The sequence below is a fragment of the Mugil cephalus genome, chromosome 3, assembly GCF_022458985.1.
Source record: "Mugil cephalus isolate CIBA_MC_2020 chromosome 3, CIBA_Mcephalus_1.1, whole genome shotgun sequence".
In the NCBI taxonomy this organism is placed as follows: Eukaryota; Metazoa; Chordata; class Actinopteri; order Mugiliformes; family Mugilidae; genus Mugil; species Mugil cephalus.
The window spans coordinates 28,603,688-28,737,262 of record NC_061772.1 but is presented as its reverse complement, the minus strand read 5'-3'; the positions used below and the strand labels follow the sequence as shown (position 1 = coordinate 28,737,262).

Below are 133,575 nucleotides of genomic sequence, written 5' to 3'. Positions count from 1 at the left end.
CTGTATACTAATAAACTCATTTTGTATATTAATTCTAAATATATCAAAAAAAAAATAATGAGGAATAAAAGGTAATAGACTCACTAGAAAAACACTACAAGGACAATGACGTGGAGCACAATGACCAAGTGATGATAGGAAGGAAACATGAGACTAAATACAAATGTGTGAACAGGTGAGACACATCAGAGACAGGACCACAAATAAAACAGGAACAGCTAAATATGCCCAGGTGCCTCAAAGCTCATATTTATAATAGATTCTGTTCGATTCTATTTCATTTCATTTTTAAATTCCTAGATTTGGATTATACTTTTTTACTGTCTCTATGACCATCTTTCAGAGCGTTAAACAATATGTTGTTGCACACGTTTACATGCACGTGAAGACAAATCTAATTATTGCCTTGATCCGTCTTTAACTGGACAACTTAAGTGCACGTAAACATGTTACTCGTTACTACGTTACTAAAATCAGGTCAAGACGCCAGATTGGGAATTGATTTTCTGCGGCATGAACACACATTAATCAGACTTTAACTGGACAACTAGACAACAAAAACATCCAAGAAGGTACCAGATCTGCTCAGGAGAGTATCCAAGGCTTCCACATGTCGTCATGATGTAGGGAAATGTTGACATTGTGTTTTATAATTGGTTGGATAACGGAGAGAAGCAGAAGCAGATGAGAAAGGTTCGTGGTTTCAGTAGTTTTAGCGGTTGTTATTGAAGCACCTGAGGGATAGTGCCATCTTATCTGCACCAAAACAAGATTAAAGAGCTGAATAATTATCCATCTGGTTTCTGTTTAATGCTGCATGAACGATTCTTATTTATTATATGATGTAATAGGTCAACTTGAAAGGTGGACGTATTATCCCACTGAAAAGACACATATCGCCCCCTAGTGTGGAGGAGGAGGACATGTTCCCGTCAGTTTTTGGATTTTCTCTGCTGCATGTAAACTGGGACAAGGACCACGTTCAGAAAGTCAAATTTCAAGCAAAACTCCTTTAAACTGTGCATGTAAACACACTGAGTGAACAGCTTTTATACAGACAAGTACAGATCGATGAAAACACCATGTGGCCAATCAAAGATGGAGGTCTCTCATGTAGCTCTAATCAGCAAAGTACGACTCCTTAAATCCTAGATGTTTGTCAATAGCAACATGATTTCATCCATCGGCTCATGAAACGGAAACGTTGTGGGGTCATATCCACTTCTGCTTTTGTGTTGTTTAGCCTTATAGTAGTAACATCGGTCCATCTCTGCTTCAATGAGTTTTTAATGGACCTTTTCAAACAGTTTAACATTTGTATTTTTTCTGCCGTCTAAGTGCGACAATGTGTAGTTCTTTTAGAGTTGTTATTAAAAACAAGCTCTCCGTTGCAGAACAGATAGTTCTGCTCTGTTTAGATTCGGCCATATTTAGCATTTACGTCAAGACAGGACATGACTTCATTCTGATTCATTTACATGACTTTCGATCGGTTTGTGAAACCGAATGAAATTTAATTGGGTTTGGGCCTGTTTATTCTGATTGAGGTGTGTTTATGAAGCATATTTGTTCGGTTTGGGCTTCTAAGCCGATTGTAATGGAATATTTGGCTCCATGTAAAACCCAGCTACTGATGCATATTCTATTCTATCAAAGCCAGAATCCAAACTTTTTTTTTTTTAATACTGCAAATAATTAAAATTCAAATTCAAACGCAGTCTGAAATTGGTTCATCTGGAGCCTGTGGGCTCTGTAGATGAAAATATTAGAAAAGAAATGTTAATTACAAAAGAACACAGAGTAATTCTTCGCCTGTAATGTTTCAGTCATGAGCTGCGCTGCATTATAACACAGTCTGGTTTAAAAGAAATGATCCAAAAAAATAAATAAATAAATAAAATGATCAAAAAGAAAAGCAGAAAAGCTCAGAAGCTGGAATGAGAAAATGTTCTGCACCAGTTTTAATTTGTGTGACAACTAAAAGCGTTGAACCTTGAAGGTGACGATGAGTAAAAGCCCCCACAAGCTGAAGTACAGGCTGTTAAGAACTGACTCAGATCCCAGAATAAAACGCTGCAGCTGAAGCCAGCGGCCGCTGAGAATCTGCAGGTTTCACTCAAAACAGACACAGCGACGTCACATTTATTTGGCAAACGGGTTTTCAAACAGAGACTCGCAGCTAATTAGTGAAATCACCCGCTGGAGTGAGCAACACAACAAACCCCCTCCCCTCCCTCCCCAGTGCACGATGACTTCAGACGCTGCCTCCGGATCCCTGCTGCTTCCCTGTCCCGCTTTCACCCGACTCCACAGGTGACAGGGAAGAGAAACCTGCTGGGAGACATTTGTGAAGAAACAGCATCATCTGCTGGCGACCGGCAGCTCTTGCTGGAGGCCGAGTTCTGCTCTGGGTGTCTGGCTGTTAGGCAGCAGCTGAGAACATTTCATCATTTGTTAGTTTACGGAAAAGATTGAACAGTTAGCGCCTGTAACTAGCAGGGCTGCACAACGGTGCTTTGCTTTGGAGAATGTCTAAATCTCTGCTCTGTACGGTCAAGTGAAGGCAGATGAATCTGAGGAATAATATGATGAAAGAGACGTCTGTTGTCTAGAGGACATCATTAAAAGTGGCCTTAAATCTACTGTTTAGGCTGAAATGTCATGCAAATGTTTTAATTTCACATTTTAAGTTTTTTTCTTGAGCAAAGCATGTCAACCACACCGATCCGCCACATCATTATGACCTTCCTAATATTGTGTCGGTCTCCTATGAGCCTCCAAAGCAGTTGTGACTCATCAGAGAATAGACATGGGGCCTTCTGAGGGCGTCCTGTGGTCTCTAGAAATAGGATGTTGTAAGTGTGGGGGGGCTTTGAGGGTGGAGGCCAGGTCGACACCTTGTGCTGTTCTTCATGTTTATTCTGTTCTTCGTCCACACCAGTGAATTCCAGGTCCAAAAGTTTCATCACAAGATGTTATTTATGTCTCATTTCTTTATGTGTCTGGTCATAATGTTGTGGCTGATTGGTGTCATCTTTCTCTCTGTGAGTAAATATAAAATATTCACTCAGATTTGAGCTCAGCTTTGGCCTCCACCAGCTTCTGGTCAGTAGTTTGGTGCAGGGTATTTAGAGAACTGAACTAAAACCGGCTCAAGGGTTGAACCAATGCAGCAAAAAGTTAAAAAAATAAGTTAAAATTAATAATAAATTTGTAACGTGTGAATAAAACACATGTTTTTTTTTTTAATTTAGTTATTATCTGAAACACCTCACCACCATGTTTCAAACCCATACTTAGTTGGAAATAACTTGCTGTGCATCATGAAAGTGTTTCATTCAACCTTTGATTGTTAAATTGCTGCAGTTTGATCATCTATTATTATCTATTATTATCTATTATTATCTGTTATTATCTATTATTATCTGTATATCACAAAAACTGGTCTAGGTCTAGGTGGATGCTACATGTCCAAACGTTTCCCAGCAGGACACTGAATTGTCTCAAGATGGTTTAAATGTTATTTACTTCTCCTGTCAGTGGTCATAATGTTGTGGCTGATCTGTGTATTGGGTATTTTAATGGCGGCTTATACTGTGAGCAGCACTTATTACAATCCTCCTGGTGTTTGTATTGATGTTCAGCTCATGCATAATTGATACAAACCAATAACAAACAGTCATTAAACACCAGTTTAATCATTAGAGGAGCAAAATAACACAACTACACAACTGGTCCAATTAAGGTTTACACTGATCAGACACATGTTATTAAACAGGTGTCATACACATAAACCTGACTGCCACAACACAACAATCTCTAAAACATTCATTCAGAAATAATTGCTGTGCTTGGACTCCTCTGGGCACAACCCAACTTCAAACTGAGCAAAAACATTTTCCAAAAACCGCTTCCTTCTCTTGAAGAAACACTGCAGCATCGTCCTTCACTGACAGGTTTGTAGTTGCACAGCAGGAATCTGTGCATCAGTAAACGTTGTATGGTGGGACTGTAAACTTAAACCAATGAAAACCACTTTCTCTGTTAAGTCCAGACGTCCCAATCAAACCTGCACACACAGACAAGGAATAAGTTCTGTCATTTTTTATTTATTTCTTACATCTCTGCAGAATCCATCAGATTTATTTAAAAATATCTTCTTCGTCTTTATGTGATGAATTCAAGAGCAATGTGTCTTTTCTGAAGGAACATCCTCACACTCCATAGATGAACACCCATCTGTCAGCCCAGTCAATACCACGGCTGTCGCATCCGTCAAAAGCACCGAGTTCCTCCTGGGGCCTGCAGATAACAAACAGTCTGACCTGGTCCCTGAACACAACACAATTGTGAAGAGCCCTTTCTCCTCCTGCCGCCCTCAGCGGGCCCATCTCCCTCCACCTCAGAAGTTAAAAGGAGGGTTCGTGAAAGAAATACGCTCCCACCGGTCCAGGTGTGCGGATCTGGGTCGATTTTATCTGTGACAACTGAAGAGGGAGCTTCAAGAAACGGCCTTAAAGAACCTCTCTGGGTCAGAGACCATGTAGACCAGACCTGGGTATTTTAGAGTCCACCGGGCCACATACGGTCCTTTGGGCATCACTGTCTGACCTGTCAGTCTGTGTCAGTATTTATGCTGTGCAATATGACTGTGTTGCTTTTATTTTGAAAAGCCATGATGTATTATTTACGTCACTGCACTGATAGAATCTGCGTTTGTTAATTTTTTGAAAAGGAGAACAGCTTCTTGTCGTCTACATGGTCCCTCCTTGGTGTATACACAGTCAATGGGTCCACCGAAGTTTTCCCAAAGAGGACAAAGTTTATATCCCAAACTACAGATCCGTTGTGGCCAGATTAAAGATTAACCCCATGTGTACGTGAGGTTGGTTAAGGATGTGATAGTGTCTGTAACGTTGGTGGGTCTGTTGGGAAACAAGGCTTTTAACGTTGCCACCTTTGAGAACTTTTTTCAGACATTTACGTTAAACCACTTCAGGACCGTAGAGACCACACTAACTCCGCCTGTCCAGAGCATCACAACATCATCAAAGGCCCCAAACACCTCCTCACCATGGACTGTCATGTTCTGGGAAGAACTAGGAAAGGAAGGACGAAGGGAAAGAATAAACAAATGGAAAAGGAAGGAAGGAAACTGGGTCATGCATCAAGACAACAAACCTAAGAAAACCAGTGGTTCCAGTAGAACGGTTGAAGAAGAACCAGATGAATGTTGAGGAACAAGTCAAAGTTCTGACTTTAGTCCAAAAGAAATGTTGTAGCATCAGTTGATGAGAGGAAAACACCAACATTTCAAAACTGAACTGGTTCTGATCTGAGGATCAAACTCCTCCAACTGATCAGAAGTTACCACGAACATTTAGTCAGAATGATCTCACAGCAGATACTGGAAAAAAGAGTTCACTAAGTTTTTATCGCTCTTTCTGGGGTGTATCCAGGTTATGTGGCTCATCGCTCCTCAATTTATTAAAATAAAGGAGCTTCACAAATCAAACTCGTTGTTGCACTCAGATGGAGACGTTCAGTAAATCTATCTGTGCAACCAAAGACGACAGCGTGACTGAAGCTGTGACTAAGTGGTGAAACACTGTGTTTATTTGTGTCATTTTTGTGAAGTGACCCTTTAAAGATTAAACGCTGACTTCACGATCCCTCCGCAGCGACTCCAGACGACCGCGTCTCTCGTCTCTGTTATTTTAGTCTCCGTTCTAATCTAGTCGAGAGGAATCTCATTAGCATCTGGTGAGCGCTGTGATGTTGGTGGCAGGCGGAGATTGTGTTCTCCTCCCCTGGAGGTTATTGGCACCCCAATAAAATTATTTGCAATCCGAGCAGTGCTCCCTGGATCGTGGAGTAATTGCGTTTCCACTCTTGTTCACTGCTCTGATGTAGTGCGCGTCCATCCATAAAACGCAATCAACCAAAATGTGTTTGCTGAGATCCAAAAAAAATGAAAATGAAGGTTAGTCGCCTTGAGTTATATTTGAATTACACCTAATGGATTTCCATTTATGTCGCCGTGTTGGCTCAAACCAGTCACATTGAAAATACAAAACCCAATTTTACATTTCGCCCACAGATATGCATGATGGATCCTTTTCATAAGCTTCACGGCTCACAGGAGCTGAATGGAAGAGCGAACGTCTGGAGCGATGATGTGAAGATAAACATTGCACTTTTTTTTTTTTTTTTTTTAAGGTTCAGTGTTTAATTCACCTGTTACATGAGCAGCTGATTAATTCTTGTGTCTAGAAGAAGAGATAAACTGAAGGAGCCTTCATATTCTGCAGAAACACTTCACAGCGTTCAGCAAATTACATCATTTCCACCGGGGATGGGAGCGCATATTTATTCTCTCTTGCAAATATTTCTGCTTCTGCATTAATGCCACTTTCCGGTTACGTCCATGACATTGAAGTCTGGTTCAAACAAGCTCTAGACGGATGAAAAAGTTGGGAAACTCATCAGTGACTTAGTTGCTGTGCTGATCACTTACTTCTCCTCATTTTAATTGAATCGCTTCAAAGCTCAAACTAAGGACTTTCCTGCAGACGTTTCATCCCGGTTACATCCGCACTTCAAAAAGACTGGCGCGCTGCAAAAACTGAAATTTAACTAGGATGAAATATCTTAAATCAAGGCAAAACATGCTTGTTTTTTTATGACTTCCTAGATACATTATCTCTCCTGTTATTTGATCTTTTTAACGTCTTGCTGTTGAGTAAACTGTTCTGTTCATATTTCCCTTGTATTAATAAAACAAATCCCCTCATTTTTACCTTGAAAACACTATTTTTGAGGTATTTATTTCCTCGAGGTATAATATATACACCAATCAGGCATAACATTATGACCACCATGGGTTGTTAGTGAGGATCATCCCACAGATAATTGATCAGTTTGGGATCTAGTGAACTTGTGTTGTTTCCATTGCTATGGGGGAGGAGGGGGCTGGTCTGGTCTAGGTGGAGGCTACATGTCTAAGTAACATCCACACCAATGAATACCAGGTCCAAAAGTTTCCCAGTAGAACAGTGAATAATCACAAGATGATTTAAATGTTGTTTACTTTGCGTGTCAGTGGTCATAATGTTGTGGATGATCGGTGTATTTCCTTTAACGTGAGGACACTTTGTGAAAACTTTAAATTAAACAAAGAGAAACTCTTTACTTGGTAATCGTTTATCTTAATTGACGCTTGCCCTCGAACAGATTTTAATTTTCACCGGAAACACTGAATTGTCTCAAGATGATTCAGTGATATTTACTTCAACTGTCAGTGGTCATAATGTTATGGCAGATTTGTGCATTTACTTGTTAAAAGAAAAAAATCTTCGACAAGTCAAATTTCCTGTGTTATTGTCAGATCATTTTGTTTATTTTCAGTGAACCCCCCTCGTTTTAAACCTTTTTGTTCTGGTCTTTTTAAGCTGAGTTTTTGCAGCGTTCTCAGTCTTTATTAGAAACATCTGTAGCTAAAGCTGGAATTAGAAGATGTTGTTGAGACTTTTTTATCATTCTGATTGCGGTTCTGAAATTCTTCCAGGCTTCAGTGAATTTTTGATGGACCCTTTTAACCGTTCAGTATTTCTATTTTTTTCTGCCACCTATGGGCGCGATAATGTCGAGTTCTTTCAGAACCGTTATTAAAAACAAAGTCTCCGCGGCGCCGCTGAGGAAACAAATCCTCAAACAAATCACTTCAATGTCACTGCACATTTACGTCAGGACAGAGCATATTCGGACAGAACGGAGATTGGGTTGGAAAAAGAAATATTCTACCCCTGTGAAAGCAAATGAAATTTCATTTTGTTTGGGCCTGTTTATTCTGAGTGAGGTGTTTATATGAAGCATTTTCATTCACTTCAAAAGTATCAGGCGACAAACCTGAGGGCAATAACCTCATGTCCTGGTTGTTGGAGGATTTTTCTATTGCATGCAGAGGTATTTTTTTTTTCTCTACATCCTCCTGAGACCCAGTGTCCTCATACGGGGACATCAGGTTTTAGGTTTGTTGCAGCTTCTTATTTTGCTTCATTTAGACCTGTTGTCCTCATAAGGAGACACTTTTGTCTGACTTGTACTGGTGGCAAAGGGTCAATAGACTTGTTTATTATTCTAATTCACTTTTCTGGTTTTTATTATTTTAAATGACATGCAAATTTAACAAATTCATAAGTACACGTTTGAGGACGTTGGGATTTCATTGTTTCCAATTCTGCTTTTGCATTAAAATAAACAGTTTTATGTTTTTTTTTTCCAAAACCTGCTTCCAGTTCAAAGATGATGCTTATTTTTTATACATCTTAGGTCCTACTAATCCCAGATACCTAAAGTTTTTAATCTTATTTTAAAGAAATTAAGATGTATTCAAACCAATACTTGGGTCTCAGGAGTCTTGGGTCTCGAATGCTGAATAAAACTGACTTTTAGAGGGAAAATCCTCCTCTGGAAATTAAAATGACTAAGTTTTCTGGAAGTCGGAAGCTGCTTCAAGTGCAAATCTTTCAGAGCTTGTGTTAATATTTGTGTAGTTGTGTTTTGTGAGGTCTGATGAAAAACACCATCGTCTCATAGTTAGTTAGAAAGTTCAAAAACACTGAACTGTGAACGAAAATCATTTGCTAAGAGGAAAATACTGTCACTGTTGTCTCTACATTATGTGATAACATTGATTACAGTCGTCCTGTTTAACACCACCAACCAATCACAGAGGATCTATAGTACTGAATATCGTCTGTTTTCACTGCAGAGGAATCCAACAGTTTTCTGTCTCTCAGTGTTTTTTATAAGAAACAACGCGTTGGGTCACATAATGAGTTCAGTGTCCTGTGCTCTGGAGCTTCACTAATCACGACGCTCCATTAAGGAAGAGGAGAACTTTATCGCAGCCTTTGGTAATTGGCACCTCGGTGTAATTAAATCCTTCCATGCGTTGGACACGACACTGCACGACCAACAACTTCACCTTTGGCGCAGTTTCCACTTTAGTATTTTTCCAGCCGCTTCTCCATCTACGCAATATTTGAGCTGATTGTTTTGGATCAGTAAAGATGGAAAACACTGAGGATGCAGACTCATCTTCAGTGAAATATCTGTGAAAGTTCCAGTCGCCGTTGTTTAAAGTGAAGGAGGAAGTAGGAACAAGAGTGAACCCAACTGGCAAACTAGCACCAGACTGATGAGTAGAAATGAATCTGATTAGTGATTATCTCATTATCTCATCTCATCTTCTAGCTCTTATCCTCATTAGGGTCGCGGGGGTTTCTTCTGGAGGCGGGATACAGCCTGGACAGGTCTATCAGGACTAACACAGAGACAAAAAAACAAAACAAAAAAAACATTCACACTCACACACACACCTAGGGTCAATTTAGAGTCACCAATCAGCCTAACGAGCATGTCTTTGGAGGTGGGAGGAAACCGGAGAACCTGGAGAAAACCCACATAGACACAGGGAGAAGATGTAAACTCCACTCAGACCTGATCTGGACTCGAACCCGAACCTTCATCAGTGCCGCCCTGATTACTCCTTTAAAAAGTAACTTTACTAATTACTTGATTCTAAAACTAGCTAAATTAGATTACAAGTTACTCTATTAGTTAGCGTTAGCATCTTTTATTTAGCTACATTTGCCAGAACTGAAACTAACTGAAACTGAGGCTGATCCACTTTTCCAAATCTATTCTAGTTCATCGAGTCCGCTTGTCCTTAATTTGATCTGATAACACACATTTTTCCTGGTCTCGCTGGCTGTAAATTGTAATAATATTCTAATAATTCTGTAAATTTTTTGATAACAGTGTTCATTTTTTTTTTACTGTCTAATACTTATGTTTTTTTAAATTCTATTTTAATCTTATCTTATTTATTTTATCTTTCTTTTTACTTGTGTTTTTTTAAGAGTAAATAATGTGACTGGTCCCTGTTGAAGTGTAGACTAGCTCATGCACTGGTGATATGTTATTTGACCTGATTTCACTTGGAAATATGCAAGAATGTTACCACGGCAACCAGTGCAGAGTTCAGGGGCAACAAGTAAAGTGACTCCACAAAGGTTTTTAGCAACTTTTTCCCCACATGTTTTTTTTACAGTTTGTCTTATGTTTTAAATACTAATCTCCTGTTTTGGACAAAGAAGTTTGTCACAGACCTGTCAGACCCCAGACTGCAGAAATGGAAAGCTAGCGCTGGTAGCCGGCTGCTGGACGTAGCAGAGGATGCAGAGCCAGATATTTCCCTCAGGAGCTGCTTGTGCACACAGAAAGAATATTGGATCTTACATTTGTCATGAGCGCTGACACACGACCTGTTTGCTAACAGCCTCATCGTGTCACTTTACAGGGTGATAATATGTCAGGGTCGTGTTTACAGCCAAATTAAAATCATCCCGACAGGTAAAAGGGGAAGAAAAATGCTTCGTTTTCAGCTTTTTTTTTGCGCACTGTCCAAATTAGGTTAACTTAGTTTTATATAGCACATTAAAGTGGTAAAACCTATTTATGAGCTGGTAATGTGTTGTAGTGGAAGTTTTATTGAATACTTGCAGACTCACAGGGTTTCCCTCATCACGTAGGAGGATGTGATTGAGTCTACAGCTCATTATGGGATTTACCAAATCTTTCATCAACCATAAGTGTGAAGTAATATAGTGAGGAGTATCAGTCACACCGGCCTGGTTTTATCACAGGGAGGGTTAAAGGTTAACAGCTGACCCTCAGGACGTTTCCCTTTTCTGTCTCTGTTCACATCAGGGAGGCTGTAAACGTAATGTTAACGTCTGAACCGGTGATTGCTCCATACGTCTCCGTGTCTCCTGGGAGACATAAAAACATGTTGATCGATATCCAGCTGAAAGAGAAAATGACTTCTTTTTATTTGGAGGTGAATATATATATATATTATATATGTCTTTTCTGAATTAAACTGATGTTTTCTGTATGTTTTATGACCCTTTTCATGTATAGAAATATTGTGTTGCTCTTTGGAAACATATATTTTAACCATGTTAGTCCAGAATGAAACTGCTCAACAACTGATATCAGACAATAGACTGTATAAAAATGTATGTAACAGCTCCTCAAAAGTGAAGCCAAAGCAAGTAGAGCTCCCCCTGGTGTCTGGCTGCAGTATAAGGTCCTATAAGCTCCACCCCCTCCATGTTAGTGGGCGGGACTTGGACCAAACTAAAACACTAAAATATACATCAAATTGCAATTTGTAATTTATTTATTTGCAATGTCAAACTCTAAATGTTTTTAGTGTGTTTATGTTTATGATTTATTTTAGTTTATTCCATATTTTAGCAAAAAAACACCAAGACAAATTTCTTGTATGTACAAACATACTTGGAAATAAAATCATTACTGATTCTGATTCTGCAGCTGCTCATGATATATGGATTTAAAAACAACTTATTTTCTACATTAGTTCATGACAACTGAGCAAACTCCATCTAAAGATCATGTGACGTGACCAAAAGCATCTTTTAATGAGTCAATTTTCTCTAGAATAGACTCTGGTGGTTGGTTTATTTCAAATCATATTGTTCCATACACGAGCAAAACATTTGTCTTTACTGGTTTTCTACAGATAAACAGCTGAGGATGATCTGCATCATGTGGAAAACAGTGAGTATTTATTTGTTTTTATGCTTCAGATGAAGAATGAGAGCGACTCTGTTTTAATCACATGTAACATCTGGTGCCAACGTTACCTGGACGGGAGACAACAGGCTTCTGTCTGCATGTCTCTGTCTCTGCTGTTTGCACAAACACAGGAGGTTTTCATCGGTCTGAAAAGAGCTCAGAGAAAGAGGAAGAGCTCAGGTGAGACGCTCTGTTAAAAGAAGTCACTGAGGCTTAGCGGCTTTTAAAAGCTGTTGTTATTAAACTTCATTTACAAAATGAGATATTTTAAAAAGAATCTTCTCTGAGCTTCAGGGAAACAAAGCAGCCGAGCAGACGGACGGTGTTTAGAGTTGTCAACTCTCTGAAAAATAAATGAGGGACCTTCATCGTAGCCTATAGACTTCACTGTCTTTAGCCATCAAAGCTACATCACTTTGTCCAGGCCTAACAAGTAGTTTAACCCAGGTCTAATAGTTAAACAATCTGCGATGTCAAGATCAAAAGTTAAAAAATGGGTAAAGATGGACTCCGACGCCATCTTGAATTCTCACAATGAAATTATATGGGCATGTTATATATTTTCTGAAGCCTTATAGTCAGGTGAATGTTGTGGTACTTGTGTTTTGTGTTTCTGATGTTCCTATGTCCTACAGGATTAAAAGAAAGAACATAGTTTAGGCGTAAAATGTGAAAAAATGTATGCTTTTGATGGCTTGATGAGCTGCAGTGACCTCCATATTTATCAGACAGGTTCACAACTGAGTTTAAATGGAAGCTTAGAAGGTCCCCTTTAAAATGATACCAAACACAATATTATTTAACATTGAGAAAAGTCCTAATCATGAGGGTAAAACAGATTATGCACATGCGTCAACACACAGTTCCTTAGGGGGTGGTTAACTTCATGAGCTGATAACAATATTTAGCTACTCACCTGGAAAGGCTGTCATACAAAAAAATTATCTACAGACATATATCTATCCAAAAAATATAGGTAGCCTTCGTCCCTTTGACTGATACCGAATAGTGAAGTTTTGGGCTCTGGCCCATGGACTATAAGGATTATTGGATTCTCTTGTAAAGAGTTGCACAGTTACATTGTCAAAACACAGGCAACAGACAAAATTATGTAATATTTAAAAGTTTGATATTCTAGATTCCTAACCACCTACATAAAAACAAAACTGAATGAACATTTTAATTTGAAAGCAGCGACAGGAGGTGATTAATTCATGTATTGATCTTGACCTGCAGGTATTAGCTAAACTCAGCTAATGTCTCCATTCCACAAACACCACCACAGTACACAGGTCAGCAAAACGCACAACAGACACACACTCAAAAACAGATAAAACAGTACTTAACATTTAACCGAGTCCGTGCCGACCCGTCTACGAGGCCTGTTGTTAAGTGCAGCTATGAGAGCAGGTATCAGGCTTTGTCTAAAGCGAATCCTCTGCATCTTCACCCTGAGGGGAGTCGGGGGAGAAGTGTGCGTTTAGTGGACGTGTGAGGTCCTGTTGTATTGCGGTTGCGATGCGTGTAACGGTCGCGTTGTTGAGATGTGTTAGATCTGGTGTGGGGAGACTGATTATTCTGGAAGCTGTGATGGTTGTGTGTGAATGTGGTGTTTGTTTTTGAACAGTAGGATGTAGGATGAACCCTGACACAGACAAATACACAAAAACGTCAGAGCAACACCCTCAGAAGGTCCACGTCCATTATCTGATGAGTCTCAGCTGCTTTGGACGCACAAGGGACAACTACGCAATATTAGGAAGGTGGTCATAATGTTGTGGCAGATCTGTGTAGTTACCAGAAAAGGAAAAGTGTTAAATTAAAATATTTTCTTAATGAATCCATCATGATTCAGATTTTTTTAATGCTGTGAACCCATGGTTTATATATTAAACTGTATTTTACCAAACTCTACTCTGCAAAAAAGGATTTTCAAGAAAACAAAAAGTCCTTGAATCTAAGAAATTGTTGCCAATTTTTGACAAGAACTTTTATTTTTGTCAAACAAAAAAAGCTTAAGCATTGGCAGATGTTTTTTTTCTTAATACAAGATGATTTGTTTGAATCTAAGAATATTTTGCTTCTTCTTCTTTGCAGTGATGCTGTTTTTGCTGTGTATAAACTGTACAGATCTATATTACAGACTGCAACCAAACAAAAAGAAGCTTTAGTCGAGTAGATTCCAGCAGAGGAGACACTTTCCTTCTGCTATTGACTTGTTTTTTTTATTGCAGGCTAAATTGCTTCGGGCTTTGAAGGAGGGAAACATTACACTGGTGCTGGCCTCCTCTATCTCTTCTCCTGAGCCAGAATGAGCCAAAGCACCTTTAAATGAGCTCCTCGGTCTTTTAACGGCGCCGTGGATTAACTCTTCCAGGACAAATGAAAAGCCTGGTATCTGCCGGCTGCAGGCCACGTGGCTGCGTCGGCGCCGCCGCTCGGCCTTGTTTTCACACAGTGTATCGAGAATGAGCTTTTGTCACAGCTGGATGCGTCTCTTTCCTTTGTCACAGTCTGTGGTTAAAAGCGGAAACTGTGGGATGAAGTGGGCTTCGTTGGGGGTGTGAGGAGTAAAACTTTAAGAAAAGGTCAGAAACACTTTCATCCGTCCTCTGCCGGCTTCACTTTGATGCCTTTTTGTCTTTTCGGGAGGTAAATACTTGGCTTCACATCAACAACAAACCCGGAACCTGGCAGGTGGTTTCCATCAACTGTTAAAAAACAAAAAGCTGCTTTGATGTGGGTTTGGAGAAGAAGCTGCAGGGAAGCGTTTTTAAAAAAAGAGCTCATGGAAAGTAAATGAATAAAAATAAAAAAGTTGCTGCAGGAGAAAACATCCTGATTTAAGTTCTGAACGCTGCACTGGAATAACTCTGCGATGCATTAGATATACATGTGAAAACGAAAGCACTCAAACATCTACAGCGTGATCAGTTCGTTCCACGCCATCTGCTCCCCGCGCTGCACCTGAGGCCGCAGGGCAAGTGTCTTTGTGTGGTTCATGGGTTTAATTGATCTAATCAGACACATGAAGGGACGGGAGGATAAAAACACGACTCAATAGAATGACAAACTGCAGCCTCTGAGCCGCATCGTGACAAGTTCACGCAGGGAAACAGGAGTTTGTGGAGCTGTTACACTGGACTCATTCACAGGCTTCGTTCTTAGAGCATAAACACAATAACCATCTGTTTCTGTGACTCTGAAGCTCACGATTTCACTTTTTATTTCCAGTTTTAAAGGTGATATTTCAGCTGAACTAAAATATTATTAAAATGTTTTAGTGTAACTTAAAATGTTAAAATATTAGGAACACGTGGAGGTAAATTTCAATGATAGTACAAACCATAAACTCAAGCTTCTTTCTAACTGCAAGATGCATGTTGGTTTAACTTTATTTTATAGTTTAATTACAATAAAAACTTCTTTAACCAACATCTCTCTCAGTTATTTTAAACTAATGCTGAACACCAGAACCTTCATGAAGGTTTAGTGCAGGACTGTTATTTTAGAATGATTGTATTAATTTATTTTTTACTATTTTCCTTAATGAGCTGACGTGGTAAGTGTACAGTCAAGTATCTAACAAAACTGGGTTATTTTATATACACAACAGGTCTAAAGCTTTAGAACAGCATCAGTCTCAAAACTTTAGTCCAAGCTCTACCAGAACTACCTCAGGATAAAAACTAGATGGAAAGCTTGAAAACATGGAGCGGACCATGGCCCAGTCTCTAGAATTTAACCCCATGGAGCTGGTTTGTGATGATTTTGTATATTATATTGTTTGGATTATTAATTTCAGAGTAAAATGAGACATTTAACTGCATAGATTTAAATAACAAAAAGGAAGAAAGAAGTATTGTCGTGTTCTAAAAGTCTATATATTTAACTTTTTTAAAGTTTACCTGTATATGCGCTGGTACATGAAGTTAAGGTTTAGTACAGGATTCATTAGCTCTACAAACAACAGCCTCTAAAAAGGAAAATACAGTTGAATATCTCTGAGTTATTTTAACCCTTGTCAGGTGTATTTGAACGCTGCATAAAACAGAATGACCACATCTCCTCTTTATTTTTTATAGAAAATGTGGTCAGGTTGTAGTCACTCTTATTTATGGGACCCACTGTTTATTCCATAGTTTATTCTTAGCTGCCAGTTGTTTATGTGTGATGAGTCTAAAAAAGAAAAGCTACATTTACACTTAAAATGTCATTATTCTCTTGTTAACAATGATCCAGTAAGTTTCTCCTTTTTGTGCACAAGTGAAATCTTCTAAATAAACTCACGTGAGCAGAATGATGTGCAAAAACAAGACACTTTTATTTTAAAGAAAAAATAGAAGAATTTAAAGAATAATTCACAATATGTACAAAAACTATGCTGTAAATGTTCAAAACTTTCCAAAGCTTCTTTCTAGGATTTAAAGTCTGACAGAAAGTTGTTAATAATCATTATTAATAATTATTTAATCATAATCTTTTTGTACATAAATAATTATTCTATGCTTCAATATATTCTTTTTCATTGATGCACCTTTCTAAAAGTCAAATCTTCCAAATAAATATAATAAATATAATAAATAAATATAAATCGACCATCTTTCGTTGATCTGACAGGAAGTCATGTGACCAGGCTCATGTGTGTTTGAACATTAACGGAAACATTCTGGACAAAAATAATAATAAGAGGAAGAACTGAGCTGGATTAGTGCATCCATCCATCCATCCATCCATCCATCCGTCCATCCGTCCACTGTCCTTCATGTCAGTGCGGCAGCGGCCTCTCGGGCGGGGCTTTACAGTCACTATAAGAGCGGAGAAGGTCGGGGCGGGTGGAAGGAGAATCTCCTGTGGATCTGCTGCGACCCTCCCGCTGCTCCTCCTGCCCTGATCTGTTACCTCCTCCTCCACCTTCTCCTCCACCTCCTCCTCCTCCTCCACCACCAGCACCATGGACAGCTCCTGCGCCCTCCGCGGACTGCTGCTCCTCGGCCTCGTGTCCGTCATGTGTCACGGCCAAGCGTCACAGGAAGACTCCGCAGAGGACTTTGGAGACGAGAAAGCAGAGCCAGCGGCGGACAGAGACCTGGTCAGTATCAGGAGGGAGGTGGAGGTGGTGATGGAGGTGGTGGTGGAGGAATGTTTGGGGAAAGGGATTCAGATCGTTGCTAGTGCTGCTTTTGAGTTTCCTGAAGTAAGAGTTAATTACCAAAGCGTGCACCAAAAAATCTTTGTGCAAATCTTTGCAATGTTGTGAAGAGTGTGCGTGTGCGTGTGTGTTGTTGTGTGTGTGTGTGTGTGTGTGTGTGTGTATGTGTGTGTGTGTGCAAACTCTTTTATTTGGGTTTTATTGTCAGAAGTCTGCATCCATCGAAACACAAGTTGCAGAACATGAAGTGAAACTGGTTTTAAATAACTTCTTGTTGGTTTATATGATTTTTAAGGAGATAGTTCTTAAACTTTTAAACATTATTTAAAATACAAATTCAAGGCTTCTAAACACAGCAAATATGTCAATTTGGGAAAAAAATTGTGCACGAAGCAACAATGCATAATTGCATGGATTATTCTGGGTCAGATATTGTTTTTTAAATATCTGACCCAGTATTTTTAGAGCTTCACTGAAACTTTGCAAACTGTGAAGTTATGTGTAAAAAATGTGTAATTTTGTTTTAAAGATGTGCCAGTTTCTCTTTTAAGCCCTTTATTGTTTCTGTTTTTTATTTTTATTTTTTTTGTGATCCTTCTCTGAGCAGATGGAGGCTCTGGAGGCTGTGCTGGGCAGGATGCACAGTCGGGTTTATTCCCCGGAGAAAAGAGGGAGCATCCCACTGGTAACTTTTTTCCTTCTCTTTTCCTGCTTTCACATTTACATTTATTTATCCGGGCAGCTCTGTGGGAGTAATTTAGTTACGTGCTGGATGACTCCGAGTCATTATTCCTTGAGGCGTACATCACTCCTCTGCTGTTTAATTAGAGCCGTTAGCCAAAGATACCTGCCGCTAATTAAAAGATAACAAGAAAACGCCAACAGCAGCATTTTGCACAGTTTAATTACAGAATGATTGAGGTTTCTTCCCGTCTCCAATTAGCTGAAAGAAGGAAAGTCAAAACCGTTCAATGAAAATAAATCAGCTCGTTTGACTTCAGGCCCAGATTGAGACAACGTACAAGATTTCATTTACATTCTCTTTCTGTTAAACAAGTCAGATTACGTTAATAGAAACATTTAGAATGATTAGTATGAAGGTTTGTCTTGTGAGTGTGAACCTCCTCCTCCTCCTCCTCCTCCTCCTCCTCCTCCTCGTCTCCTCAGTGTGGGATGGGTGACCGGTGCGCCATGAAGTTCGGGCCCCGCATCGGGAAACTCTGCGACTGCGGACGAGGAGCCAACTGCAACTCCTACTTGCTCAAGTGCATCTGAGCCACTGAGGACTGTTACGCGCTGGTTTCACTGCTGCAGGGAGACAAACATCCTCGGGCGGTCGCAGCGTCCACGAAGCCACCGCGTCTACGTTATCGTCCGTGTCTAAGATCATCATTTATATTCTTTGTGTTGCAGATGTTGTTGTTTGGGCGGTCGTTGTCTGAAGATGAGCATGAATTCTCTGTTGCTGACAGTTTATGTTCCATGTTGCATGGAAACGCTTCAATAAACGATTGTGTCGCTGTGTGTATTTGTTGGAAGCGTGTTCAGGTTTTAATACGAGTTCTGAGTCAATGTTGCTGTGCTTAGACTGGTTTTAACTAGGTCATTAGTTTGGAAATTTGCAGCTGTGGATTTGGAAAATTTGCAAAGAAATCGATGCATGAACTCAAAGATGCAGCGTTAATAGAAAATGAAGAAGATTTAATGATAATTAAAGTCAATCAAAGAGTGAAGAAACTAAAGTTGTGCACAAACATCCCTCTCATGTCCGAGTATTTTACATTTTAACCATTAAACTACAGAATTACATTCAAGCACAAGACATTTGACTGTTTTCCCGTTGGAGATTAGACCATTTTGACTTTGTGCAGTTTGTGCACTTTGTGCATGGCACTGGTTATGCAAAGGCTGATGTTTGCATTGCAAAATACAGGAGGTATATTCAGCTGGACGGTCGGTCCTGTGCAAATGAAAGCTCTTTAGGGAAACCAGAGTCTGCTCCTGCCCCTGCACACGTCCTTCCTGCAGTAAAGTCAGGTTCAGGGGACTCGTTGGACCCGGTGGAGACAGATCTTTGGACGTCTGTGCTTGTGTGTTTTTGTGTTTTGTGAAGACATGAACCAACAAATTAACAACGACCTGGTTTATAATGACATCAAGACTTTTTTCTGTGTCAAAAAATAAAGAATTTATTTATTTAAATGGGTCTAGACGGTGGTGGTGGTGAGAAGAGGATAAAGGGAGGAGCTCTGGCTGAGATGGAGGAGGTGAACGGAGGAGGAGGAGGAGGAGAAACATATTTAAATCTGAAAGCATGAACACAACTCAACACAAAATCTAAATGTTTGAGCTGAAAACTCCAACTTAATCAGATGATTGTAAAAGACAAAACAGGAAGAAAGAAGTTGTGAATGATTTTGAAGCTGTTAAAGTCAAACAATCCCTGATTCAGTGCTGCAGTCAAAGCTTCTAAACCCACTGACTACACTGATCAGGCATAACATTATGACCACCGTCCTAACATTGTCCAGGTCTCCCTTGAAAACTCTGGTAACACAGTGTTGTTATTGGGGGGGCCTTTGAGGGAAGGGTCCTCTGTGGATCATCCCACAGATACTTGATCAGTTTAGGATCAGAGAAATCAGAGGCCAGGTCAACACCTTGTGATGTTTGCGTTGTTCCTAAAGTGTTTGTGTGTCTGTGTCAGGCCTCATCCTGCTGTCATTAAGGAGTGACATTGCTACGCGGTGGGGGGGTGTCTGGTCTGGTCTGGTCTAGGTGGGGGCTACATGTCTGAATAACATCCACATGAATGAAAACCAGGTCCAGAAGTTTCCCAGCAGAACAATGAATCATCACAAGATGATTTAAATGTTATTTACTGCTCCTGTCAGTGGTCATAATGTTGTGGCTGATTGGTGTGTGTCCTTTAATGTTGGGGCGCTTTGTGAAAAATTTAAATTGCAACCACGAAGAGAAACACTTTACTTAGTAATTTTTATTTTTTTTTATCTTCGAACACATTTTAATTTTCACAGGCGACATTGTGACATGTGTTTGTATTGATGAGTGTTTTAATTACGCACATGTTGATGTCGTTATTCTGTGTCTTCATGTGATTTCTTTTCACGTCTCAGTGAGATTTCTCGAATAAATGAAGCCTGAGTATAACACGTCCAGTCTGTGGTGTCAGGTTTTAGTGTTTCACTCTGACATTGTTGGTTTTAAAGTCACGCGACTCGATCACATGAATCAAGTCCGGACGTCACAGATGATGCAGAATTTGTTCTATTTTTATTTTATTTTGATTTTATCAAAGCCACTTATTTATTTATTTATTAGCGAAAGAAAGAGTCTGAAACCAAACTTGAAATACTAAAAAGTACAGGCTGCTCTCAGAAAAGTGCACATTTTGGTTTGACACTTTTATTTTCACTGTATTGCTTTGGTTTTCAATTTAAAAAGCAAAAACAACAAAAATGCTAAACATGTAAATTTATCTTCTGGCCTTTAATATATTTCACGTCTTTTCTGTTGGTCTAAAGACACAGACACGACTTTAGAATGATATTCAGATGTGATTTCAGGCGCCTGATCATCTGAACGTCTGGAGAAGAACCAGGTTTATTTAGATGTGAACACGATCATCCATGAGCTGGACCAGAGAGCGCTTTGGAGGCTACTTCCTGTTTCACTGATGCAATTATTTTTCTAAATCACATTAGTAGAAGGATTTCTCTTTTTTGCCTTTGACTCCAGAATAAAATAAATGATTATTATTTTTTATTATTAGGTTTATGGACAATGTGCGCATATATTAATCAGTGTCAAACACATGAACAGATGTGAGCATCACATTTAGCAGAAAGCTCAAAAAATAAAATAAAAATGCAAAACAACATCCAACACAGACCCACAGGACGCACAGAGACGCCTACGACGCCACACTACAAACATTACACAAAAACACACAAACACTATGCACCAAAATACAACCTAAAATATGCTCCTATGTGTGTAATGTGTGAAGTTAAAACGGGCGTAGTAATTTCAGATTCAACATCTACAGAGGTAAATCAGACATTACAGGGTATATTTTAATTTATATTAAGAGAATTAATAGAGTTGGGGTCACTCCACTGACCATTTATTAAAAAGAAAAACCTGATCAGTGATGACAGGTTTGATCATTTATTTTTATTGTCTTTAACGTCTTTTGTTTGGGATTTAAAAATGCAAAAAAATCAAATACAAGTTGTTGTTTTTTTTCAGTTTTTGTCTACGTTTTTAGAAGCAAACTTAAAATATCCCAAAAAAGAAACGACGACCTTTGAAGGCCCCCGGGCCTCACGTTGGAAACCTCTCGGGGGGTGTCGCGCCGGCAGGGGGCGCTGCGGCTCGGCCGCCTGGAGGCAGCTGAAGTCTGTTTCCTGAAACGCATACTTCAGGATTAGGAAGAACACACCCAGTGACATCAGTGAGGTTTGAAGAAGAAGAAAAAGTCTCAACTCAAACTGTGCAGAGGAGGAACAAGAGGGCCGAAAGGTCCTTCACGGATTTCTCTCTCGGTTTTTTCTGTGCGCTTTGGGAACTAATCTGTGCGTAAACTTTTTTTTTTTGTGGTTGTTCTTCTTCTTCGCTCTTTCTCTCTCGGCGTGCGGCTGAAGTGAACCGTGGAGCGCAGAGAGTTTCTGAACAGAGGAGGATGTCAACTTCAGAAGAGACAGACGGACTCCGGCCCAGATATGGCTGTAAGTTCACTTCTTTCTGCTCACCTTGAGATGCCAGGCGGGCGGCTCCGCGCCGGAGCGCAGCCTCTGATCATGCAAACTACTCTTAAAAAAAAAAAAAAAAGAAAGAAAGGAGAAAGAAATATTCCAAAGAAACTTTAGAAAGCTCGCTGCAGTTTGTAGGCAGCGCTCACAGTCGGGCTTTTTTATTTCTGACAGCATGGTTACAGCCTAATTATGACTTCCGCGTTTTTATTATAAAGCAGAGAGTGAAGGGAGGGAGGGAGGCCTGCTCACAGTTTACACAACTTCACTGCAAAGTTTTTACACTAGATCAGGTTAAAGACTAAAAAAAAACAAAGATTTCCAAACATTTAATCATTTATTGAAAACACACCCAATGAACTTTTAATCTAAACTCAACCATTCTTTCATTTGCAAACTTAAACCAAACCCGCTCATGAGGAGAACAAACAGAGTCACTGAATGAATAAATGCTTTTTGTGACTCGACGGTGAAACCGATGCTCAGAATCACGTTCTACCTGCCTGAGATCCAGTCCAGGCCACCTCAGCTGTGACAGGACCCTTCAGAAGGGGCCTCTTTGTATTGCGCGCCCTCCCTGTCCCCCATCCCTCCCCCTCATCCCCTCTCCCCCATCCCTCTCCATAAATTGTGAGAAAAGGAAAAAAAAAAGAAAAGAAGAAGAAGAAGAAGGTTTCTTTGGGGGAAGCGTTTCCTGTGCAGGCCTGAGTCACAGCTCCTTCTGTGTGATCTCATGGGAACAGCCCCACACCTCCTGCTGCATTGTGCGTTTTTTTTAACTTAATGTATGAACAAGTTGCAGACAAAGACATGCCCACATCACTCAGTGCTGCATCCAGGTTTGACATGTGACTCATAAAGGAGGACAGGTAGATGCACGGAAAAGTCCTCCTGGGAATAATAAAAAAAAAAAATAAATAGTGTTGCATCATAAGGTGTTTGCGATGGAAGCATCTGCACGAGGTTCACGCTCGATCCCGCTGTTAACTGTGCGTTTGTGGCTGCAGCCGTCCTGGATGGCGTGGAGCGGCTCACGGCCGAGGAGATGGACGAGCGGCGGCAGCAGAACATGGCCTACGAGTACCTGTGTCACCTGGAGGAGGCCAAAAGGTAAGAGGAGCCAGAGGAGGCTCAGCCGCCAAGTCGGCCATGAGTCCAGGACGTCAGAGTTATATAATGGAGGTTTACCCACAAACCAGCGGGTTAGCGGCTCCGTCTGTTTGAGCTAAGAAATATAAGAACATTTATCATCATTTAGTCGTGGACCATAAATTCCCTAAAAGCCAAAGAGACGTCTTCATAAGTTCTTCTCTCCCACCAACTGTAACACAAAAAAGAAAGATGATGCTTTACATCTTACAGCTGATAAACTGGCTCCATGTAGGGATCCGACCCGAGTCCAGGTCTGATCTTAAGATAAATGAACCCCTGCAGCTTCATTAAGTCCTTCCTTGAGCTCAAACCTTGTGTTCTCCACTCCAGAGCAAATGCTCTGATCCTCCAACTCCTCCCAACCTTCTCTGGAAGATTTGTCTCCGGGAAACTTGTCTCTTCTTTCAAACCCGTCGTCCAGAGTTTGTTGTTGTGCGGCTGCAGCCTCTGACCTGAGCGTAGCTGCTGAATCACGTAGTGAATCACGATCTCCTGCTGCCACCTCACCAAACTTCCACATTGCAGCAGTTTGCTCATTTCTGACTTCATGTTGTGGAGTAAGGTGCCTCCACTCTTAGGTTTTTGGTAGTTTTTGAAGTTTTTACGCCACAGGGACGTGGTTTGGGTTTTATCTCAGACCAGGCTGGCAGGAAGCTCCTATCTGATCGTTTTATAGACAGACCGGATACCGACGGGGGACGTCCGTGGTTCCGTTCTTCACTGATTGTGACTCCCCAGACGTGGAGCGATGACCACTCAGACCTTCAGTGTCTTATTTGTCTTTATTTTTTATTATAGCTTCTATCGTTTAGCTTCGATCCAGTCGCCTCATTAGCTGCTATCAAGTTAAACTCTTGGTGAATCTTCCAGTTTTAACCCGTTGGTTCAGCGGCTGCAGGTTTCTGGTTTCTCCGTGTTAACGTCTTTTGAAATCGTGTGCGTATTCTAACTGTACTTGGTATCGGTATCAGTCAGCGACCTCTCGCAGTCTGTCTGCGTTTTCTTTTTCTTCTTTGCACCGCGCTGGAAATCTGGGTAATCACTTAAAGCAGAGTAGTGCCACTTAGAGGATTTTATCTCTAGAGGTAGGAGGTGCTGGATGTTCAGCCTCAGTCTGACTCTGCTCCGTTTCGTAATCTTTGATTCGAAAGCTTCATATATTCATCAGGAGTTTGAGGATTTTAGATTTTTAGATTTTATTTTATGCACGAAAGAAGTTCTTGTATGTTTGCTTTTGAAAACAGTGTTTAACTGCGTGGGCTCGGCACTGAAACTCCTCTAGTGTTGGAGATAATGCAATGATTTGCATGTGCATGAGCTCAGGGTGCAGTCCTGTAACAGTAATGAAGGTCCCATAGATGTGACGTTAAAGACGAGGCTGCTTTATTAGTTTCTCTAAGAGTTTTAGGACTATTTAACCAACATTAAGATGAATGAACACATTTGCATTTGGGATGAAGTCTTTTCTAATTGAGTTTGCAGCTTTTTTTTTTTTTTTTTTTCCCACTAAGAATTAATGGAGAAGTTGTGGAGACCTGTTCCAACACTGATAGGTGGATTGGTAGATGCTGTCTGATTGTGTGCGTTTGCGTTGGAGCCCGTCGGCCGTTTGCAGGTCCCGTTCGCCTCTGAAGCCTCTGGAGTCGAACCCGGGCCGCACGCTCGCGCCTTCAAAAGAGGAAGGATTGCGCGAGACAGGAAGTGACTCAGTCCCCTGTTTGAGTTTGGTATCTCCCGCTGTTGCCACAGAAACCTGCGGTCGCCATGGCGACGGGTTCCGGTGCGCTGCGAGGCTGTGCACTCCGATTTAAAGAAGAAAAAAAAAACTTTTTTAAAAAAAGGCTGACTGATTGCGTGGCGGGGGCTCGACGTCGTCGTCGTCGTGCGTTCGGCGTCGTCATCCCTTTTTCAACCAATTTGAAAACTTGATTTGTTGCATCCCCGTTTACATTTTAAGGAACTTTGAGATTAATGCACCAGAACTTTTAAGTTCGTGCTCTGCTGGTGTGGACGTGTCTCATCGTTGTTGATGTGTCGAAGTGTCGGAGGAATGATGTGCAACACATGAGCATGTGTCATGTTAGCGGTTCCTAAAGTACATGTAGAGGTGGAGGAGTAAAGGGAGCGGTTTGAAGTGACACACACTTACTGACCAGACGCGGTGGTTTTCTCAACACATTTAACGGTGTTTGTCCTGCACGCTGCTGATTTTACTTACTAGTATATAAATATATATATATATATATATAAAAGGTTTCTTCTTTTCTTTTATTTCCAAACACACTCCAATTCTGGATTTCGATGAGCAGCTGCAAGTGTTTTATGATGCCATGAAAGCATCATATAGATTTGACTTGGAAACCAGCTGAAGGTGGAGTCTCCCCAGCAGGTCATCCTGCAGATTAGAAGGGAAATGAATTCGGGTGGTTTGTCTCCGTCGCGTTGTGAAAAGATGTTTCCTGAAGCTCGCTGCCTGTGAGGACTCCCACCTGTCACCGCGGCCGTCAGAGTCATGCAGCGTTAAACCTAGACGTGAACAGCTGTGGTGAACAGAGAGCTCAGCTTTTAGAGAGAGAGTCGTGTTTATTTCAGCTTTTTAACGTGGAGCGTTGCCTCATCTTTAGAGTCAGCAGCCAACTGCAGCTTTTGACACTTCCTGTATTGGCTTCGTTTTTTTTTTTTTTTCTTACAAAGAAACATCTGGGACTCTCTCTCTCTTTGTCCGTGTCTAGATTTCTTAACACATTAAGTTGCGGCGTGACAATCTTTTAAAGCCGGGAAACCCTGAGCACCAGGCCTGCATTTTCTCTCCACTCCAACTTCCTCCCAGAGTCCAACGATGAACATGTTAGATTAATTACCTCTGACAGGAGGAAGGTGTGTTGGGTGTGTGAGCCTACGACCGTTCAGGGTTTTCCCCCACGTCTCGCCCTGTGACAGCTGGGATTGACTCAGTGACAGGATTAGCGGTAATAGATGATTGAGATTTAATTGGTGATGATTCAACGAGTTTTACGACCTCGAAGCTGAACTTCATTTGTAGCAGTTTCCCACGAATTTTGATGAAAAGACATTTTGAGTTTCAGGAACTTAAAAGGGTTAAGTTTGGTCAGTTAGAATAAGGGGTAAATAAAGGATGAATGGAGGCAGGAGGTGTGTTCATACCCTAATGATGAAATATTGAATAGCTTAATATTGAATGCAACATGATAATAATAATGTATATTTATAAATAGCACTAGGTTGAGTTTAATATAGAACACAGAGCAGGTAGGAGGTTCCTACTTAATATCTCCATCAGTTTGGGTCCTTGGCCTGAAAGACGGTTCTATTCCAATACGGGCTCAAGTACATTGAACATAGTCCACTTCATTTATTCAACTAATGCCTCATTAAGTACTAATCTGAGTTAACGGTGCACGTTTAATCTCAGAGTCAGTTTTGTCCCCACAGGTCATCTTTGCTGTTTTCTTACCGTTACTTTTTTACAAGTCAAATTCACAGAAGTACATTCATTGCATCCTTAGCCACGGGCTAATGGCTATTACTTTAGCTCCTTTTGGCTAATAAATAAACAAATAAATAAAGAAAGAATTGCATATTAGACAGAGGGAGGTAGACACTGACTGTGTCCTCTTTTTTTTTATTAAATGCTTTTCCTTCATTATCTTCAGCTCTCAGTAAAAACCACGTTCAGATCCCTTCAGATTAATTTCCCTCGAACTGATCCAGGTTTTATTTATTTCCAAAAGAACTCAACTGTGTGTGTATTTATATAGTTTAGGTGACGTCCCCTTTCTGTTTCTCTAAGCCGCCTGATTGGCTGATTGGGGCGGTGACACCGTCTCCTTCGTCTTTGCTTGGTTTCAGCCCACGGGGGAAGGCTGAGGGAGGAATGCTCACAGCGTGTGTGTGTGTGTGTGTGTGTGTGTGTGTGTGTGCGTGCGTGCGTGTGCGCGTGTGTGTGTGTGTGTGGCATGGTGGGAATGTGTGCGACAGGTGCAGGGTGTGATAACGTACCTGCGGCTCCAGGAATGCGTCGTCGTCGCTGCTCTAACACTGCGTGTCTGAGTGTGGGACTTTATGGACTCGGATGCAAACCATGTGTTATCGCTCTTATTTTCATGTTCATGCACAGAGAAAGAGAGAGAGAGAGAGAGAGAGAGAGCGTGAGTGTCGGCTCGGCTCATTATCGCATCTTATTTGCATGCTCAGTGACCTGGTCGGACTCTGGATGGATTCTCAAACTAGAGGGCTGTTAGTAGCTCGCTGCACTGGGTCAGGTCCATTATTTCCTTCCTACTCGTCTGTTTAAGGACGACCAGGCTCATGAGTTAGTCAGATACAGAAAGACAGTTATGAACAGGAGACCGGTCAGACCTTGTATTAACCCCCTGAGACCCGGCGTCCTCATATGGGGACACTTATGTCCGTCATCTACTAATATGACATGCAAATTTAACAAATTCACAATTTGGGACGTTGGGATTTAATCGTTTCAATTTTGCTTTTGCATTAAAAAATTGTAATATACAGTGAAATAATCCATATTAATCCCTACAACTGCTTCCAGTTTAGAGATGATGTGTATTTTTTATACTTCTTAGGTCCCACTGATCCCAGATACTTAAAGATCTTAGTCTTATTTTAAGAGCTTAATTAAGATGCATTCAAACAAACGTAGCCTTGGGACCACGGCTGAAAATTAGCATCTATGCTAAAACAGGCGCATTTACACTGATGACTGACGCATCAATGTTGATTAATGTGCATTGTCCCAATTCAGTAAATTAATAATAATAATAATAATAATAATGATGATAATGATAAATGTTTGGGTCTCAGGAGGTTAAACATGTCCTGAACCTGATCACATGTGTCCAGATGTGAACAGAGGACAACACATTAGATCTGATCTGAGTCCACATGTGGAGGTGGAGGACGGATGGATTAATTTCATTATCCTTTAATTACTTTTCCATTCTTTTTTAAGTCATTTATGTTCATAAATGCGTCATGGCGTCATGTGAGTCTGCGAAGGTTCTCGTTTAGGCCTCGTCTCTAACGCTGAATGCTTCTTTCTATACCTCCCCCTTACGTTCTTACTTTCACTCTCGTTTGCTCCTTCTCTGGGAATGCAGCCAGACATGTTTTCAGTGTCACCCTTTTGCTAATTGATCCGTGAGCGATGCTATCTGTGCAGCCCTATTTTCAGGTTAGTCTCACCGATGCTACGCGTTCGTAGCGATGATGCTGGCGAACGCTGCTGCTGCTGCTGCTGCTTCTGCTTCTGTCACGTCTGTCTTCTCCTCGTTTCCTGTTGCATGCAGCGAAGCAAAGCTCGGCGTAAATCACTCACTCAGCAGATGTTTTCAGCAGCAGGTGACGTGCTCAGATCCTTTTTTTTTTGTGGGGCGGTGTAGCTGAAAGATTTAAAGTCCACAGGTGAACTGGATTCCTCTCAGATCTGACAGCAGAGTGAAAAAAAAAAGAACAAATTTGTCGTGAGGACACGTTGGATATTTCAGGGTGATAAGAAATCCTGCCAGTGGAAGTGGATTTAATTAAATTTATTAGTGCACTGATGAAAGTTCATTGGATGTGGAAACATTTGGGGAAAATTCTATTATTATTATTTTTTTTTAAGGTGCTCCAGTAAAAATACCTGGTTGGTTTGACTTGGACACAGGAGCTGGAGCTTTATCGGGGAAATGAATTTGAATAGCAATGATCCAGACATTGTTTACGCTGCAGGTCAGGGCTGAATAATGGATCAGATGTGGAGTAAAGATTTAATTTGTGATAAACTGATGAAGTTTATATTGAAATGCAAATTCAAATACTGACTTTGCTGTTTCATTGTGCGGAGGATTGACTCAGACGTTTTAGGCGCACGCATGGTTTGAAATAGGAATGCGATTTTACAACGTGCGTGTCCCTGGTCTCATGTTGCTGCCCTACTGGACACACTGGTTCCAGCTGCGTCGCTGCATCGCAACAATCTCTGCAGGTAACTCGGTTTAAATAAGTTACCGCATGTTATTGCTTGCACCTGTGCAGCTCCTCAGCTTCAAAAAGCTGCAGATATTTTGGATCAGTTCTGATTTTCATTGCCAATATTTAAATACAGACACCAGATCTATGTTTTCTTCTGTCACTTTAGTTCATTCTTTTCTTTGGAAGCAGTTGTTTGATGCAATAATCTGGAAATCATGGCTTCAAAGAAGATGGAGTAAACATATAAATGATAACCAGGCCTAATCAGAATAAAGCTGATGAAGCTATGTGAAGTCAAACGCTGTGACCTCTCTCCTGTAAAACTGTACGAAGAAACAAAGTTTCCCGCTACCTCTCGCCACCATCTTTGATCTCCATCCTCCTCCTCCTCTGAGGTGTGGTGAAGAAAAGTACAGAGAAGGAGGCGGGTGGTTCACTCTCAGGTCTATTTACAGTTCACTCAGAATGGCGTCTAATTAGTGTTGTGTGTAAAGTATTCTCAAATAACAGGGTTTCTCTGTAGCCTTAAAATTTCACCTTAAGGATTTGACAGGATTTGAAAAATATGCGCTTTAGGAGATGATTGGTTTCGAAAGAAGTGAAATTTCTTTCAGAAATGTGCTGCAGTCGGTCTGTTCTAGGGATGAAAGTGGATTTAGCAGCGAGGAACATTTGATTTTTGACTTGAGAGCACTTCACTTCAGCCTCGAGGGTTGTTGAGTTTCTCGTCCAGCTGGAGGTTGTGGAGCCCTGGAGAGAACTGGAGCTCTTTTCTTATCTTTTTATACGATTAAGCCTTTTAGAAGTGGGATGGCAGAGGAGGAGACAAGAAATGCAACTGCTAACAATGGCTTCAATATGAAGGCGTTTACTTCTGTGGAGGTGAACCAGCATCATTTCTTTGTTTGCATATTCACCAATCAGCCATTTCATTATGACCATCATTGTCAGGTTAAACGTGACACTAGCAAACACTTTCCATTCCCCCAAGAAGTTTGGCTTTTGATGGAAATGATGCAGAAGCAGAATAAGAAGCTGCCACAGACCTAAAACTTAATGTCCCCGTATGAGGACGACGACGGGGCTCAGGAGGTTAAAATATCGTCCTCAAAGTTCAGCTGAAGGATTTTGAGCAACTTATACAAGGACTAATGTGTGATGTGTGTGTGTGAGGGTATGTTGGATTTATATATGTTGCTGCTTGTAGGCTTTTCTTATGAGAGCTGTTGTAACTTCATTGTATGTGGACTTGTAATGGCAGTAAAAGCGCTTTCCAGAAGTGCAGCTCTTGTGGAGAGTTCCTGGTCTGCTGAGGTCCAAGGAAGCTCCTTCTGTCTTTTCTTTATAGCTAAACTTGCTAAGAATCAGAAGGCAAACATGTGTTTTCCTGCTTAGAGTCAGGTGAGATACTCGTGAAGGTTTTTCTGTTGTTCAGGTCATGGTTTATACAACAACAAAACAAGCTGGATCAAGGACTTGTGGAGTTTGTGGAGATGTTTCGTCCAAGCTGCTTCTTAAGTTAGGTGGGGAAGTTTCGCCCCGGCTCTCGGCTTGAAACTGGAATCTCTGGACAATGAACGGCGTCGTTAGAGTACAATTCACTGGGGAAGGATCAACATAGACCCTTCTAATTACAGGTAAGTATCTGGTCATTAACAGACACAAAGCATGGGAGTTTCGGATGGGTAACACCCACGGATGCTCCCATTTAAACCCAAACAGGATGACAGGATGATTTTTTTTTTGGATAGTTTTCTTTGGATAGTCATGGCTCAGAGGTGATATTGAAATAAAGTCTCTGAACCGCTGCAGCTTATTTCCCGTGACGTTCATTCGTCACGTTTGGCCTACGTAGCTGCTCTGAGGTCATTTATCGTCCATTACGTCTGAGCTCATTTGTAAGCAAAACGCAGCCGCTGCCCTTTACATCACCTCTTATCATAAACCTTCCATTAACTCCCACATGTGCCCAGCGGAGAGAACAGGAGGCGTGTTGTACTTGGTGACAGTCGGAGCTTTATTCTGAACGAGGCGGCATAAAGATCAGCAGTAACGCGAGGTGCTCTCACGCCTGGTTGGTGGTCTCAGCCCACTTGTGATCAAGCCCTGATTGGTTGACCACGCACCAATGCTGATACTATTTATATGCTTATAGTTATACTTTCACTTCATTTAATTGGGTGCCAGTGGAAACAAATGTGTTCTTATATAACAGTCCTGAACTAGATCTCAATTAAACTTCTTTAATATCAAATTGATGTTGAAGCATCGTAATCGCACATCTGGTCAGTCGCACATCTGCACACAAGACACTTTAGCTAAATGATTTATTTACTGTATTTCATGTAAATTTTACATCTGCCCCATATTTATTCTTATTTTTTTTCTTTTATACTTATGTCTATGAGTACGTTTACATGCACATGAAAAAAACAAATTATTGCGTTAATCCGACTTTAACTGGACAATTTAAACGCATGTAAACACTGACTAAAATCAGAGTTCATCTGAGAAACATCCAAGAAAGACGGTCGCAGAAGAAGAAGGTAAACAGAGCCGGTAGAAGAACCACCTGAACCGCCATCTTATCTACAACAGAAGTAGCGCGGATATTACGTACGAGATTAAAAAGCTGAACTGTTATCTGTCTGGTTGTTGTTAGAAATGCTGCTCTACCACGGGAACGACTCCAGTTTATTATACAGTATGACGTAATAGGTCAACCGGAAAGGGGGCCGTATTAACCTGTTGAAAAGACACATATCGCCCCCTAGTGTGGAGGAGGAGAACGTGTTCCCGTCAGTTATTCCATTTTATGCGTTGCATGTAAACTGAGACAAGGACTTCATTCAGAAAGTCTCATTTTGAGCCATTAAACTGTGCGTGTAAATGCACTGTTCTGTACGTCTTGTTTACATATGTTTTTTTCTTAACTTGTGACTCTTGGACAAAATAATTTCTCTGCTTGGATCAATAAAGTGATCCTGTTTCTGTGGACTGATTGACAGAATAAATCAGTCGATTTGAAGCGGAGATATGATGTGAGTTGGAGAAATTGAAGGGATAAGGAAATATAGTGATTTATTCATTCACAGTCTTCACAGAAGAGGACAGATCCTCCTGATTGAACTTTCACCTGAGCTACAAACCACATCCTCTCTTGTTCTAAACTGAATGTTTTAGTGCAGGGCTGAGTGCGTCTGATCAGCAGGCGAGTGTGTACAGCCTTTAACCTGATGAGTCTTTAGAAGAGAAACTGTCTGGTGAAGAGGTCATTGAACAGAGTCCACTGTCGTTTTATTTAGATTATTCTCTTTTAACTTCCCTCCAAAATCATGACAAACCACCAAACCTTTTGCGAATGGAACAGTTTTTAGACGTGTCACTCCCTGAATAAGATGTGAAATATGAGTGTGAAAGCTCTTCAGAGACTTACCGTGGACGTTTTGGTGGCGATACGAGCCTGGAGGTGGATTTATTTATTTATTTTTATGTAATTTAGGAAGGAATCCGGCTGAAGGATCACTCAGCTGTGACGAGATTAAAGCACAAACCTTTGCACATGTGTGCGTCTGCATCTTCAACTTCATTTGGTTTTTCTGACCTCACGCCATTTAAGGCGCGCAGCAGCGTGGTGTGTCACCTAGAATGGCACTTTGAGGTTTTTTTTTTTTTACCGGCGTAGTACAGGGACGTGTAAACACAGCTGCCGTTGCCGTGGCGACAGCGTTGAGCTGCAGAGCTTACCTGTGGTTGGTCAGGTTCCCTCGTCACTCGCGCTGGTTGTTGTATTGACTCCTTTGTGCTTTAAGCCGGTGGTGGTGGAGGATGTTATTTTGTTGCAGTCCATTCTGCTTAAGTCATGACAACACTGTTTTATTTTTTTGTGTTTGTTGGTTTGACACTTGTTTGCAGTGAAGGGAGAATGAATGAGAAGAATCCACCTTGCAGCTATTTTGTGTCCCTGAACAATGATCAGAATTTACCCTGAGACGAGAAGTTGCCTTTAGGGCAAGTGACAACAACAACATGACAAAATAAATAAATAACACAGCGGTGTGGTAGTTGTGTTACATCATTGACAGCAGACAGGGAGGTAACTGTTCATTCCTGTTGCAGCTTTTGTTGCATTAAAGATTCGATTAGATTCAGGAAACTTTATTTAGGGAGAATTAAAGGCATGTGTGAGCATGTGCAAGAACAAGACACATTTAAGGACCAAAAATTCACAACTTCATTTTTTTGTTTGTTTTATATTTATATATTTTAATTTATAAATTAATTAATTTATATATATTATATTAGTATATTAGTGCTGTCAAACAATTAAAAATTAATTAGATTAATCACAGGGTTGCTGTGGATTAATTTTGATTAATCACGATTAAATATCATTAATTTTTAATCTATGTTAATCCTGTTTCACTTTGCATGAACAAACATACTCAAGAAAAAGAGAATATATACACACTTCATGTGTTTATTAAACACCTTAAACAGTTTCAGCAACACAACGTAACAGCTTTTTGTCTCTTTTTTTTAAACATTTATTCACATTAATGCGTCGCTGTTTCTCCTCGTTCAGCAGCTACCAAGACAAACTAACTTGCAAGATGAAAACTGACCACGTCTTACGTACAATATTCAACTAAGAACTGTCTCTCACACGGAGCAGTTGTTACAGTAGTGGCCAGATATTTTGTTTGCCCGCTTGTCTTTGTCTTGGTTTGTTACAATGTGAGCGACTCGTTACCTGAAGAGCTCCCAGAAATTCTGACTAACGTTTGCTTTGCGTTGATCCAAAGCGCTTCGGTGAAAAGAAAACTCCATCCTGCAGAGTGTACGTAATACTTATGTTGGTCGACTGTTCTGGTTTGTTTTGGGGTTTTTTTTCGACTCAAATTTCCTGTTAACAGGGCAAACATGCTGTAGCATCTTCCACCTGCCCGAAATATGAGTCATTCAATGGTTAATTGTGTTAAAACTTTTAATCAAATTTATAATGATGATCGAAAGAAGATTAAGATTGCATTTTGGTTAGCAAACCTGTACTCTTTTAGATTGAATGTGTGTTTAGGATAATGCAGATGCAGCTTATTATTAAGGCTCGTTTAAGGGACTGTGGGACTAGATGTCGTGATCTACATCCGTAGCCGGGTTCAGGCACCCAAACACTAGTAGGCGCTGTATTTTTTTTATCTTTGTTTGTTTCTACTTCCTGCTTCACTTTCCTGAAACTTTTCAGTAGCCATTTTCAACAATTTCAATTTCAATTTTGTAAGAAGAGTCGATACAAATGTTTGTGTCTCCGAACCCTGAACCTCCTCGGTTAACATGTGCTCCATCTTTATTGATCCAAAACATTAAAGTTTTTGAAACTGCGGAGATGGAGAAGCAGCCGGAAACACTGAAGAGGAAACACACACTACTACCGAGTGGACCAATCACCAATCACAGCTGTTGTGGTCGGCGTTTCCCTTGCGTGTAGTTACATTTCTGGGGAAGGGGTACGTCAGGGTATGACGCTATATATATATATATATATATATATATATATATATATATGTAAATATATTATTAAAGGTACAAAAAGGATTCACATGTTGTATCAGGTTGAAAGTAAATAGCCAACTATTACTGCTAACACTCATAACAACAGTTATGAGTAAAAAAAAAACAGCTAATGTTAATGGAAGGTTGAATATACAGTGACAAGTCTCTTCATGTTGCTACGTTGCTACATGGTTAGCGAGGCCACGGTGGCTGTGATGAAGCAGATTCCTCCAGTGATAAAGTCGGACATTAAAATGAGTCCGTTCGTCTATTAATGTCTGGAATGACCCACCTCTGCACATTAGACTGGCTTCTTCCTCGTCTGTTTGTACGTCATCTCTTCTACCATTTTATTTTTATAGTTTTGTCTTATCTTATTGTGTAGCTGTTTTTACTGACGTTTTATGTCTTTTTAACTCATAAAGTTGGATTTCAGTTGGAATGTCCAACTTATAAATACAGTGTCGGGACGTTTTCTCCATCAGAGGATCAGTCTGACCCGAACCACTTTCTTATCGTCATTTATTAAACTGTGAGACGATGAGGTTTCAACGCACCACCACGTCCCCTCCTCTCTGCTGTAATCTTCGCTAGAGGGAAGACGTTTGTATAAAAACTTTGGCGGTGGGGGGAGATAATCCATCTCCGTGAACAAAGGGGGTAATCTCTGTTGTGTCTCACGTCCATCCTCCGTGGTCGCGTGTTGTTGTATCGTGTCTCATATTGTCGATTTTAAACCCTTCCTTCCTTCTTTGCTTCCTGCTTGTTATCTGACACTTAGACTCTGAGAAGTTTTGGAGACAGATATGCATGCTTTGCAAAAAAAATTAAGAGGGGATTTATGTAGCTAGAAGGGAGCAGAAAGCTTAAATTCTTTAGATTTAGTTTAGTTTCTTTACAGAAGCTCTTTCTTCTTCTTCTCCTCTCACCCTTCACATCGGTCCCTCATGAAAGTTTGGCCATTTGCCTGTAATTTCCTGTTTTCACCAAAGTTTCCAAACTCTTGTGTGTGTAGCTGCCACTGCTGCTGCTGCTGCAATGAATATTATGTAACTTTGGGCCCGGCGGGCATTGTGTTTGTTTGGAACGAGGACAATGGCACTAGAGTGATGTGTTAAAAACCTTTTCAATAGTGATACGATCTGTCCTCAGATGACTGAGTCTGATGGCTGCATTGACCCATTGGCTGCCTCGTAAACAACAGCTGGGAGGCCTTTCACATCTGTTGGGTTATTATTTTATTTTATGCGGAGCTGAAAGCCTTATGACTCATCAGTTTGTCTCTCGATCGAGCAGCTATTTAAGAACAATTTTAAAGGCCTCCGTTTTAAATTCCACACCGAAATGTGAATATTTTTCTTCTTTTATCTAATGAAATGATCATTTTGGGGGATTTCGACTGTACCCTTTAAATGTGGAAACAAGTCTTTATCACTTTTACGCTGAATTTTTACTTTGATGGTGCAGTTAGAGCAGCTAATATACGCTACATTGAGTTAACCTCCGGAGACCCGAGCATTACTTTGGAATGCATCATGATTTCTTTAAGATAAGATTAAGATATTTAGGTATTTAGAGTGAGCAAGTGAGTGGCTGCGGCTAAGGAGGAAGCACGCTAGCTGGGGAGCATGCTAAAGGTAAGGCTAGCAGAGTGGTTTTAGTAGTAGGGCTAAGCTAATCTGACTCCAGGATGCTGGAACTCACTGTTAAGACTTTTTGAGGGGTCCTGGGCCTAAATTAACCCACTGGAAAACCACAGTGATGTACCACATACTGTGTACTGCTGTTCTGTTGGCTAGGCTAGTTAGCTGGTGTCTTCTTGTGTTTTACTTCTGATCTTGGCAGAGGGAGGAAGTGTTGGTCCAAGTGTAGTTGCATGTAACATCATTTCATCGTTCCTTACCTGCTGCTGTTGGCTAGGCTAGTTAGCTGGTGTTGGTTGCTAGCTAAGTAGTTGCATATCCCATCACTTCTTACCGAAAATGCCCCCTACTGTCAGAGTGGTTGTAATACTGGCGTTTTGAAATTACCTGGGCCTACTGCTGTGGCTAGGCTAGTTAGCTCGTGTCTTCTTCTTGGTTGCTAGTTGGTAGCAGACTGCTAGCCTGCTGGTCAGGTTTTCACTTGGACTGTGCTTCTAAATGTGTTTTGCCTCGGGATCTTGGCACAAGGGATTGTAACATCTAATCCTGTGTATTTATGAATGGGATTAGAAGGATTATGAGAAGTGAAAAAAAAATTAGCAGCATCTTTGAACTGGAAGTAGTTTTTGAAAAAAAAAAAATGTGTCGACACAGGGATTATTTCAGTGTAAATTACAATTTAAATCACCATTGTGCAGAAATGATGAAATCCCAACGTCCTCAAATGAAGACAGTTTGTTAAATTTTCATGTCAGACCAAACTAGAAGAGTTAATCATGGCAGGCAAAAGTGTCTCCTTATGGGGACAACAGGTTTAAATGAAACAGAATAAGCTGCAACAAACCTAAAATAGAATGTCCCCATATGAGGACGCAGGGTCTCAGGAGATTAAAGTAAAAGAAGACAGAGCACAACCCATGAATAACAACCTTTGAATAATAACGGAAAATACAAAGGAAGAGGAATCTCTATTGATCCTCCGGGTCTCTAAATGACACCATGAATCTGTCTGTGCTACATTTCCAACAACTCTTCCCAATATTTGTCAAGATATTTCACTTTGAACCAGCAGACCCAGAACATTCAGTGCTACTCGGGGTTGAACGCTTCTTTCTTGGAAACAGAAAGACTAGTGTTTCAGACCTGTTGCCTAAATCAACATTACTGTGAAAGTGCCTTTTGAGATGCAGGGCTCTGTGTAAAGGCTACCTGGTGGTTGTTTCCTGGGAAACCTTTCCAGAAAAACAGACCCGTGAGTCACTCGGCCTGGCAGTAAACTGTGAGGAAAGAAAAGGGGAATGAAAAGGGAGAGGGATCAGCCGCACATAAAGGCCCTGCAGGGACCGCCCCTCCTCCGCGGCGTCTCACCTTGCCGTCCTTGAAACCCGACACTGCGAGTTACTTTTCCAGTTTGGATTTGTGTCACAGCCCAGGAGCAGCGCTTTGAATCCTCCCAAAGTTCCCGATCAGACCTCGGATAATGTCCTGCCTCAGCAGAATAGGAAGCTTTAAGTACCTGTGGTCACACCTGGGAATTAACATGCGTCCCTGGCCGACTCTTCAGATCTGATCTCAGTTTTAAGGTTGTCTGTCTCTAATGAATAGCAACTGTTGGGTCAGAACCATGAACAGCTATTTGTTGTATGTGTACTTCATGACTTGATGCATATTTTGGAACAAGATGTGAAGTCTCTATCATAGAATTGATTGACTTTTTCTAATGAACTTATTCAGAATCAGAGTTACTTTATTAATCCGAAGGGGAAATTACTTGTCGTTACCAACAACTCCCACTCAAAGCGTACCAGTGTTCAAGAACAAAGAGCAGTGTAGGCAATAACAATATGTAGAATACGTCAAAATTAAATCTGCTGTTTCTCTGGAAAAAAAAAAAAAAGGATGAATAACAACATCTTTTAGGCCAGAATATGTCTATTTTTTGAAATCCTGCCCGCCCACTAGCCTAAACTTCATGGACTGCAATGAAAATCTAATAATCGGTTATAATAGGAATACATGCATCAATGTAAAAAATACAGAATATATATGAAAATGAGTACAGGTATAAATTATCAGCTACACATACTCCATATTTTAAAATGCTCTCATTACTAATAAGCAGACTTCACTTATGGTTCTTGCACAGGTGATGGTTCAATTAGGAACAGTCACTCGTTGTTCTAAATTAAAAAATGTTCATTTTTTTTTTTTTAATGTTTTACCACTTGGAAACACAGCATTTATCTTACAGTTGTGATGAAAGTGTGACCCTTTTACCTCCAGTTTTACTACCGGGTCAAATTGACCTGAACAGTTTTATGTAATATGTCGCTCACATGCAGGGGATGGTTCCCATTATACGAGATGAACCATTTTCTTTTTTTTTTATGTTAACTACACTAATTAAACCAAGCAGGAGGAGTTTCGTACTATTTTTTTCTCGATCTTCGAACCTTAAAACGGGTCAATTTGAGGAAGAAATCAAATTTTCCCAGATGTGCGTGATCTGAACGGGCCCTGAGAGCTGAGCTGGCTTTGCCGTCTGCTTGGATTTCTGTTTTTACAGCCTGCGCATCAGCCCTCAGCTGGTGTTTGCACTCTGCTGAACTCAGCTGTGGACAGTAATGTCTGTAATGCAGCAGGTCAGATGTAATGGATGATTTTCCTCGGAGGGAGGCCTCCAGCGCCACGAAGGGCCAAAGGTCACAGCCATTATTTGAACTTTTAACCCAAAGAAAAAACCTTTCCAACTGTTTTAAACTGATATATATTAGTTTAATATTGGTTTTTTTTATATGTGAACAGACTGGACGAGGACAATAAACGTGTTCATGGAGCAGATCTGAGTTTGTACTCGCAAAAATCACATGAAGAGCAGGAGCCCTGAGTCTTTATGTGTAATTTTTTTGTTACCACATTGATTATGACCCACATTTAAACCGAGCATTTCACAGCTGCTCATGTGAGAGGACGAGGTCAGTTGGTGCACAGATTCCAGTGTTGCAGCAAAGCATGTAATGGACAATTTGGCACACACTCCTCTTTTTTTTTTTTTTTTTTTTTTTACTCCTGGTTTTCTCCCATCGCTGTGGCCTTGTGCAACACTGGTTCAACGTTGGTCTTATTGGCTTAACGCGCGCACATATTTCTTAAAGCCAAGTCTTTAATTAGCCTCCATTTAACCATCTGCAAACACACCTTTCCAGCTGTTCTGTAAACACACACACCTCTTCCCTCTCTGTCCTTTTTAAGCAAATATAGATGCACAAATGCATGTACAAAACCGAGGTCAATGCAAAACGGAGCATTGTTGAAAAGTCTCGGCACCTTTTCCTGCTTTTATGTCGGCGCCTCTAAAATTAGTGTGACATTTAGCCTTGTAATGTCTCATTTATGGGTTTCTGGTCTTGAGAGAATATGTTGTACATCCTGACACAAGCCTCAACTTTAGGCTTTTATTAGAGGCTTAATTATCTTAAATTTTCTAAACATAAAAAATAATGGTAGTCAAGAGGCTGTAGCTATGCTAGCTTGATTGTGGCTATGCAGCCATGCTAGCAGGGATGTATCTGTGCTATTTGGAGCGTCTACGCTAGCCAGATTGTTGCTGTGATAGTTGGCTATGCTACATGGAGTGTGGCTATGCTAGAGCTGTGTTAGCTTAGGTAATAATCTAGAGGCAGTAGCAATGCTAGCTGGAGTGTGGCTATGCTACATGTGTCTGTGTTATCTGGAGCGTCTACGCTAGCCAGTAGCTAGCATTTTGACCTTGTGAAAACCTTGTTTAGGGTGAGATTTGGTTGAGTCTCTTGTTTTTACACACACACACTTTTCTCAAAGATCAAAATTGAATACGCCTCCGTTTCCCCGTCTCTACGTACAGTCAACCTTTCCACTCGACCTTTTCCTGCTTTCTATCAGTGCCTCTGTTGTCTAAAACTAACATGACGTATGGCCTTGTAATGCCTGATTTATGTGTGTTTCTGGTCCTTAGTGGCCGGGGGCGGGGGGGGGTTTCCCCTACTTAACAAAAGTCACTGGACACAAGGTTTAAGCTAACGACTGCTCTTAGTCCTTTTCATTATCATACTAGTCTGTTGATGAGTTCTGCAAAGTGTCCACAAGCTCGAGACGTAGTTGGTTGTTTTGTTGTTTTGATCTACAGTTAATGAACTTGTTGCAGCACGACAACTAACCACCATATTCTACTTCCTGCCTTGTTTTACTGCAGCTCTGTCGCATTAAAACTCATCATTAGTTACGGTTAGTTTAAGGTTTGCTTGGAGATTTTTTGTTGCGGAACTACAGTAGGAGATAGGAAGTGTCAGGTTGGCTTTGATAAACATACTCATAAGGGACATGTACGCTGTCATGTGTCATTTTATAATAGTTTCTCTCAAGCAATCATGAAAAAAATGTGAATGAAAGCTTTTTTTTATGTTCCTCTTTGCCCGTGTTTACCCAGAGCTCTGAGTTTCCCGGCTTTGTTTTGGGTTCTAGCCTGGCAGGATGTGTGATAACCTGCAACAATCTTTTTTTTTTTTATGCCATACAAGAAAAGTGGAGAAATGGAGGAACAATGTCCGTGTTTATTTTCATACTGCAAACTTTAACAATGAGCTGCATGTTGTATGTGTAGATGCATGAAAACGGAGATAAATTCTAGGAGCCTGATTCAGTTACGATGAAGCTTAGTTATGTTCTTAGTGCAGCCTTAAGACTGCAGAGTTGACATTTTCCACTGTGAGTGTGTCGCTTCCTGACTACATGTGAAATATTGAAATATTTCCACTGATATTATGTTGAAGCCAAAGCTTCTCAGATTCCTAACTCGGTGTAATTACTGTTAAATGAAAAGGTCTCTTTGTGTGTACGTTTGTGCCTTATTTAATGGCAACCACACACTAAATACAGTGGAGTCTTGTTATTGTTTCTTTACAGCACTGACCCAACTTTCCCAAACAATGAGGCACTGAAACCTATTAGGCCGCTCCCAGAGACGGACCAAGGGTACAATGCGGCTTCGCAATACAATAACAAGGCAGTAATGAGGCTTGGAGTGTGTTAGTGTAAGCCCATACTATCTAGCCGTTATTAAACATTAACTAGTGCCGAGTGAAACCTGGGAAAGAGGAAGTATTTAACTGAAATCCAAAGTTTCCTCATCTCTTGAACGTTTCTCATGTAAAGTGAGCCACGTAAAACTGGCGGCTTTACTGTAAGTGAAGCCGCGCTGCATGCAGGGAAAGCCGTGGTCGAGCCGAGGCGTCGGAGAAGCGAGGGTGACGATTGTACCTCGTATCGCTGGCGAGGAGTCAGCACGTCTTCCTGGAGAGACACACCGGTCGGTAGTAGATCTCTTCCTATGAGACTGACCTCTGAACCCGGCCGCTGACTTCAGCTTCCGGAAAGGATGCGGGATCTGAGAAGGGATGAGATGAACAATTCCCGGTGTGCATCGTGTGTGCATCATAGCGCCATTAGATTTCTATTCTACAGTCAGTTACTCAAAAAAAGTACAATTAACAAAAAAAATATCCTGTCAATAGTTTTAGAACAGCAAGAATAAATAAATAATAGATAAAAAGAAATAAATGAACATATCTTGGGATCAAAATCGTCAAAAACCCTTAAATAGATTATGCTAATTATTAATTATTATCTTTGCAGGTTTTGTAAAGTTTGCATATATTTGATATATATCTTGTAATTCAGTCTCCTCATTAAAAGTTATTTAATTAAATCTTACTGCCATTGTCAAGTGTTGATTCTAATGAAAATAATCACTCGTATGTAGTAGTTGGATCTAACCTCTCCTGTCAGGCCACTTGTCTGAGCCCGGGCTGCGCTCCTGTTAATGACTGCATCATTTATGGTCCTGAACGTTGTTAAAGACAGATTTAAGATCGTCACGGCCTCATCGTCCCTCCTCTATCATACTCTCCTACTTTGGCCTCCGCGAGCATGAAATTAAATTGTAATTTATGTCTGACGTTCCAAGTTGTTCAAGCCAAACCCTGCAGACGTTTTTTTTTTTTTTTTATGTAATGTGACAAATACTCAGTATCTCCATCGTGTAATCATAATTGGCATCGTGTTTTTCTTTTTTCACATGACTGCTCGTAATTCCGCTCTGTTTGGTATGACGTGAATGTAACGTTCGCCTTCAAACAGCTCGTCCCTGATGACTCTCATATCTTTTATCTGTCTTGTATTTATGCTCAAAGTAATTCTGGAGATTCCATGGCAACATTTTTTACTGTTTGACCGTAGACATGCCCGATCAGTTTTAACATTTATTTTGGCCGCCCTGTGCTGTCGAAACGCTCTGAAATCCCATTCATAGCTGCACTTCTTAGTGGTTAAGAGGAGGGTGTGTCTGTGTCTGCGCTGTGTGTGTTTGTGCAAGTCTGGAAAGGGTGTGTAGCCCTGATAAAAGAGCCATTACTTAGCTTCACGTCTTTATGGGGCCTTTCACTCGGTCCGGCGTGGAGTGAAAGTGGGGGCTTGTTCGTGGCTGGCAGGCCCAGGCCCCTGCGCCGTGGCTCGGTCACCTCCGCATCAATAGCTGGTTTGTCTGGACACGCCGTGTCACGACTTCCTGAGAGGGAAGTTGTTTCAGCTGGTGGTTCGCTGGCCTTTGCGCTGCGAAAAAGTGTGGGTGTGGACGTGCCTTCGTGTGTGTGTGTGCATGGGAACCGAGTGTCCTAACAACAGTTTGTAGAAGTTAGCAAATCCCAGAAAGGTCCTCGCAGCTCCAGTAAGTGCAAACGTGCGCTGGCAGAGAGAGGAGGGGGTCTGTCTGTGGGAGGAAAGGAATCTTTTAATCTTACTCAGGATATAGTTAACCTTGTTGCTGCCCGACAAAGACTTTAGTTAGTGACGAGTGGGAGTGTTTTCTCAGCAGATTGCCGCTCGCTTTTTATCAAAAGGCCGTGTTTGTCCTCGCTCTGTCTGTGAAATTCCTCCCGGCCGATGATAAAGTCAAGGTTTTTCTTGAGCAGACATGATATTTGATGACCTTAATGAAGCAGGGCGCAGCTGAATACGCCGTAAATCGTGACCCAGATTAGATTTAATGATTTCTGTTCACGGTAATAAAGTCTCGTATCATTAAGAAATAAAAAGGAAATATAGGTCAGATCTAGAGTGTATTGTAGATGAACATACTTAGATAGACTTTATTGATCCACAAGGTAAATTACTTGGCTGCAGTAGCTCAATTGCACTTAGAAAACACTCTGGTGCTCTAGGTATAAATAAAACATAAAGCATACATGAAGCCACTGAAGTCAAACTATGTTTGTTATAGACCATTTTAACTTAAATGTTATAAATGTACAAGTAACAGCTGTAGTTCTGCTGTATCAATGCTAACTCGAGTGTGACTGTGCTAGCTGGAGCCGTTTACCATGGCTACGCTACATTGAGTAAAGGCTAGATAGCCATGCTAGCTGTAGCCATGCTATCTTGCTATCAAAGTGTAGACATAAGCCCTGTATGATGCAGTGGGGCTATGCTACCTGGAATGTGGCTGTGGTAGCTTTGGTGTAGCTACGCTATGCTGAATCATAGTGTGGCTACGCTGGCTGGAAATGCTACATGAAGTGTAGCATTTCCAGCTCATATCATAAGAAAGAATAAATAAACATATATTGAGTGTTAGGGATAAAAACTATTGCACACTGGTGATAAACCTGGTATAACTGTGATATTATGATATTGCAATATTCTTCGTAATTCACTGACAAATTTTAAATGCAGCTTAAAATACACGTTGTATATATGTACATCAGATATTAGAATCAGAATTATCAGTGATAATTTATTGGACAAATTGAGTCAAAAAACAATATTAATCCAAATGATCTATTTCCAATGTGTTGCACTTGTACAGAAAAGTAGTGACAGTGGAGGTGTGGAAGTCGATCGGCCCAAAACATGATGAGATATCACCATGTCGATATATAATCCTTGTATATTTTTGCTTATTTTATTATATTTTTACATAGTACAGCTAACGTAGAGTCATTTTTTAAGTAGAAGGAAATGTAACAGAACTGCTCCGTGTTCAAACACTGATTGTATTATGTCTATATGACCAGACTGTACATATGACCTAGCAATCCAAGCTTGTTCTTCCCTTTTTTTTTTTTTTTTAAATCCGCTTTAGACAATGAGCAATCGACGAAGAAGTCGGGCTGATCTGAAGCGAGTTACAGCCTTTTCTAAACGAACACAGATGACTATCTAACAGATTCATATCTAACGGAGTGACTTCATGTATTCGTGTTATTTCTGGCTGGCGTCGTGTGTAGTTTTTGGGCATTTGGGTGGTGGATTCCAGTCCACCAGGCCCTCCCCTCCCCTCCCCTCCCCTCCTCCCCCCCGGTGTGAGAGCTCAGCGGGTCTCCTCCGTGGCCCAGGGCTGACTCAAGAACACAGCAGGAATGTGACTTCTTAATATGACCTGAAAGAAATGAAATGTCACCAGCGAGGAATGCTGGGAACTCTTAAGAGGTTATTATGGGCCAGGTTAGCCGTTCGTTATCTTGGAGCCGCCGCTGCTCGTTAATGGTGAGGAATTAATAACCACACGTTGTTGTGTTGTGTGGATAAAGACACAAGCCTCCATTAGGGCTCCTTATGACAGTTTTAATGGACGAATCTAAGAAATAAAAATAGCACCTAGCCTAACTATCTGTACTTTAATCACGCCTATCTAAGCAGGGTTGTGTATTTATTGTGACAGTTTGAATGTTAGCTACACACCACAGAGATATTTATAATGTTAATTAAGTTTGTTGGCTGCCTTCTTTTGTTAAAACCATCAGGCTTCGAGTACTTTTTCGAAAGATAAGAGCCAATTTTATTTAGAACCACAAAGAAGGCTCCGCTGTAAAATAAAAGAGAAATGAGTGATGTTTTCCGTAATGCGTTGCAGAGCCTTTCAGCTGTCAGGCGTCAAGGCCTCTATCTGATTGATTTAGAAGTTTATTAGCAGCTAAAACAGTTCCACAATAGAGTAAGATAAGCCTTAAATGAATCACCCGAGGAGGAATCGGATCGGTCTGTTCGATGGAAACTGCAGGTGGATTTAAAAATGGTTTGTGATTTAAATGAGATGCTGTGATGCCACTTAAATAAAAACATGTGTAGCATACAGCGAATACTCCTTGTGAGAATGGACATGGACCCACTGAGGGTGTCTGGTAACACAGTGTTGTTAGTGTGGGGGGGGGGGCTTTAAGGGGCGGGGCCTCTGTGGATCATCCCACAGATACTCCCTTAGGAGGGCAGGTCAACACCTTGTGCTGAAGTTGTGTTTTTTGAGTTGTTCCTGAATTCCAGGCCAAAAGTTTCCCAGCAGAACATTAAAAAACATTATTCACTTCTCCTGTCAGTGGTCATAATGTTGTGGCTGATTGGTGTGTTATTACATGTTACTCAGCTCTGGTACTGTTCATATCTCTCTATGTCCATGAGGTGGATGAGAAATCTATTCTTTTTTTATTCATTCTTTGTTTTCCGGTTGAGTTAAAACCTGTTACTGACGTTACACGAATAATCAGCAGAAGGAGAAGTAGTCACATAATATCAGTCGACTGCATGCACCAGTAACCTCACGTCATCCTTTCAGATCTTATTCTCGTTTAATCAACAGGAAACAGGCACTAAGTAATAATGTGATGTGTCTCTTAACGTGTAGCATCAGTGCACATTTGTCTGACTGTGAGTTTAACCTTTGAACGCCTCGACATCCTCAGACTTTCACAGTCAGAACCGTCCTCTCAGTTTCACAGCTCATCTGACTCCACGGTGAAGTTTGTGTCTGAGCTGATATAACTCTGAACCCTGCTTTGATTTACGGGACCTCCCATCACATTAATATTCATTTGATTTTGTAAAAACAGATAAAAATGGTCAAAGTTGCAGCAGCTGTGATCGTGTGTGTTAGCAATGGACTGTAAATAATACGTGCTGCTTGTTTTCTGTGTCCTTTCTCAGATGGATGGAGGCCTGTCTGGACGAGGAGCTGCCTCCCACCACGGAGCTGGAGGAGGGTTTGAGGAACGGCGTCTATCTGGCCAAGCTGGGCAACTTCTTTGCCCCGCGCACAGTTTCCCTGAAGAAGATCTACGACCGCGAGCAGACGCGCTACAAGGTGAGAGCATGCACATGAACCAGGGCTTCATTTTGAACATGAGAAAAAACTACAAGCGTCACTTTTGCAGTTTGCAAATAACATATTGATAATATGATAATTATTTTCTGTCACACCACCTCTTTAATCTGCACATTTCTGCAGTGATCATCCCCCGAACAAAAAACGTATTTGTGTCGTCGGCAAACAGCACTAATGATGATGATGTGTGCATTTTAAAAAAGTGTGAAAAACGTTTGGCCTTTGGAACCGTTTCTGCAACTCTTTAGTTAAGGTGCTTTGCAAAAAAAAAAAAAAACAAACAACTCAGCTGTAAGAAGATTAAATGGAAAAGAAATATGTACATATGTTAAAGACATCACCTGCTCGGAGTTTGACTTAGAAACGTCAATAAAGAAAGACTAATCCGCTGGAGTAAGCGCTTAGAAACCAGTCCAGCCTCCCAGTTATTCTGGTAGAAATGTGCTCCAGTCACAATATTATCAGCGCGTTAAACTGTCCTCGATTCATCAGCAAGAATCAAAATAACAACACTGTAAAAACCACTGAGACATGACTCAAATTAAAATTAGATAATAAACAAGACATAACAAAGGGCCGACAGAGCCGGCGTGGAGCACGTGGGCGTGGAGACCTTTTTCTAAAAACTACGCTCGACCGAGTGTCTTTAACACCGATGTGTTTTTACGGCCTTTTCAAAATCAGGAAGCGTCGGTTGTAGAGTGCACGCGCAATAACAAACAGTCCCGAAGACAAATGGAGACTTAGCTTCAGAAAAGAGACAGCACGCTTTGATGGAGCTGTAGAAACAAAAGTCTGATACGGAGAAAGAAAGAAAGATTAAAAGAAAGACGACTGGACCTGGTGACGTTTCATCCAGGGAGCTTCTTCTGTCTGAACCCTGACACTCATTTAAAAAAAAAACTCTGAGATGTAATAACTTATGATCATCTTGCATCTTGTAATAATTCAGTGTTCTGCAGGGGAAAAAAAATACCAAGTGTTTGTCTTTATAGTTATTATTTGAGTTTTTCACAAATAGCCGCAACATTATGACCACTGATAGCAGAAGTAAACAACACAAACCATCTTGTGTGAAGCTGGTATTCATTGGTGTGGATGTTACTTAGACATGTAGCACCCAACTAGACCAGACCAGACACCCCCACCCCATAACAATGACACCCCATTGGTGGCAGCAGCAAGATGCAACCACAAAAAAACATAAAAAAACAAAACATGAAGAACAGTACAGGCTGTTGACCTGGACTCTACATTCACTAGATCCCGAACTGATCAAGTATCTGTGGGATGATCCGCCCACACTAACAACATCCTGTACCCAGACACCTTCAAGATATTAGGCAGGTGGTCATAATGTTGTGCCTGGTTCCAGAGAGTTTCAGCAGTCATGTTGTTCTCTGTAGTTCAGCTTTCTATTTGTTTTGTTTGATGTGTAATAGTCTGGTTGGCCCGTCGGTTTCCACTTCCTGCAGGTGAGAGCGGAGCCTCCTCCTCCTCCTCCTCCTCCTCATTCTGCTCTGACGTTCGTTTTTTTTTTTCCTTTTACAGGCGACCGGCCTCCACTTCAGACACACAGACAACGTCATCCAGTGGCTCAACGCCATGGCGGAGAAGGGACTCCCGAAGGTGAGCGCCCGGGTCACCAACATGCAAACACACACCTGCAAAACAAACAAATCAGATTAATAAAAGCCTTTCACGCTCAGATTGTGATTGATTTCCTGCCTTCGGGCTATTAAATGGGGCCAGTTAATGTCCGAGCAGTTTAAAAACAGACTGAGTTTGAGCTGAAGTACAATTTATAAGGATTCTTTTATTAAAGCTCTAATATTAAACATTTAACAAGACATTTACTTAAAAATGTGCCGCACACTGCCTACAGCTGGTGGCTAAGCTAGTTAGCTGGTGCATTCTAGTGTTTTACTTCCGTATGCTAGGCTAATTAGCTGGTGTCCGTTGGTGTTTTATTTCTGTTCCTAGCAGAAGGTGTTGGTTGAAGTGTAGTTGCATGTCCCATCACCTCTACTGCCTGCCTACCTACTGCTGCTAGGCTAGGCTAGGTTAGGCTAGGCTAGGCTAGGCTAGGCTAGGCTAGTAGCTGACTGCTGGTCTGCTGGTGTAGTTTTTCTGTTGGACTCGGCTTCTAAATGAGTTTTGCCTCAGATCAGGGCCCAAGGGATTATAAAATCTTGTCCTGTGTATTTATGAATATGAAGGAAACACCAGACTTCCATAAAATCATGAATCAATAGACGGTATTCTCTAGTAAATAAGAAAGAAAGAAAGAATTTGGCGTAAAAAGAAAAGTGTTTCCATTTAATAGCTTTACAATTAAATAAAATAAGACAGAAATGGCAACAAACTCTGTTAATAGTTGATTTCCATACTCTGGTACAATGAGCCTCAGCCTGGAACCTGTAAATCCTTCCAGTTGTGGACCAATATAAACCGTTTCATAGGAAATATGCAGAAATGGCCCTCGAAGGCCTTTAAAAGGATTAGTCACTCTAATAGAAGTAAACAGGACTCCGTTATAGAGAAGTTTCCATCCTAAGAAACTGAACACTTGGTGTAATGTCGACAGGAAAAACCAAAAAAAAAAAAAAAAAAAGGAAACCAGAACATCACCAGTTGGCAGCTTGGGTAGAAAATCTCAGCAGCCGCCTTTAAATGTTCCACTTCTCCACCGCGACGGTGCCAGGGGCGTGTGAACGCACATTTTACGTTGTGTAATCCCCCCCCAAAAAAAAAAAAAAAGGTTTCAGCCTGTTCATCCTGAATCGCTCACATGCTGCGACACGACGGCCCAACGTGCCGCTCTCATTAACTCACTGTCCCCCGGTTTTCTGTTTCAGATCTTCTACCCCGAAACCACAGACATATACGACAGAAAGAACATGCCGCGATGCATCTACTGCATACACGCACTCAGGTTTGTGTTGTCGGATTCGTCCTCTGCTGATTCGTCCCCTGAAAGAAGCATCGGGGCTTTTTCGAGCCGGGGTTTTGAGGGGGACAATCACATCAGTGTGTGTGTTGTTTTTTCTTTAAATCACATGAATTCCCTTCATTCACCGCCGGCCCTGAAGCTCCGTGTGCTCCCTGGAGCCCGCGCACGTTGTTGGTGTGTTTTTTTTAAAGAACATGACATTTTTACGAGGTGAACTGTGCAGTTGTTCATCAGAAAGGCATTCGGTGGAACAGAGCAGGTTGTTTTAACGCAGGATTCCTGCTCAGGTGAAGTGGATGTCAGGAAGCCAGAGGCACCGTGTTGGTGTGTGTTTTGGCTTTTTACGACAGAAACAACGACAGACATGTTTACGTGGTCGGTTTATCTTTAACCTGCTCAATCGTTCTGATCGAAACCGTTTCACTGGACTCTTAACCAGTGATTCTCAACAGGGGGACCCTAGTGGTCCGTAGTGTAACTGCAAGGGGTCCGTGAAAATAAAATCCTTTAAAAAAGATCATATGACATTTATAAAAATAGGATTATTTTACTCAGTTATTACTTAAATCAAATGTTCAGAGGGTAACAGGATTTTTTTTCTCTGATTACATGTTTCACAAGTGTAATTTACTGTATTTCATGAAGAGATCTCGCTCCCGGTTGCATCAAAGTTACTCCATGACTCAGTTAATACAAACTTAACTTAACACCATCTGCATCAGTGGACATGCACCATTCATTTCTTAATAATGCTCTTATTGTGAAACATCTGCAGGAAGGTGTTAACGTGCATGTTCAGGTTGGCACTTGAAATTAAGCTAAGCTAGTTTTTAATCTACCCTGAACCTCTGCTCTAAGCAAATCGATCTCATGAGATATTTGTATCGACATCGAAACATCAAATCTGCTGGAAATAGAACAGAAGAATAAGAAGAATTTCAATCGACAACACTAGAGCAGGGGCGTCGATCATCACAGCATAATAAATAACTATAAATAATGGCAACTCCATATTATTTCCATAGAAGAACAAATAAATTAGGAGAATGTTTCCATTTAAAAATAATTCTTAAGAAAAATGGGCTCATTGCTGTTTCATTTAATCCACTTCTCTTAGGAAAACAGTGGAGAATTCAGGACTAGCAGTTATTTCCATGATTTTTGTAATTTTCCCTCTTTGCGTGTTCACGCTTTGGGCCAGATTAGGCCGGTTTTCATGTGTTTGACGCCGGTGGAGATGAAGTAGATGAACCGAGACGTCTCGGTGTCCTCTGGTCACATGGATTCCAGCTTTAGTTCATTCGTGTGTTGTTGTTCTACCTCCATGTTTCTGCTCAAAAGACGTACAACAACAAACAAAAAATCGTACAAACCTTCATAAATGGACGCCTGAGAAGAATTCTGAAAACGCACCGACAGATAAGATCACAAACGAAGACGTGTGGACGAAGGCAAAGCGAGCGTGAAGCTAGAGATGAAATCGGACGAAGAAGATGGAAATGGATCGAGCTCATCCTGTTAATCTGAGCTGTTGAAGCCTCACACGACTACCAGGGTCACTTATGTCATCAAACCAGCTGCTCAGGTCCAGGTTCTCTACTCGTAGGGACAGAGGTTTAAAACCCTCCTAAAAACCCGTTCAGTCCCAGCTAGATGAGTAACCTTTCATCTTTTCTCCTTTTTATTCTTTTATTCTTCATCTTTTATTGCCTATCTTCTCTTTTATTCTTTTATTGATTTGTATTTTAGTTTGTTTCTTTGCTGTACAGCACTTTGGTTCAACCAAGGCTGTTTTTAAAAGTGTAGAAATAAACTTTGACTGGATTTGACTTGACCTGGAACCCACAGGGGAAGAGAAAGAGAAAGAGAGAGAGAGAGAGAGGTCGGCCTATAAAAACCTGGCAGAAGGAATCGTGGATGCACATCAAAAAGTTGGGACACATCTGGTCACAGATAGAAAAGAAAGCCAGCGATGGAGTTAAAATTAGAAGAAGAAGAAGAAGAAGAAGATGTTTCTGTTCCTCCTGGAAACTCCTCAACGTGATGTTTTGACCCCACATGGAGCAAACATGGTTATTAGGAGCTTATATTTGCACCACTCCTCTAATAAAGATTTCATTCTGATTGTTAACAGTGTCCTCGTTCATCTTTAAATGTACTATACATGCGTTAAGATAACACCATTTATTTAACGGTGTCTCAGTTTGTGTCAGAACGAAGGACAGACGTTCTGCTCTCTGTTCCTCACCCTGCACAATTAAATGAACTCCGACACCTCTAACGTTATTAGACTTAAATTCTGTTATGTTATTTTTAAATGTAAAAATGAAAAGTGGCTGCGTTTTGTTGTTTTCCTCCCCCTCTTTAATCTGCCACAGCAGCCTGGTGCTTTACGAAAACCTTTGAACCGCTCACACCCTCTCAAATCTATTCTTCCACGGTCGTGATGACGACACGATTCTCTGATGCTGCATTGTCCCCGTCCCCGTCCCCGTCCCTGTTTGACATTCCTCTCTTGTTCTGCCGACTGGGTTGTGTTTCCTAAAGTCTCCTGTGTCTCCTCCTGCAGCCTCTACTTGTTCAAGTTGGGCCTGGCCCCTCAGATCCAGGACCTGTATGGAAAAGTGGATTTCACCGGTAAGCATGGCAGCTTGTGTGTGCGTCACGGGGGTTTTCCTCCCTGTTAACCCACTTATGTGTCGTCCTGAGCGTCCGGAGCGTAACACACATGTTGCCAGAGTTTATAACACAGCAGAGTTTTAGAACGTCCCGACTCCGTGCGCTCCCCTGAACGCAGCTCTGAGAGTAAAAAGGGCACCGGAGGAGCCGCTGGAAATGTGAAAGTCATTAGTAATTGTGAGAGCTTTTCCTGTCCACCGAGTTCCCGCTCTGCTCCCTGCCCCAGAGCCAGTCCCAGAGATCTGATTATCACCCGTGAGCCAGGAACAGTCTGTCTCCACGGCCTCTCGCCCCCCCTCCCGCCTCCTCTTACTCTTTTTTTCTCCTCCTCCTTCTTCGTTTTTTTTTCACCGTTCCTTCTGCTCTGTCTCTTCCCAGAGGAGGAGATCAACAACATGAAGAGTGAGCTGGAGAAGTATGGAATCCAGATGCCCGCCTTCAGTAAGATCGGCGGGATCCTGGCCAACGAGCTCTCTGTGGACGAGGCTGCATGTGAGGGGACGCCGTCTTCACGCTTTCATAATGAGACAAATCATTTCGTCCTCCAGTGTCATTATAAACCAAGAATACTTAGCATTTGACAAACGTTCACCAAACAAAACCCCCATCTATCCTTTTTTTTTTTTAGTTTTGGAGTCAAAAGCAAATGTATCCCTAATAATCCATGCTGCTGGGTAGCAGACTAATTTGCGACTACCTTTTAGCTGCAGCTTCATGAAGAAATCTAATCTCATATTCAATAAAGTAAAAGCATAATCCAGTATATTGAAACATACTGCTGGATTTTTGCTTATTTCCATTCCTGCATAATGTACGATGAGAGGATTAAAAGCTCTCTGCAGCCAGGAAACCGTTTGCTTAGCTTAGTGTCAAACAAAAGGAAACAGCTAGCGCCACTCTGGAAGGAGACGGATACAAACTGATGTAATGTGTTAATTAGTGAGCTTTAGCTCCTGGTAGCTGTGAGGAAGCATATTGAGACAAAAACTCTTTGCTTTTTAGGGGGTGGGAGACATTAAAAGAGTATGATGTAGTATGTCGGTATTTCATGTAATGGGACTTGCATGCATGTCTTATTTAATCGCTTTTAAATAACTTACATACTCAACCGCCCACTCAAATGCACGACCGCAACTTAATGCACAGCCCAGATTTGATAGAGATAAAATAGCATTCATTCACAAACGTAATCAGAACCTGTCGAGGCACTTTTGCCAAATAGTTTTGTGCTAAATAATCACGGCGCTTGATAATTCTGCTAACAAATTGACAACACAAGCCAAAGAACGGATGGATTCCTGTGACACAGTCTCGGCCAATCACAGGTGAGCTGTGTCATAACGCCAACCTCACCTGATTGGTTAATCATTCGTATTTTTTCCACCAAGTGACGCCAGCTCTGCCTTTGTCTTCCCTTCAGACAGTGCAGTGCTGTATTTGGGCCACGCAGCCTGTAGATGGGCACTGTTTTACACGTCGTAAAATCCTCAATAAATGGAGAAGAGAAATAAGGAAGAGACGAAGTGACACAACAGAGAATTGCTGAAACCGTTAAGAAGAGCGTTTTTATTTAATGTCAGCTACAGTCTGATTAAAAATAAAAGGGAAGTGTGGTGTCCACTGTATAGAAGGGAGATCTGTTTATGCTTTTTGCTGACTTCATATTAAACTAATAGTCTCCAAAGCTGAGGCTTTGAATGCACCAGTCAGACATGGAGGTGGTATCATCTAATCATTTGGAGTAAGAATAAGAATGTACCCTAGTGAACACCAATGCATTCTGATATAACATTTTTTTGCTCTAATTCTTCTCTTCGTTAAGGTTCATGATATCCAGCTTTAGTTTGGAATTAAAAGAGGCTGCGTCGCATTGTACCCAAACATGTTCCTAATATTTTGACAGCCCTATTTTATAGTCCGTGGGCGAGGCTGAGTAACAGAAACGCTTTTAATTCAGACCAGTTTAACGGCACCACAAACTACATGCTACACAATAATCATCCAGCTGAGTCACCACCTTTTCTGACACTGTTTCTGTTTCATCAGCTGAACATTAGAATGCATTGCTTTTCAGTAGCGTACCTAATATTTTGCCAGTCGGCCGCACATCTTCTCTCCAGAAGTCGAACGTGCACAAATCATATATATATATATATATATTTTTTTTTTTTTTGTTATAGTGAATCTATTATTCTAAAGAAACTTTGCAAAAAATATCTTTGTGTTCTCCATGATCAAGTCTCTGCTGGTTAAATCTAGTCCAACCAGAGCTAAAGGCTAAATAACAGAAACGCTTTGGCTTTACGGCACCAAAAACCACGTCGTCCAACATGATCATCCAGGAGAATCAGCACCTTTCTGATCATTGGAACAGTCATGAAGGAGGATTTATTTCATTTCATTTCATTTATTTGTTTATTAAAACAAAAAAGAAAATCATGCACATAGTGTGAATAGTACAGGACCTACGTCCAGTTAGCAGTAACACCAGAATGTAGAATTTAGCATAATTCATAAATGCTCAGATGGTCAGTTATATATCTACTTACATTAGAAGTGATTCCAGTTTATTAAATTTATAGTTTGGATCTAATAAAACCATTTAGACTCACATTGATTAATTGTGCACATTAGCCTCGACTAAACATTAGCAGACAGCTAACAGAGAGATGTTTGGCTAATAAATGCCTTTTTCAATAATTCTTCAAAATGATATTTGTTACATTTGTTGCATTTTCTATTCACTGCAGCACTATTTTTTTCTAGTGTACCTAATGTTTTGGCAAGTGACTGTAATAGTCTTTTCTCCTGTCCTCAGTGCACGCCGCCGTGATCGCCATCAACGAGGCCATCGATCAGGGCGCCCCGGAGGGAACGCTCGCCGCCATGCAGAACCCCAACGCCATGCTGGTCAACCTGGACTCAAACTCCGCCGCCAAGTACCACGAGACGCTGTACCGGGCCAAGGGCGAGAAGGTGGCCAGCTCACGCAAGCGGGTAAGAGAGGTTTCAGAGCTTCAAAGTGAGCCAACATGAAACGACGTGAATAAAGTAAATAAATATACAGCCACGTGAACCAGCTGGTCATTTAAAAACAAAAAAAAAATGGAGGCTAGTAGATGAAATCACTCCATCCTCGGACAGAAAGTGAGATGTGATGTGAGCAAATAAATGAAGCGAATCACTCTTGCAGCAAATGGAGAACGCCGACGCAGAGAGAGACATCTACGACGAGCTCCTCACCCAGGCTGAGATCCAGGGCAACGTCAACACGGTCAACGGTAAGACTCAAAATGTAGAGACTCTGAAGGAACATAAATAAACCAGAATACGCTTTGGTGACATCTTTGCACATTTTTCTCTCGGTCGGCTTCAGGAGGTCGTCGCCTAGAATGGTTTTTAATTTGTGTCATTTCTTTCCTTCTGAATGTGTTCGATGCCATCAGTTAGGGTTGGTCCACAGTTAACTCAACAACCGCTCGACTAAGACGAGAGAAACATACAGTCACTTTAACACACGGAGGTCGGTTAATCAAGAACTCTGAATGTGTAGTTACAACAAAAAAACAACAAAATAAAACAAAACATAAAACGCTCTGGTGAGTCTGGCGGATTATGAAGATTAGAGTTCAAGCTCAGACACATCTTAACATCAACTGTTCACAGGAGAGTGAGCGAATCAGGTCAAGCAGAAGAAGACAAAGAGAAGAAGATGAAGCGTGGTTCCCACCGTGAAGAGGAGAGTGTGATGGTTTGACTATTAGGACAATGAACCTGAACACACCTCCAGACTGTGGCTTTGCTCCATTTATACTCAGAAGTCGGAATTTACGAGTTCCAAGTAGTAATTTTCGACTGGAACGCCCCCAAAGTTGGTTTTCTACTCTTAAAGTCGTAGAATCCTCACTACACCTGAGTTGAGTTTCCAAGATGGCCGCCCCGCGTGTAAACAGTAAATAGAAGCTCCTGTAATATCCTTTTATTTGCACTTCTGATTAGTTTTTGTTGCATGAAATCAGTCATACAGACGAAATCTTTCCACATACGTATGTTAAAAATGAGGTTACAGTGTAACAAGTTCTTCATGTGTTTACATGGGAACTACAGAACCATGTTGCACAATCATCGGCTAAAAACATTAGTCTGATAAAACCCAAACAGTGACAGACACTATCGCAGCAAACTGTGATTAACAGCGTATTTTTTTCTACATTTACATTAAACCAGGGCTCTGGATTCATTCAAGTGTATTTAAAGACAGAATAAAAAAAATATATCTAATCAACCATATATATGTATGTATATGTATATGTATGTATATGTATGTATATGTATATGTATGTATATGTATATGTATATGTATGTATATGTATGTATATGTATGTATGTATATGTATATGTATATGTATATATATATATATGTATATGTATATATATATATATATATATGTATGTATATGTATATGTATATATATATATATATATATATATATATGTATGTATATATGTATATATATATATATGTATATGTATATATATATATATATGTATATGTATATATATATATGTATGTATATGTATATATATATATGTATATGTATGTATATGTATATATATATATGTATGTATATATATATGTATATGTATGTAATTGTTATATATATGTAATGTATGTATATGTATATATGTATGTATATGTATGTATATGTATATGTATATATATATGTATATGTATATGTATGTATATGTATGTATATGTATATATATATATATGTATATATATGTATGTATATGTATATGTATGTATATATATGTATATATATGTGAATAATTCTAGTAAAAAACTCATAAGTTGGTTCAAGTATCTGTTCCATTTACAATTAGTGCAGCTTAAATAGCCTAAATTTAGTTTAACATTATAGCAACAATATCAGTTAATATCAAGAATTTTCACTCTGCACATTAACATTGAACAAGTTTCCAACAAGTTCTATTCAGATGTATTTCACATTGTTGTGTGAATTATTCACATTGTTAGTAAAAGATGGTAAGTGAAGGCAACGCATGCAAACAGGAATTCCTTCAAGACCAAAAGCAAAAGAAATGTAAATCATATTCTGGTTACATTTACATTCCCTCCACAGTTTTTTTTTGTTTCACACTAATCTGAAACACGCAAAATGAAAAAGGGAAAGCTGTTGAACAAGCAGGTGTGTCCACCCTTTTATTAACTTTCCAACCCTTCTCCTCAAACAGTGAGCAACGCCTTGAGTGCAGCTGAGCAGGCTCTGCTGAGCGGCAACGAGGATAAGCTGTACGAGGCCCTGAAGGCCATGGGCATCCAGAACCTGCAGCCCGGGAACAAAGGCTGGTACCTCAAACAGCTGCAGGCCGACCGAGAGAATAAAGAGCAGGTAAGCTCCCGTTGTACTTTTACAGTCGGTTAAGAAAACGTCTTCTCCTCCGTCTCCTCCTCATCATCATCTGTCTCCTCCTGGTTTCACCCTGACTAGACGTCTCCAGGAGAAGCTCTGACTAAAGACGAGCTGCAGAGCGGCATCGACGTGGCCAACGGCATCGCAGAGGGATACCAGAAACGTGAGCTCGAATCTCGATGAGTCTCAACTTTGACGTCCACCCGATTAAACTCTAAATTTATAACTCTGTCGCCGCTTTTAACTTTCTTCACGATCTGTGTTCGCGTAGTGTTGAAGGCGGTGGATCGCATCAACGGCGCCATCAGAGCCGGCGTGCCGGAGAAGACGGTGGAGGAGCTGATGAACCCCGACGCTCAGCTGCCCGAGGTTTTTCCGAGCGCTGCAGACCTGTACCAGAGAGAGCTGGCCAGCCTGCAGCAGCAAAGCGCCGAGGTACAGTAAAAACACAGAAACCGTGTGACTCTGAGGCTAAATCACAGGTCTGGATACGGTTGATATTTCCACAGATCTAGTAGTTTGTTCTATGTTTAGACCCGGCGTCCTCATATGGGGACAGGTTTCAGGTTTGTGGCAGATTCTCATTCTGCTTCATTTAGACCCGTTGTCCTCATAAGTGGACGCCTTTATCTGCCATATAGTGGTGGCAAAGGGTCAGTGCACTAGTGTGAAAATACGATAGCATGATAGCGGACATTTCGGCGAAATCTTTATTTTTATGATTTAAACTTGTCTATTCATTCTTACTAACGTCTCTAGTTTAATTTGACAAATTCTATCAGTAGTTAAAAGCTACAGCTTTGCTAATTAGCAAGTACCTGTTTGAAGACGTTAGGACTACACGTCCTGCTCAAAGATGATGCTTAGTTTTTATATTTCTTAGGTAAAAACTAAGACGTATAAGACAGGAGATAGATAAACAGATAGATCTCTGACTGTGCTGCATCTTTCCTTTGGAGTGATCTTTGTTGACGGACTGTGGATTATTTGTGGCTTCCAAACTCTTTAGAGATGGAACCTTTTCCAACTCTTTCTCTGAGCTCCTCACAAAGACAAATGCCTGATTTATTTCAACTAAACCAGGAACTGAACAAAACCTCCTTAGTCACGGTCTCATCACATAAACACCTCTGAACAGGTGGACTCTGAGCTAGAAATGTAATATTGGCTCATTTTCCTTATGCACTTGTATGAACATCTGCTGATGTTTTGAATCACTAGTATGCAGATAAATATTATGTAATATATTGAAGGATATGAGAACAACAGTACATCAGGATATACTGTATACAAATATACAGCATGTAAGATTATAGAATTTGGAATTTAAATGCATATGAGGTGTAAAAGCACAAACATATATCGCAATACTTTGAAATACTTTTTCTGGGACATACTCAAAGTAAAGTGAACGCTGTTGATGAACATTACACAAGTATATACTAATTAGTGTAAAAAGGTAATATTTATGAGAGATTTATAAGAAAGGGTTAAAATATTAAAATATATTTTATAATTTTGTATATTATTTCTCAGTATTTTACAGCAGCAGCAGCAGTAAAAATGTAAAACATGTTGGAAACAAATGAAACCAATTATCAGCATCAGCTGATCATCAGAAGTTTGTTATAATAATCCTGTACACACAGATTTGTCAGTAGCATTGTAGCAGATACGACCCAAAAACACAAAAGTTTCCCTTAATTAATTTGGATTTGCTCAGTTAAAGCAAGAAATAGATAATAATAGTTACTGTGTGCTGCTTTTTTTTTATCAGTCATTTTAAATAAATTGATTCTCTCCAGGTTCCTCCTACAGATGAGCTCTGAAAAGCCCTGGGAAATTAAGACGATAACTTCTATTTTAAGATCTCTCATTGACTGAAGAGCTAAATTAATATTGAAAAATACTGGTTCTGTTCTGAATATTAAAGTTCCTCCCTCTTCCCTGCAGGGCATCCTGTCCCACCCCGAGCTGCTCGTTGCCGTGGAGATGCTGTCGTCGGTGGTGCTGATGAACGAAGCGCTGAACCGAGGAGACCGAGCCGCCCTCTGGAAGCAGCTCTCCAGCTCCGTCACCGGCCTCAGCAACGTGGAGGACGAGTACGCGCAGAGGTGAGCGAACCCGCCGTCACAAAGCCGGATGGTTTTAGGGTCGTATCCGCGGCGGCGGGACGTTCACGTGACCCCTCGTGTCCCTGCAGATACATGGATGAGCTGATGCGTCTCAAGGCTGCAGCCAGAGAGGAGGGCAGCGACTACCTGACCTGGAACGACATCCAGGCCTGTATCGACCAGGTCAACCTGACCGTGCAGGAGGAGCACGAACGTAAGACGCTGACATTTACACCAGCAAACAATTAATCACGCTCCAGTCTCACGTTCACACAGTTTCCTGCACACGCGAAGTTTTTAAAACTATTTTATAGGTTTGATTTAAAGCTACAAACATTGGAAATATTCTGATTCTAATTTGAGCCCATAATCACTCATGTGCCAGTTCATTAGGTACACTAATTAAAATGATTCTCAGCTATTTATTAGCTTATGATTATACGCTCACCTGCCAAAACATTAGGAACACTAGTGAAAACGAATGCAATATTCATATTTATTTGTCAGCGTCAGAAACGTTTCATTTAATTCAACTAAATGACCATTTTGGAGGATGTGTTCGTGGTGCTGTTAGACTGGACTGAATTAATTTGCTGCTTAGGCGAGTTCACTCATTTAAAATGGGTTTGTCAAAATAATAGGAACGTCATAGGAAGATTTAGTGCAGGACTGATGTAATAGAATGCATTTGTTTTCCCTTGAGTAAGTGTATATATAGTATATATACACATTTATTTTCTAGATTACAACTTTATGCAAATAGAAAGTGATAAAGATGGCTGCCAGATAAGCTAACAGATTCTGATCGTTAGCATCTTTAAATACTCACAGTGTCACATTAGAAGTAGTTTAAACTCATGAGTTGTGCTGTAGCATTTAATTCTGACTCAGTGAGTGAGTCCTCGTATGAATCGTAGTTTTAATCCTCATCTTTGACCCGTTATCACACACTTTGCTCTCATCCTCCTTAATGAGCGTCTGCTCTCGTGCGCCTGCAGGCATCGCCGCCATCGGCCAGATCAACGAGGCCCTGGACGAGGGGGACCCCCTGAAGACCCTGGCCATGCTGCAGAACCCGTCGGCCAAGCTCACGGACGTGGACCCGTCCGTGGCTCAGCACTACCACGACAAGCTGCTGGAGGCGCGCAGAGAGAAGGCTCACGTAAGACACATCCCTGCGCCGCACGAAGCTGGATGTAGGAAAAGGATGTTCACACGTTATCGCCTGCTGATAAGTGTTAGAGGTCCCATTTGTTTCTTTCATGTGTATCTAGTATTACTTTTACAGTATGCAAACGCTTCATGCAAACGGGCCAGACTTTAGTCGAAGCCTTTTTTTTTTTTTTTTTTTCACTGCAGCTCAAACACTGAACTCAGGTTGCATAGAAATGCATTTTAAAGATTTTCACTGCTTAGTCGCTGCAGCTCAGACATTTGGTTTCTTCTTGTAGCTCCAAAATATTATCAAGGTCTCACATCAGATAAAGCTTGCACATTAATTACATTTAAAATTTAGTTTTGCATCACCCAAACCAGTCCAATTTACCAGTTATGTGTATCAGTGATCCTCAACCGGGGGTGCGCGGACCCTTAGTGGTCCGTGGTGTGATTGCAAGCGGTCCGTGAAAATAAAATCCTTTAGAAAAGATGATATGACATTTATAGAAACAGGATTCTTTTACTGAAATGTGACTGAGACCTTTATCGACCTAATCACATGTTTCACAAGTGTAATTTGCTGTGTTTTATTAAGAGATCTCGCTTGCAGTTGCACGATCTGCATCCATTTCAAATTCTGAGGCCCGTGCTGTTTCACTGGGTGTCATTTCATAATAATGCTCTTATTGTGAAACATCCGCAGGAAGTTCTCATTAACGTGCACTTTCAGTTTAGCACTTGAAATGAAGCTAAGCTAGTTTTTGATTTGCCCTGTGGATAATGCATGTCCTCAAATTGGCGAAATTCGAAGTAATTCGAATCAAAATATTTGATTATTATTATACGTCATTTCAAAGATGCTCTCAAAAGTACAAACATTCAGAAAGAGCTGAATGTTTGCCTCCACCACCGTCTATCAAGACCGCAGTCTGAAATTCATAACCTCACGCACCGACCAGTTCTCCCCATGTCCGCTTGAGTTCCTCCAGTTCGTCATCGAGGACGTAGCGGATCCTCTCCACACGGACGGCGTCTCAGTCAAACGCAGCCGTCCGTGCTCTGAGAGTCGCCCCCTCATTTTGCTTCTTAAATCGGAGAAGAACAAGTTCCTTTGCACGGAGCAAACCACAGGAAGGAACGAGAGGTGAAGCTGCAAACCACCATTAGACTGTTTCGTTTAATCAAAAGAGGATCTGGGCGGATTGCGTTTGCGAAAAGAGTCGAGGCTGCTGCAGCGTCGTGTTCACACTTGTCAGAAACAGGTGAAATATCTGCGCATATATTGTGCAACCCTCACCTTTGTGTAACGCAATCTATGCAAGATATTGTATCACACAGCGTCTTGCGTTACTGGAACAAGTATTGACATAAACTTAACCCTCTGCACCCAATGTTATTTCATTTCCTTAAACTGGACCAGAATCTATTCGCCCTTTAGACATTGATCCTCCCTCAAAACCATCATAATGATGATGTAATGTGATGTCGGGAGTAAAAGCCGGCTGAATGAGGTATTTGAAGTTTTACTGTAATCCCTATCGCGGTGCCGGACAGATTATTAGTGAATGTTTAGTGAAAGGGATCTCGTCATCGGAGTTTCAGATGGCTCCTTGTGACTCAGCCTCTCTGAGCCTCGTATGACCACAGCAGCAGCAGCAGCAGCAGCAGCAGACGCTGACATCATGCTGAGATCACCCCCCCCTCCTCCTCCCCCTCCTCCCCCCTCCAGCTCACTTCCTGTCAAATATGCAGGACATGTATGGGCCATGCATGTCGCCTCCTCTCTGCCCTGTAAACCTTTACGAGGTGAGCTCCCAGACGAGCGGGGAGATCTTTCCCTTCGCTCCCGCGGACTCATTTGCCTGCGCTATCGACGCCGGAGGGACGCGAGCTGATGGAGCACGCTCCTTATATTTGTGCAGCGTGTTTGCATATGACGTCACGAGCACGGCGCCTTGCGCGGGGCCGCCTTCCTGTTTGCAGGTCGAAGAGCAGGATCTGGTTATAGATTGACTGCGGAGGAGGCGGTGAAACTAATCCCCACCAAATATAACCTCACGGGTTCAGCGTTTCCCTCCCACGGCGCAGTTTAGTTTTTTATTTTTTATTTTTTTTTTTTTTTTAGACACGGTGACGGAAGTTTCTTATCGAGTTCGGACTTTCCGCTGCCCCCTTTTTTTTAAAAGGCATCACTCGTATCTAAAATCTTGAAAGCATCATTTGGGAACTCGCCCTTCAAAAAAAAATTTTTTTTTTAAAAAAAAGAGGAAAAAACATGGAGAGGAAAAACAGGGAGGGCTATTTTCCTACTGATTTCACAGGCGTAGGAAATAACAAGCCCAGCCTCAGTCGTTTGCTTCCATAAAAGGGCACAAAGCTGACCACTAAATGAAGCAGGCTAGGCCCTCGGGTGCACGCAGCACCAATCCTCTGGTTTCTCACTGGCGAATGCGGCCGCTTGAGGTGAATTCAAGACATGGGAAGTGGTTAGACCTTCCTGTTGGGGCGATGCCAATGAGGTATTTCCCACATGAGATAGAGAGCGAGGGATGAGGGAAGGATACCGAGGACCCACGTGGCTGAGAGCTGCCAGACGGACGCCTACAGGTGACGCGAGTTCGTCAGCGGAACTTTGAAGAGGAACAACAAAAGCTTGTTTTTTAGCCCGTGGTTCAATTTGCGTCGTCGCCTCATTAACTGTGCAGCATTAGAGCGGTTAGTCACAGTCGGGCTGGAGGCTTGACTGTGGGCTCAGGGCTGTGCCCAGATAAACAGCAGCAGCAGGAAGTCCTGCCCAGACTCCACTGACTAACAAGCTAAATATTGTCCACTGTGCCTCTTCAGATGATTATCACTTGACTCCGTGTTTAAACTTTCATTTGTGTGCGTGAACTGCAGACACATGAGTGATCTCATGGTTTCCAAAGAAGTCTTTTTTTTTCTTTTCTTAAAACAGAGCCGTTGTGTCGAAGAATATAAACGAATGATGCAAAAATATGTCTTCAACCCCCTCAACTTTCAGTTCCTCTATCCCCATGATGTGCATATGATGTGTGCACCCAGCCCCAGTCCCTTCACCCGCTCTGCTCTGCTCTGCTCTGCTCTGGCGGAGAAGCACCACACCCTGTCTAGCGCCTCCTGCCAGCTGCACTGAGTCACCCCCCCCGACAAATAGCAATTAAAGCGCCAAATGCAAACATACAAACGCTTATCATCTCTGTCTCCCAGGTACGGCTCTGTTTACTATAAATGCATTCTGCTGCAGATGTTAGCCCCCCCCCCCCGACACACACACACACACACACACACACACACACACACACGCCTGCCCCCTGTTTTCCCCTCCCTCTTGCATAAGAACATGTTAAGGTCGGGTATCAGTCTAACCCGCCCACTGCTTTCACACATCACGCACACACCTCCTCCAAGGCGGGAACACGCGCGAAAAAAAGGAGGGAGGCTGCTTTACACCAGGCCCTAGAAAGCGGCCGCAACAGGCTGCACTCGATGCGGAGGCAGAGTGCGCCATCTGGAGGCGTCTCTGCTCCACTGCAGCTCACGTTAAATAGTTGAATTAATGTAGATGAGGTTGGATGAGATGACGTACGGGAGGTGTTTCTGTCATTTTCTGCAGCTGAGCTAATGAAGGAATTAAACACCCACGTTTATCCCAATGAATCCATTAAAAACAAAACACAATAGCTATTATTATCATTCTGTCTATTATGGGGATCACACAACAGAAAAATGATTGGAACTCACAAATCACTGGTGCAAAACTATTTCTTTCCAATGCAATTCTTTTTTCTATTTTCTATTGAAAATTACAATTCCTGGACCAGGACGGCTTGTCATCACTGAATTCTACCAGTAAAGACATGTGACCATGAGCTGAATGTGAAAAGAAACTGCGTCATGAAGGAAGGAAGGAAGGAAGGAAGGAAGGAAGGAACTGAGAAAAGAACTAGGAAAGGAAGGAAGAAAGGAAATACCTAACAAACGAGAAAAGGAAGGAAGGAAGGAAACTGAGTCATGCATCAAGACAACGAGCCCGAGAAAACCAGTGGTTCTGAAAGAACGGTTAAAGAAGAACCAGATGAATGTTTAGGAACAAGTCAAAGTTCTGACCTTAATCCAACAGAAACGTTGTAGCATCAGTTGATGAGAGGAAACAACCAACATCTCACACAGAAACTGGTTCTGATCTGAGGATCAAACTCCTGCGACTGATCAGAAGTTACCACAAACGTTTAGTCAGAACAAGAGTTCACTAAGTTTAGCAACTCACAGAAAGTGCACAAGTATAAAAAATGTTAGTTTCTGAACAAATCTACCTTTGTGCTTCCAGGAGACTCAGGACCCGTCTGCTGTGCTGTGGCTGGACGAGATCCAGGACGCCATCATAAAGGCTAACCAGGACACCCAAGAGGCTCTGCAGTGTAAGGACCACTCAGGCCGCTCTCGACTTTATTCACGAGTGTCCTCTGGATTTTGAGTCTAAACTTGAGACTGTTGTCCTTGTGTCCGCAGTCTCTCAGTCCATCCAGGCTGTGAACGAGGCGGTGGACAGCGGAGATGCAGCTAAGACCCTGGCTGCTTTACGTAACCCTGGAGCGGGACTGTACGGAGTCACCTCCGAGTGTGGCCAGACCTACCAGAACGACCTGTCCAAGATTAAAGAGGAGAAAAAGAAAGACGGTGAGGAGGAACACGTAGAGTAATGATGCACGGTGAAAGAGGAGTTAAATTAACTGAAATATACCATTTAATAAATTATTAGTTCAGTGATCTAAGTACACACTGTAAACATATTTATTTATCTTTTTGGAGAAGGCTAGACCAGCTAGCTGCACTGGGTGATTCATTCATCCTCCTATTGAAACCACTTTTATGCAACAAACGAAAAAGTTTCTCAAGCGTTCATTAATACTCAGGATTAGATGTTACAATCCCTTGTGTAATGATCCGAGGCAAAACACATTTAGAAGCCTAGTCCAACTAAAAAAAAACAACCAGCAGGCTAGCAGTCAGCTACCAACTAGCAACCAGCAAGAAAACACCAGCTAACTAGCCTAGCCAACAGCAGCAGGTGATGGGACATGCAACTACACTTCAACCAACACTTCCCCCCTCTGCCAAGATCGGAAGTAAAGCACTAGCTAACCTCCACAAGCTAACTAGCTTAGCCTGGAGTCCCCTTAATGCAGCCACCACACAACCGTGTGACTTTCAACCAAGAGATTAGCTTAGTATTGGTCGTCCTGTGTCGCTACATCCTACATTTTTTCATGATATTTTTAATTTTAATTCTCTTGGGTCAACGTGAAAGTGAAATTAGCATCATCTCTCCTAGCATTACAGCAATTAGAAAATCTTGCACCTGGCAGATTCATCCTGGACCCTGTGGCCAGATGCTCTGACTGAATATGTTGTTCATATACATGACGTCTGGCGCATCAGCTACAGGTCGACAGGTCGCTCCTGATGCTCCATCTTTTTAATTAGATTATTTCCCAATTTCCTGAAATCCATTTCATTCTGCAGGAACATAGCGTTCAGCGCATGTCGGTACTTTGTCTCAACGGCCCAATTTCCTCCCTGAATCGGATCTAAACGTAGATGTGAAAGCAGCCGTCGACACAATAAAGAGCTGAAACGATGTTCCAGATGTTTTAAAATCTCGATCGTGTCTGTCCAGGTGATAACGGCAGTGACTGGGTGAAGCACTGGGTGAAGGGAGGACACAACTACTACTACAACCTGAAGACCAAGGAGGGCACCTGGGTGGAGCCGGAGAACTTCCTGCAAAACAACAGCCAGCTCAACAAGGAGGACATCCAGGTGGGAATCTCTACCTCTCTCATCTTATGCTGCGTCCTCAAAGCATTTTTTCTTTTTTTAACTTTTTTTTTTTTTTTATTGTCCCTGTCAGGGGGTTGTTTCTGGGGTAACCACGGCCTATAACCGAGAGCAGCTGTGGCTGGCCAATGAGAATCTAATTACCAAGCTGCAGGCGCGTTGCCGTGGCTACCTGGTGAGAAATGGCTTAAAGGAGCGGATGAACTTCCTGAAGTCCCAAGACCCGGCGGTTACATGCATACAGGTGGGAAATGCGTCTTTACACTCATCATCCTGAGTTTGTCTGATATAAGAAAATCAAACTTTGAGTCTCACTGATGCATTTTTTTTTTCTTATTTTCCTTCAGGCTCACTGGAAGGGCTACAAACAGAGGAAGAAGTTCAAGGATCGTAAACAGTATCTGAAAGACCACAGTGATGAGGCTGTCAAGGTGAAATTATTAAACACTTCCACTAATCTGCGTATTATCAGCAGTGTGAATCCAGTTAATGATTCCTTTTTCGTTTTCTTTCTTTCCTCAGATCCAGTCCATGGTTCGGATGCATCAAGCTCGTAAGAAGTACAAGGATCGACTCAAGTACTTCCAGGATCATGTGAGTCTCATTTGTACTCAGAAGTCTGAATTTTTGAATTCCGAGTTGAAATTTTCAACTTGAACGCCCCCAAAAGTCGTATTTTCTACTCAGAAAGTCGTAGAATCCTCACTACCCTCGGGTTGAGTTTCCAAGATGGCCGCCCCCGTGTGTAAACAGTAGTTAGAAGCTCTTGAAATATTCCGTTTATTTGCACTTCTGATTAGTTTTTGTTGCACTGAACCGGTCGTACAGACAGTATTTTCCTGCATGCATGTGTTGAAATGCTGTTATAGTGTAATTTATGAGTTCATGAGTTGGTTCAAGTTGTCTTTTCCATTTAAAGTTTGTGGAACTTAAATAGCCTAAGTTTAGTTCAACATTATAGTAATAATATTAGTTAATATCGAGATTTAAAAAAAACAAAAAAAAACACATTAATTTCACTCTTCACTCAAAAAAGTAAATATTGAACAGTTTCCACCAAGTTATATTCAGACAAGCTTTCATAGACTTGGTCATCTAGTTTTCTGTTAACTGAAACGCCGATAACTCAGGTGCGACGTCTTTCTCAGCTCCAACTTCCACCCTCCGAGGGAAATGAAACGTACCATAAGTCTGGGGCCCACATGGCTCATCCAACACAATGTGGAGTCATTTCCTCTCTAACTAACTGTGGATCCCTCTGGTGCTATCGATCAACCAAGTGCTTGCTGTTTTACTCTGCAGATCGATGACGTGGTGAAGATTCAGGCTTTCATCAGAGCCAACAAGGCCAGGGACGACTACAAGACGCTGAGTGAGTATAAAACACATCAAACCGAACGTCCGGTGTCTTGATCCCTGCGGCTGCATTGACATTCATTCCCTTCCGATCCGTCCGCAGTCAGCGCCGACAATCCTCCGATGGCGGTGGTCAGGAAGTTCGTCCACCTGCTGGACCACAGCGACCAGGACTTCCAGGAGGAGCTGGAGCTGATGCGGCTCCGCGAGGAGGTGGTCACCAACATCCGCTCCAACCAGCAGCTGGAGAACGACCTGAACCTCATGGACATCAAGATCGGCCTGCTGGTGAAGAACAAGATCACCCTGCAGGAGGTGGTGTCCCACAGCAAGAAGCTGACCAAGAAGAACAAGGGCCAGCTGTCCGACATGATGATGATGAACAAGCAGAGGGGCGGCCTGAAGGCGCTCAGCAAGGAGAAGAGGGTCAAGCTGGAGGCCTACCAGTACCTCTTTTATCTGTTACAGGTAAAAACACTCAGACGGGACCCTTGTCAATGTTTCTGCATCACTGTGAGGTGTGGTGAAGGTGAAGTAGTTCAAAAAAGGATCTGTGTCTGTTATTTGGAGTTTTTTTGGTTTCAAAGACTCGAGCGAACAAGGTGTTGTCGGTCTAAAGTTGCACTACTCTACATGCAGGTCTCTCAATTTAAATTTCAAATTTCATTTTATTGATTTATTTAAGCAGGGACAGTATACATCAATCAACATTCCTCTCAAGAAAAAGGATGCAAAGAATTGCAGCCGAGTGAATTCATACATTGGTATTTCCCCTGAAAGATGTTAATCAGCATAGTTCCTAGAACAAGTTGTGTGACGGCATTTCTCACGCTGATAAGAGACAAAAGTCACCGCACATTAGTAACATGAAACTGCATATAAAAGAGCTTAGTAACATATGAATGGAAGAGGCCATTTTCAAACACTTTTAGAGGTGAAGAAGAAGTTATTTCCATCAGTCAGTGATTTCAAATCTTTTCTGTCCTAAATGGAGCACGTACGTGTCTTTGGGACAATATTAAGATGTAATTTTGGACAAGTTATGTCATCTGAATTTCTCTTTTGTTGTCTTGTGAATCTGTAGAAACACCAGGAGCTGAAAATAATGACCCATATCTGTGCAGATTTAGGCTACTTCCTGGTTCATTTATTTTTTTTTTTAAAATAACTTTAGTAGAAAGAAAATTAAGTAAAATATTAACTTACATTTTTCAGTTTTACACTACAGAAATAAAGGAGGGGTCTTTTAAAAAAAAATTCTTTAGTTTTTTTGGATTTAAAAATCAAACTAAAACAACAGCAGTTTTTCTTGTTTTCGTTCCTGGTTTTTAAAGGCAAATGTAAAAAATACCCAATACAGCTCTGTAACTACATTTAACTGGATTTCTGATTCCTTTCAGACCAACCCCACGTATCTCGCCAAGCTCATCTTCCAGATGCCACAGAATAAATCCACAAAGTTCATGGACTCTGTGATCTTCACCCTGTACAACTACGCTTCAAACCAGCGAGAGGAGTATCTGCTGCTCAAGCTCTTCAAGACGGCCCTGCAGGAGGAGATCAAGTGAGAACTGATCCACGCTATAATAGGAGAGGAGAGGAGGAGGAGGAGGAGGAGGTGACTAACTGTTAACTACTTGTCCCCAGGTCGAAGGTGGACCAGATGAAGGAGATCGTGACAGGAAACCCGACGGTAATCAAGATGGTGGTGAGCTTCCACAGAGGTGCACGAGGACAGAACGCGCTGCGTCAGATCCTGGCGCCGGTCGTCAAGGAGATCATAGACGACAAGACGCTAAACATCAAGACCGACCCCGTGGACATCTACAAGAGCTGGGTCAACCAGATGGAGACGCAGACCGGGGAGGCCAGGTGAGCTGGTTGCATGGTTTAACTGATTAAAAAAACACTGTGACATCATCATGTTAATTATTTTAGGATGAATTAAATCTTAATTGTGAATATGCATCGTTTCAAAGTCACGGTTTTGATTTTCTGGACTTATATGCTGGATGGATGGATGGATGTACACATGAATAGTAGTAAAATATATAAGACTAGTATAATAGTGGCCAGTTGGCGTATTAATAAAGTCTGAATGTTTCTTCCAAACCAGTAAGCTGCCGTATGACGTCACTCCGGAGCAGGCTATGAGCCACGAGGAGGTGAGGACGAGACTGGAAGCCTCCATCAAGAACATGAAGACCATCACCGACAAATTCCTGTCCGCTATCATCGTCTCGGTGGATAAAATCCCGTACGTCATTTAATCCTCTCTCCTACACGTTATTTCAACAGGCTTCAGTCGTTCAGGAGGGGTTTCATGATTTTTGTTTCTTGTGTGTGTCAGATACGGGATGCGGTTCATCTCCAAGGTGCTGAAGGACACGCTCCACGAGAAGTTCCCCGATTCCACCGAGGATGAGCTGCTCAAGGTTCGCACATTTCCATTTTGTAGGCTTAGAACGTCAGCCCTCCTCCACCTGGATCGGGTCGGGTCACACATTTCACAAACGATACCACCTCACTGTCATGAACGTTGTTATCTGTTCTTTTAAGGCGAGACACGGCTACAAAAACACTTTCTCACCCCACAATTTTGAGACTTTTTGCTTCATTAACATATCTTCTATCAAATTAGTTTTTAGAAAAAAAAAGATCAAAATCCACATTCATGTGTTCACTTCACTACACTTTGTCTGTGTTGTCTCTAATTTCCTCCTAATTCTCTAAAAGTCGTCTTTTTACCTTGAGCCTTGTCTCTATCCCGTATATGAGCTACTGTTGTGAAGCTCCTTGTCTCCTGCAGAAGTCTGTCACGTCCAAATATGCTCATATCCTTTCTATAGGCAGTAGAAAGTAGAAAGGCCTAAACTCTCATAAGTTGGTGTTGATTTCTGACAGTGTCACGTGACCGGATATTCTGCCAGTCTGTGTTTATCTGCCAGGGACATTTAAAAAAAAAAAAAAAAAAAGGTGTGAAGTCTAAGAAGCTCAAATTAGCAAGAAAAGGAAGGAAGGGAGGAGAGGAGAGGAGAGGGGAAGTCAGGCTCATCTGAGTTCATCCGGCCGTAAATATGATATGATTTGGTATGATTATATCATAGTGTTTTGAAGGATTTGAGTAGATTTGGTTTTGGTTCATAGTGGTTTCCAATAAAAAATATACAGGATTTGACATGATTTTACAACTTAAAACTTTAAAGGCTGTTTTTTTTGTTTGTTTTTTGTTGCTATTGGCAGTTTGTTGTGTTTTACATTATAAATACCTGGAAATCTAATACATTAACCAAAGGAAACGAGAATTTTGAATCTCACTTTATACATTATTTAGACTTCTGTTCTGGAAATGTGTGTAAATTAGTGCATATTTAAGTAATAACTCCTCTTTTGCATATTTAAATATAAATTCACAGAAAACTTGTAGTAAAAAAGAATATTGCATTTATGTAAGTAATGAATGATCTATTGGTTAACTTTTTTTTTTATCCTATAAACCTGTAGTGTCTCGCTTTAAATTGTAGAATCGTAGGAGAAACTAGTGTCGGTAACCGGGTGAACTGAGCCTTTTATTGTTTCTCTTCTCTGGCTCTGACTCACATCTTCTTCTTGGTTCTGTCACGTTTCCGTCCTTTGTTTCCTTCACTGCTGCCGCTCTTCTCTGTCCACCTCTGCCAACCAAGCTCCAGCTCCATCTCTTTTCAAGTTACCGGTGTCCTCCTTGCCTCTGAAGGTGAGCCATGACACTCCCCTGGCTCTCCTCCTCCTCCTCCTCCTCCTCCTCCTCCTCCTCCTCCTCCTCCTCCTCCTCCTGCTGTGTCCTTCAATAGCTTTTCCCCATTTTTCAGTAACACCACAACCTGTGAATCTCCTCAATTCATTCATAATAATAATAATAATAATAATTGTCCTTTTAATTAAACCTTTAACGTTCTTACACTAGTTTAAGTGAGTGACTCGTGTCCTCTTGCAGATTGTGGGGAATCTTCTGTATTACCGCTACATGAACCCGGCCATCGTTGCTCCCGACGCCTTCGACATCATCGAGATGTCTGCGGGCGGTCAGCTGAACACCGAGCAGCGACGAAACCTGGGCTCTGTCGCCAAGATGCTGCAGCACGCCGCCTCCAACAAGATGTTCCTGGGGGACAACGCCCACCTCAACCCCATCAATGAATATCTCAGCTCCTCCTACCAGAAGTTCAGGTCTGACACGTTCAAAAAATAGGAAGCAGAAGTGGCATCTGAGGAGTGTGGAAAGTTTTCAAATGATGTCCGGGGGGTTGTTTTTCTGGGCTCGTCTGACTTCCTCCCTTTCGTCTTCCCTCGCAGACGCTTCTTTTTGGCGGCGTGTGACGTTCCCCCGCTCGAAGACAGGTTCAACGTGGATCAGTATTCTGACTTGGTCACGGTCACCAAACCCGTCATCTACATCTCCATCGGAGAGATCGTCAACACTCACACAGTGAGTTTGGACCCATGAAACCTACATAAACTAACAATGTAACACAAGTAAACAACATAAAACCGATTTAAAATAGTATTTTTTGAATGAGTGAAAACAGGAGGCTGTATAAAGATGGACAGCTCCTCAAAAGTGAAGCCAAAGCTAGTAGAGCTCCCCCTAGTGTCTGGCTGCAGTATGGGTCATAAGCTCCACCCCCTCTGTGTTAGTGGGCGGGACTTAAACCAAACTAAAACACACATAAAAAAATAAAAATAAAAAAAATTCAAGGACAGTTTCAGTTATTTTATGTAGGTAATATAAGTGGATATGTGTTCAAGCATCAAGTTTTTTTGGATAAGTTAAGTTTTAGTTATTTGGCGCGTTAGAAACAGGATGTGACAACCGACAGTTGCCACATTGAGTACTGTGTAAAATCCAACATTTGTGGTGTGGTTGGTTCATTATTATTATCACAGCTCTGCAAAGTTGCAGAGTTGGCAAGTTGGTCAGTGCAAGGAAGTGGCAACACATGGTTCATATTTATATCCAGTCCGTGGTGCGAACAAGGGATCGGTTATCGTGAAAAAAGAACAATACAAAGTTTATTTCAATAATAACTTAATAAGTGAGAAGGACTGCACAGCTTGCAGAGCACAGTATGTAGAGAATCATTAGAGACAGCAGCTGTTAAAATATTCTAAATGTAAAATCTGATGTTTATTCGCATATGAGGAGACAGGAGAAAGTGGTGGTGAGGACGCGTGTGGAGACACATTTTAATTGCAGGTGTGAACACAGATAATTAAAGCAAAGTCTGAACCAGACCTCGGTCTCAAACCGTTACCACTGTCGGCTGAAAAGCCAAAACAACCCCCCCGCGCCCCCGAGGAGGCTCTTGTCTGCTACAGTATGAATTAGATTGTGACTGGGTGTCTCTGTCCTGTTAGCTGCTGCTGGACCATCAGGACGCCATCGCCCCGGAGCACAATGACCCCATCCACGAGCTGCTGGAGGACCTGGGCGAGGTTCCCACTGTGGAGTCCCTCATTGGTGAGTGGAGTGGAGGAGGGGGGGAAGTCTTCTGTAGTTTTTTTGTTTTTTTAAAAAGCAGCATTAGAAGAAGGATCTTTTTTTATTCTTCAGTCTTATTTTTAATTGGAGGACCTGTAGGTCATAAGCTCCGCCCCCTCTGTGTTAGTGGGCGGGACTTGCGCCAAACTAAAACTGTAAAATACACCAAAATATTTTTTCAGTCATTTTACGTAGTTAATATAAAGTTGATTCATGTTCAGATATCATCACCATCCAAAGATTCAGTCAAATATGCAAATGAGTTGTAGAAATGAGTTAATGAAAGAAAAGTTTAGGATTAAATTAGTTAGACTTTGTTTTAACTTCCTCAGACCTGAGCTGTTGTTTGCTATGCATTTTTAATATCTCCATTTCTGTTTATATGGGATTAGTAGGACCTAAGAACTGTAAAAACTAAGCATTGTCTTTGAACAGGAAGTAGTTTTTGGAAAGAAAATACATCCTCATGTGTGGACACAGGGATTATTTCACTCAATATTGTAATAAAGTCACCAATATGTAACAAAATATGATCAATTTCATGTCTGAACATGGCTGCGCAAAAGCACAATTGCAAATTGCAGAAATAAATAATAAAAATGAATATCGAGTACTTGCCAATTAGTGAAATCACAGCTTGTTACTATTGATGGAATTAGCGTCATATTGAACTAGAAAAGTTAATAAGCATAAATTATCAAGTTTCTATTGCAAAATCTGATGAAGTTTTGAATCTTGTCCACTTTTGTTATGTGATGATCATGTTTTTTACACCAACTAGTATCTAGTTATGAGAATAAAAGTTTAAATAAAGCGGAAGAAGCTGCCACGAACCTAAAACTTAACGTCCCCGTATGAGGACGCTGGGTCTCAGGAGGTTAAACCAGCAGATGAGATGAGCGTCCTATAATCTGGTTCCTTTCCTTCTCTGTCGCTCAGGTGAAAATCCTCTTCCTGCCGACGACCCCAACAAAGAGCTGATGGGGAAGACCGAGGTTTCACTCACACTCGCCAACAAATTCGACGTCCCCGGTGAAGCCAATGTTGAGATGGACGCCAGGACCCTCCTGCTCAAGTGAGTCCATACTTAAGGCCATGGAACTGGAATAACGGTGCAGGGTTTCTGCAGAAACATTGATAAGTTTTTTTTTTTTGTTTCCTTTTCCAGCACTAAGAGGCTGATTGTGGACGTGATCCGGTTCCAGCCTGGAGAGACTCTGACTGAGATCTTGGATTCGACCGCCAGCACTGAACAGGTTAGAAAGTACAAACAAAACAAAACGACGTAAACAAACCAGAACCTCAGCAGGGTTCAGTCATGACGACACTGCAAGTTTTCTCAAGTTGAGTGGAAAACTACTGGATTGCCTTATGGCTCGAAACAGGAACTTGCTTTTTAAGAAATGCGTAAAGACAAAGGCTAGTTTGATAGGTGATTTCAGAACTGCACTGATTTCAGAATTGCACTCACCGCCTCTTAGGCAACATCCTCTTTTCAACAAGGGAAGCTGAGTTCATGGGGAATTTTACAATAAAACTAGTGACGTCTAACACAGTCACTCGTATCATTTGAGTTCACTGGGAGCTGTTTATTTACATTTACATGCTTAAAATTCATTTAAATTAAACTAATTATCCGTGACGATGTTTCATCAGGAAGCTGAGTACCAGCGCGCCATGCAGAGGAGGGCCATCAGAGACGCCAAGACTCCAGAGAAGATGAAGCAGGTGAAGCCGGTGGTGGACGACAGCCTCACCCTGCAGGGCAAGAAGGACAAGATCAAGAGCAACCTGCAGAGGCTGGCGGAGCTGGGGAAGGTTCACCCCGAGAACCGCTACCAGGACCTCATCAACGACATAGCCAAGGTAGAGACATGAAGCTAAAACAAGCACCTCTGCATATGGCAAGACCGGTCTCCTCAGTGTCTTTGTTTCTTTGTGCATCACAGGACATCAGGAACCAGAGGCGGTATCGGCAGCGTAGGAAAGCCGAGCTGGTGAAGCTGCAGCAGACCAACTCCGCCCTGAACTCAAAGACCAAGTTTTACAACGTGCAGATTGATTCTTACAATCAGTACATCAAGACATGTATGGACAACCTGGCCAGCAAGGGCAAGTGAGTGAAATGTCCAGTCCATTCATCATCTGTAGAGCAAGCGTCATGAAATATGTTAGCACCCACCTAGACCAGACCAAACCAGACCAGACCAGACCAGACACCCCATAGCAATGACACCAGCAGGATGCAGCCACAAAAAAACAGGACGAACAGCACAAGGTGTTGACCTGGCCTCTAAATCCACTAGATCCCAAACTGATCAAGTGATGATCCACTGAGGCTGTGAGACTTATTCCCACAATTCATTTTATCCTCCTGAGACCCTGCGTCCTCATACGGGGACATTAGGTTTTTGGTTTGTTGCAGCTTCTTATTCTGCTGCGTTTAGACCTGTTGTCCTCATAACCATGTACTGGTAGCGAAGGGTCAATACATTTGTTTATTTATTCTTATTAACTTTTCTAGTTTGATACAAATTCATAATTATTCCTTTGAGGACATTGGACGTTCATTTCGAATTCTGCTTTTGCGTTAAATTAAACAGTTTTTTGCTTCACATTGATGATTTAAATTGTAATATACAGTGAAATAATCTCTGTGTCCACCTAAAGATCTTAATCTTATCTGAAATTAAGATGAATTCCAAACAAATGCTGGGGTCTCAGAAGGTTAAACATTCAAGATAATTTAAATCTGCCCACAGTCCAAACCAGTTCCTCTCGGTCTTGTCTATCTATGTTGCGATCGGTGGCTCTTTTACTCAGTGGAAATCCAGATGACATTAAAATAAGGACAGCTGCTGTCTGGTTGGTTAGACTTGACAGTCAGCGCTGTGTGATTTGACTCACCAGACTTGGAGACCTTCCTCCTTTTATATATGAGGTGTTTGTTAGTCACAAATCATTCTGTGCTGCGTGGAACAGAAAGGTTCGTTTATCAAAAGCTTCTCAAAATGCAAATACAGAAGAGATGGTTTAATTTCCCTCAAGTCAGATCTTAAAAATCATCTTTTTTTTTATTTTTTTTTTTACATGCTGATTAATTAAAATAAACCTGCTCCTCTGCAGGGAATTCATCATAGATTCAAAGGGCTGCACAGAAGCAGCTCTAAAACGAGCCCTGAAGAACCACTGACGCCCTGAGAGCCGGTTTAAACGTACGCTTCTGTCTCTCTCCGTCCTCAGGTTGTCAAAGAAACCGGGCGACAACAAACCCAAGAAGAGTAAACAGGTGTCGCAGAAATACACGGCCTCTCGCCTCCATGAAAAGGGAGTGCTGATCTCCATAGAGGACCTGCAGCCCAACCAGTGAGTTCTGCTCTTCGTGCACATTCGTTCTTCTTTAACGCACATGACGCTGTTTAGGGTTCAACACCAGACTGGCACCGAAATAACTTAAAAGGACAAATACACAGACTACGATGAGAACACTTCTTCAACCTGATCAGTTATTCTGTTCAAAGCTCAGAGAGGATTTTTATTGTTTCATTGTCAACTTTATATTATAGGTTTAGTCTGTTACGACTCCACAGGCACATGATGGAGAAACAAAAATAAAGATTTATTTAATTAAAAAGATGAGACATGGTGAGCTTCTGCAGCTGAAAGGTGATGCACAGCCAGTGGAGAGTGTAGAGGGTAGAGGCGTAATGAACAAATGAACAAAGCCCCTCTGCGATCGTGCAAAAACCCTCACACACATCACACAACATCGACACCAGATAGAAAAAACGTGTTCCCACAACGTTGAATCTTTTGCACTGCAGAGTTTACACGGTTATTAAAGGTTCACGCCTCCACTTCTACATCCGAGTAGGTGAGATCTGGTGTGTTTCAGGTTATTAGAGGAACACAAGCGTCTTTTTAAGGCAGTAAACCTGTTCTTTAAAAGCACTCGTTTCTCTGTGGTAACAGTCGCCCCTGGTTGTCTTACCCCCCGTTTCCTCTTTCCCCATCACAGGTTCAAGAATGCTATTTTTGAGATTTCTCCAGCTGAGACGGTCGGAGTGTTCGAAGTCAAGGCTAAGTTCATGGGCGTGCACTTGGAGACATTACAGCTAGAATACCAGGTATAGTTTGTGCATCAGTTTTCCCCGACAGCGGTTTTCAACGGCGAAGCATCCGACGCTCGTGGCTCATCTCTTTCTCTCTCTCTTTCTTTGTTTTTCCTCGTCTCCCAGGATCTCCTCCAGCTGCAGTACGAAGGCGTGGCGGTGATGAAGCTCTTCGAGCGGGCCACCATCAACGTCAACCTGCTCATTTTCCTGCTCAACAAGAAATTTTACGGGAAATAAGAGAAAGAAAAGAAAAGAAAAAAGGGCCACAGACACTGAATTTAAAACCACAAAACCCCCGCGGAGGGGTTGCTTTAAAGCCCCGACCTGAACCATCCTCCCCCTACTGCACTTCTCCAATGTGCCTATGCAAATTTATGTGCATTATTTTTTATTAAATGGATCAGCATATGTGCTTTATCCTGCAAGTTTTTTTTTTTTTTCCCTTCAGTCAGAGGTATATGTGTATTTTTATTTCTTTGGCTTTAAATATTCTGAGTATCTTGTGCATGGGCTTTTGATTAATTATAAAAGTGTACGTTTTATGTAAAAAGATTTTTAGCTGTTAGCTGGCCTTTCTAAACATCATCTATATCAAAGCGCTCGCGTGCCCTCGGTGCACGACACGACTCGTCTTGGACTCTGGTTCTGGATGTTTTTTTTTGTGTGTGTTGCTTCTCAAGATAAAGTTTCTCCTATTCTCTGTGGTCTATTTTGTTTTGTCGTTAAATTATTTTTTTCACGCGTTTTCACGATGAACCGTTTCTCACCTCTTGATTTGAACTTGGTGTTTAGCTCCAAACATTTGACTTTAAAACCAATCGCGGACCCACAGCGCAACAGAAATGATAGTAAAATAAGCCTGTGCAGATGTATTTTCTGATATTACTGGGAAAGAAATCTTCCTCTTTCTTGTTTATTTTGTTTAAGTGAATCACAGATTTATTCAACAAATCATGTCTTGAATACAGAGATATTTTTTCTTTTTTTTTTTAATGTCTTAATACTCCAACAAAGTCGCCCTTATTTATATTTTATGTGTTGTCGGTCTGAATTAATCTGCAGCTGATGTGAGCTCGAGGATGTGCAGTATTAACAGTAACTCGTGGTCCAGTAGATGTCGCTCTACACTATCCAGTCTTTCCATTGTTTGATAAAATCTGCTAATAAGAGGCCTGAAATCGAGATCCGGTGCAGAATTAATGAACAGATGTTGATTTTTTATTTTTTTTCTCTCTCTCGTGTAAAGTCTGATCATAGACCGACACTTATTCAGAAACAGAAGAGACGCTGTTCGCTTTGTTATTTGATCACGGCCAAGAAAATGTACCGTACCTGTTTTAGAATAAAGCTCTACCAATGCAGTGCGCCTTTTTATTTATTTATTTATTTATCAATATATATATTTTTTCTTCAGATCTTGTGCAGGCTGATCTTGTAAGGAAGCATAATTTTTTTTTCCATTTTATGTCAGTTCATACTGAAATTGAGACTGTAGTGAGTTTATATAAAATACGATGCACAGTCGTACATTAAATCTCATTTCCACAAAGGTTTCGGGTTTTCAGCTTTGGTTTGAAATAACTGAGAGCTGTTGACTCATTCTGGAGGCTGTGGTTTGTGGTGATGTTGTGTTGTAACGACACGTGTACGTGAAGTGACACTATTATTTTGACAACCCAGTTTTTAGTGATTGAACTAAAGTCGAATTCAAACTTTATTGAACCGCAGAGAGAAGCACTGAAGAAGCATCGTTAAAATATCTAAACCACGAGTGTTAAAACTAATTGTTAAGCTCATGGGCCGCAGCAGCCACAACATTATGACCACTAACAGGAGAAGTAAACGACATTGAGCGTCTTGTGACAATTCAGTGTTCTGCTCTGGATGTGTGGATGTTACATAGACATGTAGCACCCACCTAGACCAGACCAGACCCCCCCCCCACTCCATAGAAATGACACTCCTTGATAGCAGCAGACGTCCCCAGCAGGATGCAACCTGACACGTACACAAAAAACACTTTAGGAACAACTCAAAACACATGAGGAACAAGGAGTATGTGCAGGTTCTCAGTCATCTAGGTCATGTTAATCCAAAAGGCAACAGGACTTGTAGTTGTGAGAAGACATTCGGACGAGTGGAGAAACTTCTTCTCCAAACTTGCACAAGGTGTTGACCCGGCCTCCAAATTGATCAAGTGTCTGTGGGATGATCCACAGAGGCCCATAAGACCCGAAGGCTCCCTACAAACAGACACCACAGGACACCCTGGGAAGGCTCGTGTCCATTCTGTGTTGAGTCACAACTTTTTTGGATGTACACAATATGAGGAAGGTGGTCATAATGTTATGCCTGATCCGTGTGCATTCATTCGAATGAAACTGCTTTATTTTCTGACTCCCAAAAGCAGCACATATACACATATTTTAGGGGGGAAAAAAATAAAATAATAAAGGTGTATTAAAGATTAAATATTAAATATTATTTGTAATCCCTTCCGTGGCCTCGGTGGTGACGCGGTGTCTTTGTCGCCCTCTTGCGGCCGCCGCAGGCACCGACCGGGTTTAACGAGGTAATGTTTTTTTTTTTTTTTTTTTTTTTTTCTCTCGCTCAGTGTCAGGATAACAAGCCTGCGGATCTGAGTTGATGTCCCTCAGCTCTGTCACCCGGAGGTTCAAATCACCTGAAAAAGAAAAAGGAAAAAACACACGGACAAGAAGAGAGGAGACCCAGAAAGAAACAACAACAACAACAACAACAACAACTACTCTGCTCCGACGAAGGGAGAGAGGGGGGGAGAGAAGCTTTTGTTTATCTTCGCGGAGTTTGTTTGTGGAGGATCTCTGCGTGGATTAACACTCCGTGAGATTATGTCAACTTCAGAGTGAAAATTGTGGATCCCCTGCATCACGCGTGGATACCCGGAGGCTGCTTGTTGCACATTTTTGTCGGAACCCCGAGGAAGGAAGGAAGGAGGGGGGGGTATTTTTTTTTTTCTTTATCCCAGTTAAATCCGTGCAAACACCAGCGGACACTTGTTGAAATTTTTCACCGAGCAACTGCTAACGAGGCTAACTCGTTTTCTCCAACGTCAGCTTGGACCACAATACCCGCTACAAGTTGGCTTTTAATGTTGGCTTAGATGCCCCACGGAGGGCACGCGGTGTCTAAAAGTGCGTCTGTCAAAAAAAAATAAATAAATAAATAAATGTAAATGAAATAGTCGCGATGGCACTGACAGCAGCTTAGCCAACTTTAGCTTTAGCTGCTGCCGTTCACCTCCAACGGTACGTTAGCAATGACGGCTAACGCCATGTCAACGCTACATTCAAACAAGTGGTTCGCCGAAAAATGTGTCAAAGTGAAGCTAAATCGTGCCGTTGACTGGTCATAAACGACGCGCCGCTCGTCTCGCAAGTTTTTAAACTCGTTTCGGAGACGTAGGGAGCACGTAAAAGTGATAGTCCCAACTTTTATTTGGCGTTTGACGTTAGCTTAGCCGCGCTAGCTCGGCTCGTTAAGGGTTCGGTGTAGTAGGGCTTTTTCTTTTACAGCTCTCATGGGTTTGCTCCGTCGCTCATTGAGAGATTTTGCGTAATAGACTCCCACCATAACCGTCCCCTTATCTTTTTTTTTTTTTTTTTTTTTTTTTTTACACTGAAGTTGTTTAAAAAAACATAAATAAACTGCGGCCCGCACAATGTCCGGCTCCCCGGGCACAGGTGGCTCAAACCCCAGGAAGTTCAGCGAAAAGATAGCGCTGCACAACCAGAAGCAAGCAGAGGAGACGAGGGCCTTTGAGCAGCTCATGACAGATCTCACCGTCTCAAGGGTAAACACATTTTTAAATTTTAAGTATTTCTCTCTCCCCCCACCCCCCTCTCTAGTTAATTTCCATTCGTCGGTGCTCGTGTGTAGCCTCAGCTGGAAGTAACAAGACTTTCATCTGTGGGTGCACTTCTTGTTTCTCTTCATGCATTCATTCTGCAGATCTGCTGCAGACTTTGTGTTGTCAAAAAGAAAAAAAGAGGAAAGGAGGAGAGGAAGGGACTTGGGTGCAGATGTGACACGGATGGATTTTTCTCTGGGATGCAGTGATTTGTTTTGAGCTGCAGTGAAACAGGATCTCAAGACTTGACAAATACCCACAGGAAGGCAGCAGTGTCAAAGTCATTTTAGTTCAGGAGGGGAGGGAAGGAGGGGAGGGGGGGGACACATATACAGTCAGGTTTGATCTCAAGCCGGACTAACCAGTAACATAATAGCATAATAACCCTATGAATAACTCGTGCAAAGTGGTTCAGGTGTCAAAATGTTTACGTTTAAATGAGGTGTCCTTTTACAAAACAACCTGAGTTTCTCAAGTTGTGCACGTTCAGCGCATTGTTGCTGTGTGGGCAAAAAAACAGTGGAAAAATTACGAATTAAAGCCCTTATTTTTATTGAAACATTTTGAAAAAAGTGTTTGCAAATGCAAATTCATGCCACGGGCCAGATTTAGAAACTGTGGTGGGCCGGTTTTGGGCCCGTGGGCCATGTGTTTGACCTTGGGTTGTTGTTGTTGTTTGTGAATGAAGCCCTGATGTGCACGTTGCATGTTGTACAGTCTCAAGATGACGCCCCCATTTCTATCACACAGCTGCACAAGTGTTTCCTTTGTAGGCGTCTTATTCGCTCAGTTGCCAGTTCATTAAGTACACGTGTGAATGGCTTCTAATATAAAACATAAAACTCCCGCACTAAGATTTAGCTTCATAATTGTTGGCTTTTGTTTGAAATAACCGAGGAAGACATTGATTCAGCCGTGTGCGAATTGTGGAGGGTCCTCTGATAGTTTGTTCAGTATTTATTTCTCTGGTTTGGACACTTATTTCTTTTATTTAATTTATTTTATCTTTTTTTATTATTATCTTTTGTTTTTATCCCAGTTTCTATATAGCTGCTGCCGGAAAATCAGTGAAATGTAATTTCATTTGAATGTGCACTGCTGCTGAATAGCTTTTGAACAACAACTTAAAAGCCCAAATTTAGAGGTCAGATCCAAAAATCTGACAAAAGCTCCGACTCTGAGAGCGCTGTCACACCCGAGAGCTGATGGGATTTCAAAGGTGTGACGTCAGAGAAGAGCCGGACAAAAGAAAAGACACATGAAAGACGAGAAACTTGAGGGAGAATGTTGTTTAGGAAATCAGTGGTGATACTCACACACTCAGCCTTAGTTATGACAGAGATTTTGCACAAAACCTAATGTCAAAGATTTGTGGTGTTTCCACAATATTTTTCCTTCTGGTTTCACATCCTTCTTGTGTTTTTTCGTTTTGTGCAGCTCTTTGCTGTCGTCATTGTTGAAACTCTCAGACCTGACAGTTCGCTTAGAGTTGAAGCTTCTGTCATATTTTAGATCTCCATCGCAAGTGGAATAACTTTATTAAGATTTACATGTATTTTTCTGATTCATAACAGTCTGATTCGATTAAATCCTCTGATAGATGTTTTAAATATACGCCATTTCTGGCTCAGTCTTGTCAGAAATCTCGCTATGTTCTCGTAGCCGGGTTTTTAATGAGAGGATGTAGGAAATGGCATGATTGAAAATGCAGAATAGGCTGAAAAGTTGCAGACAGTTACCACCAACAATGTGGCTGGACGCTGGCTAGCAGCCATAATTGTAGTTTCTGCGTTGGGTCTTGTGGGCTAAATCTTGTGCAATATCACGAGGCTGCAAACTACACGAAGCAGGAAATGACCTTTATCTAAAAATTCGATCAGATCAGATATCGTATTTGTCAAATGAAGATCGATTTTATACGTATGTAAACCCAGCTACTACTCTCACTGTTAAATTGCTTTATGTTTTACCAACATTTTATTTATTTATTTATTTATTTTGGAACACCTTGTTTTAGTCTAGACTAAATAACAGGCTTCTGAACACACATCTGATGAAAGTACACATGCAGCATCCAAACATGATAAACAGGCTCAAGTACGAGTGATGCAGGTAACATGGGAGACTGGCAATGAATACAAAGAGTGAGTGAATAGAGCCGGCATTCGAAATATTGTGAGTGTGGAAGGGTTGAGAACGGTGGATGTGCGCTCATAAAGTTACTGTTACAGGAATAAACAAGGGCCCGGGGGCATAAAACTGTCAGCTGTAACAGTAGTTGTGTTACAAATGAGTCGGCTACTGTAATGTTTCAATATAAGACGTGTGTGTGTGTGTGTGTGTGTGTGTGTTATACATTCAGGTAGAAATGGATACAAGTGAGACTCCGGGGCCATGGATGAGTAGTTTGCAGCTCCACAGATCAGGGAATTTAAAAAACAAAAAAATGCTAAAAATTGGAATATAATATAATTGCTGAATTTTAAAATGTAGTCAGTGACGGTGATTGTGCAAAAAAACAATCAAACAAGTCTCAAAGACGTGTCTCAGGTGTGAGTTATTGTTAAATCGTACTTGTTTTGTTTTGTTCCAACTAGTCATTCATGACTCTCAGATTATGTAATCATCCCATTAAATAAGCTGGATCAAGAGAATGTAATTGAGTATCGATTCATTTATTAATTAACCAATAGTTTCAGTATTAATTAGAGCTCACGGTGTTTTCTTTGACATGCTTCTTTGTCTTCGTTGATCGAAATATTTCTGGCTGTGGATGTTGAGGCTGAGTCGAACCGGTTCCTTGGCTGAATGGAGATGGGAATTGTTCTCTGTGTCAATTAGTTTTATTACCTGTCAGAAAAAAGGCCGTCTCCTCCTGACGCCTGAACGTGCTGCACATACCTGACTCATATAACCTTATAGTGGGAAAACAGACGGATAATTGCTGGATCAGTCGGATCCACAGAGAAGAAACATTTATTTACAATAAAATGTCTCTGGTTTGGTTGGAGAACTATCCAGTAGCGTAAATGTATTTTTTTTATTAGTTTCTTGTCTATATTGGTTGAAACGTGGTAGTTGTAGTCCAGAGTGGTTCTATGACGGTTTGTCTTTATCCTAGTTTTCCTCTTTGTACTTAGTAAATATTCTCTGACCTGGATGTTGACATCTTTAAAGCCAAATATATATATGGATTTTTATCTGCGGTTGTAATCTGTCGACAGGCTTTTTAAGAGCAGCTGTTACGTGGTCTTTGTCGTTTATGTACAGGACCTATTCTAAGTAATAAAAAAAAAAAAAATGTTTCTCTTGGGATTAAAATAACGTTGGTTCACACTGCAGTCATTTTTTTTTTTTTTTTTTTAAGAAGGAATCGCCACTGGAAGAGGATGTGGTTTTGAGGTGGCGCTGAATAAAGTTTGTCATAAGGTGTGAACTGTCCGTGACCCTCTGTGAGACAGAGAAAAGCCCAGTCAGTGGAGTCTGAAGTTTGCCAGGACACAGGACACGCTGTTGGCAAACAGCTGGAATTAGAAGCTGCTGGTTCAACAGTTACACCAGGAACCGAAGGACTTGTTATAAACTTGCAGAGTTTGCAGAGCGTGGAACTGTACATTGAACCTGGGAGCGCAAACAGACCTCTTGACCGCATTTCTACGTTTATATTTCATACGTTTTACATTAAAAACTAAGCCTTACTGACTTCGTTTGGGAATCCAAATGACTTTTCTGGAATAAATATAGAGAGTTAATTGTAATCTGGTTGGATCTCTGCTGTTAAGCTGTAATTGAATGTTTTAAACTTACCTCGTCTAAGTGCTGGCGCAGCTTTCTAGTATTTTCCTTGCAACTACATTTGAACTCAGGTTTGGTTTTGCCTCTTCCGGGTCAATAAACGTATTATTTTTGTTGTTTTAAGTGTTGCAGCTGTTGTTGTTTTGTTTTTTTGTGTGTTTTCTACCAGCCGTCGCTGCTGAACTGAAATCATGCTGAGATGAAAAGATAAGATAGAAAAAACTACTCGAAGGCTGCTTTTAAAACTGAAGGTTTTTTTTTTTTGCTCTGGTATTTATTTTTATTCATAATCTCTTTGGGACGGGCCCCGTCTTTGTAAACCCGACCGATACAGTCAAATAAGGTCGGTGTTTGAGATTCAGATTCTGCCCTTTTGGGTTTTTCTAAAGACGAACTCTTGATTTGCCCCGTTCCCTGATCACAGCTGAGGACTGAGGACTGGCTCGGCTTCCTTTACCTTGGCAGGAACACGCTGCCTTCTGTTTCTCCGCGAGGTAATCGTGGTGGCATCTCTCAGTGTAGGCTGCTGGTTTGGAAACCATTTCCTACAATGTTTTCCTCTGACTCTGCGTTGGTTGAAATGCAGATATCGCTGGCTGTGATTGAACAAACTTGTTCTGCTCTCAAAAAGATAAATAAGAAGGAGAATTAGTTTCGTTGGATTTTTAAATCCGTTGCAAAATGCAAAGGTTCATGCTCCCCCTGGTGAGATTTTAGACGTTCGGTGGTGCAGTGTTGTGATTGCATAAAACGTAAATGAGTGGATGATATTTGCAGCAGTGGAGCTGGATTCAAGCAGCTTTTGAACATCAAATCTTACGAGACTTGGTCCATGTGTAAGCGAGATCCAACCCTGTCAGGCGTGAAAGCTGATTGGGTTTAAAAAATATGACGACAGAGAAGAGCTGTAAAGGAAAAAAGCAAGATGTGAAACTCGGGGGAACATATTAGACATACACTAATCTTTAATAATTAAGTAAAATAGTTTGAAACTGAAATCAGATCAGTTCAGGGAAGCGATACTGTATCAGCCCCAGACGGCACGCGGTCATTTTTCATCCAGACGATACATTTCCTTGACGCGTAAAAAGACGACATGACCTGAATTCCTTTCGCTCTGACGGTCGCGTGTTTGTTTTTCTTTTTCCCTCGTCTTTGACTGACAGGTGCAGTTCCAGAAGATCCAGCAGCTTCGTCTGTCTCAGTCGCGGCCGCAGTACTACGGCGGCTCGCTGCCCAACGTCAATCAAATCGGCAACGCCAGCAATGAGTTTCAGGTAGGAAACACAAAAATTACATTCATTTATTTTATTTTTTTCATCAGCTTTCTGAGCCTTAGATGTCACCTACTTCCTGTTCTCTTCCAAATTCACGACTAGTTTGGATGCGACGTCTCCATGGTTACTGAGCGGCAGAAAGTGAGAGTTGAACATGGAGATTAGCAGCATTAGTTTGAATCAGAGCCTTTAATAGCATCTAAATTGTAAAATTAACAAATAGCGATTTATTGAACCAGCAGATTTGGAAACAAATTTTAACAGATATCAGCCAAAGAACAGAGAAGTAAATGTTTCACTGCATTAGAAGAAACAACTGGAATCCAGACACAGAAACCAAATAGTGTCAGCTAATATTAATTTATGCTGTATTTATTGATGAAGTCAAACCTTAAGTTACGTCCTGGAGGCTGTCAGATAAAGTTGTGGATGTTGTTGTTGCGGTGTCGTTACAGCCGACAGTAACTATTTCAATAAATAATGATAAACTGAATATTTGTGATCACTGCTCATCATCCTTTTAACGCTACAGTATTTTATGTCTAACGTTACTTCTCAGTAAAGCTCTTAGCGTTAGCATCTTTTGTTTAGCTACATTTATCAGAACTGAAATGACTTAAAACTAACTTAAACTACCTGAAACTGAGGCTAATCCACTTTTCCAAATCCACATCAGTTCGTATGGATCATTGTTGAGTCCAGTTGACCTTAAGTTGATCTGATAATCCACATTTTCCCTCTATAGGACTTAGTTTTTAATCAGGAGAAGGCGTAATATCTGTCCGGGACGTCAGTAAACTGTCAAATGTATTTTGTTTTTAATCTTTTTTTAGTCATTTTTATTGTTTTTTTGGGGGGGTGGGTTTCTTAAATATAAAAGAGCTGCACGTTCGAGGTGCACAAGTCCCTGTAAGAGTAGAAAACCCAAATGAAAAAGACTTATCAGATGCAACAACACAGTAAATCTTTCTGTCAAAATATAGTGTATCCCCAGAGATGTTCTGCTCATCCAACGCTGGTATAAACATTAACGCTGCAGCCTTTGTCTGAATGGACTCGACATATATTATTATTTTTCTTAGTTTTATGTTTTTTTTTGCCAAACTGCTGCTGAAGGAAGAGAAGTAAATAAGTTCTTTTTCTCTTTTTTGATTTTTGGCAGCTTTGACACCGGCCGACCACATTAAAACAGTAGAGGAAGGAGACATTTTGATGTTAAAGGGACGTGGTTTTGGTTTATGGCAGATCTGAAAATAAATAAGTGCAGATCATCCTTGACTGAAGCCAGATACAAATCCCATGATTTTAAAAATGGCCCCAATCAGGACTAATCCCTAATGATTAGCCAAAATACTTGCACTTGAAAATGCCCCAAGTTTTTCTAACAAACTGTCACTTCTGTTCTTATACATCAATTTATTTTCTTACAGTCCTAACATCATTCTTAAGATGCAGCAGCCAGTGTGCTATTCAGTGTGAATCTCCTCCGATACCTTCATTTTAACAGGAGGATGCTCGATGTAAAACCACAAACTGGATGTTTTCTTTGAAACCGCTGACCCTGAGATCACAATCTACCAAATTCAAGGCCTTGTTCTCGTTGAGGGGAGGTTTTCAAGGATAATTGCGTCTCGCTAGTTTCCAGCAAAACCAGTGTGTTCTGGACCTTCAGATGTGCAAACAAGAGTCTCCTGAGTGTTAAATAATTCAGATGAGTTTCTGCAGACTGGAAATAAGAGGGAATAAAATATCAAAGCGGCAGTAGTTTTAAAGCAGTTTCGCTGCTATATGTGATCTAACAGGGCTTCCTCTGTCACACTGGACTCTGTATCTGTGTCAGCTCTCCAAGGAGGGCTGTGTGGTAAAGGTAAAGGTGCCCCTGTTACCTCAAAGAATAGGCCTATTGAGGGCGAGCAGTCATTGCAACACTGTGCTCCCGTCCAGAATTCAATCCCCTCGCTGCAGGAGAACCCATCGCTTACCGTCCATTCACCCTCTCCTCCGGGAGCTCCACAAACTAGATTCCACTCCACGATAATTATTTGATAGCCCTAATTTGACTGAGTGAATGCAGAGCACCTACTGTAGGAGTTCATTGAAATCGTATTTAAAATCCCCAACACGCAGTTTGTAACATCAGCTCTTTAACTGTATTAGCAGCGAGTTTGAAATCAGCCTCAGCCTCTTGGTCGATAAAGTATCGGCGTTTAGAATGAAAGTGAAACTCGATTTCTGATGCAGATTGGACACACACACACTTATGTTGATATAATCTTCATGTAATGTTTGGGGACACGCTGGGTTTATTATTTTATAACGTAATATAACAAGCTTTGTCTCTGAAGAAGCTCATTCTGCCTCCTACAGGAACAGAAAGACAGAAAGAGTCACATTTAAAATCTGGTTTAACAACAACCAGATAAATCTAAATAGTGTATGAACGTCAATAACTGTGATCAATCAGATTAAAATGTAGGAAAGATGACAACTTCTGATTTTCACGATTATGATACAACATCGATTTTGAATGTCTTAAAAGAAAAGACTTCCACACCCACTCACCAACACTTTTTCTGTGTAAGTGCAGTAAATTGGAAGTGGATCATTTGGATTAATAGTGATTTTTGACTCAATTTTTCCAATGAATTATCACTGTCATTAGATGAACATATACACAATTTGTATTTTAAGCTGCATTTAAAATTTCTCAGTGAACTATGTAGAATATTGCAACATATCACAATATCACAATAATGTATCGTGACTGAAGTATCGTGATACGTATCGTATCATGAAGTCATTACCAATTCCCACCCCTATTAATCCAGTAGTGCAGTAGCAGTAGCAGTAGTAGTAGTAGTACTACTACTACTAATCAGTGCACTTGTGATTTAGGAGAATAAATCACGAGAAGAAAGCCTGGATGAATTTTGTTGATTTAAGATCGGATCAGGACTCAGTTTGGCCGTTGCTCAAAATTGCAGTGTTTCTGCAGAGTCTACAATTTGATAATCGCAATTTAAGGCCTTAAAAGTCTTAAATACAAGCACATTTTGCATTGTAGCACATTTTACATTACATTTAGTAATTATGTCCATTTATTACCGCTTCATTTGCAGTATGACCCCCTCATTTTGTTATTTTGAAAGTAGTTCCGAGTCTCTGATTTTCCTTGTTTTTCGTGCTTCGTGTAGGTCTTAAATTTAACCCATAATGTTCTTAAAAACCTGCAGAAACCCTCTGTTAAGAGATCAGGACATCACTAATGTTTAATTATGAGAATCAGAAAAAAAAACTTTATTTATCCCTAAGGGGCAAATTAAGAGGGCGAAGAGCGGCACATGAAATTAAAGAGCAAGAGAAGAAATACACAAAGGTGGGTGGGCAAGAGCAGCATATTATGTGCAATGGTAGAACTGCTGCAGAAAGAGTCGGGATGAATAGTGGTAAATATGAAATAAATATGAAAAAATTCCCACTAACGAATTCGGTACAACAATAAATAATTAGACCTTTACATCTTTGTGCCTGTAATATTACCAACATAATAAAATTAGTCATCACTATCTTTCACATCATTGTTTTTTCTTCTTCTTCTACATCATTCCCTTCTTCTTCTCTTTCTTCTTCTTCTTCTTCTTCTTCTTCTTCTTCTACATCATTCCCTTCTTCTTCTTCTTCTCTTCTTCTTCTCTTCTTCTTCTTCTTCTTCTTCTACATCATTCCCTTCTCTTCTTCTTCTTCTTCTAATCATTCCTTTCTTCTTCTACTCTTCTCTTCTTCTTCTTCTAATCATTCCTTCTTCTTCTTCTTCTTCTTCTACATCATTCCCTTCTTCTTCTTCTTCTTCTTCTTCTCTATATCATTCTCTTCTTCTTCTTCTTCTTCTACATCATTCCCTTCTTCTTCTTCTTCTTCTTCTTCTACATCATTCCCTTCTTCTTCTTCTTCTTCTTCTTCTTCTACATCATTCCCTTCTTCTTCTTCTTCTTCTTCTTCTTCTTCTTCTTCTTCTTCTACATCATTCCCTTCTTCTTCTTCTTCTTCTTCTTCTTCTACATCATTCCCTTCTTCTTCTTCTTCTTCTTCTTCTTCTACATCATTCCCTTCTTCTTCTTCTTCTTCTTCTTCTTCTACATCATTCTTCTTCTTCTTCTTCTTCTTCTACATCATTCCTTCTTCTTCTTCTTCTTCTTCTTCTTCTTCTACATCATTCCCTTCTTCTTCTTCTTCTTCTTCTTCTTCTACATCATTCCCTTCTTCTTCTTCTTCTTCTTCTTCTTCTTCTACATCATTCCCTTCTTCTTCTTCTTCTTCTTCTTCTTCTTCTTCTTCTTCTACATCATTCCCTTCTTCTTCTTCTTCTACATCATTCCCTTCTTCTTCTTCTTCTTCTTCTACATCATTCCCTTCTTCTTCTTCTTCTTCTTCTTCTTCTACATCATTCCCTTCTTCTTCTTCTTCTTCTTCTTCTTCTACATCATTCCCTTCTTCTTCTTCTTCTTCTTCTTCTTCTACATCATTCCCTTCTTCTTCTTCTTCTTCTTCTTCTTCTTCTTCTTCTACATCATTCCCTTCTTCTTCTTCTTCTTCTACATCATTCCCTTCTTCTTCTTCTTCTTCTTCTTCTTCTTCTTCTACATCATTCCCTTCTTCTTCTTCTTCTACATCATTCCCTTCTTCTTCTTCTTCTTCTTCTTCTTCTTCTTCTTCTACATCATTCCCTTCTTCTTCTTCTTCTTCTTCTACATAATTCCCTTCTTCTTCTTCTTCTTCTTCTTCTTCTTCTTCTTCTACATAATTCCCTTCTTCTTCTTCTTCTTCTACATCATTCCCTTCTTCTTCTTCTTCTTCTTCTACATCATTCCCTTCTTCTTCTTCTTCTTCTTCTTCTTCTTCTACATCATTCCCTTCTTCTTCTTCTTCTTCTTCTTCTACATCATTCCCTTCTTCTTCTTCTTCTTCTACATCATTCCCTTCTTCTTCTTCTTCTTCTTCTTCTTCTTCTACATCATTCCCTTCTTCTTCTTCTTCTTCTTCTTCTTCTTCTACATCATTCCCTTCTTCTTCTTCTTCTTCTACATCATTCCCTTCTTCTTCTTCTTCTACATCATTCCCTTCTTCTTCTTCTTCTTCTTCTTCTTCTTCTTCTTCTTCTTCTTCTTCTTCTTCTTCTACATCATTCCCTTCTTCTTCTTCATTCCCTGACTACTTTCTATAAACTGCTAAATGTTAAATGTCAGACGTGAACAGCCCCTCCCCGTCTCTTTTCACAGGGTGGTTTCCCTTCGGGGTTGGACTCGGTCAGAGGGACGCGCCATCACGGGCTGGTCGAGAGGGTCCACAGGGACCGGAACCGCATCAACTCCCCCCATCGTCGCCCCATCGACAAGCACGGCAGGCAAATATCCTTTGGAGCGTGAACCTCTTTACAGCAGGAGGTCCCACGAGCACATCCACCTGTGATTCAGACGTTGTTGTTGTCGTCACCCTGATGTGTGTGGAAGTGGGCATTGTGGCTTCCAGGTGGTTGGTCCTCGTTGTTTTTTATTTATTTTTTTGTTTGTTTGTCTTTTTTACGGTGGTTTGTGTTTAGTGTGGGGCTTCAAATGTGACGACACCAGTGTAGGCAGCTGTTTTTTGCAGCCGCAGGAGCAGAGTTAGTCATTATGCTAATTTGAAATGTGACGCAGAGACAGTGCACTTTGTTTGCGTCTAATGGGCATTGACAGTTTCAGATTCTACCGCAAGTGTCTATATGTGTGTGTGCGACATCATGCTGAAGCTCCAGGAGAGTCTAATCGTTGTGCACAGACCGAGGGACAGCACTTAGTGTTTGCACTTTAATTCTTAGCCCCTCCGTTCATAATTTCCATTTTCTCTTGAGTCGGAGTGGGCAGAAGCTGAAACATCTCTTTGGTTACACGTTTTAAAAATATTAGTCATAATATTTGTCAGATTTTATGCGTCACATTGTGTGTTGCTGTGTATAAACTTCTGCCACGGATGTTGTCACCAGTCGGCAATTACATGCATGAGGTTTGTTTTTTATCCATCCCTGCAGCCTGTCGCACTCTCGGCGCATTAAGGTGGTGAAAAATAATGCGTTCTGATGTACACCGATCAGCCAATACATTAAAACCACTGACAGTATTAAATAACACTGACCAGCTTACACACACACACACACATATATATACTTTATTTAACCAGGCGAAACTCACTGAGATTTAAAACAATTCAATGTTCAGCTGGTTACTGAGATGTGGGAACCCCCCCCCACCCCCATAGTAATGACACCCATTAGGATGCAGCCTGACACAGACACACACACACAAACGCTTTAGAAACGACTAAAAAAACACGAAGAACAGAACAAACCGATCGAGTATCTGTGGGATGATCCACCGAGGCCCCTCCCACTAACAGCGCTGTGTTACCAGACACCACTGGACGACCTCACATGTCCATCCTCTGATGAGTCACGTCTGTTTTTGGAGGGACAGCATTAGTAGCTTCTCAAAGCCTCACGGGAGATCGTTTTGAGGTATTTAGTCTGTGGTGGTGCTTTTGAGCTGGATTAAATTAAAAGTATTTCTTTTATTTAGTCTAGGCCGCTGACTAAAATGGTGTTATCAAAACATTAGGAACATGTGTCGGCACAAAACAGTACGAGAAACCGCAGCTTCCAGAGTGAAAACGCAGGTAAATCAAAGGCTCTGTTGGGTATTTTACACAAATCCTCATCACCAGACCCTCCATGAGGCTCAGATTTGGTGCGTTTGTGTTCACTGCTGTACCTAATGAACTGGCAAGAGAGTCTATTATCCAGTGTTTGAGTTATGGGCCAGAATGATTTAAAAAGAATGAATGCCTTCTTAAAAAAACACAAAACAAAAGAGGCTTGTGTAGATGGAGGTTTTTTCTTGATCTGGATTCACGCACGACATTTTCTGTCTGTTTTGTTTTGTGTGTCTCCGCCTTGGGACAGAGATGATTCACTGACCTGTTACTATTGTGTGTGTGTGTGATCGCCGGGGAGGAGTTTGTCCTGCGTCCCAGCGTGTGATGTCCTCCCAGCGCAGATTTCTCTGGGGAACAGTCAGAAAAGATGCTCTCTAGGATTTCATGCTCGTCGAGGGAATGCATCCAAAAACAAGTCCAAATTAGTTTCCCCCTTTCAGCGTCGGTTCAGCATGACCTCACATCTGAAGACTTAAGCTTCCATAGCAGATGCTTGGTTTTTTCGTACGTTGGCCTGACTGTGCGATTGAAGGGGATTGTTCAGTCAGTGTAGAGCTTTCAAAGAGTTTCCTACTTGAGTGTAATTGAAATAGATTTGAGGTGGCATAAGCGAGTCTGTGGTTCGTCTTAAAATGTTCCCTGTACTGAGAATATGTGCTGTGATACGTGAGGATCTACTCTTCTTAGTGTCAAAGCAGTTTGTGCAGTTGTGTTTGAATGATGGGACAAAATCATTAATTGGTCTTAAATGTGCAGACCTTGGTTAAAAAAGAGTCACTGGTAAAAGACGATGATGTTCTTGGACTGAGTTGACTCAACAACAGCAACAGGTTCTCGGTCACATACAGAAACTTATGTTAATCTACTATGAATTTCTAAGTAATATTTGTGTTTGCTGCATTAGTTTTGAGTGTGTTCACATTTTTCTACAAATCATCTCTCAGTTTCATGAAAACACAAATTAACTTATTGTGATTTATTTGTACATGATGTGACTTTAATGATCCACAAGGGAAATGACTGGGTCACAGAAGCTTAGTTACACATTAAAGAAAAACTTTCAAACACCGCAAGTAAAAAGGAAGATAAAATAAAATAAGATTAGATTAAAATAAAATAATAAAAAAAAGCATAATCTAGTAAAATAAAATAGAAAACGTTATCAAAATATATACAGAATTAGCGTAATGGATTTATTTATCCAGTGTAGATTTTTATTTTTTTTTTAATCCACAGGTTTTGCATTGCTTTCAAAAAAGAAATACCTGCCTCCAAGCTATTTTTTTTTAATAAATTTATTTATTAGGTTTAGTTTGCGAAATCACAGATCAAACAGCCAAGTCACTAACACATGCAACTTTTTTCTCCCTTTATCTTCTCACCAAACTAGTACAAAAAATGTATTAAAACAAAAAAAGAGCACAAAAATATTTAAATATATTAAAAAATAATTAAAAAAATAATCAAATAAAAAAATGCTATACGTTGACTCTAATAATAATTTAAAAAACACTTTGAGTTGGAATGTTTTTAACAAAATATATAACCAGCTAACAAATTAATTATTTTCACAAATATGTCTGTGGTTTATAGCTTGAAGCTTTAAATCATTAGCATATTTACTGCCACCACCTAAAATATCCACATCATACAATTGATTCGCCTAACGTCTGTAGCCTGGCTCGTCATTTTATTTTTCTTTTACAGACCAGCTAATTAGCTACGTCTGAGAATTTAAGACCGAAGTTTAGCAAGAATGTCAGTGTCCTCTGACTTATTTTAATGAAGCCACTCAATGCACAGTTGAGAGTTGACTTTCAGCCTCATTTGACTGTTGTTGCTCAAACAAGAAGCAGGAAACGCGACCAAGCTGCAGAATGAAAATAAACTGAGCTAATGTTTCTCCCAGGAGAAGCAGGCTTCTCGTCAGGTGGCTAATTTACCTTCTATAAAGCAACAGGGAGTCGGTGGCGCGTGGCGGATTTAAACGAGAGCAGCATCTGCTGTGGATAGTGGTGAAATGTTGGTGAAATGTTGGTGCTGAGGAGGAGCAGAGCAGCCCTTTTATTTTGAAAATTAAAACGTGGTCTGTGGCTGTGATGAGCCGGAGGAAATAATACAGCATAACTGTGTCACGTACAGTATTGGGCTTGACTCGTACCGGTGTAGCTGTTGAAGGTGTTAATCCAGTTTGACTGCGTTTTGCCGCCTCTTCTTCTTTATGTGTCTGGAAAAAACGACAAATAGTGTCCTTCCCACTTTGTTTGTGTACGTTTTTTTTAAAAGCGACTTCTCCCACGTTCCGTGCGAGCGGGTGACAAACGGGGCCTCTAGTGTCTGTAAATCTACCCGGCTGTTGATAATAGTAGTAGCGCCCGAGGCCCGGACCGATGGGAGCTTTATGGAGCAGCAGCGATTGGCCTCGCGTGATTCTGCTTCAATTTGTTTTAACACACGTCCAAAGTGACGGGGGGGCGGTAAGGGAGGGGGGGCTACCGTTTCCACAGCAGACGAGCTGGACTGGCAAACACTAAAAGAGAAACTGTCTGCAAGACAAAACGGCCCCCCTGCCCTTCGACAGACAATGCCAGGAACTCTGCGTCAGCATCCAGTAGTAAATCAAATAATGCTGTCATTGTTTCATTGAGCCTTTGAGAAAGACATTTCTATTGTTTACGGTTGTCTGTCTCCGCACGGGGGGCTTTGATTGAAATGCTTTTTCTTTTCTGTGCCGAACTCAAGTTTTCACCGTCGATTTCTGCAGAAAAAATTTGCATATGTTTTCCCGTGTGATCCTGTTTTATTCTGTGTTTACGTGTGTTTCTGTATTCGTGCCAACGCTTCCCTTAACTGAGCCTTACATGGAGAGCTCTCCGTACGGAGCCGTGTACCTGTCCCCACCTCCGGACAACAACTGGAGAAGGTGAGTAGCGCTCCGGTCGTCTCCTCTTTTCTCTAACCGGATCGTTTTTGTACAGCGGGAACTGTTTCCTCCCGCTGCCGTGTTTCCTGTATCAAACCTCGTCGGTATGTTGTTTCTAATTCAGCCCCGCCGCCTTCACGTAAACAAATCAAGAGATGTATCCAGAGAAAACAAAGTGGAAACAAGGGCAACTTGTCTTGTAGGTTTTTTTTTTTGTGTTAACAGACGCTAGTCTCTACAAGTTAGCGTGTCCTCATCAAGTTCTTTTGTCCCCCGGTCTCACGCCAAACTTTTTAATATTGAGTTTCGCCTGATGTGATCTTAAATTAACAAAGTTTCTCCTCCTGTAGAATCCTGAAGTCTTTTCCTTGTCTTCTCCCGGAGTCGACTGCATTCAGCCCGATAAATCTTTCAGTCAGAGTTAATGTAGTGTGGAGAGGGGGTGTTCTCGGCTCCAGAAATGCTCTGGTCCTCCAGCGCTGCCGTAACGCTGGGTGCAGCCTTTAGCCTGAGTGTATGTGTTGAATCAAGTTGGTAGCGTTAAACGATCTCCTGCTACCACTTCACCAAACCTCATTGCACAATCTGCAAATTCCTGCCAGATTCATTTTCCAAGTCCTTCCACACAGCGGACACTGGTTCTTCTTCGATATTTGGCATTAAAACATCTCTGTGTGCGAGGTTTTTGTTCAGATGTTGGATATATATCATGGAGGTGATTAATCGGAGGACGTCCGAGGGAAGAGCTGAGACAGGGCGACTGGTGTCGCCGCCGGCCTCGATTGTTTACGCACAAATATTCCAAGTGTGAGAATGCTGTGTTTGGCCCTGGGAATGCTGCTTCTGACTAAAGGTGTTTGACACATAGCCTTTTGTTTTTTAAAGGTCATGCCCAACAGCAGCCGTCCCACTGTTAAGAGATTTTATGCCGTCATTGCCCCGTGGTGCAGAATCTCAACTTAGCCGGAAATTCAATCTCTGGGTATCTCTGCTGGGAAACGAAGCCGGGACTAGAGGCTCCTCGATATATCGAGCTACAACATCTCCTTTTCCAGCTCTGATTGTGCCCACGTCGAGCAGTCAGTGTATTGGTGGACAGCTTTCCCTCTGTGTTTACAAGGGGCTGAATTATGGGCCTGTGATAAAAAGCTCAGCCAAGCTCCTCCCCGCTCTCTCTCCCTCTCTCTTTCAGTCTTTCTCTGTCTCCACTCTTGTGTTTTCTGTTTTTTTTTTGTGTGTGTGTGCCGCGTTGGCCGGCTGCCAATCAACCCTGCCTCGTCTTCTTCTTCCACGGCAGCGACAGACATGGGCCAAGCTCGCTCGACGCCGAGCGCACTAAAACAGCTCGTACTGTGTAAAGCGAATAGGGCCCACGCCCTCTCGTCATTGTTGACAGCACAAAACAGGTTGGCTGACAAAACGTCCACACGGAGCAGGCGAGTGGGTGTGTTTCTCCGAGAGCCATGTGGCACAAAGAGCTGCGAGCACACTTTTAATTTTTTTTTTTTTTTATATCCGTTCGATTCAAGCGGCAATGCTTTGTTTTTCTCAATGGTTGGTTGAGCGTCCTGTCATTTAAATATAAAAGCAAGTTGGATTTGATGACAGCTCCTGTCAACAAGTCACCTTCAGGTTTAGCTTGTAAACTTAACAGTTCGTATGCTTTCTGTTTTCTTTCTGTAGCTTCAACCCGATTTGTTATGTGCACTCACTCACCAATAACATTCTAGTAAAACACACAAAAAAATTAAAAATATTGCCTTAATCCAACTCTAACTGGACAATTTAAGCGCGTGTAAGTTCTTATCCAACTACGACACCCAGATAATGAGACTGGAAATCGATTTCTCTGGCATGTATACGCCTTAATCAGACTTTAACTGGACAACGCGTGTGTGCAGGCTCCACAACAGCTACGCTGGTGTATGACCCTGAAACAAAAACATCCAAGAAAGCTGGTTTCAGAAGAAGAAGAAGGTAAACAGAGCCAGTAGAAGAGCCACCTGAGGGTTAGCGCCATCTTACCTGCACCATAAGCAGCGCACACATTACGTACAAGATTAAAAAGTTGAACTGACACAGGAACATTTCCAGTTGTTTATTATATGACGTAATAGGTCAACCAGAAAGGAGACTGTATTAACCTGCTGACAAGACGTATATCGCCACCTAGTGTGGAGGAGGAGGACATGTTCCCGTCAGTTATCGGATTTTCTCCGTTGCATGTTAACGGGGACAAGGACCATGTTCAGAAAGTCAGATTTCTAAAGCTTGATTGAGTCGTGCGTTAAATCTTGAATTGTGGGTTTCAGCATTAATAATAGAGGATCCCTCCATTCAGCTTTTCATTTTGGTGGCTTTGGTTTGTAGTACGATTGAATTGTATTGTTCTAATATCTTGACAGCCCCTGTCAATTTAGAGGACTGCACTAAATAACTGAAATGTTTTCAATCCAATCCAGTGTAACAGCGGAGCTTGTTATCACTACTGATTTCTAGGTCCCAGTTTACATTGATTCAGTATCAATTCATTTTATTTTAACTTAAAAATAAAACTAATGCTGTCATTGGTTCCAGAGATTTGTGCTACTTCCACGATATTTTACCTCTGGTCTGTAATCTTTCATAAGTCTTCGCTGTTGTGCGGCTCTCTGCTCTGTTGATACGTTTTAAATCCAATCAGCATCGAGGTCTGATGATGCTCTTGCGTTAGCAGCTCCTGTCATGTTTTTGAAGGCAAGATCTGTCAAGCAAAACCAGACTGCAGCAACATTTCTCCTGGACGATACAGGATGAAGCTCGTATTTAAAATTTAGATCTAAGTATTTTGCGATTGCTACATTCTCTCATCCTCCACCTAAATTACCACCTTTCTAATGTTTTTAAAACAATAACAGTCGTGAAGGGAAGTGGTTTTGGTGCAGGACTGTTCACTTGTATTTGTTTTCACTAGTGTAATTAATGGTTCTGTCAATTGAGCGCACATGTTCTCTCTAGACGCACGATTCTTGCACATATGTTATTTTATTGTTACAGCAGATATATTCCTCTAATGAAGTCGTGCCAATAATATCTTCATGTTGCTTTTGTTCTTCATTCTCTTCTATCGTTCCGTCAGCTCAACCATTTCCAACCACCGGGCCTGTAAATGTTTATGGTGTGCAGCGAGTTGTCTCTGCAAGCCAAATCTAGCCTCCTGCTCCCACCTGCAGCAGATTGTTGTCACAGTGTGCAGCACAGATCAATTTCCCTCCCAGTGGTGGATTTTGGCCCATTTCGCTTCTTTATATTCATTATTCATTAGTGCTGTAATGTTCCAACAGACCGCCTTTCTTCTTACGACCGCAGAATTTTACACAAGTTTTGATTAATAATTGTCCCTTTGGCTTTAGCGCTGATGATTTATTAAAGGTTAATGTTACGCAGTCACTTTTAAAAAATATTAAGCTGCATCTTTTTTTTTTTCTAAAGGTTCGGTGAAAGCAAACGTGAGTGCTCCCAGCTTGTCGGGGTTTCTAACAGGCCGCTGTGCTTTGGCGTAAAATGGATGAATAACCCTCCTAAAATGTCGCTCTACAAGATTTACAGATGATTACTTTTAAAAACTTGTAAAAAGTTTTTTCTTCGTTTCAGAACTTTTCTTAATCGAGGTGTAAGTTGAGATGCAGTCAGCATGTTCGTGTAGAGTTGTCGCGCTTCGCAGGAAATTCGATGAAATTTCATAACCTTTCATAATCACGGAGGAAAATTAATTGGTGAAGAAACACGGTGTGAATCACACCACTTATCAGACGCACGCAGCTCCGTCTTCGCCTCCTGAAGCCCACTCAGCGTTTTTTACACGGACGGCTCCATTGCAACTTTGCGTTCTCACAAATTAGTAGCACGATTAATGTCACAATCACAATATTTTGCAGGAGCGTCCTCGTCTCGTCTTGCTGCGCATGTGGGGGGGAAAAAAGGCAAATGAACGGTATGCGAGGTTGCTTTTGCACAATCCAGTGTTGTGTCTCTGCTCTCGGGCTGCAGACGGAACTTGTAGCTTAAACACAAACACGCTGTTGGAGGGGAAGTGGGAAATCTGTCTGGCCTGATGTCTTGCCAGCTTCGGGAAGCTACTTCCTCCAGTAGTCTGCTGGGACGCCTCATTGAAGGAACTTTCATAAGAGTCTATTGTTAATATTCTGTAGCGTTTTAAAGCCGTTCTCCTCTTAACCAGAGATCAGATCGGCGGCTGAAGTTATTAACCGACCCTGGAAAATGGTCTTAGGCTCTTGTGAGAAGCAGATTCCCTGCTCGTCCATCTCAGGGGAGAGTGGGGCGGTAAGTGTTTACAACGCCAGCTACATCTGCACTCCATTACCGCTAGTCAGTTGTGGAGCTGAGCCACGGAGCCTTTTAACCGTTTCACTGCTTAGGCTGCCACAACAGTCCACCCATATTTGTGTTTAAACACAGCCTCTTGTGTGTTTTCAGGGAGCAAACCTATGTAAGTTTGCTCACATTGGACGAGGGCAGCGAGTGAACAAAGAGACGTGTGCGCGTCTTAAAAATGCACCATTTATTCGGGTTTCAGCTGCCGTTGCTTTTCCAGCGCAGCCACGTCTTAAAGGTTTAGGCACTTGAGATGTTTAGATTTGTATCCATCTTGCAGCACTGGGTGGTGTTTGCTCATTCCCTAATTCAGAAATAACAATGTCCAGCGACGAGAAGAGCAACAAGACCTGCAAGAGAGAGTCTGACCCCAGAGAGCCCTGATCTTCCAGTCAGTCGGGGGGGATAAGATGATGCCTGGAACAGCCTGAGAAACGATAGGATGCACCAAACACGGATCTGGTTTAGTTTTCTCTGTTTGCCACACGAGGATAGTTCAGACACATGTTTTCATTTTACGCGAAGACGACGGATGTCGAGCTTTTCAGGCTCCGTTACAGTAAAACTCGGAGGCAGTCGGCCACTGCTAAGGGATCGCCAGGCATGACAGAAATGCAGGGGAACAGAGCTGTTCACATAGCCTTTAACCGCTCCACGAACATCAGTCTGGCCAAAAGATTTTATCATCTCTCTGGATTTTGGAGGCTTTTTTTTTTTTTTTTTCTTAAAGAAAAAAAAAAAAAGTGGTGATTTCCTAACTTGGTCCATCTGAAGAGAGCGGGCCAGGACTTTTGATAGCCACCATCTGTCCCGTCCTATCGTTTACACAAAGTTTGGAAATTAGCAGTGGCGAGAGTTTTAATGTACACTCGTCTCTGGGAATCGAGCTCCTATCGGGGGTCCGGTTCCTAAGAGGGTCCTGAGCCATCAGACCTGAGTGCAGCTCTGTGTCCCCTTGGAGACCATCTGCTTCGGGGTCAGAGCCTCGGTCCAATCCCACGCCCTCCTCCTCTTCTCTTCACCCATCTTTGGCCTGCTGTTCCTGTACCAGCCTCTCTCGGGATCAAAACTCAGACCGAGCTCCCCGGAGAGACTGCGACGAGGAATAAGGCCTTCCAGAGGAGAGAGAGAGAGAGCTTTATTTTTCCACCGCCGCTGCCTCTTTGGGAGATGTGGTGTGATTATTCTTCAGGGCTTTTATCCTCCATCTAGGTGGTCTGATTGCTGCGCTCTTCTGGAAAAGACCTGTAGTTTAAGTCATAAAAAAAAAGCCTGAAATTACACCGTGGACTCAGTAAATGGCTAAATATACTCCCACGGTCTCAATTAGAGGTATAGAATCAGACTGGTTAACGCCTTTTTAATGTTTAACGCAAACAAAGATGTGTTAGAGGTGTTGTTGGACGCTTGGAGTTGCTACAACTAATCTATGTCGTGCTTTATACCCGGTTCATGTGCTTTGTTTGTCGCAGTGCGTAGAAGGGATGCAAACCCAGAGGCTTTCATTCTCATAAAGGCTGATATTAATCCCCGTTGGCACGATTCTGGTCGATTCATTTATTGCAAATTAGTTTAGTAATATGCATCTGTAAAGTTTTTTTGGGCCTTCCGAGGTTTTTCTGTAGTGTTTGGCTTCAGGATGTTCCACCTTTTGGTCCAATAGGTTCAGAGGAGGATCCTCTGTGGATCAACCCTCAGATACTTTGGGTTCTAGTGGATTTGGAGGCTCAGATCGGCGCTTTGTGCTGTTCGTTAAAGCTGTTTCTGTGTGTGTGGGCCTGTGTGTGTCAGGCTGCGTCCTGCTGGGAGTGTCTGGTCTGGTCTGTGTGGGTGCTACATGTCTAAGTAACATCCACACAAACGATTACCAGGTCCAAACGTCCTCCCAGAAGAAACATTAAATTGTCACGAGGCGGTCGATGTTATTCACGTCTCCTGGCAGTGGTTTTAATGTTGTGGCTGATGGGTGCATTGTTATGGGTCTTGGGTCAGTCACATCGGCTGCCGCAGAGCAAACCGTTCACTCCTACTGGCAGCTTTTGCGTTGTCAATCACCCCGGCCTGTGAGGCAACACAAACGGAAAACATTCAGCGAAACCCAGGCACCGCCATGCTGCCCTCATATTTATTTAAGATTCGCTCGCTGACTAGACGGCAAGTCTGGGGTTCAGGTGATCTGGATCCAAATGTTTCTTTTAAGGCAGTTGTGGTTTGTTTTGTGCCTTCTGTGTAACGAAATGTTTACAGATTCACAAGAAGAGTTTGTAAAAAAAAAAAAAAAAAAAAAAAGGATGGTACAATAAGGGCTCGCAGCTCAGTTTTTTTTTTTTTTTTGCCGCCAGGGCCCGAGCCGGTTCAGCCGGCCCTGTTGTCCAACATTCCTGTGAGTAATAATAACATTGTGCTGATCGAGTTAATTGCTGGTTACGCTGCATGAGAAATCTTCTCTTTGAGTTGTGTCTCCAGGTCAGGTGGTTTAGATGCTCTCACTGAACAGTTAAACCTGCCTGAATGTCTGACATTATTTATGTTCCAGTATCTCAGCTTATCTTGATTTAAAGAAAAATTAAATATCTTGTTCAGTCTTTTAATTCATTAAGGTTCAGCGTTAGTTTCAAATAACTTGGCATTTTTAAAGTTATCTCCATTTGTCTTTCATAAACTAAAACCATTAGACTGTGGTGTTAAAATGTCCTTTTCTTTACTATTTTAATGGTGGTTTCATGGTGTTAAAGCTGCTAAAAACACCAGAAGGAGAAGTTTTAGTGGCTGTTTGTTGAGGTGGTAGTAGGAGATAATCGTTCAGAACTACCAGCTTGATCCGCACTCAAACAAAGGCTGCACCCAAACAACAACAACAACAAACACTGAACGCTGCAAAGCTTTCATAGAGACGGCGTCGAGGAGAAAAACCTTCCACCGAGGGTTTGTTTATTGGTTGGATCCTCATTCGCTGCTGCCTTGGCGACCGCTAATCTTCCAGGGCTCCACAAAGGACATAAAACATAAATGAAAACGTTTAAGCGTACGAACAGTCGTACATTTTAAACATGTTTCACATTCTGCTAATTTCCAGTCCTGCAGTTTGCTGCCTCAGGTGAGTCTTCAGTCATTTTCGTAGAAGTTAATTTGTTTACGGCAGCGTTGGAGTAGAGAACACACATTAACTCTGACAGAAAGGTTTATTGGGTTGAATCCAGTCGACTCTCGGAGAAGACGAGGAGAGACTGAAGGAATCGAGAGGAACTTTAGGACATTTAAATGTTGGACTCTGGACTTGGTGTGAGACCTGGGACGTCCCTAGTTTGTAGTTGTGTTGAACTACCTCATTTCAATTGATGATTAAACGCACTTTAAATCCCATCCAGTCGAACACTTTTCTCTCTTGTACCTAATGAAGTGGCCAGAGTCCACATATTCCGATGAGTAACTGCACCAGGACAGTGCTGTATTTTCTAGTCGAAGCGCTCGGAGGAAAACAAACCCTCAGTCAGAGCCGAGAGCCGAGGCCCCCTTTTTTTTTTTTCTTTTTTTTTTGATGAACTCCACAGAAAGAAATCCACTCAGTCACCGTTGGCTCTCCATCGTTTCAGGCCTCAACAATGACTCTTCACATGGAGCTGTTTACATTGTTGCTCTGTGTGGCCAGCCATTCTTCAGAAAGCTGCTTCGTGTTGTACAGCTCAGAGCGGCTCGTCCGCCTCAGGTTTATAAACCTGGCTCCGAGTCGTTCCTCCTCCCCGCTGCTCCCCGTCTTAGTTTTTAGTTATTTATTTATTTATTTGTTTTTCCATCTCATCAGTCTTCACCCCGCTCTTAATTTATTTTCCTTTTCCAGTTTACTCAAATCAGTATTGTTCTCTGTGTGAGTATTTTTCCAGGGTCTTTCTTCTTCTTTCCACACATGCACCAAAACAATCATGTAAGGTTTTTTAACCGGATCCTCTCTCCTCTTCTTGAACTTTTAAGGCAGGTGTCTGGGGGTTCTGCTTTCACCCAGTAAATGTCTCTGTCGTTTCTCTTTCCTCTGTCTGTCTTTGAAGGGAACAGCAGCCGTGGACTGAGGAAAAGCGCCCTGGGTTTAGATTAATATCACAACTCAACAGGTGACCCTTGACCCCCCTCCCGTCTATTTTCCCCCTCAGTCAACGCTTTATCCTTCGCTCACAGACGCCAACAGTTCTGCCCTTTGTCTTTTTTCGAAGTCTCTCTTGACCACATAACATCGTAGTTTCTGTTCTTTGTAAATCTCCCAGGGATTTGGAACATCTCACTAATCCCTTTCTTTCTTCCTTTCGTTTGTAACACTGAGATTTCAGGTCTTAAAGTCTCAGCCACCGACTGTTGCTGTTGATTCATTAATCGTTTTTTCCTCCTTAGTTCCTAGTTTCCCGCTCGTCTTTTTATGTTTGATATTTCCTAAACATCAGATGATTCCTCTTCTCTTACTAACCCGGCTTTAGGACTCACGGCCCCTCTGCAGTCTAACACCGAGGCTCCTTGTTCACACGTTTTTCTCAGTTCCAGCCTTTTTTACGTCCTTTTTTTTAAGATGTGTAAATGTTTTAGAAAATGTTCTCATTGTTTGAAGTTGTCTAAAGTCTGTCCAAGTTAGGATAAGGTTTAAAAAAAGAATTATGTTTGTTCTGATTCGAATCAATCTTCGTTTGAAAGAGCCGACACTGATTCACAGACTGATTTTATTCTGCTGTTCACAGGGTTATAGATGGAAAAAAATAAAAAAGCAGTGCTACTTTTTGTGGATAAGTAAAAAAAACAAAATTAAAATGCATTGACTCAAGATTATAGGTTAGTTCACATGTGAGCGAGATCCACAACTGCAGCTGTGACGAAGAGTTTCCAAACTGAAATATCTCTTAATAAATCAAATGGATTTGGAAAATCTGCAGCGATACCTGATCTGGTCCACATCCAGTCAGAGTTGACGGGACATAGGCAGAGCTGCACAAAATCTAAATAAATATTGGCCACGTTTGTGCCAAAAAACAAAAACAAGATAAATATTAAACAACCTAAAAAGAAACTTCTTTTGTCTGAATGCAGTTTGGATAAAATGTAAAATCTAATTGTTTCTGATTTCTATTAAATGCACAAATTAAACTGTTGATACCAAAATGAAAAATAAACCTTAAAAATACAAAATATATTTATAGTCTACAGATTAAAACATATAGAAACTGTGCGTCATTCTATTTAATGTCTAATGTGTTTTCTAATCACTACTTAAACCAGCTTCCTTCATAAATACGAGGTAAAAGGTTTCAAGATGCAACGTTAGGGACTAATCCGACGTATTTGTTTCATTTTTCTAAAAATAATTGGATCCACTATTACTGAGAGCACAAAACCAAACCCGACAGCTTAAAAAGCATCAAACTGCTGAAAACGTAAGCGTGATTACAGCAGTTATCTGCAGCGAACTGGGGGGAAAGCACGAGTGACGCATGAAAGAAAGCGACCGAGGCTTTAATGGAGAACGCTGCAGAAAGCTCTGGGCTGCTGAAGTGATACAGGACTCAGCAGTTTGTGTGGGTTTGAGTGAAACGTGGCCATGTGTGAGTGTGTGAATGTACATGTCAGAGTAGAACCAGTTCCAGCCTCAACCTTAACAGTTTATGGGTTTAAATTTGGCCTTTTATATCACAAGAAAAAAAAGGGCTTTAGTCTGAGTGTAATAATGGTTTTAATTTGCGTGAGGAGGTGATTGTTTGAGGATGATAAACATGCGGTCCAGGGCTGTGAGGGTGTCGATGTGTAAGGTCAGCGTGAGCCTGCAGATGAAGGCAGCCTGTGTGGAGGCAGAGCAGGAAATGGGAATGATTCACTGACCTTCCAGCCCTCAGACAACCCTCTGCCTCTGTCCAAGCTGCTGGAATTACTTAGCATAATCTTCCTCCTCCTCCTCCTCCTCCTCCTCTTCCTCCCACACAGAACCAACTCAGACTCCGCTCTGCATACGAGCGCCATGAACCCGAACCCCCAGGACCCGTTTGGCATGAACCAGCACATGGGTCGAGGCCCCCCACAGCGAAACGGTGAGACACGCACTCACTCCGAGAACACAAGGCATTTACATTTTAGTCCTTTTAGTAACAGACACCTTTTATTTTTACACGCTCTTAATTCAAGCTTGAAAGAGGTTTCATCTCCATCGGTCCATTTGACTCATCTCTGCTTTCACTTTTTTTATTTCTTCTATAATAACTGCATCTGCTTAGCAACATGACATATACTATAAAAATAAACTACACGTATTAGTACTTTTCCTCCAAAGAAAACATGTCAGTTTAATCCAAACACCCCAAGGCTGTTATTCTAGGAAATATATATTATTCAAACTTAGTCATCAAACCTTTCATGTGGCAGACGCACAGAGGCCTGGAGAGAGAATAAAACTAAATCTGGGGAGAACGTTTAAAACCTCCTCTCTGATTGCTCATTAATAACTCACAGTCTTCACTGTGTACAAGTGAAAACGCACTGGAATGGAAATAACACAGTGAGTACAGTTACAGTCAGCGTACTCAAGTGTGAGGTGCAAAATACTTGAGGTGAGATCAGTTTTTTTTAACTTTTGTGAGGAACAGATTATTTAATTTAATCCAATTTTGTCAACAACAATAGAAATTGTCTCAGGACACTTTACAAAATCAGGTTTTAAATCCTGTCAAAGATCTGCTGAGCCAATGAAATCATTTGGGCGGGATTAATGTGTTTATTGGTGCCTGTTATTGGTGTTTCTGCCTTGGTTTGAACACGCCCCAGAATGAAATCCATTTCCTGATTCAGATCCGGTTTTGAGGATCTGGAATCGATTGATAAAAATGCTCAGGTGGATTTGTGTTTAAACACGAATCGTCTCGTTTCGAAATCTCGCTGCCGTCTTGCAAAACAGATTTTGCGTGATGAAACTAGTCAGTGTAGGAGGCAGATCCAACTCTGAGATCAGCGTCAGGCCTGAAAGCCAAATGTTGTCATGCTTTTTAAATCCGGAGAAGAGTTGAAACAAAAGCGAAGACACATGGAAGATGTGGAACTAGAGGTGAAACAATGTGAAAAATCACACGTCTCTGGAACCAACGACAACATTCGAAAATTGTAAATTTGATTCAATTCAGGAAATACTTATCAGACTCCACTAGGTTCATATTTCCATCTTAAAACATGTCTTTAGTTATATTCTTAAAACGCTGACTCTCTTTGTTTTAACCAAAGCCACTGACTCGACTGTTAAAAACTGCATCAGATGAAAGCTTTTCAAGTTTAATCTCATTTCAGGAAAACAAAAGCTTAACACACAACTTAAGTTATTTATTATCATCGTACCTTTAATCTTCTCTTTAATCTATTGTTAAAACATGTTACGAGTACAGTGAGAGTTGTGCAGAATGAGAAAGAAGAAATGTGCTGGAGAGACTTATCAAAGCAGCATAAGGTTTACATTGGCAAGGAACAAACAATTACAAGTGTTGATTGATCAAATACGTTTTCATTTGGTCTTTGAAGATTATTAGTGAAGAGGATGCTTTTAAAAGATGGTGGCAATTTGTTCCAAAGAGACGGACCTTTTTAATGAGGTGAATGTTGAGCTAAGGAAGTCCAGCATGAAGGCTGATGAATGTCAGACTTTCTAGTGGAGTAAGACTCAATACCAGATGAAAAAGTTTGGAAAAATACTTCGCAAATCATGAGTTAAATGAGCAACTTTACACATAAATACACAAACGTAGTATTTGTTGTTTTCTTGACAGATAAAAATGTTGCATTTGTTTCAGTTCCTATGTAAAATACACATAAAATAGTGTATTTAGGCGCCGTGCAGCTGAACAGTCTCCTTTAAATGATGCTTTCTGTAGAGTAGAATAGTAAAAGTGTAACACGCAGCACCAATTAGGACCGTGTCGCTCTGTCGTTCCCCCGGTTCATAATGTGAGAGTAGAAACCTAAAGTCAGCCACATGCAGCGTGCGGGCTGCTCCTATACGAGGCCCATGTCATTGTAATCATGCTAGTTTATGGTGTTTGTGTTTCTGTGCCTCTGGTCATTTATTAACAGAGAACACAGTCCATCCAGCTGCTGCTGCTGCCGCTCCGTCCACTGAGCCACTCTGGGCTCAGCTACACCGACCAACTATTTAAAAACGTGTTGCTTTAAAATCTTCTGTTTATGCGTTTGTAACTCAGCCAAAGAAAAAGATTTAACTCTGCATCAAAGGCCGCACCCTGTGTTCACGCTCCGCTGATGAAGTATGGGCTACCTCCATCCTCCACAGCACTACTACTGCTACTACCAGTAGTACTACTACTACTACTACTACTACTACTACTACTACTACTACTACTACTACTACTACTTTGCATGTTGAGCCAACACCTGCAAATAAGATCTGACCTAAGAATGAGTTTCTGATGCAGATAACGGTCTGATCACGCGGCCTCAGCAGGAAATATCGACCTGTACGACTCAGTGACATAAAGTAAACTCCGGAGTTTAAAAACGTATGTATATTATATAAGTCAAGGACGAATGATTTAAAAACGGAGCAGCCGTGAGAGGAGCACAGAGAGGTGGCCATGCATCCCTGCATCCACGCCTTAAAGTCTGCACGATTAGCACCGATACTGCAGAGCTCTGTAACAACAGCAGCTTATCATCTCGTGCTCTTCAGCTCCATTGAACTTTAACAATTAATCTTCTCTATTAACCATGTAGTTTTCCAGTCGTTCACCTCTTAAAAAACGTCACGTTTTGTCCGACCAGGTGCGTTAATCTCCCTGTAGCCTCAGTGCAGAGATGTGTGATATTTACTAGTTAGCTGTATACGCGATCACGTGTCTCCAAGGACGAGCTGAGCTGCCTGTTGAAGATCTCCGAGTATATACAGCACCCGCTGTGTGTATATAGTCCACCGGCACGTTGTGCAGACGGCTCCCCGGGCGTTACATCGTCTCCGGTGAACGAGGCCGCGGCGCTAACGCGCTTCCTGTTCCAGGCCGGCGGCGCGCTGCATGACAACGTAGAGCCGTGAAGCCCCGAGGCCTCGTTGACACCTCAAGGTTTCTGCAGGTTTTTTGAGTGGTGTTAAGCCCCCGGCTGATTAAAGAAGCATCTAACCAGGAATTACAGCTATGAGTCACACCACCGGGTGGAAACACTTATAGCGGAGGAGTCGAGCTGCACTCTCTCTCTCTCGTGTGCTGTGATTTGTTTTCTGCCAGTTGTTGTCACTGGAAAAGAAGCGGCATCAGTCAGCGGAGGTCTAGCGTTACGGCTGCAGCTGACAGGGCTCTGATTGCTGGTGTGCTCTCGCTCTAGACGCTGATCTTTTCCCCTCTCTTAGTCCCGACCATTTACAACACCCATATTGAGCGCATCGCACAGCGCGATCCCACCAGGGACGCGAGCCAGACGCTTTTCCATCGCGTTTCCGTTCGAGCCGCGACTGCGAGATACAGCGAATAGACACCTTCGAAGGGGGGAAAAACGCAGCGATGCCAGTCGGCGTTGCATCGCCTCATTGTCCCGTCTGCTCCAGCCGCCCGAGGGCTGCCTCTTTAAAATGAATGGGCCTCAGAGAAAACGAGAGCACCGAGGTTAGGAACGACTGAGCAGCGGATCAAAGTCTAATGCAAGAAGAGCTCGAACAACAAACACACACACACAAAAAAAAAAAAAAAAAAAAAACATTTTCCTAATAAGCAACAGAAATGTCGAACAGGAAGCGAAGAATTAGATGCAGAACGTAGAAAAGTTAAAAGGAGGAAAGACAAAGGCATGTGAGTCTGGCCTCCACTCTGCTAGCGAGGAGGAAGAAGAGAAAGCCTCTTTGTGGCACGACAAAAAAAAAAAAAAACCAATAGCTCTCTCTTTATTCCTCATCAGTCTTTGAAACCCTCACCCAGCTCCCATTCTCCCTTTTTTTTTTTTCTCATCTCTGAGATTAATAACACGATGCCAGACGCCCAGCTGTTGTCTTTATGAAGCTGCGCAGAGTACAGCAGAGGGCCTGTTCCTGTTGTGCTGCGCGACATGTTGGGATTATTCCATCAGCTGGTTAATATTGAATATCCTCTAACGTTCCTCCGCTCTTGTTTTTATGTCCTCCTTTATTTCTTCATCCATCACCCCCCTCCCCCCTCCGTCCCCCGTGTGTTTTCTCACGGAGGCTGGCGTGCAGCGAGCGTAAACGAGGCCGAGGTGGACGGATCCGGAGACAGTGAGTTTTTTTGCGTTTGCTTTCCAGCGACAATTAGGATCTAATGACACCGGGGTTGTTTGTGGAAGACGTGTTTTAAATTGAAGCGCAACCTTTTCTCTCCGCAGTTTTCTCCTTCCCCAGCCTGACGAACGAGGAGAGTCTAATAGGCGTCAGCAAGCCTCTTCCCAAGCAGCTGTGGGAGGCCAAGAAGGTGAGACGCTCCTGGAAGCATCTGGAATAATGCTGCTCTCACTTCACACTTCAGACAGTACAAAGGAGGGTTAGACCGCACATATTAATTATTTAAGGGAGAACAGTCACCTCCTCTCTTCACTTCACTTCCTGTTGTGACTTAGCAGAAACGTTTCCAGGTACGTGTTGAACCGGTCCTGCAGCGCCAGAAATAGACAGAAAAATACCAGAGATGAATTTGCGGAATCAGGAATGTTCAGCAGCACAACAGAGGGAAGTTTACGCTACAGGCCAAAAGTTTTTAGTGAAATTTATGCGGTTTAGTTTCTCATGTTATTCTGAAATTAAAGCTTTGCTTTCACTCTTCTGTCCAGTTCATCATGAACCAGCTCCACTGGGTTAAAGTCTAGAGACTGGTTCATGGTCCACTACATGTTTTCAAGCTTCCCATCTAGTTTTTATCCTGAGGTAGTTCTGCTAGAGCTTGGACTAAAGGTTTGGGTCATTATGTTGCTGTAGGATGAAGCTCTGACCAACTATACCAGAGGAAACTGAAGCAGGTCTAAAACCTTTGACCGGTAGTGTATTAACAGCAGAGATCCAGCCTGGAAGGAAGGAACAAACGCGTGAATTAGTTTTCCAGAGAAGTGATTTCACATGTGAACCACATGTTCACTTGTTTTATGTGTGAATTCTACCAGCTTTGAACTTTTCATTTTGGAGGCTGGGATTTGCAGAACTATTGAACTGTATTGTGCAACGTGTTCCTAATATTTTTATTATTTATATATATATATGATATCGTAGATCACCGTAGATACAGATGGCACAAGAACTAGTGGCTGCTGGATTAATGCTATAAATAATCTGTATAGACAATCACAGAAATAATATTGTTATTGTGACAAGGACTGAATATGCACTTACTTTCCGAAACATGTCTCTAATGGAAACAGTCTTTGGAAAACAACAATCTTCCAATAAGTGATTATGACGCTCACTAGGAAGTAGCTTGGAACATATAAAAATAACGTAATAATATATTATGTAATTCAAAGGGTTTGAGGAGAAAACTGTGATTTGTGTATTGAGTAATATTAATTTGTGTAATTAAATCTGACTACAGCCTCTGCTCCCACTGAGAAGGAAACCAGAAAACCTCAGGCTCTGATTGGTTTCTCTCAGATCACTTCATAAACAAAAGCAAAACTCAGCCTCTCGCATTTTCTTACACGCGATCGTGTGACTTCCTACATTTCCCAAAATGCAAAGTGAGCTGAAATGAGCCTTGACCCTATGGACGTTTTGCAAATTGGAAATCAAGCTCGTGAACACTTTTTTGCAGCGCAGCCAGACTCTCTGTCTAAATCTGGGTGTGACGAGTCAATTACTGTTGATGTTTAGGAAACACAGATTCTGCAAACGCCCAGATGTCCATAGGAGTCTCTGCGGCGCGCTAATGAAAGCTAATCTATTCTAAAATATCGGCGTTAAATCCTCCTTCGTGACTGCTCTAATGTGGCCTAAGCCTTCAAAGACAGACAGAAGATTTAGTCCAGGACTGTTACATTAAAATGCATTTGTTTTCTCTGGAGTATATGTTCAAGTTTTTTTTTTTGTTCCTGTTTCAGGTCCAGTCTCTGGCGTCGAGGCCCAAATCGTGTGAAGTGCCTGGAATCAAGTAAGTCATCCTGTATTTTTATTAACGCGTCGTCGTTCCCCGTATCATCGTGTCACCGTTAATGTAACGGTGTCACAATCCGCCCGTCTCAGTTTCTGTCACTCAAAAGTAGGACACAGGTGTTTTCCACAGGCTCTGACTGCTGCTGCCGCCGGCTCCACAGAAACAATGGTGTCCCCCGAATGAAATTCCACACATTCCCACCGCTTCTAACAGGATGTCTGTGTTCCTCTTAACACCTCTAACCCTTTGAAAGGACAGGAACAGATTTGTTATGACAATCAGATACCGCTGACTTTGTTTAACAACGTTTTAATGAAGCTATTGTCTTCCCGCTACGAGCCGCCTCCAGGGTCACGTCAGGATTCATTTAAAAAGAAAATAAAATGTTTACCAGGACTTCATTTGCTTTTTTTTATCATTTTTTTATCGTATTTCTGCAAAGCTTTCTGGACTCTCGGTCTGACGCTTCCCGTGTTTCCGATGGAGGCAGCGTGTTTGTTGGGGCGAGCGTTTGTTCACTGTTTTGTGTTTGTGTGGGAACAGACAGTCACAGTTGCTGTCGCTGTCATCGGAAAAAAAAAAAAAATGGAAATAATAGCAACTGTCAAATAAATGGAGAGTGGGTGGAAAACAGAAGAGGCTGGAACAAGTGGAGGTCAAACAAACATCTTGTTGGATTGAACCAGCGGTGGCAGCACGTTTAACAAACCGGCGTTTGAAGTCGTTTCTCTGTTTGGATGAATTCGATCGGATTGTGAGCGTCAGTGTTTCTGATGGTTCCTGTTGTCCGACCCGTTTCCTGTCTGCAGCATATTCCCGTCTCCGGAGCAGAACCTCGGTCTGTCCCACTATCAGGGCTCGTTGAGCACCGGCGGCTCCCTGCCCGATCTCAGCAACCTGCAGTTCCCCTCGCCGCTCTCCACCCCGCTGGACCCCGACGACAACGGAGGCTACCCCAACCTCAGCGGGGGCAGCAGCACCGGAAACCTGCCGGCCGCCATGATGCACCTGGGCATCGGAAACTCACAGAGTGGGTGGAGTACAGCTTTCATTTCACACACGCTCACTAAATAATACGCTAAATGACTTCATGATTATGAATTAATTATTAGAAGTCAAATCCAGCTTTTGTTTCAGCTGAACCATGCTAAATGCTAACGAGTTCAGATTGTTGATGTCAAATCAAATTAAACTTTATTTATATAGCACCTTTCATACAAATGAAAAAATCAACACGTGTATTTAAATGCAATTAAAAAAAAACACATTTAACTCTGAATTACATTATTATTATCATGCATTATTGCCATTTAACAAACAAAGTGCTCACAATGAGTAAAAACTTTCTCTGCAAACAGAGAACTTCTCACTGAACTATGTAGGATGTTGAAATATATCGCAATGTCCCCTAGTTATTTGTAGATCTAGTGAACATATTTGGGAAGAAACAGTTCATTTTTTTTTCTTTTTAAATGTGCAAGTATCTTTAGATTGTTACAAATAAAAGAAAATGGCAGTGGTTTAAGAAAACACTCGTATCAAAGAGTCTGTGGTTCTAGTGTCGACCCAGAGCTCTGTCAAAGTCGAGGTTAATCTCACATTAAACTCACAATGAGGAAATTGCTGCATAAAACTGAGCATCACACCATAAATAAGACCATACATGGAAATATAAGATGAAAAGTAGCTCACTGAAGAATTCGGAGGAGTACGTCTCTGCACACCTTGGTAATTACTTTCAAAGCGAGCAAACGTATCTCAGTGGAAACCTGCAGTTATCTCGAATGCTTCCCTGTCCTCAGTCCGTCCTCCAGGAGTTTCCCATTAAGTTTAACTGATAGAGGGACGAAGGAATGTTTAAGTAACGACTGGGCTTTTATGTGTAATCATCCCTCACCTTTAAACTAAAGATTTGAAACAGCCATGCACCTTGAAACCAGCTTTTTTTCTCTGTTTCTTTGCCTTTTTGTTGCATTCTTCAAACTACGAACGTCCGATTTGATACCTGAGCCAGTCCAGCCGTGGTGAAAGTGATCGGATCCAAATCAAGCTTCAGTCGAACCCAATATGTAGTTATTTATTTTACATATTTAACAAAAACTGAAACCACCTCCCTGTGTCAATCAATCAATCAGACTTTAGTATGTAAAGCACTTTTCATACAAAAAGTAGCACAAAAGCAAATCTGATAAATGGCTTGGACGCAGTGATTATTTCACTCAGTATCATGATAAAGTCACCAGAATATGATCATTTTCATGTCTGAATATATGATGTGCAAAAGCAGAATTGCTAACAATGAAATCCCAGTGTCCTCAATGGGGAACTTGCTAATTAGCAACTTTATAGGTACAGATAGAATTCGCCTTTAATATTAAACTAGAAAAGTTAATGAGCACAAAAAAAAAAATGTGGTTTTGCACGTTTTTGCACTTTTGTTACGTGATCGGCTGCAGAATGAATCTTGTTTTTGCACTAACAAGTATCTGGTTGAGAGGATAAAAGTCAAAAGAAGCTTAACTTAACGTCCCCATATGAGGACGCTGGGTCTCAGGAGGTTAGAGCACAAGGTACGAGCTGTTCTCTCCACTCCACATTAACTCAGACAGAAAGATTTATTGGGCTGAATCCAGTCGACTCCAGGAGAAGACGAGGAAAGAAAAGAAAGATTTGTTTATGATCATATTGGGACTGATCAGTCGATATATAAATATTAAAAGATGAGTTCTAATTGACACACACTTTTTCTGTGAGAATTCATCTCTTTGCAGCTTTTATGTGAATTTACTTAGCCGAGGAACGTGTGCTCCCTCTTATTGTTAAGACTAAAAATATCCGTGTGTGTCAGTGGAAATGAGTCATTATCTGCAGGGACTTTAGTCTTTTGTAGGTTTCTTGTTTTAAAGAACCACGTCTCCAGCATCTTTCTGCGCCGGCCGACCGCTCGTTATTGATAAACTCACTCAAGGATCCCTCTGTCTCCCCGGGCTCCTCCCTCTGAACGCCGCTCTGGCCACGCCCACCGCCGCTCACTCTTTCCCTCTTTGTGTTCTGTGAGCGTATGTGTGGTTGGGCTCCCATGTCAGGAACAGTTCAGCTTGGCCGAGCCCCAGAGCGACAGAGGAACTATGACCCTCTCCTGGCTCGCTACAATCAGCTCTTTTCTTTCCCCCTCGGTTCCCCCACTCTGTCCCCTCTTTTTCCTCTCCTCCTTGCTTGCCATCTTTCTCTCCGTCACACAATAAACTCTAGTGTTTTGCGTCGGGGTTGGTGGTGGAGGTAGGGTTGGAGGGGGGACTGGAGAGCGCGCTGGAAAATCAAGTTCATCTCATTTACACCCTGACAAATCTGAAACTTGTCTAACGGAGCCTGTCGTGCGTTGTGGTGTTTATTGGCCCTGCAGGTCTCTCGTCCTCTCTGAGCAATCCCTCGATTCAGGCCTCGCTCAACAACTGCCAGCTGCAGCCGTCGCTCAGTAATCCCTCCATTAACTCGTCCCTGCGCCTGTCCAGCAACTCCCCCCGACGGCGGCCGGCTCCCATCAGCCCCCTCACCCTGTCCCCCGGGGCCGAGCAACGCAGGGGTCTGGCCAAGCAGCTGTCCCCCACCATGTCCCCCTCGCTGTCCCCCATCACACAGGTACCGTCTCTACGCTTCGACGTCTGCAGCGTTCGTCCAGTTTGTAAACTTTTGTAAATTTTTATAATAGATATCATCATGAAACTTCTCCAGTTCAAGTTTGTTGTGACTTTATATTTAAATATGCAAATGAGGAGTTATCTACTTTATTATGCGCTAATTTTTCATACATTTCTAGAACAGAAATCTGTATAATGGATAAAGCTGAGGTTTAAAATTCTTGTTTCATTTTGTCAATGTGTTTGATTTCCAGGTATTTACAGAGGGGAGTTTGGATTTCTCTTTTTACCACCCCGTAAATCACAAACTACTGTCAACGGTCAGTTTTTAACAGTAAAATGTTCTATAAATCAGGCTCTGAGTGATATATGAAAAAAAAATCCCCCTCTGTAAATGCCTGCAGAATGTAGTTAGGAATAAATCTGGGAGGTTTTGTGTGTGTAAGATTTGTGACTGCAGAGGAACTCATTTAAAACTTTTACATTGCAAAATCATGTATGTTTTTATTGGAAAACTTTCATGATTAGTTGCTAATACAGGAGATAAAGAGCTTCACAACGGTTCCTCATATACCAGATAGAGACGAGGCTCATGGAGCTATGAGCTGCTTTAGAAAGATGACTTTTAGCCAATTTAGGAGGCGCAACACAGTGTTATTTATTTATTTATTCATTTATTTCAAACTAGTTTGATAGAAGACATGTTAATGAGGCAAAACCCTTTGCTGCCGTGTTTCGCCTTAAAGCCGCTCACGTCAAAAAATGAAGAAAAGGAAAAACTAAAGTCTGTTTGAAACTCGTGGTCAGTGTTTGGTGACTCCTGCTGGCGTTCTCTGTTCTTTGTAGGGAGTTGCTCTGGATACCAGCAACATGCCAAGGGAGCCGCCCCCGCCCTATCCACTCTACCAGCAATCCCAGCATGCAGTGGACCAGGGCAGACAGCGGCAACAGCCACACCAGCAGCAGCAGCAGCAGCAGCAGCAGCAGCAGCAACAACAGCAACAACAACAACATCAACAACAACAGCAGCAACAACAACAACAACAACAACAGCAGCAGCAGCAGCAACATCAACAACATCAACAACAACAACATCAACAACAGCCTATTTCCCCTCTTCAGAACATCCCACTGGACTTCAACACGAGCCAAGTAAGTGCCGTGAAGAGCTTCTTTGTCCAAGCATGTGTGCGTGTGTGTGCATGGGTGTGAATGCTTGACACACAAACTCTATGGTGTTTTGCTGCACACTGTTGTTTTGACCATTAGAGATATTCATCAGTGTCTGCAGGGCAGAAATTAGTGTGCAGGAATAAACTGAGCATAACAATAGAGCAAAGTGTTTTTGATTTATTGTGGGACAGTGTGGGATAGTGAGCCTCTGGTCTTTAAACTCGGGTGCTTATTTTCAGTGTGACTGTGACGGTGGATTTTACACGGTCGCGTACTGTCGTTAACTAGCAACTCTTTGCAAGTTACACTCGGTACGTTTACATGCACATGAAAAAAAACGAATTATTGCCTTAATCCAACTTTAACTGGACAACGTGTGCACGTAAACACGTTACTCCGACTAAAACCAGAGTTCTCCTTGATGTATGAACCCGGAACAAAAATATCCAAGAAAGCCAGTCACAGAAGAAGAAGAAGAAGAAGGTAAACGGTAGAAGAACTACCTGAGGGATAGCGCCACCTTATCTGCACCCTTAGTAGCGCACATTATGTACAAGATTAAAACAGCTGAGCTATTATCCATCTTGTTGTTAGAGATGCCGGTCTGCTGCATGAACCACTCCAGTTGTTTATTATATGAAGCAATAGGTCAACCAGAAAAGGGGCCGTATTAACCAGCTGAAAAGACACATATCGCCCCCTAGTGTGGAGGAGGAGGAGGAACATGTTCCCATCAGTTATTGGATTCTCTCTGTCGCATCTAAACTGGGACAAGGACCACGTTCAGAAAGTTGAATTTCCAGCATAGCTTGATGAAGCTGTTCATGCATCGTCAGGACCAAAACATGAAAAGCTTTAAATAATACAAACTTTAAATAATCGGAGTCAAACTTCCTCCGTTTTCTGCTCGTCTCAGACTCTGCATTCTCTCTCTCATTCACTTCAGGTAGTCGACTAAAAATCGATAATGTTTTCCCCTTGCATGTGCTGTAGTTAGCTAACCAGATATTTACACTTTTTATTTATTTTTTCTCACGCCGCACCTCCCCGTTCGTCCTCTGGCACCCCCCAGGGGAGACGCGCCTGACACTATGAAAACCGCCGTTGTACAAGATTTGAAGATTATTTATTGTCACTTTTCACTGCGTACGCAGACGAGAACGAAATATTGTGTCTCATCAGTGTTGTTTGACTCAGGAGGGGCGTGAGTCGGGGTGTAAACTGGGGAGGGGGGCGCCTGAGGAAAGAAGTTGTTCAGCTTCTTGGATGAGTTACAGCTTGTTTTTCTCCTAAATAAACCTTCACAAATTATGAAAATATGATCTGGATGATTTTTTTCAGTAGAGCTAGGGAATGTTCAAACCTTTAACTCTTCAATCTTCACGTTAACCATGATGTCAGAGGAACGGATTTCTAAAGACTGAAGAAGATTTGGGCGTATACTGTAATTTCTAGGTTTTTCTACAAAGAATAATTAATGTTTAACTTCAATAAATCAATAAAAAGCTTGATCTGCTGCATAAATCATCATTAACAGATAAATAATTTATTTATTTATTTCTCCTCACAGCACAACAACATGGCGGCGCTCTTCAACGACCCCTTCATGGAGCAACAGTTTTCTAATCGGCAGAACAAGACCCTCCCCTACCAGGTAAATGTTTGACCAGCACAGAGGAGATGAAACTGTTTTATGAAATGAATATGTGATAGAAAGTTTTTAAACAGAAGATGAACTCCAGCAGTGTGTCTTTAGTGATCACACGAGTGATTACAACATCAATTGTTGTGAAGTTTTGCTGAGCTATCGGCCCCACTTACACTTACCAGCCATTTTATTAGGTACACTAGTGAAAACAAAGGCAATGTAATATAACAGACCTGCTCTAAATCCTCTTTCAAGACTAAAATGTCAAAAATAATAGGAACATGTCATAATTCAAGTTGTGTTTATTGTCACTTTCCACAATATTTTAATGCTACATTAGCTTTAGCATTAGCACGAGGTCTCTGAGAAAACAGGATGGTTAAAAAAAATGACTTTATGAATCTCCAAAGGTAGAAATTGAGGTTATTTAAGATCTGATCTGATCTGGACTCAGATCTGCATCAGACCAGAGAACAAAAAAACCTTTAATCCAATTATGATAAAATACCTCGATACAGATGTAACGATATGAATATTTCATATCACGATAATTGTGACCGAAAATATCACAGTTATAATTATTATTACGGTATTGTTGAAAAGTGCTTCATACACACACTGAAATCATTTATTTTATTCTGGAAAAGCAAATAAAATTAGCATAATGAACTTGAGGACGTAGCATCTATAGCATCACTGGGTTTTCCTGCTGCAAACCTCCTTCTTATACTCTTATTATTATTATTATCTGACTGAGACACATTAACTTTACTCCTGCAAAAATAAAACATCCTCTAGGATTTGTTTTTAACATGGAACGTTTTCTTCTAAAAAATTTACCGGATCTGTGTCGGACTTCCTGTTTGTTCATTGTTTATTTCAAGGATCCCAGTTAGAAGCATATTCGACTATTCATATTAATATTTGAAATGGAGCAGAAACAGACCAAACATGTATAATTAAGTGGCAGCGCTGGAACACAACAGAAACACATGTTGCTGCTACGTGTCGCGTTAATAAAGTGTATTTTTACAGGAGTAACGTTACACAACATTTAAATCTTCAGTTTCCTTTATTAATGAACTATAGGAAAGTTTGACAGACAAACCACAACTAGTCCCCACTTCATGCATTCAGCTACAAATGAACTTACCTTGTATTCGCTGTGTAGTTGTCGGTGGTTTTCATCAAATTAGTTGTGTTACCTGAGGGAGGGAGTGTGTTGCTTCCTCCAGAAATGAGCCACATCAACCTGAATTATTTCGTGTGGTAATCAGACACGGTTTTAATGATAACAGAATTTGAAATGTAAATTTATCATGAAACCGTTACATCTCTACACCTCGATCGATCTGATCCTGATCTAGGTCTAGGAACTATATCACAAACCACAGCCTCCAAAATAAAAGCACAGATGAAGTAACAGCTCTCTGAGTTATTTTAAACTAACGCCGAGTAGCAGTAACTTCAGGGAGATGATATTTGGAGCCGACTGTGGTGTTAGTTTTTACTCGTGTGCCTAATGAACTGGCAGTGATCGTGTATCTGCGCCTTGCAGGGGTTTTCTCTCATTATCTAGAGTCGTCGTATTAGTCAGGCTTTTATTGCGCTGCCAATGTTATGAGAAAACATAGTAAATGAGTCGCAGACGTCCCATCAGAGAAGCTGACGCATGACGCCGGTTCAACCCACTGACTCTCCCTCTCCGTGTTTTCTCCCGATTCCCATTTTCTCTCCACCATCTGCCGACTAGTTGGATCAGTTCAGCCTGTTGGAAAACGCCATGAGCTCCACGGCGGGGGGGTCGTGCTTCGATCCCTCGTCCTCCTCCTCCTCCTCCTCCTCGCTCTACTACTCCCAGGCCGCGCTGTCGGGCCTTGGCGGCAGCCACGGAAACCTGCAGGACCCGGTGCACATGAGGTGCAACATGCTGTACTCGAACTGCAGCGGAGGGCTGCCCAACATCATACTCACCGGTGAGTCCCAGTCAGACGACGGAAAACAGGACACAAATGCATCATTCAGGGAGACAAACGTGTCCCCAAGGCTCTAAAAAATGAGTTAACTTTAACCTCTAGGGGGCAGGTCCAGAGCCGTATATTAGAGAGAGTCTGACCAACTCAAATCATGGCGCCATGTTTGCTACATCAGAGGTTAGATTCTACAGTGTAACTCTATGGGGCGGATGTTGAAATAAATGTCTTATTTTCACCATTAACAGGTCTATAAATGTTATTGACAACGTCGGTCTATATGTAAAAGTTCCTCACTTAAATATCCCAGCGTCTACTTACTTTAAATATCTTAAATGAGCTGTAAAATGCTTTGTAGCTACAATCACCTCATCAGTCATGGAGCTGTGTTTACCTTCTCCTCAGTCTCCGTGTTCATCCATCACCGTTAAAAGGTGGAAATTAAATCATAAACACTTTAAATAGTGAAAATTAAACTATTCTTACAGTTATTTAGCATAATCATTATAGCATTAGCATGCTAGCCTTAATAACTTAGTAGTAACTGAGGTAAAGTTATGTGTCAGTTAAATCTACATGGACATAAATTACATGAACACATGGGTTTCACAGTATTTATGACGCTAGCTGCTATTTTTCTAAGCCTTTAGTCTAGATAACTAGTTAGCATAAGGTTAGCATAAAGCTAGGCTAACTTCAAACTTTATTCATTTGTAAAGTGGTGTTTATAAGATCAAGGTTCACATTAATGATGGTGTGACTTTATTTTTCTATATAAAATCTTAACAAACATCAAACAGAGACATTTACCTCATCACATAATAGAGAGAAATAACTCGACATCCAGGTGATAATAGTTGTTAAAGAAGTTTTACCTGAGAGCAGTTTATTTGAACTGAATCAGTAGAAACTCCCACTCTAATGGTTACGAAGGGAAGAGAGAAGATATTATCACTGTTACTATAGTAGAAGTCACGACTTCTCTCCGTCTCAGATTTATCTGCTCAAGACATTTTGGGAGAATTATTTGTTCAATTCTCCCTCGACCGTCTCACAAATCTAACAGAAGCGTCTCTGGAGTCGCTTGTTTTCATGAATTAAACTAAGTGGGTCGATATTTCCATCCTCAAGTGAGAATAATGTCAGATGGATTTTTTTTAATTTAAAAAAATCTGTCCTGACTCACGATGATGATGATGATGATGAGGAGGAGGAGGAGGAGAGTGTGTGTAGTGAGAGGAAGTGTTTTCCAGCCCGTTAGGAAACGTTTTCACCCACCACGTTCATCTGCTTGTGTGTCTCTCAGATGACTCCAACCCCAGCCTGTCGAAGGACATCAGCAGCGCCCTGTCCACGGTGCCCGAGTGCTTCGACTCGGAGGGAGGTTTCCCGCTGGAGGACGAGCTGCGCATCGAGCCGCTGAGCCTGGACGGTCTGAGCATGCTCAGCGACCCCGACATGGTGCTGCCGGACCCGTCTGTGGAGGACACGTTCCGCAGCGACAGACTCTGACTGTAGGGGGCGCCGCAAGCCAGAAAAAAAACACACACACACACATTTGCGGTGTAACGTGTACAAAATCTGAATATGCATGCAGATAAATCTCTATAGGGCCACTGTGCATGCGTCCACTGCCACTAAGATTCAGTAAATGTGAAAGACATGAACAGCATGCGCACAGTCATCCTCACTTCTTCTTCTTCTTCTTCTTCTTTTTTCTTTTTTTGTTTAAAAAAAAAAAAAAGGAGACTTGTGAGCAAACACTGTTTACACCTGCTTTGTGCAAAAGTAACCGTCACGCCTGCTTCAGCTCACGTTTCTCCGATATTATTTGAAATGATGCAGTTTGGACTTTAAAGTCGAAGCCCACTCCCCCCCCAAAAAAAACTCCTGTCCTCAAACCAAAAAAAGACTAAGCAAATAAATCCTCTCATCGCCGGCTCCCGAAACCGAAGCCATGGCAACCGCGTCGCCACGGTTACGCACCATAGCAACCCCCATCGTTGCTGAAGAGCAGCAGAGATGCCAACACATGATTTTTTCTTTTTGTTTTTTTTTTGGTTGTTCGACTCTTAACGTACGAGTCCGGTGCTGCGGTTAAAACATGTGGTCGGGTTCACGGCGGGACGTTCATGTGAACGGCGCCGGAGGCCAAGACGAACTCTCCCCCCTCGGGGGGAAACACAATCAAATATATTCAAGCGAGCGAAAGGTTTTTTGTTTTTTTGTTTTTTTTCGTTTTTTCCTCTGGTGGAGTCGAGTCCAGCTGCGCGTGGCCCCTTCAGGCTCCTGAACAATCGTGGTAGAAATGAAGACTAGAGGGATTTTTTTTTAAGCTTTCGCTTCAAATGTATGTCTTTTCATTTGACAAAAAAAAATGTTTGCCACAGATTTATAGATATGAATATAAATATATATGCACCTATACGTATAAATAAATAAATATATATGAAGCTTTTAGCCTGATCAGAATATATTTTCAAACTCGAGACAAAAAAAAAAGGGCAAACTGTTTACAGAGATGAGATTTTAATAATACTACTAAAGAGTGTAGATTTTTGAATTTCTAATTGAGAAATTTGCGATTCTAAGATGTACTGAACATAAATTCTATAAATATATATATATATATATATAATCTGGATGGACGTCCTCTCACAGAGTCGGCTGTGATTTTATTTCTCTCTTTCTGGCAGAGCTCTGGACGGCACTGGGACAAACGAAACGTCGAAGTCCGATTTTTATTTTTTTCATTTTTTTTTTCCCACATTTACGTTTTTTCAAGAAACATTCGTTTTTTTTTTTGCGTATGATTTATTTTTTTCCTTTTTTTTGTACTGACTCGTTCTGGCGCTTGTACTGTACCGTTTGTGAATAATAAGGGCATGCGCTGTGCTACTGTGGATCGATTATGTCCTGTTATCTGTCTTTGCGTCCCCCCCCCCCCCCACCCTTTACCTCCCTCCGCCTCCCAGCCGAGAAGCGATTGATTCAGAGAGCAGGTAGCGGTCGCGTGGACATCGGACATCATGTAACGTTGCACTTAAACTCGTTTGCACTAATTCGTGCACATTTTGAAGACTGATTTATTTCGTTTTTTGGTAAAGAATGTTTTTTTATATATATATATATATATATATAGATATACATATATATATATATACACACCTGAAAATCCAAAGAAGTCAAATGAAGCCATCAAAGAGAAACTTTATATAAATATATATATTAAATAGTCAGTGCACATATTCACCTTTGAAAACACTCAGCAGCTGTTTAATGTGACAGAACTGATGAGATGTGTCCTTTGATAATGTGTTTTTTGTAAGAAGCTCTTATTTCCAACAGATTATGTAATAACGTCAACAACAAAAATATACATATATATACACACACACACATGAATAAATCAGGGCATTGAGCGCCCCCTAGTGTCTGTTTTCATGAAGAGCAGTTTTGTAATAGAGGCTCTTTTTTTTTTTTTAACCTATGCAACTTTTACAAAAGCCTGTTGAACAGGTGCAACTTGTACATTATATGCAGCGTGAAGCGGGATCAAATTTGCTAGAAATCACAATATTACATGTGTCCAGTGTCCACGGTGTGTTTTGTTGCGTTTGTTGAGCAGATTTAAAGGTTGTGTCCCAGTGTTTCTGTGTGGACTGTGGGATTCAGTGTCATTATTTGTGGAATATGAAATGAAGAGGGGCTGCCGGGGTTTGTTTGTTTTTTTATTTTATATATATATAAGAGTTTATATATTCTGACCCAGTTGTACCTGCTCTCTCAGTTGGGGTTAGAGTCCTTCTTTCCCAGCCTGCCCCCCCTCCCTCCCCGTCTGAACCGCCTGCCTACTGCTGCCTTACTTCGTTGTATTTTCATATTCTAGCAGTAAAATAAAACCCTGCGTCGCCTAATAATCACCTTAGCTTTAGCTCCTGTTTGGTACTAACTTGCCCCGTGGTTCTTTTCTGTCTTTTAGTCTCACTGTTTGATTTTTTTTTTTTTGGTGTCTTACTTTTTTTTTCTTTTTATTTTTTTAGTTGCATATTAAAAAATGTACAGTTCTGTTATTTAAAGAATGTTTTTGTCCACTAGTGTTACTACTACTACTACTATTTTTTTTTTTTTTTTGTAATATCATTTGAGGTTTTTTTTTTTCTCCCAAGATATAAATTTTATTGGTTTGTAACGTATGTTCTAGTGCTTATCTTTCTTCTGATTTAATATAAACAATAAAAAAAACTCTATACTGTGGATCCGTTGCTGTGCTTGTTCCTTCCAGTAGGTGGCAGCAGAGTGACGTAGCTCAGGTCCACTCTCAGTGGCCAGATCATTAGGAACCAGCTCTACTCCACTAATATTATTCAGTTCAGTTTTATTTATTAGCAGTAAATAATAATTCAGATGAAATAAAGAAGCTTTACAGAACCCAGAACTGGAAAATTAGAGAAAAAGTAGCTCGGTGCATCATGAGATGAGGTCCCTCAGCACCAGCATGACTGCAGGTCAAATTAGACAAATATGATTTATTAAAATAAAAAAGTTTGAAGCCTAACCTTCCTAATCCTGGTAGCTGAAGACTCTACCTCCTCTTCTACTTTTAGAAACTTGAGGGACCTCAACCTTGAGACCTGGAGGAGGATCAACTCTGCCATAATTAAAAAATAAATGAATAAATAAATACCTACAGATATATGCCATAAATGAATACCTGCCATAAATGAATAAATAAATCACTACCTAAAAATATATACCATAAAAAAATAAAATAAAAATACCCACAGATATATGCCACGAATAATTAAATAAAAATAAAAAAAATGTCATAATTAAATAAATAAAATAAAAAAATACCTGCCATAAATTCCATAAATAAATAAATACCTAAATACATTTGCCATAAATAATTAAATAAATAAAAACACAGTTGGACACCCATAGTATCTGAGAATGAATTAAATAAACAGCATTTATGGCATATATTTAGGTATTTATATTTATTTATTTAAGCAAGAGATCCTGGTCTTTCTCTCAAACGCCTGCTCACAACCTTCTTCCCATGCGACTGTAAGTTTGATGAGGATGATTTTCTTTGCCTCTCCAGACCACAGACTGTATCTGACCTCATGGTTTTCTGGACAACCTGCAGGAATTGCAGTCTTCCCCTTAGATCTACCTTCATGTCCCATAATTGGGCCTTTTGCAGCAGACTGCTTCTTGTTGTTGCTGTGGTTGGAGGCTTTTGTCCCTTACGAGGCTGATTGATGTGGTTGACGTTTCTCACGTCTCTCTATCATGGTGCCACCTGTATCGCCCTCGTCCATAGATCTCCCCATGTGATCTTCCTATTGGGTAGGTCCCATCTGGTCCATGCTCCCTGGGACGTCACCTCCACTGTCCTTTGCTCTTCGTCCTTCCTCCTCCAGGTTCCGTACGTCCTCCTGGATCATCTGGATCATCTGGATCATTTTGTCCTTGGATCCTGTCTTCCCCCTTTGCCGGACGGTTCCAGTGACGTCACGTAGCTTCAACGTACTTTCAGCTTGTGCAACACATGAGTCTTCGGAGGACGCCTGCATGTCTGACTTGTTCATCCTGGGAGCCTCTGTATGTCATTGTTACAGCATTATAATCACATACGCTACCACTCCAACATTTCTTTCTTTTTTATTTATTGAAATCTATGCAGTTTAATGTCTCATTTTACTCTGAAAGGAAAACATGGATCAAATAAACAACTGAAGTTAAAAAAAGAAAACACCATGGAATCAATATAATAATGTTTGTGACCATCTTTCTCTGATTTAACACACTTGAGATGTTCTTTCTTTCTAAAGTGGAAAGCAAATATTTCCCAGAAACTTGTGTCACATGTAGGGAGCTTTACTTTCACTCTTCTCTTCCACATGTTTTCATGTTTCCATCTAGTTTTCATCCTGAGGTAGTTCTGGTTGAGCTTGGACTAAAGTTTTGGGTCATTCTCTGTAGGATGAAGCTCTGACCAACTATACCAGAGGAAACTGATGCTGTTTATGATCCTCCAGTTGAAGCTGACTCTTATTCTACATCAACTGCACATTAAATAAATATTATAAAGGAGGATTTAGAGCAGGACAGTTATATTAGAGTAGATGTGTTTTCACTAGTGTACCTAATAAAGTGGCCAGTCAGCGTCTATAAAGAACAGACCTGTAAGTTTGTAAATGTACCTTTACTTGTTTGTTCAGTTTAAAGTAAAGTGCCACAGCACTGGTTTAGGAAGATGTTGAAACTGAACTCAGTCCTCATTTTTATTTCTGAGGGCGACTTTTAAACTTTATTTCTTGGAAGTGAAGCTCATCAGGAAGAAGAAACCAGGTCCAAACTCGAGTCATACGGCAACGATTCCACTGCTTCTTTCACATCCACCAGCCTCTGATGGTTTTATTAGATTAAACCTGAGTCGTCACAGAATCTAAACGTGGTTTAAATGTGAATATATGAACTTAAAGAGGAGCTGAAGCAGCAGAGCTCTCAGCCGGACGCCTCTGAATTCATAAACGTGACATTTGGTGTCCAGGAGGTGAGAACTACCATCCCGTGCAAAGAGCAGAAAGCTCAGGAGAGCGTGAGGAGCGTGAGGAGCGTGAGGAGCGTGAGGAGCTGCGTGTCGTTCAGCAGATGGACGACGTGGGCTCGTCCTGGAAACCGGCCGACGCTCAGACGTCAAATGTCACCTCACAGAGAGAAGAGTCTGGTCGGGTCAGGATCCAGGCTGGACTCGTCCCAGGACGAGGACCGAGGGTGAGGTGTCTTCTTTTTATTAAACTGCGGATGCCAAACTCCACAAACACTGAGGGGTTTTGTTTGTTTGTTTTATATTTAAATTTCTTTTATGATCTGAAACATTTAAGTGTGACATAGACCTCAAGCTGAAGAGAACAATGATTCAAAACACACCAGTAAGTTCACCTCTGAATGAATGAAGACAAACTAGAAAAACTTTTGAGTCGCCTAATCATCATGCTGTGAGATGACCTTTTCATTTTCCCTGTCTCCTCTTAAGAACTGTTAAAAAGAAAAAACAAACAAAAATATAAAATAAAATAAAATAAAATAAAATCAGCACATGAGTCCTAATAAAAAATAATATAAGAAGTATTTAAATGTTTTGGAGGTCTATTATTATTATTATTATTATTATTATTATTATTATTGTCATTTAAATAAGTAGGAGACATCTCTTTGTGTCTTATCAGTTTAATTAATTATTTAAACATTTTTAGAAAAAATTATATTTGCTGTGCAATACTGCCCACTGTATATTAAGTATATATTAATTTATTAAAATATCATTTTAATTTTCCCTGTCTCCTTTTAAGAATTTAATAATAAAATAAAATAAAATAAAATAAAATAAAATAAAATAAAAAATATTTAAATGTATGGGAGGTCTATGATGAACAGCCTCCATCCAGACTTAGTATTTTTATCTTTCTTGCTCCATCTCTAGTCTTGTGTGCGACTCAAATAGACTGATCCCACACAGCAGGAGCTGGATCAGAGCTCAAAAAAACCTCATTCCCAGAAGAAGAGGAGGAGGAGGAGGAGGAGGAGGAGGAGGAGCTGCCTCTGCTTTGTGAATGGAACTTTGGACGTGGTTTCTTTCTGGCTTTCACTTTAGTTTACATGCTTTCTCTTGTCCAACCACGTTTCTTCTCTGTGGAAACATCTGACAGTGATCAGGATCCGTTTCACTGTGGTCTTCATCGTTACGCTGCATCAGTGAGATGGTTCAGAGTCACCTACTCGTTTACAGTGAGATGCTGTTCCTCTGACAGAAACACGACTCTTCGGTCAGAGAGAAGCTGTGTTTACCTGACTCCTGGTGCTGCTGGGTCAGTGTGGACGGAGGCAGCAGATGTTTCCCATCCACACGCCTCGTTTCCACCCACACTGACAGGTTTCAGATCACTGCAAGTTTACAGGGAAACGTCTCTGCATGTGTCCGTGAGCATCAGTCAGGATCAGAGCAGCTCAGGATGATGTGAAACAAAGAGCAGCTCACAGCCGTGGACTCATGTGGGGAAACAGTGAAACTGTTAAAGGAAATAAATAAATGACCTGATGCTGCATTAACTAGGACAGAGTCAGTGTTTAGGCTCAGAGGGAGTAATAAAGTGTATGTAATATAAATTACCAGCAATTCAATCAGAAGTTTAATAATAGTAATAATAACAAATCCTACTGTTTTATCATAAGTCAGCATTAGAATGTGCAAAAATATTTTAATTTATTTAAATTTCTATATTTGAAAATATCAAATAATAGATTTTTTTTTACCTCTTTACTGATACCCCTGAATTTCCCTGTCTCTCCATCCATCCATCTTATAATATCCTATAACGCTGATCCATCCATCCATCCATCCATCCATCCATCCATCCATCCATCCATCCATCCATCCATCCATCCATCCAGGGTTTCTTATAGCGGGACTGATGATGATGATGATGATTGTAAAATGATTGAGGTTGGGCTTGATCTGTTTATATTTATTTTAATGACAGCGTAAATATCTAAACAAACCATCTTCGTAACCAAGGCAACAACACACTCACTGCTCTGCAGTACAATGTTACTATTGCTATGGCAACATTAGTTCCACTACATAAACTGTACAATAATGATGATGATGATGGTGATGATGATGGTGTTGCCGTGGGAACCAGTCAAGTGCAAAACTTGCTTTGTGTGTGTGTGTGAGAGCAGCATGATGATCTGATAACAGAAGTCCTCACTGAAATTGTCTTTATGGAAGACGTAGTTTCCACAATTGTCCTCACAGTGGGACATGCTCATATTAGGCAGAATTTTTCATTTATCTCGTTTTCATGATGCATGATTCAGAAAGAGAGAAACGATCCAAAGGGTTATGGCCTAAATCATATATTAAAAGTATAATGGAATCTGATCTATGCACGTTTCTAATGACAAACATCCAGTCCCCATCTTATGTTTTTTTTTTTTCCTTCTTTTATTCCTCCTCCCAGTGAAGAGCAGCCTGTTTGGTTTCTGTACACAAACTCTTGTCGCGGACGTTCTGCCTGTTTTACAGAACTGGAACGTCCAGTAAACGTAGGGGACGGTATTTACTGGAGCCCGTAAGTGGCTTTGTGTGTGTGTGTGTGTGTGTGTGTGTGTGTGTGTGTGTGTGTGTGTGTGTGTGTGTGTGTGCGCGCGTGTTGTTTTCTCCTGTGGGAGTGCGGTCAGCGGTTGCATGTAATGAATAGTTGTTATGATGAGCTGGGACACCACATGCTGCAGCTTCATGCCCAGATCAACAACACTGGCTGCTGCTGCTGCTCCAGGGTTTCTAACAGGTCACACTGGCCTCAGAGTCAGCGGTAAATCTGTTTATCTGTTCACCACTCAGACACCATCATCATCCTCATCATCGTCATCCAGAACGTGCCATAACATCACATCCATGTGTGCAGCGGTGCGTCGCTCAGGTGATGGACGACAACGTGACGTGAAGCAGGAAGTGGCTGCAGACTTTCATCTCGTCCATCGTTGATGTTCCGCTTTACTTCAGGTTCTACCCATGAAGCTGTTTGGTGCCACCTTGTTTAATATGCAGAGTTTTTATCCTCCTGACACCCTGCGTCCTCATATGGGGACGGTTTTAGGTTTGTGGCAGCTTCTTGTTCTGCTTCATTTAAATTTCTTTATCTGTCATCTAGTGGTAGCAAAGGGTCAATACACTAGTTGGTGTAAAAACATGTATTTTATACTTATTTTATGTTTTTTTTACAGTTGAAACTTGTCTACTTATGCTCACTAACGTTTCTACTTTAATATGACGTGCAAATTTAACAAATTCTAACAGTAATTAGCAAGTACTCATTTGAGGATTTAACAACCTGCTCAAAGATGAAGTTTAGTTTTTATGCTTCTTAGCTCCTTAGAGGAATTAACAGCACATAACAAATAAAAGCTCAGGTCTCAGAGCTTAATCTTTATTTCATATATATATTTTTCTTCTACCTTGTTGTTGGCTCAGGTGTTTATCTACATTCAGTGCTCTTTTTTTAATATCTTTTAAAGATTTTGGAAGTGTCATACATGTTTTTTGTTTTTATTTTGTAGCACACTACGTCCTTTACGCTGCTTCTATCCAGGCCTCTCCCACATGCCGCTGCAGCAAGAACATGCAAACAAGAACACATCTCCCCGGTGTTGACCTCCCGTCCCTCCCTAAGTGTTTTTTTTTTCCATAAATGACTGAAACTACTAAATGTTTGTGGTAACTGCTGATCAGCTGGAGGAATCTGATCCCGTTCCTCAGAACAGAACCACTTCGTGTCTGAGATGTTGGTGGTTTCCTCTCATGAATGATGCTGCAGGTCCTTCTTGGACTGAGGTCAGGACTTTGACTTGATCATTCAAGAGATGAAGTAGGATGTGTTCTACATAAACACATAAATATATATTACTATTATTATTATTATTATAATTTTGCGTTCAGTATTAAGCTATTCAAATAATTTATTTTTATCTCCAACATGCACAGCAATAGTTTGGACGTAAACAATCGGTTCAGAGCCAGAGTCAGTGTGTAATATGCAGCCTCGTGATTGGCTCAGCAGCAATAGGGGCGGGGCCTACTGTGCACATGAGGCTTTGATTGACAGGTCTCGGCTAGTGTAGCACTCGCTAACTGAAAGATAAAATGTCTAATCAACCAAAGATTTTGCGCCCCCTCCTGCAGTATCTCCACGGACCTTCTCTTGAAGACCTTCGCTTTTAATGATTTATTTAACATTTCCATCGTATTTGTAAGTTATATCAAATAATACTTCATATAGTCGGAGGGTCGATCAGCTACCAGCCAGTGTTGTGCTCTTTTAGTTTTCCTAGAGGTTCAATCAACAGACGGCAACAAACCACTTGTATCAAGCTGAAGCTCACACAGATGACGTCCCATCTGCAGCTGCATGGGCCAACCCATGTATATATATATATGACTCTTCACGCCACCAGCAGCGAGAACCTTTCATCAGCGGCGGCGTGTGAAACCCAGTCCACCCGTCAAGCTCCTGCCTTCACGCTGGCAAGATGCCAAGCTCCGTAAAAACCTGAAAGAGTCGACCCCCCCTCCCTCCTCCCTCCTCACTGACGTCTTTGAGGAGCAGCAAAGTGCCTCTTGGCCTGGGAGGCCTCTTCCTGCAGAGCAGCGCCGCCGGCCGTCACATGAGCTACGACGGTGAATGTGATGATTACCGTCAACACTGGAGTGTCTGTCTCTGCCTTCACACGGGGGGAAACTAAACGGTGGAGTGTGTTCAGTAATGATGGAGGGTGGAGGGAACTCTCTTGTCTGCGCGGGTCCAGACAAGCAGAGAGCGTTGGTTAACCATTATTCTGTAGATCCTCATCGCTGATGGACGTTTGTGTGGCGTCGACTTCAAACTCGGCAGAGAAGAAGATATGGTTTCTCAGCGGAGGAGGACGTATGGAAACATCCCTGAAGAGCGTCCGGGAGGCAGAGACGTGGAGACGTCCTGGTCGTCTTCTCCTGGTTTGATGAACTCAGGGTTGTTAATGATGAACATGTGTTGAGTGAAGGTTGTATGACGTCGGTGTCGATGTGTCGATGCTTCACTCTGACAATAACCTGACAATAATCTGCCTCAGGCATCGAGGCATCGAAGCATCGAAGCACTGGCCTGAGAATAAATGACTGAAACAACTCAACATTCATCTGGTTCTTCTTCAACTGTTCTTCTGGAACCACTCGTGTTCTCAGGCACATTGGCTCATTCCTTCCTTCCTTCCTTCCTTCCTTCCTTCCTTCCTTCCTTCCTTCCTTCCTTTGTTTGTTGCTTCCTTCCTTCCTTTCTTCCTTAGTTCTTTTTTCCGTTCCTTCCTTCCTTCCTTCCTTCCTTCCTTAGTTCTTTTTTCAGTTCCTTCCTTCCTTCCTTCCTTCCTTCCTTCCTTCCTTCCTTCCTTCCTTCCTTCCCTCGTTTGTTTGTTTGTTCTTTACTTCCTTAGTTCTTTGTTTCAGTTCCTTCCTTCCTTCCTTCCTTCCTTCCTTCCTTCCTTCCTTCCTCCTTTTTCTTACCAGTTCCTTCCCTTCCTTCCTTCCTTCCTTCCTTCCTTTTCCTTCCTTTTCCTTCCTTCTTCTTCCTCGTTTTTTTTGTTCCTTACTTCCTTCTTTGTTCATTCCTTCCTTCCTTCCTTCCCTTCCTTCCTTCCTTCCTTCCTTCCTTCCTTCCTTCCTTCCCCTCGTTTGTTTGTTTGTTCTTTACTTCCTTAGTTCTTTTCTTCCTTCTTCTTCTTTCTCCTTCTTCAGTCCTTCTTTTGCCTTCCTTCTTCCTTCTTCCTTTTTCATTTTCCTTCCTTCCTTCCTTCCTTCCTTCCTTCCTTCCTTCCTTCCTTCCTTCCTTCTTCCCTTGTTTTGTTGCCTTCCTTCCTTCCCTTTCTTCTTGTTCTTTCTTTTTTCCGTTCCTTCCTTCCTTCCTTCCTTCCTTCCTTAGTTCTTTTTTCAGTTCCTTCCTTCCTTCCTTCCTTCCTTCCTTCCTTCCTTCCTTCCTTCCTTCCTTCCTTCCCTCATTTGTTTGTTTGTTCTTTACTTCCTTAGTTCTTTGTTTCAGTTCCTTCCTTCTTTTCTTCCTTCCTTCCTTCCTTCCTTAGCTCTTTTTTACAGTTCCTTCCTTCCTTCCTTCCTTTCTTCCTTAGTTCTT

The 133,575-nt window shown here is 41.4% G+C and overlaps 3 protein-coding genes across 5 annotated transcripts; all 3 read left to right on the top strand.

Moving 5' to 3' along the window:
- The first annotated feature begins 16,460 nt into the window (after positions 1 to 16,460).
- Positions 16,461 to 18,346, top strand: cartl (cocaine- and amphetamine-regulated transcript-like). The gene is made up of 3 exons (XM_047580931.1): positions 16,461 to 16,762; positions 17,430 to 17,507; positions 17,990 to 18,346. Exons 1-3 carry the CDS (start codon positions 16,625 to 16,627, stop codon positions 18,095 to 18,097), a joined length of 324 nt encoding a protein of 107 aa, XP_047436887.1. The 5' UTR covers positions 16,461 to 16,624; the 3' UTR covers positions 18,098 to 18,346.
- A 2,939-nt stretch (positions 18,347 to 21,285) lies between these two features.
- Positions 21,286 to 78,676, top strand: iqgap1 (IQ motif containing GTPase activating protein 1). Its single transcript, XM_047580036.1, has 37 exons — positions 21,286 to 21,573; positions 22,605 to 22,707; positions 45,951 to 46,107; positions 47,680 to 47,757; positions 48,987 to 49,063; positions 51,651 to 51,718; positions 52,139 to 52,252; positions 54,579 to 54,757; positions 54,954 to 55,041; positions 57,017 to 57,174; positions 57,274 to 57,358; positions 57,467 to 57,630; positions 59,149 to 59,309; positions 59,399 to 59,523; positions 60,308 to 60,471; positions 64,816 to 64,906; positions 64,998 to 65,165; positions 66,166 to 66,308; positions 66,400 to 66,570; positions 66,674 to 66,757; positions 66,849 to 66,920; positions 67,629 to 67,698; positions 67,786 to 68,150; positions 69,083 to 69,246; positions 69,330 to 69,554; positions 69,799 to 69,939; positions 70,033 to 70,117; positions 71,656 to 71,888; positions 72,015 to 72,147; positions 73,077 to 73,179; positions 74,140 to 74,275; positions 74,369 to 74,456; positions 74,857 to 75,066; positions 75,150 to 75,316; positions 76,444 to 76,566; positions 77,219 to 77,327; positions 77,439 to 78,676. The coding sequence occupies exons 1-37, from the start codon at positions 21,528 to 21,530 to the stop codon at positions 77,550 to 77,552; spliced, it is 4,962 nt and encodes a 1,653-aa protein (XP_047435992.1). The 5' UTR covers positions 21,286 to 21,527; the 3' UTR covers positions 77,553 to 78,676.
- Positions 78,677 to 79,936: 1,260 nt separating this feature from the next.
- Positions 79,937 to 125,101, top strand: crtc3 (CREB regulated transcription coactivator 3). Of its 3 annotated transcripts, XM_047580759.1 has the most exons (16): positions 79,937 to 81,147; positions 86,166 to 86,276; positions 91,553 to 91,681; positions 95,882 to 95,943; positions 104,361 to 104,423; positions 106,270 to 106,373; positions 110,516 to 110,554; positions 110,662 to 110,747; positions 112,360 to 112,409; positions 113,222 to 113,442; positions 115,816 to 116,051; positions 116,305 to 116,370; positions 116,897 to 117,202; positions 118,794 to 118,877; positions 120,625 to 120,847; positions 122,151 to 125,101. In XM_047580759.1, the coding sequence occupies exons 1-16, from the start codon at positions 81,016 to 81,018 to the stop codon at positions 122,354 to 122,356; spliced, it is 2,118 nt and encodes a 705-aa protein (XP_047436715.1). In that variant the 5' UTR covers positions 79,937 to 81,015; the 3' UTR covers positions 122,357 to 125,101. The 3 variants fall into 3 exon arrangements, with proteins under 3 accessions (XP_047436715.1, XP_047436716.1, XP_047436717.1); XM_047580760.1 differs by lacking the exon at positions 104,361 to 104,423; XM_047580761.1 differs by lacking the exon at positions 116,305 to 116,370.
- Positions 125,102 to 133,575: the final 8,474 nt, after the last annotated feature.

Bases quoted from the DNA above. Each gene is read 5' to 3' on its own strand.
- iqgap1 (XM_047580036.1), top strand. From the start codon at position 21,528: ATGTCAACTTCAGAAGAGACAGACGGACTCCGGCCCAGATATGGCT. The intron at 59,310-59,398 runs GTGAGCGAACCC...GTGTCCCTGCAG, and splicing joins GAGGACGAGTACGCGCAGAG to ATACATGGATGAGCTGATGC. The intron at 68,151-69,082 runs GTAAAAACACTC...GATTCCTTTCAG, and splicing joins ACCTCTTTTATCTGTTACAG to ACCAACCCCACGTATCTCGC.
- crtc3 (XM_047580759.1), top strand. From the start codon at position 81,016: ATGTCCGGCTCCCCGGGCACAGGTGGCTCAAACCCCAGGAAGTTCAGC. The intron at 81,148-86,165 runs GTAAACACATTT...TTTGACTGACAG, and splicing joins CAGATCTCACCGTCTCAAGG to GTGCAGTTCCAGAAGATCCA. The intron at 116,052-116,304 runs GTACCGTCTCTA...TTTGATTTCCAG, and splicing joins CGCTGTCCCCCATCACACAG to GTATTTACAGAGGGGAGTTT.
- cartl (XM_047580931.1), top strand. From the start codon at position 16,625: ATGGACAGCTCCTGCGCCCTCCGCGGACTGCTGCTCCTCGGCCTCGTG. The intron at 16,763-17,429 runs GTCAGTATCAGG...TTCTCTGAGCAG, and splicing joins CAGCGGCGGACAGAGACCTG to ATGGAGGCTCTGGAGGCTGT. The intron at 17,508-17,989 runs GTAACTTTTTTC...TCGTCTCCTCAG, and splicing joins AAAGAGGGAGCATCCCACTG to TGTGGGATGGGTGACCGGTG.